The sequence below is a fragment of the Homo sapiens genome, chromosome 6 (assembly GCF_000001405.40).
Source record: "Homo sapiens chromosome 6, GRCh38.p14 Primary Assembly".
Classification (NCBI taxonomy): Eukaryota; Metazoa; Chordata; class Mammalia; order Primates; family Hominidae; genus Homo; species Homo sapiens.
This window is the reverse complement of record NC_000006.12, coordinates 164,420,066-164,564,244: the sequence shown is the minus strand read 5'-3', so window position 1 is coordinate 164,564,244 and position 144,179 is coordinate 164,420,066. Positions and strand designations below refer to the sequence as shown.

At 37.8% G+C, this 144,179-nt stretch overlaps 1 long non-coding RNA gene across 2 annotated transcripts, besides 1 other annotated feature; it reads right to left on the bottom strand.

Moving 5' to 3' along the window:
- Window positions 1-36,542: 36,542 nt before the first annotated feature.
- Window positions 36,543-126,671, bottom strand: LOC107986667 (uncharacterized). Of its 2 annotated transcripts, none has more exons than XR_001744460.3 (3): window positions 126,423-126,671; window positions 56,476-56,545; window positions 36,543-39,252 (listed from the first exon to the last, which is right to left on the bottom strand). It is a non-coding gene; the product is annotated as an uncharacterized LOC107986667 (long non-coding RNA). The 2 variants fall into 2 exon arrangements; XR_001744458.2 differs by lacking the exon at window positions 126,423-126,671 and adding an exon at window positions 67,827-67,975.
- Window positions 56,083-56,262: an enhancer, noted in NCBI's record as "active region_25426". NCBI's record gives its function as "activates an Ori minimal core promoter by ATAC-STARR-seq in GM12878 lymphoblastoid cells {active_cell/tissue: GM12878}" and the evidence as "EXISTENCE:reporter gene assay evidence [ECO:0000049][PMID:35858748]".
- Window positions 126,672-144,179: the final 17,508 nt, after the last annotated feature.

The window sequence follows — 144,179 nt, the reverse complement described above, 5'->3', positions numbered from 1 at the left end:
GTTCTTGCTGCTCCCATATGATTTCTTTCCCACCCAGGAGTAATATAACACTGCCTGCTAGCAGGCTTCTGAATTCATGGAAGAATGTGCTTCTGCTACTTGGTTAAATGTACTCAAAAGAACTTAGCAATTACAACTAATCCCTCTGTTGCCCGGCACTGCCTGTCTCTATTTCCAGAGTGTGAGTGTCAATGGGGTGTTTCAAGCGCAAGGAAATTTTCAGCCCCAACAATAGAGTGGTTGAATACCCTTTTGTAACAGGCTCCTTGTCTTCCCTTTCCTTCCCCCACTTTCCTGGAAAATGCTGATCAAAGAAGAATTTCTGTCAGTCCTACTAATTTAAATAGCAATAAAATCACTTTTAAGGAGAAACACCAATTTCCAAAATTAAGTCATACATGGAAAACAGTTTATCAGAGATAAAAGATGAATTCACATGGATAAAACTATTAAAGAAGGTTACAAAATTAACACAAGTGGGACATTATAAAACTGGAGTCACTGTACCTTGTTGCTGATGGATGATTTTCTAGACACTCTAAAGAGCCATTATTTAATGCAAACAGGTAGTACTGACTGCTTTGTTTTTCTAATAGTGAAACACTGGTGTAGGTCATTGACATTTTATACAATTGAAATTATCACAGTCCCAGAATTTGAAAATTTGAATTTTCCTACCATCTTTTATTCCCTGGCAGTTCTAAATGTATTCTTTATTAACCACCTATGTGCATGTTGCTAGGTAACATGATGAGAAAATATAGTCAGATGCTGATAATCTAAAAAAGGTAAAAAAATGGCTATATATATTAATATAAATATAATTAATATATAAATTAATGCAAATTTCTTTTTTGTTTGTTCCCTAGTTTCTGGAGAGGGTACTCTCAAAGAAAATGGTCTACTTCTAGTTAGGATTAATAAAGCTAGAAAGTGTCCACTTAAAAACAACAAAAATGGCTAGAAAAAAAAAAAAACTTTTCTTGAGCCTCAAAGAGAGCCACGGTTGCAGGGCTCCCAAGGAAATCCAAGGCAAGCCAGGCCTCCCCAAGGACATGTGAGGGAAGCATTTACTTACCTGCAGTAGCCATGAGAGTAATTGATGCCAGCTGCCATGCAGTGGTGTATTAGCCCTTTCTCACACTGTTATAAAGAACTGCTCGAGACTGAGTAATTTATAAAGGAAAGAGGTTTAATTGACTCACAGTTCCACATGGCTGGGGAAGCCTCAGGAAATTTACAATCATGGCAGAAGGAGAGGCAAACACATGGTTCTTCTTCACATGGTAGCAGGAGAGAGAAGTGCAGAGTGAATGGGGGAAAAGCTCCTTATAAAATCCCCATACCTCATGAGAACTCACTATCATAAGAACAACATGGGGGAACTGGCCCCATGATCCAATCACCTCCCACAAGGTCCCTCCCCCAACACGTGGGTATTACAATTTGGATTACAATTCAAGATGAGATTTAGGTGGGGACACAGAGCCAGACCACATCATTCCACCATGGCCCCTCCCAAATCTCATCTTTCTCACATTTCAAAACACAGCTATGCCTCACCAACAGTTCTACAATTTCAGCATTAACCCAAAAGTCCAAGTCCATAATTTCATCTGAGACAAGACAATATGAGCTTGTAAAATCAAAAGCAAGTTAGTTACTCCCAAGATACAATTGGGTAAGGGTATTGGATAAATGCACCCGTTCCAATGGGAGAAATTGGCCAAACCAAAGGGGTTACAGGCCACATGCATGCAAGTCCAAAATCTAGCAAGGGAGTCATTAAATATTAAAGTTCTGAAATAATCTCCTCTGACTCCATGTCTTACATCTGGGACATGCTGATGCAAGTGGTGGGCTCCCACAGTCTTGGGCACCTCTGCTCCTGTGGCTTTGCAGACTACAGCCCCACTCCCAGCTGCTTTCATGGGATGGCATTGACTGTCTGTGGCTTTTCCATATACCTGGTACAGGCTGTCGGTGAATCTATCATTTTGGGGTCTGGAGGACAGTGGTCCTCTTCTCACAGCTCCACTAGGCAGTGCTTCAGTGGGGACTCTGTGTGGGGGCTCCAACCCCACATTTCCCTTCTGCACTGCCCTAGCAGAGGCTCTCCATGAGGGCTCCACCTCTGCAGCAAACTTCTGCCTGAATATCCAGGCATTTCCATGCATCCTCTGAAACCTAGACAGTGGTTCCCAAATGTGAATTATTGACTTCTGTGCACCTACAGGCCCAGCACCACCTGGAAGCTGCCAAGGCTTGGGGCTTGCACCATCTGAAACAACAGCCTGAGATGTACATTATCCCCTTTTATCCATGGCTGGGATGCAGGGCACCAAGTCCTGAGGCAGCATAAAACAGCAAGGCCCTAGGCCTGGCACACAAAATCATTTTTTCCTCCTAGGCCTCCAGACCTGTGATGGGAGGTGCTGCCATGAAGACCTTTGACATGCTCTGGAGACATTTTTTCCCATTGTCTTGGTGATTAACATTCGGCTCCTTGTTACACAAATTTCTGCAGCTGGCTTGAATTTTTCCCCAGAAAATGGGTTTTTCTTTTCCATCACATTGTCAGGTTGCAAATTTCCAAACTTTATGCTCTGCTTCCCTTTTAAAAATAAGTTCCAATTTCAGATCATCTCTCTCAAGATGAAAGTTCCACAGGTCTCTAGGGCAGGGGAAAAATGCCACCAGTCTGTTTGTTAAAGCACAGCAAGATTGACCTTGGCTCCATTTGCCAATAAGTTCCTCATCTTCATCTGAGACCACCTCAACCTGGACTTCATTGTCCATATCACTATCAGCATTTTGGTCAAAACCACTCAATGAGTCTCTGGGAAGTTCCAAACTTTCCTATATCTTCTTGTCTTTTTCTGAGCCCTCCAAACTATTCCAATCTCTGCCTGTTACCCAGCTCCAAAGTCACTTCCACATTTTGGGGCATCTTTATAATAGTGCTCCATTCCCAGTACCAATATACTGTATTAGTCCATTCTTGCACTACTACTACGAACTGCCTGAGACTGGATAATTTATAAAGGAAAGAGGTTTAATTGACACAGTTCTGCATGGTTGGGAAGGCCTCAGGAAACTCACAATCATGGCAGAAGGAGAAGCAAATGCATGGTCCTTCTTCACATGGTGGCAGGAGAGAAAAAGTGCAGTGCAAATGGGAGGAAGCTCCCTATAAAACCATCATATCTCACGAGAAAAACCTACTCCCATTCTCTAGAACCCAGTTAATTGGGCTTACCTAGGACTGGGTAAGGAAAAAGAAAACAGAGACTTTCCCTTCCCTCACCCCTAGTAAGCACTAAGTAACAAGACAAAGAAGCCTAACACTGGGACAAGCCAAAGCCTAGAGCACCATCCTCTGTGTGGCATAAATGCATCACAAAAAACAAGGGTGAATGGTACAAGAACAAAAACTTCTTGACCAGGTAACTTCATTGATGGATTCTACCTAATATTTAAGAAAAAAAAATGTCAATTCTACAAAAACTGTTATGGGAAATAGAGCAAATACTTCCCAATGTATTTTATGAGGTCAGCATTATTCTTATCCCCAAAGCCTACAAAGAGTTTATAAGAAAAGAAAATTACACACCAGTATCCCTCATAAACATGGACACAAAAATCTTCCACCAAATAATAGCAAATAATGCGTAAAGCCCAACAGTATATGAAAAAGATAATACATGATGATAAAGTAGGTTTTGTCATGTGAATGCAAGTTTTGTTTCACATTTGCCAAAATTCAAAGTAATTCATCATGTCAACAATCTAAAAAACAAACAAATATATGATCATTGTAATAGCTGCAGAGAAAGCATTTGACAAAGTTCAACATCCATTCATGCTAAAAGCTCTAAGCAAACTAGAAATTAATGGCAATTCTCTCAACCTGAAAAAGGACATACATCAATTAAGGCCTACCACTAACATCATACTTTTAATTATAGAAGACTGTATTACTTCCCTTAGATCAGGAATAAGGCAAAACAATTCAGCTCATCACTCCTACTAAATATTGTACTGGAGATCCTAGCTAGTGCAATAAATCAAAGAAAGAGGTGGAAGGGAGAGAAAGGCAGATTAGATAGGAAGAGATAAAATTGTCTTTATTTGAAGGAAGTCTATGAAAAATATCACAAAGGGTGATCAAACATATTACAAAAGCTTATAATTTACCATAGCAAATTTATGGGTACAAGTTCAATATACAGAATCAAAAACCTTCAAATATATTAGCAATGAGCCATTAGGAATTAAAATTTAAAAGCTTCATTTATTATAGCATCAAAAACATGAAGTACTTTTGTATAAATCAAATATATGGAAGATCCATATGTTGAAAACTACAAAACATTATTGATATAATTCAAAGATGGCTTAACTATCGAGATATAACATGTTCATGGATTGCAAAATTTAATATTGTTAATGAAAATTCACCCCAATTGACCTATAGAATTTATATCAAAATTATAGTAATTGTATATAAATAAATTGACTAAATGTTATGAAAATGCATATAGAAATAAATAAGAACTAAAATGATGAAATGATTCTGAATAAAAACAGTGAAACTGGAGAGCTCACACTCTCTGATTTCAAGATGAACAATAAAGCTAAAATAATAAAGCTAGATACTAGAGAAAGAATATGCATATATGTAAATGAAATATAATAGATAGTATAGATACAGATCCACACATATTCAGTGAATGAATTTCAGCAAAATTACTATAGCAATTCAATTGAGAAATTATAGTCTTTTGACAAATGGTGCTGGAACATCCAGAAGCAAACATGCCTTCAATCCATATCTTGCATCATATGCAAAAATTAACTGAAAAGGATCATAGAGCTGAATGTAAAAATCCAAAACTATAAAACTTCTAGAAGTGAAAATATAGAAACAATTATTTTAACTTGACTAGAAAATAGTTTCTTAAATATAAAACAGAAAAAAGAATCGATAGGTAAGTAAGATAGGGCAAATTAAAACCTCAGTGAATGCCCAAGATAATTATTAAACCATTAATCAAAGAGAAAGATAGTAATGAAAGTCAGGATCTTCAGTAATGTTGAGATCATGAACCATGTGATATGATGTAATGTGAAGAACAAATCCTTCCTTTTGTATTATTGAAAAAGTATATAACCTAAGTCCAATCACTACAAAAATCTGACAAACTCCAGCTGAGAGTCATTAGAAAAAATTAGCTGATCAATACTCTTCAAAAGTGTCAATGTCATGAAAGAGAATGATGGAGGAATGATCACAGACTGCTGGAGACTAAGAAGAAATACCAAGTAAATGCAATGCGGTATTTTGAGTAGAATTCTGGAACAGGAAAAGGACATTAGTGGAAAAATTGGTCCCATTCAAATAACGCCTTACAATTAGTTACAGCATTGTACCAATGTTAATTTTCTGGTTTTGATCATTGTACTGTGCTTACATAAGATGTTAGCATTACAGAAAGCTGGATGAGAGTTATGCCATTTTGGGGATGTTTCTATAAAATATTCAAATTAAAAAGCTTAAAAATGACAATAAAAGAAGGCAAATACTAAGTAGAATAAAAATTGATGAGGCCGGGCGTGGTGGCTCACGCCTGTAATCCCAGCACTTTGGGAGGCCAAGGTGGGCAGATCATGAGGTCAGGAGATCAAGACCATCCTGGCTAACATGGTGAAACCTCGTCTCTACTAAAAATACCAAAAATTAGCCAGGCATGGTGGTGGGCGCCTGTAGTCCCAGCTACTCGAGAGGCTGAGGCAGGAGAATGGCGTGAACCCAGGAGGCAGAGCTTGCAGTGAGCCGAGACTGCGCCACTGCACTCCAGCCTGGGTGACAGAACGAGACTCTGTCTCAAAATAAATAAATAAATAAATAAATAATTGATGAAATATTGTCATGCATAGACAATGAAATTGAAAAGTTATACTTTGTTTCAAAAAAGCAAAATCCTCAATGAGATACCATTACACTAAATACCAATGAAACTAGAGAACAAAAAGAGAACTCCATATAGAGTACTCAATATATAGTTACATAGTAACTATATGTAATGTCAATAGTAACTATATATTTCCTGTTGTATTATTGACAAAAATGCATAACCTAAATCCAATCACTACAAAAATTAGAAAAATTCCAATTGAGGCTCATTAGAAAAAAAAAAAGCTGATCAATACTCGTCAAAAGTGTCAATGTCATGAAAGAGAAAGAATGATGTAGGAATGATCACAGACTGCTGGAGACTAAGAAGAAATACCAAGGAAATGCAATGTGGGATTAAGTTATACATTTTTGTCTATAATACAACAGTATAGTTACTATTGACATTAATATGCAGCAATTCTCATACATTGTTGGTGAATATACAAAATATCAAGGTACCTTGGAAAATAGTTTGGCAGTTTCTTACAAAGGTAAACATAAACTTCTCAGGCCACCTAACAATCCCAAACCTAAGTATTTACCCCAAAGAAATGAAAAAATATATTCATACAAAAACTTTTACATGGATGTTTACAGTGGCTCTATTCATAATCACCCCAAATTGGAAGCAACACAAATGTTCTTGTCCTGATGAATGGACAACCACTCAAACAATGGAACACCACCTAACAATCAAAAGAAGCACACTACTGATTCATACCACACAGCTGGGTATCAAATGTGTTACACTTTATGAAGCCAGATTCAAAATGTTCCATACTGTGTGATTCTATTTATACTGTAATCTAGAAAAGGCAAAACTATAGGGACAGATGTGTCAGAAAACAAATTAATGATGACTTTGGACTTAGGATGGGGCAGGTGTTGACTCCAAAAGGGCTCAATGAACTCTTCAGGAAGTGGAAATTTCTATATCTGATTGTGTAAGTGGTTACATGACTGTACGTTTTTGAAAACTCATAGAACTGTGCACTAAAAGGGATACATAAATTACAACATAAAATTTTTGTCTCAAAACCCCCAAGTTTTTAAAAAAGTAAATATCTTATGTTTTCCTAGAGATGTTGAAAGAGAAGCTCAGAGTCCAGAGAATGGTGCTTCAGACCTAAGGGGTAAGGACAAGCTACCCAAGGCCTTTGAAGGGGCCCTTGCAGGGTGTGTATGGTTTGGGCAGCTGGCAAGAAAAGAGGAAAGCTGAGCAGCTAAATCTTGTCAAAAAATTCTACCATGTGCTTACAAAATATTTGATATTTTAACATGCAGCAATTCTCATACATTTATGGTGTATTAAGTAAGATCAGGAAGACCTGTGTTAAAATTCATGACTCGACATAGAACTAGTTGTACAATCTTCAGAAATTCATTTAACTTTCTCAGTCTCTAATTTTCTTATATAAAATGGCTGTAATAATAGTATCTGTTACAGACTGAATTATGTCTTCCCCCAGATTTATATGGTGAAGCCCTCACCCACAAACGTGGCTGCAATTGGAGATAAGGCCTTAAAAAGGCCTCATTGATATACAATGAGATCTCATTGAAATCATATGATCTCAATGAGATCATATAAAAAGACCTCATCGATATAAAACGAGATCTAAAGATGAGGCCTTATTCCAATCTGAGTGGTGTCCTTATAAGAAGAGGTGGTGACACCAGGGATATGATTCCATGTATGAAAGACCGTGTGAGGACCAGAGGGAAGGCGGCCCTCAGAAGCCTAGGGGAAAGGTCTCAGGAGAAACCAAACTTGCCAACACCTTGATCTTGGACTTCCAACTTCTAATACTCTAAAAAAAGTATTTCTGCTGTTTAAACAGCCCAGTCTGTAGTATTTTGTTATGGCAGTCCCAGAAGACTAATATAGTGTCTTTACAATGTTATTCTGAGAATTCTTGAGTTAATATCTATAAGGCCTGAAACCCAGTAAGTGCTATAAAAGATTACCTAATCTTAGTAGTAGGAACAGTATTATTGAGTTAGTTGTTGATACTGTAGTTTAGGAATGTAGCTTTGGATTAGATCACTGAAGACCTTAAATAACATACTAGAATTTATAATACATTCAGGGGCAAGTGCAGAATTTATTGAAAACCTGTAAGCTGAGGGGTGACATCATCAGAGCTATACTTCAGAAAAAAATAGTTATTCAGGAAGTTATAATGTGAAAAGACTGGCACCTAGGGAAACCAGTTTGAGAATCTAAGTGATAAATGACAAGGAAGTAGACCTGGGATGAAAAGGAAGAGCGTGTTTCACTTAGCACCCACAAAACATGGCATCCGAATCCCAGCCACAGAGGAAATGGACACATTATAACCACCGCGGTGTTTTCAAGACTGGTTGATAGGATTTGGGATGGGAATAAAAGCCTCTAAGAAGAAATAAGGATCCCCTGGGGAAGAAGAGGCTGGAGTAATGGGGAAGAAAATGTTCTCAATTACAGATATAGTAAACTGCAACTTGTGCTTGGATTGATTGATTGATTGGTTAGTAAACTGAAAATAGTACCCTGCCTTCTTAGGCCAAAGAGTTACTTTGAGAATCAAATGGGATTATCCATGAAATTTCTTTTTGCAAAGGATGATACAAACACTATTAAGATGTCAAAGATTAGAATTGCTTAAAGCAGAATCCTTATTGTTTGGAAAGGCACAGAAATACTAAAGGGAGGAACCCTTTCATGATGCTTTATGTTTCTCTTAACAGCAATGAGATAAAGAGGACAAATATGATGCATTCTGTGTACTGATGCCCAAAATAGAAGCTGCATCTCTAGCTTTATGACCTGACAACGTCAAGAGCTTTGAGGAGGAGAAAGCTGCATTTCCATACTTTAAACACAGAGCGTGCTGCCTGTGAAGCACTAAGGGGATGGAACTGTAGGAGTCATCATGAAATGAGTGAGCATCCCAACTCTGCGGTGGGAAACAAAGCAATGGCCTGTGTGGAGGAGCCTGGCAACCCGGAGCCAACCTCTGTGTCCCTCCTCGCTTTGCAAATCAGTTTTCCTGTTGGATGCAGGGAGAAAGACGGCTCCTTGGCAGGGAGGGGAGCAATAACTTGGACCTGGGAACCAGGCTGCTTCTGCCAAGTAAGGAGTCCTCCACCCTCCTTCCTACTAAGCAGCAGCTGCTCCGTTCAGTCCCAGAAAGCCACTTCTGCAGTGAGCATTTGAGGATAGGCACAAAATGAAAATGGCAGATTTCGTTCGAATTCTGTTAGAAGAGACGTTTTTAAAGTGCCCCTAGTGCCTAGCTGTCTTCCATCTCATAGGGATAGGGCTCTGACTCATTTCTATTTCTGCAGCTCTTTGGTCAGGAGCTCTTCCCTGGTGTGACTAGAATAGCTAAAGGTTGCACACACTTGGGGGCCTGGAGCAAGTAGAGCAGGCTGGGAGAGGAAGCCACAGCCTGGCCACTCCTTCCTAGCCACTGCTCAGGATTCCAGCACTAACCCTGCATGGTCTGTCACCCTTGTCAGGGAGCATGGCTCTGAGGGACCAGTGGAACTCTGGGTGCTATTTCAGCCTAACACACCATTTTTACCACCAGATTACTTATAGGCACTTTCCACAAAATGCAAAATATACTAATTATAATTGTTTCCTTCTCCCTCTAGGGGAAGTGCTATCTGATTGATGCTCAAGCTCCATGCTCCCAGAAAAAATCATGGGCCCTCAATGATTTACAGACTCGATAATTAATTAGACCCTTAATGGTAGAGAATCAACTGCCATTTGCTGTTAAGTTTCTTTAATGTAACCTGAGGCATTTGAATTAGAGTGCACCTATTATCTAAAGCATTTGCGTTTTCCAGATTGGTTTGGAAGGATTTCAGCCTCTCTGGCATGCTATTGGCGTTGTTTCTTGCTTTGGCACAGAAGAGAGAAAAAATATGAAGAAACTGCTTCCTAACTACTCATTTTTATCAACCTGTTTTAATGTATTCTCTAGTACTGTGGAATTGATTTGACTGATCCATTTTGCCCTTGTTTGCATTGGAAGGGTTAAATGCTTCCAAAGAATGGTAAGGATTTAGTTATACAGCAAGCATTTAAACAATTCTACTGGACAATCAATGACAATAATTGCTGATTACTTCCCTTGGCATAAATTTCACAAGTCTCTGCTTTTTCTCCTACTCTCTGCTTTCATGACTACCCTCAACTTCCTTGGATAAGAATGAGCCAGCATGGTTTATACACATATTTATTTTACAGCCATCCTTCAGCAACTTTTATTCTTATGAAATTTTTTCTCGCTGCAATCACCCAATTTCCACCAACGCACTGGCTCATCTTCATCCACACTTTGTCTTTCTATCCACTATGCCTTCTCTCACATTTAAAGTTGCTGAAAACTTCACTCTCATCTTTGACTGCATGTGCTTGACAAGCTATTTAAACTCTGGATTCTTAGTTTTCTCATCCCTAAAATGGGAAATTATGATTGTACCTCTTACAACAATGCCAGATATTACTATCACATCCTGACAGTCATTATCATCAATATTAGTAGTAGTATCATTTATCATTTTCATCAACATCATCACTAGTCAATTTACATTTATAATTCTAATCCTTCAAATATTATGGTCTTAAACTTTACCTGTCTCCTAGCTTGAATCATGAATTTATTTTAGTCAACCATTTGTCTTAAAGTGGGGGTAATATATCTTCTCTGTATATATTAAAAGTTGTTTGAGAACTAAAAATAGATAAGTTACTTCAGTTTGCCTGATACATTCTTGGATATTAGATATTATTAAATATTATTACTATTATTATTACCAAACATTTTAAAGACCTCTGTCTCTCCAGGCCACTCCATTCTTAATAGAAACCATTACAATTTCATACTCCTAAACCTTCACTTCATGGAGATCCAAACACTCTTACTCATCAACATAAATTATTATTTAAAAAAGAAAAAGAAAAAATTGGTTTTTGTGGACAACTAGCAGTCTCTGCCTCATCACAGACTTAGGAAAGGGTAGAGCAGCAAGAAAGGGTCATGGGTCCCTGAGGTCACTTTCTTTGCATGTCACCGCTGTGCAAGCCAAAAGGAGACATAGACCCATCCCCACAGCAGTAAAAATTCAACCCTTGTTAGCTTGTCTTTCTTTATTATGCCAGATAAAAGATTAAAATACATGGAGTAATTTAGAGAGGCAGATGTGGGTAATATTTTTGGATAAGACCAACTCACATTTTTTGAAAAAATATGTTTCTTAATTTTTAACTGAAAATATTGATATAACAAAAAACCATTTAAAATAACAGATTTTTGGGAAAAAATATGCACAGCCTAACAATATAAATAAATGCAGCTTATGAATAATTAAAATGTGCTTTTCCTTTTGACTTTCAGAGATTAGAATTTTCTGTTCTCTAAAATAGTAATAACATTAACATCATTGACATTCAAATGACTAGAGAAAGCTTTCTATGGATTTCATTTACAATTGAAGTAGGTCTTTATCTTCACTATTTAGAGAAAAATTACTGACAGGTATTACCCAAAAGTTCCAGATATGATTGTTTTAAGTATTGAAAGATATCAAAGTGAATTGCCCTTATCCACTACTGAATGGGTATTTTTATGGCTAATATCTACCTATGTATTGTACGGTCACAGTGATCTTACTGTGAAGGTGTGTGTGGATGTTTCTTGCATTGTATAATTAAGATAGAATGAATTTTGTACTTTCATAAAGTTTCAGGGAAAGAATAGATCTCTATCTTCTATTTCACTCTTCATTTTATTGAAGTCTGTCCACTACACCTATTTCTTTATTTACTTATTTACTTATTTATTTATTGAGACAGAGTCTCACTCTGTCACCCAGGCTGGAGTGCAGTGGCACAATCTCAGTTTACTGCAACCTCCACTTCCCAGGTTCAAGCAATTCTCATACCTCCGCCTCCCAAGTAGCTGGGATTACAGGCATGCACCACCATGATCAGCTAATTTTTGTATTTTTAGTAGAGACATGGTTTCACCATGTTGGCCAGGCTGGTCTCAAACTCCTGGCCTCAAGTAATCCACCTGCCTCGACCTCCCAAAGTGCTGGGATTACAGGCCTGAGCGCCACTTCGCCTATTTACATGGTAGCCTAAATGTCAGCTCTGCCTCTAGAAATAAAGATGGAATTCATAGATGCCCAGTTTCTGTGCCTATGGGAAGTCAATTCTATCTCCACAGCTGAGGTGTATTCCCAGCCGCTTGTCCTTCCCTGGTCACCCCTGGCTCCATACTCCATTTTTCAGAGTGCAGTTATGGATTTTCTCAAGTCTTTTGGGCATTGACCGTGTGAAACCAGCTGGAAATTGTCACTTTTCTTCACACTCGTGATGATACACACAAACAAACAAAAACTCCTGTGCAAGTACTGAGAGTAGCAGATTTATCTGAATATTTATAGGGGCAGAGGATCAGAAGTCTCACATCATAGTAAAACTAAATTGAAATTGCATATAAGACATCTTTGGTCTTAAAGCTGTTCTTTGCCTTTTTTTTTTTTTTTTTTTTTTTTAATGCCTGCACACTTTCCGGCCTCCATCACCATTCTTGGCTTTGGTGTTTCCTTTTCCTTCCTCTCTCTCCTCTCTTTTGTACCCACAACTAAATCCTTGGTCACTATTAAGGCAGAATGCTTTTATTCCCCTTTTAAATTCTCAACCTTTCCTTCTCCTCAAATTTGCAAATTGCATCCCCTAAAAAGTGAATTCATTAATTAGACAAAAACAATGGTTGCACGTTTACCTAAATATCCAGGCAACTGGAAAATAACCATAAACCCTTGATTAAGCTCACATATAATGCAGTTGCCTCTCTCTTGTTTCAAGTTGGGTAAGAGGAGGTGAAGATGGTGTGAGTCATTGTCACAGCTACAAATCTATTGAAACAATTGTGGAATGAAGAGTTACTCATGCTCTTTCATTTGCGACCTAGTTGAACGAGAGGATGGAAAGTTAATTCCTTTAGAAAATATTGATGGATCACAGATGGTTTACCAGGCACTATTCCACAGAGTGGAGATTTCTGGAGAGAAGGTGTTCAGAAAAGGAGAACATCAAGTGAAAGGAAAAGGTGTCAATGGCTGTTGTGAGATCTTAGTTCTTGTCTTCTTAGTTTAGAAGAATTTAAACAAGAGACACACAACTTAGATCCCATTTGTCATTTTTGGCTTTTGTTTCAATTGCTTTTGGCATTTTTGTCATGAAGTCTTTGCCCATGCTTATGTCCTGAATGGTATTGCCGAGGTTTTATTCTAGGCTTTTATGGTTTGGGGTTTTACATTTAAGTCTTTAATCCATCTTGAGTTAATTTTTGTACAAGATGTGAGGAAGGGATCCAGTTTCAGTTTTCTGCATATGGCCAGCCAGTTTTCCCAGCACCATTTACTGAATAGGAGATCCTTTCCCCATTGCTTGTTTTTGTCAGGTTTGTCAAAGATCACATGGTTGTAGATGTGTGGTGATATTTCTGAGGTCTCTGTTCTGCTCCGTAGGTCTATATATCTGTTTTGGTACAAGTATCATGCTATTTTGGTTACTGTAGTCTTGTAGTATAGTTTGAAGTCAGGTAGCATGATGCCTACAGCTTTGTTATTTTTGCTTAGGAATGTCTTGGCTATATGGGGTCTTCTTTGATTCCATATGAAATTTAAAATAGTTTTTTCTAATTCTGTGAAGAATGCCAATGGCAGTTTGATGGAAATAGCATTGAATCTATGAATTACTTTGGGCAGTGTGGCCATTTTCATGATATTGATTCTTCCTATCCATGAGGATGGAATGTTTTTCTGTTTGTTCGTGTTCTCTCTTACTTCCTTGAGCAGTGGTTTGTAGTTCTCCTTGAAGAGGCCCTTCACATTCCTTGTTAGCTGTATTCCTAGGTATTTTATTCTCTTTGTAGTGATTATGAATGGGAGTTCATTCATGATTTGGCTCTCTGCTTGCCTATTGTTGATGTAAAGGAATGCTTGTGATTTTTGCGTATTGATTTTGTATCCTGAGACTTTGCCGAAGTTGCTTATCAATTCAAGGAGTATTGGGGCTGAGATGATGGGGTTTTCTAAATATAAAATCCTGTCATCTGCAAACAGAGATAATTTGACTTTCTCTCTTCCTATTTTAATATCCTTTATTTCTTTCTCTTGCCTAATTGCCTTGGCCAGAACTTCCAATACTATGTTGAATAGGAGTGGTGAGAGAGGGCATCTTTGTCTTGTTCTGTTTTCCAAAGGGAATACTTCCAGGTTTTGCCCATTCAATATGATATTGGCTGTGGGTTTGTCATAAATAGCTCTTCTTATTTTGAAATATGTTCCATCAATACCTATTTTATTGACAGTTTTTAACATGAAGGGCTGATGAATTTTATTGAAGGCCTTTTCTGCACCTATTGAGGTAATCATGTGGTTTTGGTCTTTGGTTCTGTTTATGTGATGGATTATGTTTATTGATTTGTGTATGTTGAGCAAGCCTTGCATCCCAGAGATGAAGCCGACTTGATCATGTTGGATAAATTTTTTGATGTGCTTCTGGATTTGGAAAAAAGGTCAACATCACTGATCATTAGGGAAATACAAATCAAAACCACAATGAGATAGCATCTCACGCCAGTTAGAATGCTGATTATTAAAAAGTCAGGAAACAATAAATGCCAATGAGGCCGTGGAGAAATAGGAATGCTTTTACACTCTTGGTGGGAATGTAAATTAGCTCATCCAGTATAAAAGACAGTATGGTGATTTCTCAGAGATCTAGAACAAGAAACGCCATTTGATCCTGCATCCCCAATACTGGGTATATACCCAAATGAATATAAATCATTATACTATTAAGACACATGCACACGTATGTTTATCACAGCACTATTTACAATAGCAAAGACTTGGAACCAACCCAAATGCCCATCAATGATAGACTGGATAAAAAAAAAATGTGGTACGTTTGCACCATGGAATACCATGCAGCCATAAAAAGGAATGAAATCACGTCCTTTGCTGGGACATGGAGGAAGTTGGAAGCCATCATCCCCACCAAACTAACACAGGAACATTAAACCAAACACAGTAAGTTCTCACTCATAAGTGGAAGTCGAACATTGAGAACACATGGACACAGAGAGGGGAACAGCACACACCAGAACCTATTGGGGGGTGGGGGGTGAGGGAAGGGAACTTAGAGGATGGGTCAGTAGGTGCAGCAAACCACTATGGCACATGTATACCTATGTAACAAATCTGCACGTTCTGCACATGTATCCCTTTTTTTTGTTTGTTTGTTTGTTTTTGTAGAAGAAATAAAAAAACAGAGACACACAGCAAAGGAGATGCAATTTATTGCAAAAGAAAAATAATATTTTGAAAGTTAAGTACAGAATAGACAGGACACCCTAAGAAAGATTGGATTCAGGGTGGGCTACTCATAAGAATAAGACAGCAGAGAATGGCACTAGGAAGACTCCCTTTATGGGAGTCCTACATGATTATTCATAAGGGGGTGGGAAGAGGCTTTACTAGTAAGCATGTTCTGGGTGGTGCTCTGGGTGCACATGAGCAGTAGCTGTCCATGCTTGTTCATACGTCGCATGTGTCATTAGCATCTTAAATCTTCCATCTGTTTTAGAAAAAAAGTGCTTTCTAATTGTGGGGTAAAAGAGTAAGTATATCAATTACCAGCCTTGTTTATTGTCTTATTTGATTCTTTTTAAATTACTGTTATATACTGTTATATATTTTTTTACCAGCTTGATTTATCATTTTGATATGAATATGATAAATTCTCTAAAATTATGATCTGGATTTGTCAATTTTACTTATAATTTTGATTTTAGAATTAGTCTTTCTTGCTAGGCTCAACAGGCCTGCAATTTTTATGTCTTCCCAGTAAATTGTTCCTTTCATTAAGTGATCATTTTACTTAATACTGGTTTGGGCCTGAATACTTTAATAATTTAAATATTACTCTACCGGTGTTCTTTTTGCTTTTATTTGTCTGTGTTTTCTATCATTTAGTTACTTTCAAACTTTTAAACCATTAGGTTTTGTGGTGTCTGTCTGTGTGTTTTAATAACCAACTTATGACTAAGTATATTTCTTGCTGAAAATATAATAGATTTTGTGAATTTTCAACTTCACTAGATAAAGCCAAATTGTTCTCCAAAGTATTTAAATAAATTTCTATCTTTTGCAGCAGTGTATTAATATGCCTCTTGGTTTACAATCTGAACAATATTTGTAATCTGTAGTTTTTTTAATTTTTATGTTATCATGTGGGTGAAACATGCTGTGTCTTTATAATTCAATTTGAATTGTTTTATTACAAATAGACTTTGCCATATTTTCACATATATATTCACCAATGATACACTCTCCGATGTGACATGCCTGTTAACCTTTTTTGCCTATTTCTCAAATTGGTTACTTTGTTTTTATTTGCTTATTAAATTACTAATATGTAGGAGTTTTTTATATATACAAGGTCCAAATCCTTGTTGAATTATCGATGGCAAATATATCTTCCCTGTTTTTGGACTTTATCCACCTTTTAAAAGTATCTTTTAATAAAGGGAAGTTCTTAATTTTATGGCAGTCATGCTATTACTCTTACGGTTTCTTCATTGTGCATTACACAACAAATCCCTCCCTGCCCGTAAATAAATAAGATATTCATTATTCTTTTTAACAGAATGTTTACTTTTCATATTTAAATTTTAATTTAATCAGAAGTATTTGTGCTTGGTATTGTAGGAATTCAATGTAACTTTTTTCCCCAATACAGATAACCCATGTTTTCAGCATTATTTGCTGCTTCTTGTTCCAGTGATGCATGATACATAGTGCCAGCTCTGTTCATATGTCATATATATGTGCATGCACAGTTGTATATATATGCTATCCGATATGGTATTTTATATATATAATATTTTTATACTATCTTCTGCATTTTTATGAGTTTGTGCTGGCAGAGTTTAGGGACAGAACGTTAGCTAAGTGAGCTAAGTACATCATGTTGCTGGAAGTCTCAATAAAGTGCTGGAGATAGGAGCACATTTTCAAAACTTGATAATGAATATTTGTTTGAAATCAACAGCCCTCCTCATACGTGATGGTGGCCTTACCACTAAAATAAGATGCAAGACATATTTGCCTACAGCCAGTACTATTTTTGATTTTGCTACATTTCTTTATCTCTTTGAATGCAATTATAATTCACTTAGTGTGTTTTAATTAAAGAAGTCCTCAACCTTGACGGGCATAGGTTCTAGATTGATATGTGCCCTACTACTTTTACTACATTTTTTTCACACTCTTCATTGTTTTGTAGTAGCTTTTTCAAAGAATTGAAGAAAAACTATGGTAAAAAACATATGGGGTCAGGAAAGAGACACCGTTTTACTCTTATTCTGAGTGAATAGAGAGTGACGTAAATGTGTGCATCAGGAGACCAGATTTGGGATCCCATGTCCCCAGAGCTCACAGCCTGCAGAGGCATTTCCTCATTCATGCATATGAGCTCTGGATCCATTTCAAAGGAACAAACATTACTCTGGATCAAGTCACTTAGATGGGTTTGCAAACAATCCAGATTTTCTACTCACATGACCCTCTACAAAATGAGCAAACTAGGAGTTGAGAGTCCTGGGCTTTGTGTGTGCCTCTGCCATTCATAAAGTGGCAGAGCCCTACAGCAAGTCACTCAGCAATTTAGATCCCATTCTTCATCCCTCCTATAGATCAGTTTCCAGCTGGAATCATTCCACTTCAGCCAGAAGGACAGCCTTGAGCATTTCTTGTAGTGCACATCTGCTATCAAGGAAACTGCTTAGCTTTCATTTATCTAAAAATGTATTTTTTCCACCCGCATTTTTGAAGGATATTGTCACCGGACATAGAATTCTGGGATGGTTGTTGCTATTGTTCCTTGTACTCTACAGCTCTCATTGATAGCACCATTTCCCTAGATGGAGTGTCTCCTTTTTATGTTTCTAGTTTCAAATTTTCTGTCTTTGGTTTCCAGCAGTTTGAGTATAAAGTACCAGGTGGTTTTGTCTCTTCCCTGCTTTGGGTTAAGTTTTTGGAAATCTAGGTAGATTTTTTTAAATCAATTTTTGGAACTGTTTGTTATATCTTTAATAAATTATGTTCCATTCTCACCATCTTCTGGAACTTGAATTGCACATACATTGGAATTGTTTCATATTGTCTCACAAATCTCTGATGCTTTATTCATTTTTCATTATTATTTTTTGTCTTTTAATTAAAACTATTTTATGGATCTGTCCAAAATCAATGATTCTTTTTTTCAGTCATATCCAGTCTGGTGTTAAGCCTATGCAGTGATTTTATTACAGTTACTAAACTTTTTGGTTCTAGGTTTGCCATTTGATTCTTTATAAAATTTTCATTTCTCTGAAGAGATTCCCCATTCACTTCTTAAGACCACATGATACTTTAATTTTCTGAATATATGTATAATAGTTGTTTTACATCTTTGCCTAATAAATCTAACATCTAGGTCAATCCATGCATGCTTTTTATTTTTTTCTCTGATTTTATTTTATTCTCTTATTCTACATTTAAAATTTCTATATATATATATTTTTTTGCTGTACATTGTGAATGACATTTTAAAGACCTTGGAATTTGTTATCTTGTTATCTTCCTCTGAAGAGTGTAGAATTTTTGTTTTTGTAGGCAGTTAAATTACTAACACAACATCTTGAACTTGTGAAGACTTCCTTTTATACTTTGTTAAGAAGAATCATCTGAGGAAACCCCAAGATATTCCCAAACGTGTTTAGATTAATTTCTCCACCTCCTCCCTTTCTCCTCCCTCTGAGTCTTTAAGCTTTGTCACGATGAGTTGAGAGCAGGCATTGCTGTAGAATGTGGTTCTTACTCGGGAATCATGGCCTCTGTGGAATCTTGGCTGAATCCCTCTGGTGTTGATGAGGGGTTAGTGACATCTATCCATTCCGGAGAGGCCCTGTTTAAACAGTAGAATCTTTATCGTGTTCTTAGACTATAGCAGCCATGCTATGGTAGGCCTCTGGCATTTTGCCTTGCACATGTGCAACCCAGACCTCAAGGAAGAATTTGTGGGTCCCCACTGTATTCACCTCCATCTATCCAAAACCTCAACTTCTTCCTTAATCCTGTGAGAGATTGAGTTTTGCCCTGACTCCCTCTCATGGTACTATGTTTGGGAAAGGGTCCTCAGGCAAGACTGGGGTAATTTTGAAGCTCCCCATGAGAACTTTCCTTTTTTTCCAGGGATTTCTCTTTTGCACTGTTTCCATTCAATGATGGAAACAGGTGCAACATATACTGTATACAACTACATTGTTATTTATGGTGAGAGAGCTAGTATCTCACTAGCCATCTTATCCATTATTTAAAATATTCCCATCTGGCCAGGCATGGTGGCTCACGCCTGTAATCCCAGCAGTTTGGGAGGCTGAGGTGTGCGGATCACCTGAGGTCGGGAGTTCAAGACCAGCCTGATCAAAATGGAGAAACCCCATCTCTACTAAAAGTATAAAAAATTAGTCAGGCGTGGTGGTGTATGCCTGTAATCCCAGCTACTCAGGAGGCTAAGGCAGGAGAATCGCTTGAACCCGGGAGGCAGAGGTTGTGGTGAGCTGAGATTGCACCATTGCACTCCAGCCTGGGCAACAAGAGTGAAACTCCATCTCAAAAAAAAAAATTTCCCATCTTAACTATTATTTAAAATATTCTATAAGCTTGATTTATTTCAACAAGATGGCAAGCAGTAGTAAGAAGAATGACTGTTATAAAGGAGTTCATTAAAATATCATCAATTTTGAATAGTAAGATTGTTTTATTGTTTTGCACATAAATCAAAGACAAGTCTACTAAAATAATAATAGACTATTTAGTGGACTGATTACAAAATCAATACTTTTCCCATATTTGAGGAAAGAACATATGGAAATAAAATAATAATAAACACAAGCCCTCCACAGTCATAATGGGAAGTCTAAAATAAACAACCATAAAATCCAAGCCAGTCTGGAAAATTTATTTGCAAAAATGACGTATTGAGAGAAAATAAGAAAAATATTTGAGAAAAGTTGAATACAGCAATCAATATTCTCACCTAAGTATATTCTCCTTGGCCATACCCACCATATCTGAGTTTCTTTCTATAGCTATTTCCATACTCTTGTATATATCCACCTATGAATTTACATAAATGTACCAAATATTATATACAAATTAACAGTGCTTTATTCTCCCAACAGTATTTACCAGAAATCTTTTATGTCAGTAAGTTTTGACTCAAATCACCTCATAAATGGTGGCATAGGACTTCAATGCCTTAGATATACAATAACTTATTTAACTGAGCCTCATTCATAACTGTTTTGATAGTTTGCAATTTTTTAACATAAAGAGAAAACTCAGGGATGCAAGGATGGTAGTCCATAGAATTGTTTACCAGAAATATTCGGATTCTCCCTCATTCTAAGCACAGGGTAGAATTCCACTGCCTGGACCTACTGGTCAGGTAGATACGTGAGTCGTTAATAGAAGTGTCATTGGTCACCTCAGGGCTACAACACTAATTGCCACCTTGCATCCCTCTAGAGTGATCTTTTTTCTTCCACGATGACCACCACATTTGAGATTAGGGTCTTGGAGCAAGGCGGTATGAAGCAGAGACCCCAGCCTACCTGCAGTGCTCACGCAGCAGCAACTACAAATAAATTTTGTCATTTTGAAGATGCTAAGTGTTCATTGTCTGTTCCTGCAGCATTGTGTATTCAACTGGATCTATTCCAAATGATTAAAACATCGATTTCTATATTTGTTCATTAGGCCAAATGTCTCTTGAGAATAAATGCCTGAAATGGTATCCTGAATCAGAAGATATATTCATTTTATATTTTATACATGTTGCAAAATTCTCTATTTACAAGTAGGCACAATAAAAGATATTTTATGTTTAAGTATTAGTATTAGAAGACACCCAAAGAGAGAATTCTTAGAAAATGAATCATTCTTATAAGGGCTGATTTAAACATGGAGGAATTGGTGTTTTAAGTCATTAATTTTTGGAGACGATGTGATGTGATATTCAAGGAATGCTCTGGTTGGTAGTTCCATGAAACAAATAGAGGGCCATAGGTCCTAATGAATGGGTGGAAAATGACTCACTTAAAGGTTGTTTCATGTTGGGAAAATGTCATAAATTACATTAAACAAAGGTTACTCACTATTGATGGAGAGGTGCTTCAGAGGTATTACCTGAAACACAAATGCAAACCAATGGCATCTCAACAGCAAGCAGATGACACCAAGGGCTCTTTTCAAAAGTCCTATCACATCATCACTTCGTTTTTTGTCTGCAACTGCTATTAAAGGGAATCTTCATGGGAAGTGATTTTTGTCATACCATTACCTGAAGATCAATAAGGATTTTCTTACAGTTAAGAACTATGTATTTATTAATGTGTGATATCTATTTTTTTCTATTTTAAATAAATGCATACATTTTATATTCTAAAATTGGGAAGAAAAATAAAAGCAGTATTCATTCTATTTTTATTGTTAAATGTGCAATATTTATTATTTTTCTCATGAATAGGTAATATATTACTATTGCAAAGTTTATTTTTCAATTAAGTAAACTGATGAACTATCAGGAACAACACTTTGGATACCCCCTTGAAGAGTCTGATTCCTCTGCAAAGCCTGAATGTGCCAGTGCCAGAAACAGACTCCCCAGACTCTCCTGAAGCCAGGACCTTCACCTATTACCAAATTCTGACCATTGGGACCTGCAAGGGAATACTCTGGAGGCCTCTGGAAGGTTTCCCTGATAAAAAATACATGCCTCTGGATGTATATTTGGCTGTCATTGATGCCTGGAACTCAAAGAACAAGCAACAGGATCAGTCTATTAAATTAAGGTCATCACAGCAGAAACGTGCAAAGAGCCTGAGTTCTCAATATCACAACTGAGCCTTTGGAACAACTCTGAAATTGCGGACTTGGGGTCTTCTTATGGTTTGAAATAATAAGTGCCTTTATTGTTTAAACTACTCTTAGTTGGGTTCTCTGTCATTGAATACCTAAAGAATCTTAACTGATAAATTCACCACTCTGCGTTTTGTCTGTTTTATCTTTAACAATCTGGCAATCGATCTAATTTACCTCATTGTTGTTTCAATTTGTAATACCCAAATTTATTTAAATAATATTTAAATGTAGCATTTACTTCAGTATATACATAAATTCATTCCTTGTTCTTGTGTGTTTCTTTTTTATAATAATATATTTTTATACTTAAATCTGTAATCCAAAAAGAATCAAGAGAAAGAGGAAAGAAAGAAAGAGGAAAGAAAGAAGAAAGAAAAAGAAAGAAAGGAATGAAGGAAGGAAGGAAGGAAGGAAGAAAGGAAAAGAAACAGTACAATTTCCCTGTTGTCTCCAAATAGCTTGCCAATTAAGAAAGAAAGAAAAGAAAAGAAAAAGTACAATTTCCCTGTTGTCTCCAAATAGCTTGCCAATTGCCACAACACATGTCATAAATATAATTCATCATTTCCATACTTATTTGAATTTTTTTCATATCATATTACAAGATTCCTACATATGCTTGAGTGTATTTCTGTGTTTTTCAGAGTTTTCACTACTCTGATTTATGGATATATATTTTCATTAAAGTTTCTACAGTATACAGATTTAATTATTGTGTTTTATATTACAGGATTAGGTAAGATGGCAGATGAAATATATGCATAAAGAAATAATACATATATATGATTTATGATTATCTTTAATAAAATATGTATTTAATATAAAATACATATTTTCTTATTAATCCTAGTAAGTAATGTAAAAATCAAAGGGAGAAAGGAAAAAGAAATTCACAAGAAAATTGAAAAACCCAAAAAGAGAATCATTAGCTATGGTGTGCTGAATGGTGCCTCCCAAAGGCATCAGATTCTCATCCTTGCAACCTGTAGATAATACCTTACATGGTTTTTGTAAATGTGCATAAATTATGGGTCTTGAGATGAGATTATTCTGGAATATATGGGTATGCCCTAAATGTAATCTCAACGTACTTACATGAGGCTGGTGGAGGTAGATTGGACAGACACACAAAGAGAAGTTCATGTGAAGACACAGGTGGAGATTGGAGTGATGCATCCAATAGTTCAAGGAATGCCTACAGCCACCGGAAGATGGAAGAGGCAAGGAAGGGCCTTCCCCTAGAGCCTCTAGAGCAGTGGTCCCCAAACTTTTTGGCACCAAGGACCTGTTTTGGTTTCATGGAAGACAATTCTTCCACGGACTGGGGGAGGGGGATGGTTTTGGGGATGATTCAAGTGCATTACATTGATTGTGCACTTTATTTTTCTATTATTATTACACTGTAATATATAATGAAATAATTATACAGCTCACCATTATGTAGAATCAGTGGGAGCCCTGAGTTTGTTTTCCTGCACTAGACGGTCCCATTTGGGGGTGATGGGAGACAGTGACAGATCATCAGGCATTAGATTCTCATAAGGAGCGTGCAACCTAGATCCCTCGCATGCATTGTTCACAATGGAGTTTGCATTCCTATTAGAATCTAATGCTGTGGCTGATCCAAGAGGAGGCAGAGCTTAGGCGATAATGCAAGTGATGGGGAGTGGCTGTCAGTACAGATGAAGCTTCACTTTCTTGCCTGCAGCTCACCTCCTGCTGTGCCGCCCAGTTCCTAACAGCCTATGGACCAGTAACAGTTGGGGACCCCTGCTCTAGAGGGAGCATGGCCCCAATGACACCTTGTTTTGGCTCCATGAACCTGATTTTAGACTTCTGGCCTCCAGAATTGTGAGGAAATAAATTTCTGTTGTTTTAAGCCACAGAGTTCTTAATGATTTCTTACTGCAACCTTGGGAAACTGCTACATCAATGAATCAGAAACTCTGAGAAATTCTTGTAATACAGGAGCTCAAGTGTATGGATTGACAGAAAAAAGAACAGAGCTCAAAATGTCAACAGTGAACAGTTCTGGGTTGTTCTGAGTTCAGAGAACCACATCAAAATCAAGCTAAGAAAATGAGATACTCAACCTTTACCCTTTTCCCTGAATCCTTTCCCCTGGCCTGGGTCAAGCAACAGAAACAAATTGCATGAGGCCCTAGGCCCTGGATCTGAGCAGTGAGTGTGGGCATTTGGGCAGGAAGCCCAGAGACAGTGGTGCATATCCTTGGTGGCTGCCCATGCAAGGGGTCCCCATATTCAGAAACTGCCCACTGAGGCAGCATCTACACACCCACTCCCAAATCCCAATCACTGGAGCCAGGGTGGATATGATCATCAGAAACATTGCTTACCACGAAGTGAGGAAAGCCCTGATCACATAGATGTGTGCACAACCAGAAATCAATAAATATTTGAGGAAAAATGTATGAAAAAAAGAGAATCCAAGAATTCGAATAATAGAAAAAGAATAAACCATTAGAAAGCCATTATAGTATTAAAATACACTTTAATACCATAAGGCAAATTTTTCTTCATTTCTCTGTTTTTCATAATTTCCCTATTTTACTATTTAACCTTTTTCCCATTGGCCCTGAGAATACTCCCTGGCAGTGCTTGTGGCTTCAGCATTTACCCCAAGATAACTTTGCTGCAAAATAGCTCACTTTTATTATTGTTTTTGCATCGCTGTGGTATATTGACTTTGAGGGAAAAAAAAGACATTATTCTATTTATAGCATTCTGTTTTCAGTAGTAGTATTTCCATTTACAAAATATAGTAATTCTTGATTGCTGAAAATGTCAAATTCTAGAAAACATAGCATTCCTATGCGTATGTTGACAGTGTTCTTGAACAGTTGTTGGCTGAAGATTCGTTTGAATTCGATTTTTGTGAAATAGATGATTCTGCTGATTCAGATGATTCTGATGTTAGTTCTGTTTAGAAATAACTCCAAGAGCAATTTTTATATTTTATTTTCACATTGAAAATCAATCAGACGTGCTTCAACCTCAAAGAGCGTGTTTATGTAAAAACTATTAGGTTGGAGCAAAAGTAATTGTGGTATTTGCCACTAAAAGTAATGTAAAAACCACAAATACTTTTGCACCCACCTAATGCATGAGTGCTGGCAGCGAGCTGCACTCTTTTTTTCTAAACAGGATTAAAATACATTTCCAAATTATTTTGTTAAGTTACCAAAACACAATATTGAATTTTATGATCTACTGTCCTGCCCTTTTGTTTTTCTTAAATTTTCTTAATTTTTCTTTCTCAAATTACATTCAAGTTGCCATTTTCCTCTGCAGTGTGTATGTGGTGTTCAGCTGTCCATTTTCTATTTTCTCTAGAGTTATTTAGCTCTTTGCTATTCTTCCTTCTAACATGTCCCAAAGGAAATGTATGCATTTACAGTGGCATCACTCAAACTCTATGGTACCACCATACACACATCGATATAGAAACAGATGACAAAAACGGTACAAATTCACTGGCACTTATTCAGAATTATTACCTGGAAAACGTGTAACTAAAAGGCTGCTACTAATATTATTCACATTTGATGACAAATTGCATTTACTTTACAAATGAAAACATTTCAAGATTAATTACATAATACATTGAATTTAGAGTGATTCGGCTTTGATTAAATGTGGAAGATATACTTTAAAGTTAAAACATTTTTCATCTTAAAATAAACCATTCTTGGCCGGGCATGGGGGCTCACACCTGTAATCCCAGTACTTTGGCAGGCCGAGGTGGGTGGATCATGAGATTAGTAGATCGAGACCATCCTGTCCAACATGGTGAAACCCCGTCTCTACTAAAAATACAAAAATTAGCTGGGCGTGATGGTGCACACTGTAATCCCAGCTACTCAAGAGGCTGAGGCAGGAGAATTGCTTGAACCCAGCAGGCAGACATTGCAGTGAGCCGAGATCCCATCACTGCACTCCAGCCTGGGCAACAGAGCAAGAGTCCATCTCAAAAATAAATAATAAACCATTCTTTTGTAATGTAATCTATTTAACAATATTTATGGCCTTACATTTAAAAAATGTAAGAATTATTGAACTCTAGACATTTTAACTATGGAATTTATTTGGCTTAACATAGTCTAAACCTTATTTAAGTTTTTACAAAAATATTCATCTATCTGCTTATATTACTAAAAGTTTTATAAATCAATCCCATTTCTTCTATATCTTCTGTAGTGACTGCTCCCTGAGACAATAATATCATCTGGCTGAGAATTAGAAACAGGAAGAGAAAGGCAGGGGAAGGAGGAAGAAAGCATCAAGGAAGGTCAAATGGCAGATGGGAGGGTCTTCACCAGTCATCACCATCTGAAAAGAGAGAAGTAGGGATGTCTTTGCCCTCCAGAAAGACTCAGGATGAACTGGCCCTATTCTTTGCTGCTGGAAGTGGCGACGTTGAAAATAGCAAACACTCTATTTGTCTAGGACAAATAGAACTTGGTAGAAATATTTTTTCTATTTCGACATTTATTTTAGATTCAGGGGGGTGCATGTACAGGTTTGTTACGTGGATAAATTATGTGTCACTGGGAGTTGGTATACAAATGATTTTGTCACCCAGGTAGTGAGCATAGTACCTGATAATTAGTTTCTGGACCTCACCCTCTTCCCACTCTCCACTCTCAAGTAGATTCTGGTGTCTATTGTTCCCCTCTTTATGTCCATGTGTACTCAATGTTTAGCTCCCACTTATAAGTGAGAACATACAGTATTGGATTTTCTGTTGCTATTTAATTTACATAAGATAATGTATTCATGCTGCTGCCAAGGACATGATTTCATTTTTTATGGTTGCATAGTATTCCATCATATATATGTACCACATTTTCTTTATCAAATCCACCACTGATGGGCACCTAGGCTGATTACATGTCTTTGCTATTGCAAATAGTGCTGCAATAAACATATGAATGTATGTGTCTTTATGGTAGAACAACTTATATTCATTTGAGTATATAACCAGTAATGGGATTGCTGGATTGAATTGTAGTTTTAAGTTCTTTGAGAAATCTCCTAACTACTTTTCATAGTGGCTGAACTAATTTACATTTCTACTAGCAGTCTGTAAGTCTTTTTCCACAACGTTGCCAACATGTGTTGTTTTCTGACTTTTTAATAATAGCATTTTTAAAAAATATAATATTCAGGTATTCTTGGAAAAATTTATATCTGCAAACCATGATGTTGGAAATGCATTACAAAAACACAGCACAGAAGCTACACTTAGTAAAAATGTAATATAGTCAAAATTGACAAGACAGGAAGCTAGTGACAGCAGTTGAAGTTGGTCGGGGAGAAATCATGGTGAATGAGAGTGTTAGAAATAGACGAACAGTAGACAGATTTCAGAGCCTTTTTAAAGGTAGAAAGTCACGGATTTGATTTGATGATGGAACAGCATGGAGGATAAGGAAGGGAGAAACCACAGATGATCCAGTAGGCAATAATGCCAATCAACAAACATCAGCATTAATGGTATACAGTTCATAATTTTACTTTTATTTTTATTTCTGTTCCATTTATTTTGGTGTAACAAAAAAAGGTTGTAAAAATCTGTACCTACATGTCATCTTTCAGATGTCTAGAGAAAAGCTGCATGATCTAATAAGTATTTCTGAAACAACTGTTTATTTCATGATGGATAAAATAAGAACTCTATCATTTATTTGATGTAAAAATAAAGTATAACTAAATTAAAGAGTTAAATATAAAAGGTGAAAATGTAAAAGAATGAAAAGTCATTTTGTAGCATAAAGACATTGAAAAGCTGATCAAGGAGAACTTGAAAAACTAAATGTCATAAAAACTAAAGTTCTGTACAGTTAAAATGAATAAAAATGTAAAAGAAAATGCAAATTGTCAAAAATTATTTTAACGTAATTTACATATGGAGTAATATACATAAATATAAATTCAATACTAAATATATAATCTTTTTAATGGGAAAAGACAGAGGCACAAACCTATAATACAAAATAAATGTTATAATGATCAAAAATACATGAAAATATTTAACCATGTTGATAACTTTGAAAACAGGGATTAAAATTTTAATTTACCATTTACCAAAATATTTTTAATGATAATATCAAGTATATAAAAAAGTCATAGTTTTAGAGTGCCAGGGGCAGGTGGTGAATGGTACGTATTACATTTTTTGTGGAACAATTGATAATATTTATCAAAATCTTTTAATTTATTAAAGTAATAAGTCAAAATTGAAAGAATACCAAATGTATTTTAAAAGAATAACAAATCTTGAAATTTATCATGAGGAAATATTAAAATCTGTGCTAGTATTTTGCTACACTTCAGTTCATGATGATTTTCTTTAAAACTTTTACAAAATAGAAACAATAAAACATTGTAATATTGTGATATTGCTGAAATGATTTTGTTCTTATGATGAACTGAAAATAGCCATTTAAAATGCATTTGAGGGATCTATAACAAAACCAAAAGAGGTCTCATAGTTTATAGATACAGAGAAAGAATAATCTAATTTTCTGAAAAATAATTAATAGAGTATATATGTTACACAAAAATACAACATACCTCCAGTTTTAAGATGAGATGAATATAAAACAAATCGTACAATATAAAAAAGTCAAGGATGTTGGTTTTTTCTACATGCAACTAAATCTTAATTTGTAACTTTCTTGTTAATATTATATTATCTACATTTTCCAAAATAATATCAAAAATGGTGGTAGGGTTTACTTTAAACTTGATTGGTGATTGCTACAGGAAGCCTTGGTCTTTCTATTAGATATCTATTCTGAGAATTAAGATAACTTCTACCAAAGTAATATTCCCTAAAATGCCAAGAGGAAGATTGTTTTCCCATTCCTTAAAATACTTGCAAATCCCCAACATAATTTCTACGAGAAATGATCAGTAAAATATTCATCTTTCCCCTGACGTCTTAACTAACCACTGTTGGCAAGATTATAAGTATGGTATTTTGCTGTTTTTTTCTTTAAATCTAAGATTTATTATGTAATAACTCTACCTATTTGAATAAAATATAGGGTCCCAGTGCTAACAGATCTCACTAATCAACATAATTTTTTTGTTTGTTTTTTTTGAGACGGGGTCTCGCTCTGTTGCCCAGGCTGGAGTGCAGTGGCGTGATCTCGGCTCACTGCAAGCTCCACCTCCCGGGTTCACGCCATTCTCCTGCCTCAGCCTCCCCAGAAGCTGGGACTACAGGCGCCCGCCACCATGCCCAGCTAATTTTTTGTATTTTTAGTAGAGATGGAGTTTCATTGTGTTAGCCAGGATGTTCTGTATCTCCTGACCTCGTGATCCGCCCACCTCGGCCTCCCAAAGTGCTGGGATTACAGGCATGAGCCACCCCGCCAGACCCATAAAAATATATTTTAATACTTATGGTGAAATTAGAAGTTTTAAAGCAATTTTCCTTCAAAAAGATACACTAATTCTGTCAACCCCATCGCTACAGGAATACCATGGACATTCATATATGAATCTATGTCCCGAGGAACCTTCGCGTTGCCTTTGACAGCATGTTCCCTTTTAACTTCCCATTCTGCATTGTGAGCTCGGATAAGTTACTAAACCAATCCTGTAATCATAACTGCTCAGTGAGAGTTAGCTGGAGCTACTCTATTTTATTTTTAAAATGCTAAATTAAGACTTATCATGTTCCAAGCACTGTTTGAGGTCCTGAATGAATGTTATCTCAATTCATGCTCATAAAAACTCTATGATGCAATTATTAAGAGTCTCTGTACAAATGGGGAAAATGAGAAGAGAAAGATAGGAGATGTCACAGGGAAAAATCTTTGTTCCCGAGACACAAAGTAGATAGAGATCCGCTCCACAGAGAAGGGGCACTTAGGAGAGGCTCCACTAGCAAATGACCCTTTCCTTGCGAATCAAGAGTGGAGGATGTGCTTCCCCAGGGAGGAAGGGGTGTGAGGCAGAGTTTCCCACGCTGGACAGTTGTGATCCTTAGGGAAAAGCATTGTGCTTCTCTTGTCTATACCACTCTCTGTTCTGTTTCAGCTTGTCATGGTCGAATGTACCATAGAACTCAACTTCTTACCAATCACATCCATCTTCATATCCCAGAGGTGCTTTACACTCAGGATGTCCAAAATTAAAATGATCATCATGACCAGTAATCTCCCCTCCCAATTGGCTTCTCCTCCTGTGTTCCTTACCTTGGTGAATGGCACCACTTCCTACTGCATTGCCCAAGCCAGAAAGCAAGTGGGCATCATTTTAACTGTTCTCTATCCTTCAGCCTCTGCATTCAATCTGTAGCCAAGTCCTACTGATTCTACCTCCTAAGTCCCTATTGAGCCCATCCACTGCGGTCAACTTTGAGAAAAGCAGCCTGGCCTAATTGTTATGGGTGGTGATGGACAGTGGTCTAGACCCGGGCAGATCTCCCCAGCACCCTGAAGTGAGCTGGCAGCTGGAGCTGCCTTGGATGGAATCACCCTTTGTATTCCTATGAATGCTATAATCTCAGGCCCTGCTGAAAGGCCTGTCCCGCTAGGAGTACAATCATTTTAATCCTTTTAAACATTCTGTTTCTACCTACAGGATGTGAAAGAGCCATTCTGGTGTCTAGCCAGTTGTGATTATTTTTTATGCATTGTGGTCTCATAAGATTTACTTTAACTTTGGTCACTGTTGATAATACCGAATATTTCTTTGAATAATATATTATTTATAACCAATTATTTCAACAGCAACACAGGCCTAGCTTCTATCTGACTTGTTTGACTTTGTTTCTTAGTGGAGGTTGGAAAGAAATGTGCTTTCTTTGTTGTTAGTGGCATCTTTGCTCAGAATATGCTGACATTATCTTTCAGATTTCTAAATAGTCTGCTATATTGTTGGTTCACTCCACTGAGTCTCAGAGGGCAGCAAATCAATTTTTCAAACCTCCTCCTGGCTTGCCTTGTTGGAGATAAGCATCGTGCTTCTTGTGTTTCCGAATCTTATCTGACAGCTCCCACTGCCCAGTGATCCAAAGGGGAACATCCTAGGAGGAGGCTTTGAGCCAAGTCATCCTGGAGTCTCTGCAGAGGGCGCAGCTGCCGGGACAGGGCAGCAGCAGCTTGGCTGTGCTTTCAGCCTCCCCTCCCCTTGCCACGGAGCACCCCACAGATACATAATTAGACTGATTAGCTCTGAATCCAAGTATCTTCCCTTGTCCTGAATTGACATCTGCGGTTTTTGTGATAACAGTAAAACTGGCCTTTCTGAAAAGAAAACACTAGGCCAGCCTTCTTTGACAATCAAAGTATATCTACATCACTCCCAGGTACTGTTGTGGAGAGTTCTTCCAGATCAGAGAATAACCTGAAATGACCTGCTATAAATCCTTCTGCAGACACATTTATCTTAATGCTTTCCCTCCCCCCATGACTGCAGCTGGCCTTCATTTGCATCCAAAATTTACCTTCCTTCTCTTTCTTGAGTCTGGCCCTGCTTCTCTTTAAGGACTTGGATGTTAAAAATTGAAATTGCCAGACATGCCGTATTTTAAATTTATAGCAGAGCTCCTTAAGAAAATGCTTTCTGCATGCCTAAGCACCAGGAGTGCATCGTTCTCCCATGGCGCCTTTGTTCAGACAATCTCCTTTGCTCCTGAGTTTTATGACACGATCTCTGTTTCTGTGGGAGCTGTGAAAATTCTAGTATAAATGCCATCACCCAGGAGAGTGCTTTGCTTAGTTATAAATCAGTCATATCAAGAAAGAATCCCTGCTTGCTCCACGATGTGGATGTGTGATGGATGGCCCATCATCACCCCCGTGACTGGCCACGGCAGAGCTCTCTGCAGTCATGAGGGGAAGTGAGGGGTGAGGCCCAGCCTCACCTGCATGTGCCCATGGAAACACATCCTCCCCAGGGCTGTGGGATGGTTTATAAGGTACAGAAAGGGGTGGGGTGGATGCGGACTGTGGCCAGGAAAGAAGGTCACTCTGGGTAGTCAATGAAGAGTCTTGTGTCTCCTCACCAGGGCCTTCTCCACCACGCTACTTTATACTAAGTATTCATTAACTACAACACAACAAAGCGAAAGCTTAAATCACAGTTAAAAGATATTCGCCCTCCCGTATAGGTAGCCAGAAACTGAAATTTTGGGCATTTCCACTTCTCAGTGAGTATTTTCCATTTGAAACTGCCTTATTTATTTACTACTTACATTGACCTCTCTTTCCCCTCAATGGACATTAATCTGAGCCAGTTCCAGGTATGAATCATTGGCATGTTTAGCATACCACACAGATGCACATGGTCTGAAGAATATTTGCAAAGAAGCTTGTACATGTCACATAGTTCTAAATAGAGGCTGCTTTTCCCAATGAGCATAGTGTACTTAAAGTAGGCTATAAAATTGTCACAGTTTATAAATCAGTGAAATTAGTACTGAAGCTCATTTAATCTATATGAAAACAGCAGCATCGGTAATTGACATGCACATATTCTATAAGGAGCAATATAAAGTTATTTGTGTGACCAACTGGTACACAGTTGTGGACCATCTTGATTCTGGCAACAATTCACTATGTAAAGACCACCCAATTTTATGGGAGTGTTTTAACCAGAGAACCAATGCCTTTATTGGAATTTAAATTAGAATTAACCAGATGTGGAGCTGCAGGTACTCAAATTTATCAACGCTAATACAACAATATATAACCGAATTGCAGGTGTTAAAAAAATAGGTAGAGATTCCTTTTATCTTGTTATATTCAAAAGTTGATTTTTTTGTGACTTTACTCTTAATCTGCTTCCCACTTATATTTGGTTTGATCAGAATTTACAGCAAATGAAGAGGGCTCTATACCCTTAAATATTACCTATGTTTAAAATCTAAGTCAAATGCTTAGACTATTGAAAGAGATGGTTATCTGAAGCAATGATACAAGGAATCTTAGAGTCAAGCTGTCAATAGGGAGGAGTCACAGATGCTGAATTGGTTGTATTTAATTGAGTAAGCCACTAAAGCATCTAACACATGCGTGCTTCTCTACATGGGACTGATTTGAGCCTAGAAAAAAAGCTGTTTCTAAGTTGTACATTGAGTATCTCAATTTCTAGACTCATATTATAAAATTAGAGATAATGTTTACAAATTATTTTGTTTGTAGAAGTGGAAAATGCCTAGAAATAACAATGCCTTATAAAGCATCTATTTAAAGAAAGTAGATTTTTTATGAAAAATATACCACCAATAATGAAAACACATTATACAATTTAAATGTTGAGATCACCATTGTGTAAGATGACATAACAGCAAGATGTAAATCAATGTCTAATTCTTTTAGGTGTAAATGTCAATGAAAATACAGGTATGGGTGATAGGAAATAAATTTTGACCCTCCTACTGTTTTCAGGGATATCAATAATCTCCCACTTCTATGATGCACCTTTTACTAACTGCTCATCTTCTTTTGAAAGACCTTAGATGGTGTTTTAGTATGTGATTGTTTATGTACCTTTTTATAGGTAAGTCAAGTAAGTATATGATACTTAAATTAATAAATTATAAAAAGTCAGAAAATAAATTTACTTCTTAACTGTGCTTGCTCTTGAAAATCCTTTCTCCTACCATTGATCAAGCACCTTCAGCAAGGGGACCATCACATCTGTGCAGATTTTATGATATAGAGTTCTAAAAATTAACAAGGATTTTGTGAAAATGTGTCAAGGTACTTTAGGACCAGAATTTTTGTATTTGAGTCATGATATATTTTTCTGCCCTAACCTATCCCTAGATTATGACAAATAGAGGAAGTTGGGGAATTCATACTTCAGTTCATGCTTTACTAAAGATTAGGTGGCAGAAAACATGCAATCACCTAGAGTTGCAACCTACATCATCCCTGCTTGACAAAACCCTAACCCTACTTAAATGCAATTTCCCTCCTATGCCTGTACGAGTGAAGATGATTAACCTGGGGGTAGAGTGCACAATCTTGTTAACTGACTCCGCTGTAAATTAATAAACAATGACCTAACTGGATCCTTCATCAAGGCTAGTATTTCTATTATATTTTTTAGTTCATTTCCTCTCCAGTTCTCCCAGATAAATCTTGTATCTTCTCCTGGAAACTCCAACATCATCATCCTATTCTTATTCTCAGCTATTTTCTAGTTCATTGAAAGAATCTGAAAAAATAAGACCACTTTAATTATTTCCTAATACCACATATACCCATCTTTGCCCATTGTCCTGCCTTCTCTCTTCTTGCTATGGTTACATGGCCCAGAATCCCAGACACAGTCAGTTCTTCTCCTGGTGCATGCAATACCAGGCCACAGCTGAGTCAAGGTCATCACTTTAGCTACTATTCTCACTCTCTCCTGCATGATCCATTTACCCAGGTTCACTGGATGTTTCCTATCAGCAAACATTTTTCACTCAATTTACAAGAAAAAAACATAACCTTACTTGACTTCTATTATCTGTTACTTTTTAGAGATACTTTCTTTCTCTTTAGAGTTGCTTTCTTACTCTTTAAATTTAAACTTATCAAAAGCATTGCATATAGGTGCTACCAGTGATGCTACTCCTCCCATAATCCCTGAACCTATGCCACTTTGGCTTCTGCCAACCTATTCCATCAATTTGATGCACTGCACATTTGTAAATCTAATGTTCAATCTTCATTTCCCTTAACTCCTTCTGCACCTGGCTTACCTGACACTAAATTCTTCTTTGTTCTTACCACTCTGCCATTCCTTTACAGTTACCTTGCCAGATTTTTCCTCCTATCCCTCCCCTAACTACTTAATTGGAGGGCCCCAGAGCTTGGTTGGTGCAATAATCTCTTCCTTACCAAAGCTTGGTAATTTTATTTAACCTCAGGGCTCTAAAGACCACCCAACTTTCTGTTTCCAATCTGGATCTTGCTGCTGAACTACAGGCTTGAAGATCCACCCATCTTTTTAGCATTTTCATTTGAAATCTGAATAGGCTTTCCCAATTCACCAGACTAAGAACTGCACCCTTGGCCCACGCTGCATTAAGAAACACATTCCTCTTGCAAGCTTCTCCACATCCTGCTAGTTTGTCAGGCTAAAAACCTTTGTAATTGTGACTGATCTCTTTTCCTTCCCATCACCAGTGTTAGCACACTGGCCTCAGTGGCCATATCATTTCTCAGCTGCATTGGGGGAGTCATCTCCTCTCTGGTTGCCTGACTTCCACATGTGCCCCTCCACAGTTCATTCTCAGGATGTCATCCAGATTATTATTTTAAAGCATAAATTTGAACATGCCAATCAATTGTGCAAAACCTTTCATAGTTATCCCTTATTTTACTTCATTTGAATTTAAGCCCAAATCTTTGCAATGACCTAAACTATCCTACATCATCTGGTGCCCCACATTACCTGTCTGGCCTTGTCTCACATGCCTCTCCCCTGTTGTCCCGCCGTACAAGCCACAGTGGATTCCTTACCATGCCTTAGAAGTTAGACACAGCCCTGACTCAGAATCCTTGTACTTTTGATTCAATCTGCCTGGAATGTGCACCCTGGATGAGCTGTATGTATCTCCCTTACACTCCTTCATGTATGTGGCGGGTAGAATAATGCCACCCCTGCACCAAAGATGTCTATGTCCTAATCCTTGGGACTTGTGAATATGTTTTCTCCTGGCAAAAGGGACTTTGCAGATGTGAGTCGTGAAATGGGAGGTTATCTTGGATTATTCAAATAGCCCTAATCTAAGCACAAGGGTAGTCATAAAGAAAAGGATGAAGCTGTTAAGAGTCAGAGAAGGATCTGTGACAATTAAAACAGAGGTCAGAGAAACATTCAAAGATTTGGGGTTGTCAGTCTTGAAGATGTAAGAGGGTGCCACAAGGCAAGGAATGCAGACAGAAACTCCAGAAGCTGACAGGTAAGGAAATGGAAGAACACAGCCCTGCTGAGACCTTGAGTTTTTTAGTGAAACTGATTTGGGGCTTCTGATTTCTAGAACTGCAAGGTAATTAATTTGTGTTTTAGGCCAAAACATTTGTGATAATTTGTTAAAGCAACAATAACAAACTGATACAACATATTTGATGAAAGTCATATTTTCCGTGAGACCTTTTGTGACCAATTCTGTTAAAATTATAAGTGATCCTTCTTAACTTTATTCACTTACTTCCATGTGTTAATTTTGTTCTATAATAAGTATTAACATTGATATTTTGTTTATTTTCTTTCTCTCCCTTCCAAGTAGAGTCTAAACTCCATGAGAGAAGAAATGCTGACTTTTTGGTTCACTGCCATTTTGCCAACACCTAGAATAGCACCACCCTGATGTCCATGCTCAGGACATGGTTCTATCAATGGTGAACATGGATGGCAATGGACACTGTGGATGGCTAGCCCATCAGGTGAAGAAGCATTTCATAACCTTCATCTGTGCCACTCCTCTATTTGTCACCACTGGTTCCTTTGTGGCTCTGAAATCTCCTGTCCATATCTTTACTATGACAATTGCACATTGTTTTTTTTTTTTTTTGTTTTTTTTTTTGAGACGGAGTCTCGCTCTGTCGCCCAGGCTGGAGTGCAGTGGCGTGATCTCGGCTCACTGCAAGCTCCGCCTCCCGGGTTCACGCCATTCTCCTGCCTCAGCCTCCCGAGTAGCTGGGACTACAGGCGCCCGCTACCACGCCCGGCTAATTTTTTGTATTTTTAGTAGAGACGGGGTTTCACCGTGTTAGCCAGGATGGTCTCGATCTCCTGACCTCGTGATCCGCCCGCCTCGGCCTCCCAAAGTGCTGGGATTACAGGCGTGAGCCACCGCGCCCGGCTGCACATTGTTTTATATTTAGTTATTTATGTTCACATTGAGCCAGAGGAGCAGGGCCATCCTTATCTTTGTATTACACCTCCAAGCACAATGCCAGACATGCAGTAGTGTCTCCAAATCTGACCAACTGGTGCAAAATCAACACCTGTAGCATATGTACTGTATTAGTCTGCTTTCATGCTGCTAGTAAAAACATACCTGACCCTGGGTAATTTATAAAGGAAGGAAGTTTAATTCACTCACAGTTCTGCATGGCTGGGGAGGCCTCAGCAAACATAATTATGGAGGAAAGGGAAGCAAACACGTCCTTCTTCACGCGGGAGCAGGAAAAAGAAGTGCCAAGCAAAGAGGGAGAAGCCCCTTATAAAACCATCATATTTTGTGAGAACTCACTCACTATCACAAGAACAGCAGCATGGGTGTATGTGTCCCCATGATTTCAATTACCTCTGACCAGGTCCCTCCCATGACATGTGGGGATTATGGGCGCTACAATTTAAGATGTGATTTGGGTGGGGACACAAAGCCTAATCATATAATTTCATCCCTGACCTTTCCCAAATCTCATGCCTTCATATTGCTAAACATAATCATGCCTTCCCAACAGTCTCCCAAAGTCTTAACTGATTCTAGCATTAAACCAAAAGTACAAGTCCAAAGTCCAATCAGAGACAAGGCAAATCCCTTTTGACTGTCAGCCTGTAAAATCAAAAGCAAGTTACTTACCTCCTAGATACAATGGAAGTACAGGCATTGGGTAAATACTCCCACTCCAAATGGGAGACAGTGGCCAAAGTAAAGGGGTTACAGGCACCATGGAAGTCCAAAATCCAGTGGGGCAGTCAAATATTGAAGCTCCAAAATGATCTCCTTTGACACCATGTCTCACATCCAAGTCATGCTGATGCAAGATGTGGGCTCCCATGGCCTTGGGCAGCTCCATCTCTGTGGCTTTGCAGGGTACAACCCCACTCCTGGGTGTCTTCATGGGCTGGCATTGAGTCCCTGAGGTTTTGCCAGGTGCATGGTGTAAACTGTCAGTGGATCTACCATTCTGGAGCCTGGAGGAAGGTGGCCCTCTTCTCACAGCTCCACTAGGCTGTGCACCAGTGGGGACTCTGTGTGGGGGCTCCAACCCACATTTCCCTTCCACACTGCCCTAGCAAAGGTTTTCCATGAGGGCTCCAGCCCTGTAGCAAACTTCTGCCTGGACATCCAGGCATTTCCATACATCCTCTGAAATCTAGGTGGAGGTTCCTTAACCTAAATTCTAGACTTCTTTGCACCCACAGGCTCAACACTACATGGAAGCTGTGAAGGCTCAAGGCTTGCACTCTCTGAAGACATGGCCCGAGCTGTACCTTGGCCCTTTTTAGCCATGGCTGGAATGCAGGGGACCAAGTCCTGAGACTGCACAAAGCAGCAAGGCCCTGGGCCCACTCAACAAAACCATATTTTGCTTCTCAGGCCTCTAGGCTTGTGATGGGAGGGGCTTCTATGAAAACCACTGACAGGCCCTGGATACATTTTCCCCATTGTCTTGGTGATTAACATTTGGCTCCCCATTACTTAGACAAGTTTATGCTGTTGAGTTGAATTTCTCCTCAGAAAATTTTTTTTCTATTGCATCAGGCTGCAAATGTTCTGAACTTTTATGCTCTGCTTCTCTTTCAAACATAAGTTCCAATTCCAAACCATCTCTTTGTGAATACGTAAAACTGCATGCTTTTAACAAGACCCAAGTCATCTCTTGAATGCTTTGCTGCTTAGAAATTTCTTCTGCCAGATACCCTAAATCATGTCTCTCAATTTCAAAGTTCCACAGATCTCTAGGGCAGAGGCAAAATGCCATCAGTCTCTTTGCTAGAACATAGCAAGTGTCACCTTTATTACAGTTCCCAACAAATTCCTCACCTCCATCTGAGACCATCTCAGCCCGGACTTCATTTTCCATATCACTATCAGCATTTTGGTCAAAGCCATTCAACAAGTCTCTAGGAAGTTGCAAACTTTCCCACACCTTCGTGTCTTCTGAGCCCTCCAAGTCTCTAGGAAGTTCCCAACTTTGCCACATTTTCCTATCTTCTTCTGAGCTCTCCAAAGTGTTCCAACCTCTGCCTGTCACCCAGTTCCAAAGTTGCTTACACCTTACACATTTTTGAGTATATTTAGAGCAGCACCCCACTACCCAGTACCAATTTAACTGTATTAGTCCATTCTCATACTGCTAATAAACACATGCCCAAGACTGTGTAATTTATAAAGGAAACATGTTTAATTGACTCACAGTTCCACATGCCTGGAGAGGCCTCAGGAAACTTACCATCATGGCAGAATGGGAAGCAAACACATCTTTCTTCACATGGCGGCAGGAAGAAGTGCCGAGCCAACAGAGAAAAGCCTCCTATAAAACCATGAAATCTCATGAGAACTCACTATCACAAGAACAGCAGCATAGAGGTAACCACCCCCATGATTCAATTACCTGCTACCAGGTCCCTCCCACAACATGTGGGGATTGTGGAAACTACATTTCAAGATGAGATTTGGGTGGGGACACAACAAAAACTTATCACATACATAAAAGGTAGTGAAGTCGACTGCATTCTAAGATTTCCCCACCTTGGAAATTGAGTCCACATTCTACCAATTTCTAGCCATAATATATTAGACAACTCACTAAACCTTTCTGGGCCTAACTTGCATTAACTATAAAATTTAAACTATCACAGAGTTATTGTAAGTTTCAGGTAAATTAATATGTGTGCTCTTTCTCTGTTAGCTAGAAAGCACTGTAAACTTATAAGCTTATAATATAATATGCAAGAATCAAATAGGAAATAATTTGGTGGCTAATGGTGTATATCTCCTTTTTATAGAAACATTTATAACTTCTTAGTCAATCACACTTTCTACCACGGCCTTCATTTTCACCTACAAATTGACAGTGATCAAATCCAGATCTTCATCCCTGAGTTTTCTCTTAGGTTTGGGAATAGACATTCATTTGTCACTAAATGGAGTTGTGGAAGTTGGCCTCCTAAACTGATTCATTCTCTTGCACTGAATGGAGTTGTGGAAGTTGGCATGGCTAAAATTTTCCCATTCACATCTGTCAGTTCAACATGCTATTGGACATATATTTATTGTGTGATTCCAATGTACTACAGACTCTGCTGTGGGCATTAAAGTATTCTATCAGCAGAATGTAATGGTCCTTTTTACTTTGAAGGATCACTCCAATTGCATTGTGCAGGGCAGATGTAAAGACCAAGCCCAAGGCCTGAAGATAAATTAAGTTGCCCTTAGAGCAATCTAAACAAGGTATATTATCCCTCTCACTAAGGACATTGATACTATGGTTTTAGTGGCATTAACAGGACTTGAGAAACTCTGAGAAAATAAAATATATCTATTTAATGTTTGGTACTATAGGTGAGGCAAGAAGTGGAATTAAAAACCATTCACAGGAATCTAGCCTGAGTTTTTAGATGGTTAGTGATAGTAACTATGACAGAAAATGCAAGAGAATGAATCAGTTTAGGAGGAGGATTATTACTTTAATATATGACAAGGTATTTTGGCAGAATGACTCTAGGTATCTCAGGAACATGTAGAACAATCCAGTGATGTTTGGGCTGTGGATAAATAACAGGGCTTTTTAATTTTTTCTGAGGCACTACTGAGCTAACTTGTATTAGCAAGTTCTTAGTTTTGATGAGCAGAGTAGACATTTCCCTCTATATCAACACATTTAAACACCTAAGTTTTGGAGAATAAAACTGAAGAAGTGACCTTATCCTCTTGAATGATTTATTAATATACGTTTAGTGCCCAGTGGCAGATTTTCATCTTTCTAGTTAATGAAGAAACTTAAGCATTCACAGTCCCAAAGGGCCTTTCTAACAACTCTGATAAGCACTAAAATAACTCTTCTCCATTAAACATTGCAAATAGAACCATCACAACACATCATAATGAAAAAGTATGTCATATATTGATTTTCTTGCTACCACTGGATCTTCATTAACACACATGGTGGATACTTTTTCTGAAATCTCATGCCATTTTCCTAGGCTAAGTGCATTTTGGAGAAGAGCTATGACAGATCTGATGTGACAAGTGCTATTTTGCAATTATTGTGTGTCTCAGACACTGACATCCTCTAATTCACACTCATGACATTCTTGTGCATGTAGGATTATTAGCAATTATTTTTTTCAGATGAGAAAATTGGATCAGTGAGTGAACTGACAATCAAAGTAGCCCACAGTCTTAAGTTCAAATCTAGGCTTCAGCAAGTTATTTAATCTCTTTGTGCCTCAATTTACTCATTAATAAACAAGACTACCTACATAGGAATATTTTTAAAATTAAATAGCTAATGTTTTTCATTAGTACTTAGGGCTGGATTTTTAATGAGTGCTGGTCACCTCCTCTACCACCACTTACACTATGCTGTCTTTGTCAACTCAAACCTGAGTGTAATGCATGTAAAGAATTCTTTGCATGCTTCTCACAGCACCACATATCCTAAAGTCTATAATGTTTTGGGGGGTGTAAGGCAATGCTCAAGATAAAAATAATTGCAACAAAAGCAAAAATTGACAATGGGATCTAATTAAACTTAAGAGCTTCTGCATAGCAAAAGAAACTGTCATCAAAGTGAACCAACGACCTACAGAATGAGAGAAAATGTTTGCAATCTATCCATCTGACAAAGGTCTAATATCCAGAATCTGCAAGGAACTTAAACAAATTTACAAGAAAAAAAAAAAAACCTCATTAAAAAGTAGGCAAAGGACATGAACAGACACTTCTCAAAAGAAGACATTTATGTGGCCAAGAAAAATATAATAAAAAGTTCAACATTACCGATCATTAGAGAAATGCAAACCAAAACCACAATGAGATAACATCTCACACCAGTCACATGGTGATTATCAAAGTCAAGAAACAACAGATGTTAGTGAGGGTGTGGAGAAATAGGAATGCTTTTACACTATTGGTGGAAATGTATATTAGTTCAACCATGGTGGAAGATAGTGTAACATTTCTTCAAATACTTGGAACCAGAAATATCATTTGACCCAGCAATCCCATCACTGGGTATATAGCCAACGGAATATAAATCATTCTATTTTAAAGATACATGCATGCATATGTTCATTGCAGAACTATTCACAATAGCAAAGACATGAAATCAACCCAAATGCCCATCAGTGATAGACTGGATAAAGAAAATGTGGTAAATACATACCATGGAATATATTTACCATGGAATATAGTATGCAGCCATAAAAAGGAATGATATCATGTCCTTGCAGGGACATGAATGTAGCTGGAAGCCATTATCCTCAGCAAATTAACACAGGAACAGAAAACCAGACAACGCATGTTCTCACTTATGAGTGGCAGCTGAATGATGAGAACCCATGGACACAGGGAGGGCAACAAACCACACTGGGGCCTGTGGGGGGTGTGTGGGGAGGGAGCACATCAGGATAAATAGCTAATGCCTGCCGGGCTTAATACCTAGGTGTGGATTGATAGGTGCAGCAAACCACCATGGCACACGTCTACCTATGTAACAAAACTGCATGTCCTGCACATGTATCCCGGAATTTAAAATAAAATAAAATAAAATTTTAGAAAGAAAGGGAACCTTAAAGCAATCTTAGTTTAGATGACTTGGTAGGCTCACATATCTGCTACTTCTAGCCCATATATTTGCTTAATGTGCCAAAGAAAGCTCTTTGATGCACTAAAACAAAAGTCTATTTGTGGATGACAACTACCTAGATGACACTATGATGAGGAACTCAATTTGGGGGGATCCAAAACATATACTCCTACTGTCTTCAAACAATAATCACTTGATTGCCACAACATGCTTGTTGGGTAAACCAGCATTGGCAGAAATGCCTAAATGAGCGTCTTAGTCCATTCTTGCAAAGCTAGAAGGAAATACCCGCAAATGGGTGTTATTAGTCTGTTTTCATGCTGCTGATAAAGACATACTGAGACTGGATAATTTATACAGAAAAAACGGTTTCATGGACTTACAGTTCTGTGTAGCTGGGGAGGCCTCACAAACATGGCAGAAGGTAAGGAGGAGCAAGTCATGTCTTATATGAACGGCAGCAGGCAAAAAGAGAGTTCATGCAGGGAAACTCCCCGTTCTAGAACCATCAGATCTCTAGAGACTTAATCACTGTTATGAGAACAGGATGGGAAAAACCCGCCCCCGTGATTCAATTACCTCCCAATGGTTTCCTCCCATGGCCCATGGGAATTGTGGGGGTTACAATTCAAGATGAGATTTGGCTGGGGACACAGCCAAAAAATATCAATGGGTAATTTATAAAGAAAACTGGTATAATTGGCTAACAGTTCTGCAGGCTTTACAGGAAGCATGGTGCTGGCATCTGCTTGGTTTCTGGGAGGCCTCAGAAAACTTACAATCATGGCAGAAGGAGAAGGAGGAACAGGCACATCATATGGCAAAAGCAGAAGTAAGCAAGAGAGAGTGGGGAGGAGGTGCCACATACTTTTAAATGAACAGATTTCATGAGAACTCACTCACTACTCTGAAGACAGCACCAGGTCATAAGGGTTCTGTCTCCATGATCCAAATATCTCCCACTGGTCTTCTCCTCTAGCCTTGGGGATTATAATTCAACACGAGATTTTGGCAGAGACAAATATTTAAACTGTATCATTCTACCCCAGGCTTCTCTGGAATCACATTTCCTTCTCACATTGCAAAATATGATCATGCCTTCCCAACAGTCCCCCAAGGTCTTAATTCATTTTAACATTAACTTAATGTTCAAAGTCTAATCTGAGAGAGGGCAAATCCATTCCATCTATGAGCCTGTAAAATAAAAAACAAGTTATTTACTCCAAAGATACAATGGAGTTATAGGCATTGAGTAAACATTCCCATTTCAAAAGACAGAAATTGGCCAAAAGAAAGGGACTACATGCCCCATGCAAGTTTAAAACCCAGTAGGGGAGTCATTAAATATTCAAGCTCTAGGATAATTTCCTTTGACTCCATGTCCCATATCCAGGGCACAATGCTGCAAGGGGCAGGCTCCCAAACCCCTTTGGCTTTGCAGGGTGCAGCTCTGTGCTTGTTCCTGTGGTTTGAGTTGAGTGCCTGTGGCTTTTCCAAGCACAGGGTGCAAGTTCCTGATGGATCTACCATTCTGGGGTTTGGAAGACAGTGGCCCCCTTCCCACAGCTCCACTAGGAAGTGCCCCACTGGGGAATATGTGTGGGGACTGCAATCCCACATTTTCCCTTGGCACTGCCTAGTAGAGGTTCTCTGCCTGGGCTGGGCACCCAGGCTTTCCCATACATCCTCTGACATCTAATCAGAGGCTGCCAACTGTTCTTCATTCTTGCATTCTGTGCATATACAAGCTTAACACCAAGTGAAAGCCTCCAAAGCTTATGGCTTGCAATCTCCAAAGTGGCAGTCCAAGCTGCATCAGTGCCCCTTTGATCTGAGACCACAGCTGGAATGGCATGGACATAGAGAGCAGTGTCCTGAAGCTGCACAAGGCAACAAAGCCCTGGCCCTGGCCCATGAAACCATTCATTCTTCCTAGGCTTCTGTGTCTGTGATGGCAGGGACTTCCACGAAGTTTTCTGAAACGTCTTCAGTGCCTTTTCCCCATTGTCTTGGATATTAGCACTGGGCTGCATTTTAGTTATGCAAATATCTCTAGCAACAATTTGCTCCATAGCCTGCTTGAATTACTCCACCAAAAAAGCTTTTTCTTTCTTTGTCACATGGTCAGGCTTCAAATTTTCCAAATTTATATGCTCTGTTTATGGTTTAAATATAAATTCCAACTTTAGAAAATTCCTTTGTTCTGCATCTGAGCATCAGCTGTTAGAAACAGCCAGGCCACATCTTGAATACTTTGTTGTTTAGATATTTTTGCCACCAGATACCCTAGGTCACACTCTCAAGCTCAAACTTCCACAGTTCCCTGGGGCATGAACAGAATGAAGCCAAGCTCTTTGCTAAGGCATAACAGGCATGACCTTTGCTCCAGTTCCCAATAAGTTTCTTATTTCTATCTGAGACATTGGCAGCCTGGACTTCACTATCCATGTCACTATCAGCATTTTTGTCACAATCATTTAACCAGTATCTAAGAAGGCCCAAGCTTTCTCTCATATTCAGGTCTTCTTCTGAGTCCTCTAAACTCTTCCAACCTCTGCCCATTAGCCAGTTCCAAAATCACTTTCTCATTTTCAGGTATCTTTATAGCAACACCCCACTTCTTGCTACCAATTTTCTGTATTTGGTGCTCTTGCACTGCTATAAAGAAATACATGAGACTGGATAATTTATAAAGAAAAGAGGTATAATTAGCTCACAGTTCTGAAGGCTTTACAGGAAGCATGGTGTTAGCATCTGCTTGAATTCTAGGGAGACCTCAGGAAGCTGACAATTATGTTGGATGGCAAAGGAGGAACAGGCATATCACATGGCAAAAGCAGGTGCAAGCAAGAGAGAGAGAGTGGGCAGGAGGTGCCACACATTTTTAAATGATCAGATCTTGCAGAAATTCACTATCACAAAGACAGCAGCAAGCCATGAGGGATCTGCCCTCATGACCCATATACCTCCCACCATACCCCACATCCAGCACTGGGGATTACAATTCAATATGAAAGTAAGGCAGGGACAAATATTCAAACTATATCAATTCATCTTAGAAACAATTGGAATAGATGCAGGAATCCTAGGACAGGCAGAATTTCTCTTTAATGAAAAAAAAAGGCTGAGAAAAAAGAGTTATTGGCCTATATTCGTTGTTTAGAAGAGATATTACTCCAGAAGAAAGGGAAAGTAAGACAGAATAAAAAGACTCAGAAAAATAGATAAAACATACCCAAGAGCTATTTGGACAATATGACAAGGACAAAGATGATAAAGAGCATGGGCACCAACTCAAGCATGACCTCCAGATGGAAGTAGAAGCTTCTAAAGATGCTGTTGACACCTCCTCCCTCCCTCCTCACTATTCCTGTCCCCTGATTATTCAATCAAACAGTAATCTAGCTACTTCTGTGAAGGGATATTGCAGATGTGATTTAAGTCCCAAGTCAGGTCACCTTAGAATATAAATACTATCGAGGTGGGTCTGATCTGATCACAGAAGCCTTTTAAAAGGCAGATAAGAACTCAGAGAAACAGACTCTTGCCAGCTTCCAGGAAGAACAAACAGCTATGCTGTGGCTGCTGTTGGAGCAGAGTGGGCTGCTGATGGTATGTAGTGGACAACTCAAGGCTGAGAACAATCTCTGGCTGATAGCTAACAAGCAAATGGGACCTCAGTCCTACAACTGAGTACCTATAGCTGAGGAAATGAAATCTGCCAACAACTCAAATACTTCAAGAGGAGTCAGGGCCTCAGATGAGGGCACCTTGCTGTCAGCCTGTGAGGCCTGAGCAGAAGATCCAGCTAACTCATATAAGACACTGTTCAGTGGCCTTGTGCTTGTCTCCCTTGAGACCAGATATCTGTTGCCCAGTTTGGATTCAAACGCTTAAGATAAAGCACATGCTATGAATCCCAGAAAGGGCCTTAAGAGCTGTCCCTGGAAGACTGGGGCCTCTCTGATTCTTCAAGTGCCTTCTCTCTCTTGCTGTCCTGCACCATTTATCTTCATTAAACCCTCACATCAATGTATTGTGTGTGGTCTTGTAATATTTTCAATTATTACCTGGATATATGTAATCAATAGAGTTTTACGAATCATGAAGGTGTGGTATAGGCTGAGGACAGACATACTGGAAAATGGGACACAAGGGTCCAGAAGTAAACCCACATGTATTAGGTACTTGACTTATGACAACAGTACCACTGTAATGCCATAAGGAAAAGGATGCCATTTTCAATAAATAATGCATCATCGATTGACTATTCATATGAAAAAAGTAATACTGACCCATTTCTTACACTGTATATAAAGTCCAGATGCATTATTAATTGAAGAATGATATTAAAATGGTATGTTTTATCACTGGAGAAAATCTTAACAAAAAAAGCAAAATTAATAAAGAAATAGAATGCTGTTAAAGAAAATAAAACTAGATATGGTTTGGCTTTGTGTCCCACCCAGTTCCCATGTTGAATTGTAGTTCTGATAATCCCCACTAGTCATGGGAAGGACCTGGAAGGAGGTAATTGAATCCTGGGAGCAGTTACTGCCATGTGTTCTTGTGATAGTCAGTGAGTTCTCGTGAGATCTGATGGTTTTATAAGGGGCTTTCACCCCCTTGGCTTCCACTTCTCTCCCCAGCCACCATGTGAAGAACAATGTGTTTGCTTTCCCTTCTGCCATGATTTTAAGTTTTCTGAGGCCTCCCCAGTCATATGGAACTCTGAGTCAATTAAATCTCTTTCCTTTATAAATTATGCAGTCTTGGATATGTCCTTATAGAAGTGTGAGAATGGACTAATACAGAAAATTGATACCACAGAGAGTGGGCTGCGGCAATAAGGACAGCAGAAAATGTGGAATCAACTTTGGTACTGGGTAACAGGTAAAGGTTGGAACAGTTTGGAGGGCTCAGAAGAAGACAGAAAAATGGGAGAAAGTTGGAACTTCCTAGAGACTTGGAGGGCTCAGAAGACAAGAAGATGTGGGAAAGTTTGGAACTTCCTAGAAATTTGTTGAATGCCTTTAACCAAAATGTTGATAATGATATAAACAATGAAGTCCAGGCTGAGGTGGTCTCAGATGGAGATGAGGAACTTGTTGGGAACTGGGATAAAGGATAAACAATGAGGTCCAGGCTGAGTTGGTCTCAGATGGAGATGAGGAACTTGTTGGGAACTGGAATAAAGGTGATTCTTGCTATGCTTTAGCAAAGAGACTGGCAACGTTGTGCCCCTACCTGAGAGATTATTTTGAAACCTTAAGCTTTAATGATCGCCCTATTGGATTTTGTACTTGCATGGGGCCTATATCCCTTTCTTTTGTCCAATTTCTTCCATTTGGAATGGGTATATTTATTCAGTGCCTGTGCCCCCATTGTATCTTGGAAGTAACTAACTTGCTTTTGATTTTACAGGCTTATAGGTGGAAGTGACTTGCCTTGTCTCAGATGAGACTTTGGACTTGGACTTTTGGGTTAACGCCGGAATGAGTTAAAACTTTGGGGACTATTGCAAAGGCATGATTGTGTTTTCAAATGTGGGGACATGACATTTGGCAGGGGTCAGAGGTGGAATGATATTATTTGGCTTTGTGTCCCCAACCAAATCTCATCTTGAATTGTAGTTCCCATAATCCCCATGTGTTGTGGGAGGGATCAAGTAGGAGGTAATTTAATCATGGGGGCAGTTACCTCTATGCCGTTCTCATGATAGCGAGTGAGTTCTCATGAGATTTGATGGTTTTGTAAGGGGCTTTACCCCCTTTGCTTGGTGATTCTCTCTCCTGTTGCCATGTGAAGGACAGATTTGCTTCCCATTCTGCCATGATTGTAAATTTCCTGAGGCCTCCCCAGCCCGCAGAACTGTGAGTCAATTAAACCTCTTTCCTTTATAAATTACCCAGTTGTGGGTATGTCCTTTTAACAGCATGATAACAGGATAATACAAGCTATATGTAATTCTCACATTCAGTGAAAAGTATCATTCACAGATTACTAAGTTATATCTCATTCCCTTGAATTATAGATGTCTATTTCTATAATCATATAATGTGATGTTTAAACCTAAGTTTAGGACTTCAACATAGCCTGATTAATATTCTCTTTATGGTATTTAGCTATTGTTATGACCTGTAAGACTCACTGTAAATCTCAATTCCATCCCTTACCTTCTCCAACATCTACTCCTATGAGTCTGTCCTGCAGGTCTTCACCTGATCCTGTTGCTAAGAGTAGACCATCAGTTAAGGCCACATAGACTGACCCATTCCCCTTTTCCAAAGACCATCTTCTGCTGTGACCTGACGCTACTTCCTTTAGGAATAATTACAGTACTTGGAATAGAATGAAACTTTGTACTGCTGCAGGTCCTGGTGTGTTGATTCCCAAATGAAAGCAGAATATGAGAACACAGGAGACAGAAGAAACTTCGGGCAGGGAGTTTTGTGCTAGGGAAAGGTTGCAGCCAGGTCAGGCTGCTGTAACAAAAATATCATTGACTAAGTGGCTTAAACAACAAACAAACTCACAGTCCTGGAGTCCGGGAAGTCCAATATCAAGACATCAATAGATTTGGTATCTGTTGAGGGATGGCTTCCTGGTTCATAAATGGCACCTTCTCCCTGTGTCCTCACATGGTAGAAGAGGCAAGAGAACTCTCTGAGGCCTCTTCTATAAAAGCACTAATTTCATTTATGAGTTTCTACCCTCATGATCTCATCACTTCCCTAAGGCCCAACCTCCTAATACCAATGTCACAATTGACCTTTTAATTGTCGTAAGGAATAGATAAACTAATACATGCAAAGCACTTAGAACAGTGCCCAGCATACACAGTAAAAACTTTAGAAGTGATAGTAAATATTTTAAAAGAACTTTAATTTAGAAATTTAGTTAATTTAGGGCTCTGTTCTGTTCCATTGATCTATATCTCTGTTTTGGTACCAGTACCATGCTGTTTTGGTTGCTGTAGCCTTGTTGTATAGTTGGAAGTCAGGTAGCGTGATGCCTCCAGCTTTGTTCTTTTGGCTTAGGATTGACTTGGCGATGCGGGCTCTTTTTTGGTTCCATATGAACTTTAAAGTAGTTTTTTCCAATTCTGTGAAGAAAGTCATTGGTAGCTTGATGGGGATGGCATTGAATCTATAAATTACCTTGGGCAGTATGGCCATTTTCACGATATTGAGTCTTCCTACCCATGAGCATGGAATGTTCTTCCATTTGTTTGTATCCTCTTTTATTTCATTGAGCAGTAGTTTGTAGTTCTCCTTGAAGAGGTCCTTCACATCCCTTGTAAGTTGGATTCCCAGGTATTTTATTCTCTTTGAAACAATTGTGAATGGGATTTCACTCATGATTTGGCTCTCTGTTTGTCTGTTATTGGTGTATAAGAATGCTTGTGATTTTTGTACAATGATTTTGTATCTTGCAACTTTGCTGAAGTTGCTTATCAGCTTAAGGAGATGCCACATATCTACAACCATCTGATCTTTGACAAACCTGACAAAAACAAGCAATGGGGAAAGGATTCCCTATTTAATAAATGGTGCTGGGAAAACTGGCTAGCCATATGGAGAAAGCTGAAACTGGATCCCTTCCTTACACCTTATACAAAAATTAATTCAAGATGGATTAAAGACTTACATGTTAGACCTAAAACCATAAAAACCCTAGAAGAAAACCTAGGCAATACCATTCAGGACATAGGCACCGGCAAGGACTTCATGTCTAAAACACCAAAAGCAATGGCAACAAAAGCCAAAATTGACAAATGGGATCTAATTAAACTAAAGAGCTTCTGCACAGCAAAAGAAACTACCATCAGGGTGAACAGGTGGAGAAAATTTTGCAACCTACTCATCTGACAAAGGGCTAATATCCAGAATCTCCAATGAACTCAAACAAATTTACAAGAAAAAAACAAACAACCCCTTCAAAAAGTGGGCAAAGGAAATGAACAGACACTTCTCAAAAGAAGACATTTATGCAGCCAAAAAACACATGAAAAAATGCTCATCATCACTGGCCATCAGAGAAATGCAAATCAAAATCACAATGAGATCATCTCACACCAGTTAGAATGGCGATCATTAAAAAGTCAGGATACAACGTGCTGGAGAGGATGTGGAGAAATAGGAACACTTTTACACTGTTGGTGGGACTGTAAACTAGTTCAACCATTGTGGAAGTCAGTGTGGCGATTCCTCAGGGATCTAGAACTAGAAATACCATTTGACCCAGCCATCCCATTACTGGGTATATACCCAAAGGATTATAAATCATGCTGCTATAAAGACACATGCACACGTATGTTTATTGTGGCACTATTCACAATAGCAAAGACTTGGAACCAACCCAAATGTCCAACAACGATAGACTGGATTAAGAAAACGTGGCACATATACACCATGGAATACTATGCAGCCATAAAAAATGATGAGTTCATGTCCTTTGTAGGGACATGGATGAAACTGGAAACCATCATTCTCAGCAAACTATGGCAAGGACAAAAAACCAAACACCGCATGTTCTCACTCATCGGTGGGAATTGAACAATGAGAACACATGGACACAGGAAGGGGAACATCACACACCGGGGCCTGTTGTGGGGTGGGGGGAGAGGGGAGGGATAGCATTAGGAGATATACCTAATGTTAAATGACGAGTTAATGGGTACAGCACACCAGCATGGCACATGTATACATATGTAACAAACCTGCACATTGTGCACATGTACCCTAAAACTTAAAGTGTAATAATAATTAAAAAAATTTTTTTAAAGAAATTTAGTTAATTTAGGGAGTAACTGAAGCAACACAAAGAAATTATAAAATCTGTTAATCACAGTTCATTTTTCACCCATTTCATTAAAGCACAGATGGTTAAGCCTTCATCAAAAGCAAGCTTTTTCAGAAAAATAAAAGACAATTTTTTATACTGAAAGCACATAGACCACCTTAAGATATCTTCTTGGGCGTTTAACATCCACACTTACCAACACTGCAGTTGTGCCCTGTGGTAAGAGTCAAGGCTTAGCAGCCTGGCCTTAACCCATCAGATGGACACAACCCAGGTGCCATTTATTCAGCCTTTAGCATGGACTCTGCTTGGCACAGATGCTGTGTCAATGTATTAGTTCCTTTTCATGATGCTGATAAAGACATACCCAAGACTGGGAAGAAAAAGAGGTTTAATTGGACTTATAGTTCCACATGGCTGGGGAGGCCTCAGAATCATAGCAGGAGGCAAAAGGTACTTCTTACATGGTGGCAGCAAGAGAAAAATGAGAAATAAGCAAAAGGGGAAATCCCTGATATAGCCATCAGATCTTGTGAGACTTATTCACTATCATGAGAATAGCACGGGAAAGACTGGCCCCCATGATTCAATTACCTCCCCCTGGGTCCCTCCCACAACACTTGGGAATTCTGGGAGCTACAATTCAAGTTGAGATTTGGATGGGGACACAGTGAAACCATAACAGCCAATTTCCACAGAAACAAGTGCTGGAATATGGGACCACACATAGAGTATGCTTGACTATAAAAAGTTTAAATTCCTTTCAAGAAATTGTAGAAATTATTCTGGAATCTTGAAATGTAAAACAAATTCTCACTAAAAGTATTTCTACAGATAATCCTATGGCTATTTGTAACATTATTTTTGAACATTAATATTGAGTTAAAATAGATAGTTGAAGTAGCCTGGAAGATCATCTTCTAATAGATCGGCCTGTGGCTCGCAGGAAGTCTGTTCCCACCTCATTACAGTGATCTTGCATTAGTGTGTGAATAGGAACCACCCAAGCTTGACTTGCTGTGAACACCAACATTTTAGTTCCCTCAGATTCCAGTTTCACAGCATTTTCTTTGGAATAATGAATATGCTTTAAGATGTTCCTGTTAAAGTGTCTTTGTATTGTATTTGCAATATTCACTATTTTATAGAACCATTAAAACTTTAAATTTGAAAAGAAAATTAAAGGCATTAATTTTTAAAACTTGAAATCGTGTAAGAAGGAAAAAAAGTCAATACTGTTCAAGTCACACATTCCCGCAGTTGCTCTGCCATCTGCCTCCTCCACTCTTTGTTTATGTAGGGTCCCTCCTGCCCTGGCCTGTGGCTCTCTGCTTTTCTGGAGGCATAATTCCTATGCAGAATTTAGGACCTGCTTACTGATTCCTGATAAGTATAGAAGTGAATAATATTTAGAATTGTAAGAGAACTTATGTTTTACCTATGTAAAGAATCAGGATAGTTCTAGGTTTTGGCATTTATACATGAAATGCAGGAGAGGGCAGGACAGTTAAATATATTTTCAGCACACTTAGAAATGGTTAATGAGAGAACATGTTCTGAAAGTACCTTATTGGGGCAGTGTCATATTAATACCTATTACTGTGAATTTTCTCTATATTTTTCTGTTCCCTTTTAAACCATCTAACTTGTAAACGCTAAAGGAAAAATTGTTTTTTTAGTTCAAGAGTCAGAACCTTATGATGTTTTAAAATCGAAAACATCTTCTCTTGGGGGACAAAAAAATAAGTTGTTCGTGTCTATGAGCACTGACTGTGGGCCTGGGGGAAAATAGTAGCTAGGCTTACACCTGCAAATAAATCAGCCCTTATTCTGTTTGTCTGTGGGCTTAAGGTCTTTCTATATATCCAAGCCATCTAGAGCCTTTTTACTTTTGGATTATTCAAAGGGGATACTCTACATAATGCCATAAATATTATGTATTCAGATTGCTTTAGATTCGCCGCCTAAGATATAAACCGTCATGCCCCAAATTCCTACTTATTTTGAATCATTTAGGTTAAAACACAGTTCCAGGTTAAAATGGCAATATGTAGGCCTCATCTCTATTTTGTAAAAATGTCTTTCTGAAATGATGCGTGAGAGGCATGAGTTCACAAGTCAGCATCAGAGGATGTCACTCTCAGACGGAAAAACAAGCTACTACTGGGATTACCACCACCTCCTCAAACTGAGGCATCAAGATGGGCAGGAAAAAGACTTTGTGGCCACTGGGGACCCCAGACTGGTGGGCTCGCCATCCGAATTCCCTGTGTCCCTGAAAATTGGGGAAGTCCAAGTAGGCAATTCCCTTTTCCATTGTTCTGCCTGCTCAAAACTCTTTCAGAGTTTCCAGCGGAAAGCCAGGCAAATTAAATTTTTCAACCCTCATGCAAAAAAAATTAGTTGTTACTGGAAACAAGTGGAAGAAATGGGTCTGTGTTTCCTTCACAAATTCAAGTAAATAGGTTGTCACTCAGTGACAACCCATGAGTGTCTCTTGATCTCCTGGGGTCAGCCCCTGATATGGGCAAAGACCACATACAAAGGCCTATGGCACTGCTGGCTACTCTGCCGTCCCCTACCCCAACTACTCCATGGAGAGCCTGAATGTAAGTAAGGTCAGTGGTGAAGCCAGAGAGAATGTGGAAATGAACTGTGAACAGCTACACAGAGAGGTGGTACTCAGCAAGTGCATCCCAGCATGTTGGGGTCTCATGGTAGCCTCTCTGCATGGGTGGGAGTTGGCAAGAGGGGAAGGTGTCAACCTCACCAATGTCCACCACACCCAGTTCTCCCTTGCTTACTGGGCACAGAGATGACCAGTTCCCTTGCAGTTGGATTGGGGCATGTTACCAATTCTTGCTAAGAATTATAAGTAGAAGTGATGGTTGTCACTTTTGGCCAAGGCAAGGACAGGCCCTGCATAGTTTCCTGGCCTCGCTTTCCTCTGCCCTTGTGAATGTTGAGGCTCTGATGAGGTTGTCTCTACCACACTGAGCCTGAATGACCATGCAGAACCAAACTCTTGCTGACTGCCTCCCACCTTCCTTCCCCCACCACAATCTGGACTGTGGGAGTGAAAAATAAAATGTTATGGTAGAAGACCCTGAGATGAGATTTGAGCTGTTTTTTTTTTCTTACTGTTGCATAAACATAAGAGGTAAGAAGGAAGTTCTCCTGGTACTCAGATCAGGATTCAGGGTTAGGATCATCCACAGACAAAGATGCCTAAACTCTGGGGAGCCTCAGCTATTTCCCTTCATGCACTGGTTATTTGAAATCATCTTTAGTTAATTAATGTGAAAGAATTACATTATTTCATGAGAGAATATTGTAATAGTTTTTAAAGGGTAAAAATATGGCTATAGAAAGGTTGAGTGTTGCCTACATATTTCTATAGATGCAGTAACAATCATTGAGTTAAACTTTTAATAATAGATGGTGAGTTTGTTTTCTCAGTTTTATTACTGAGCTGCTGGTAGCCTGGGATTAAAGCAGATGAGACTGACAGGCAGAGAGGGGGTTTCAATGCATGACAGTTTCAAGGATCTGCTCAGATGCACCGTGGGTAGCTTGGAAAAGCAGGATGGCAAAAAGCTATAAAAACCACCAAAAATCAAACCAAACTGGCAAAGATATACTGTGTTCAGAGCTTCTTGCTGGCTGCTGAAAGAGAACAGGGGATCTTGGAAAGGGAGGAATGTAGACCGAAAAGAATCTCTGCAGACTTGTACCTTTACCAATTATATTTTAAAGGCATTTAATTGTTCATCTGTTATGCAGAGGAGTGCACTATGAGTTTCCTATGGATGTGCTGAAAGTATGTGTAGGAAAACATTAATGAACATGCATTTTTTGAAATACTGGAATAAATCACAGTTGCACCTTGCAGGTAGTTGGTGCTTTAAAAATGCACAAAACACTCATAAGGTCACTATAGTATTAGATGCTTACAGTAGTCCCACAATGGAGGCAGGGTGGACATTAGTGCTATTCCCCTTTTACCAAGTCATTGAGACTCTAAGATATGAAGTGACTTTTGACAGTGACATGCTGAGCTGGAACGTAAGCTTATATTTTACAATTTCTAAGTCCAACTCTTTGTTTTAATATTGCACACCAACTTTTCCTAATTAAAGATATGATCTGATTTATGAAAGAAATTACTTGCCTAGAAATGATCAAAATAATTTGAAAGAAACTAAATCCTATTAACTTTTATTTACTGCCATTTGTATGTAATATTTAAGATTAAAATATTCATTATTTTTCCTTGAAGTAAGTATTATGTGGTCTGGATTGCCTAGGACCAATTGAAAAGCATTTTATAGATGATAATATGACTTGGTACAAAATGCTGATTAAAGTGAAGCATAAAAAATTATTTATGCATCACATATCTCCATAACATATGACTGAGCACATTTTATATTAATTTATTATGGGAAGTGTAGCCACTTACAATTAATCATATATTAGAAAGCGAGTTTCCTTAATCTATGGTGTGGTACTATTTTACTTTATGTAGCATGATTCATGCAAGTGGTATAAATAGCCTTAGAGAGTTAAACAACAGCCATAGACCATAATGATAAATAATGGAAGAGAAAAAAATTAATGAATAGAAGAAAGTGAGAAAAGATACATTATCAAATAAGCGAGAAGAAAGGATTGCAAGTATAATTTAAAGTCTTGCCAAAATGGATTGGTAGTTTCCAGGAAGAACATTTACATCATGCTCCTAGAACACTTACCAGCCAGTGCAGTGTGAATATTTCACTTCAGTAAGAATAACAGAGATGCAGCTCATACTGCAGTTGTTTTAAAGGCAGACTTGAGAAAATTCAAACTCTAGCCATGAGAAAAGATCCTCAAGTTACTTTTACGTGGAAAAATCTGAGGCTCTGAAGTTCTTTGGCTCATAGTAACAAACAAGCAGTCCCTTTTCGTTATCGTTGTGATTTTCATTGTAATGGTTTCTAATTTAGTCTTGAGATCTTTCTCTTGAGAATGGCCATGAGCCGTGATACCACTTTCTAGGAGAGTCCTGACAGGGGAGTTTATTCTGGTGTGTGTATCTGGTGAGACAATGAGGAAGTGAAACCAAAATGCACGAAACAGAAGAAATTTATTACTTACAGGTCTGGAGAGGTCGGGGTGCTGATGGGCAGCCAACAGGAAGTCCAGAGGCAATAGAGTGCTTAACTAGCTGGTGGGGGAGGAGAGAGAGAGAGTCAGAGAGAGAGAACCTGTGAGACTGCAGCTATACTAAAACCCATAGGTGTTATCACTTAAGCTTTCTCAAAGGAGTTGTGGCTTGAGTCCTTTTAAGACAACACGCTCAAAGTGGGGAACTTGATCACAGGACTCTGATGTTAACCATTAGGTTTCACCATGGCCAGCAGCTGTGGGGTGTGTTGGGTTTGGGGTCAGCAGGATGAAAAACGAGCAGACAATATCTCAAAGCACCGTAAGGGCCAGGAAACTTAACTAGACTGAAGGGGACAGGGTGCAGCTGGGCTTCCAGCAACTTACGTCAGGCTTAAAAATAGATGCTGAGGCGGAAACTTTATTAAGCAAATGTATGACAATCATATTAGCCAAAATCTGAGTACTGGTTTTTCCAAAACCCAAAGGGTGATTATTAGTGGTCTTAAAAAGCCTTGTTGATGACATGTTGAGCCTAAGGATGAAATGCTGTGTGAAGAGAGGCTCCAACTATATGCACAGCCTGTTTGTATTCCCGGATCCGCGTCGGGCAGGCTGTTACCTGGATGGAGAAGCACGTCATCAGAACAAACGGGACAAGTGAGGAAAGAAATGCTTCCACCTAAAATTCATTCAGTCTCCAAGAAGGAGGACTTCTGTTTTACCAGAGAGAGGAATCAGAGCATTCTCTGTTCCAGAATGGCAGATAAAAGTGGCACACTGGAGACACTTTAGAAAGGCTGACTATAAAAAAATGAGATATTTTTTCACAGGTGAAATTGGCAAAAGTGTCTTATCAATCTGTAGCCAGACTCACCACACATGTGAGCAATTAGAAATCCACAAGTATTTCTAGAAGTTTAAGGAAAATTTCTACCAAATCAATTTCTGTTTTCCTTACACTCCACCTGGAAATTGGCTGAACAATCAAAGATGAACTGATAGATAACATGATCCTGATGAAGATTAGCAAGTTTAATAACTTTTTTCTTATCTGAAATAGAATTATAGGTTGGTGCAAATGCAATCGTGGTTTTTGTCAAACCACGATTGCTTTTGCGCCAATCTAATATTATGAAAATGATATGGGTTTGTTTTAGTAAAAAGAAGATATTGATAAAGTATTATAATTTGCTTAGGTAGAAAAGATGTCACAGATTTTCTTCACTTACTTAAATAACAATGCGTCTGAAAAAAATATATATATAAACATATACACTCTCCACACACACCCACACCCATACCCACACCCACAAGGATGTGGGTTGCTACATGGTAGAGTGAGCTGGGATGGCTAGGGACTACAGGTTATTGGACCATTGGATAAGATATGTAAGAAGGGAGGGGAAGGGAAGGAGAGGGGAGGGGAAAGGGAGGGGAGTGGAGGGGAGGGGAGGGCAGGGCAGGGCAGGGCAAGGCAGGGCAGGGAAGGGAAAGGAAGGGAAGGGAAGGAGTGATCACCACCTCACGAGACTAACAAATGGAAAGAAAACAAAAGGAAGCACAAGTCTGGGGAGGGGAGGAAGTGGAGAAAATGTTTGTTGGAGGTGCTCCATTAGGCCCACTGGCCAATTATCTTAAAAGAAGTTCAACAAAAAATGAGTCAGGTAATATGGATTTTTCCCCTTTATTCAATGGATTTGGGTTTAGAATTAACTGAGGTTATAGATGTTCTGTTTATGTGAGCTTTCCAGCCAAACCAAAGGCTTTTCCAGACACGTTTCTGTCTCCTGATCTTGTTCCTGGCCATATTCTCCTTTCCCAGAGGACATAAAGATAATTATGTCACTGAGGACAAGGAGTGTGGCTTCTGGAGAGCAGAGTGCTGACCTAAAATCAGAAACTTGGACGACACCAGAGGAAACAATATGGTAGAGGATCAGTCTGCAGAGCCCATGAAGAGACAAGTCTCAGACAACCAGAATTGGAAAGTTATGTAGGAAAGAATGACATCAGTTAAAAGCACCGAAGTGGGTTATCACTGTGCTATTCACAAGATTACTAATTCTCACCTACCAATGTACAAATTACTCAAATATTGTGCCCTCTTTATTTTCAGGGGGAGATTTTGCACAATGTTAAGTCTTCTGTGAGTGACATAACGTGCCGGCAGATCCATTTTATTCAAACAAAGATGCGGACAGGTAGTGGCAGTTCCATGACAGGGGAACTGTTCTGCAGACATGCCTCACAGTGTGAAAAGGGCTTTTTCTCTTCTCCCCAGTGATTCATTCTCATAGGAAAGAGAAATGGTTTCAACCCCAAATTTATTGAACTTTCATTTGTATTTCCACTTGAAACAAAATTACCATGAAAAGGAAGAATAGAAATTTATTGTATTTTACCTTAGGTATATTTGGCATTTTTGAAAGTTAAAAATATGTAGGCAAATATAAATTTATATAAATTACAGAAATATGTATTTATCATGCCCGTATTGTGTAGTACAAGGCACCTTGCTTGGTTAGAGTTACAGAGGGTAAAAATGGAAAAGATCTCTTCCTATGCATGTGGAATGGAAAAGATGGCCCATGTTTTTCAAGTCTGTTCCCTTGAAGATGTTGCCTTTTCCCTCATCCTAGCAAAACTAACTATTCTAACCTTTGTTCGCTTGTTAACAGTCAGTATCAACCATGCCACTGGAGAGTCTGAGCACATTGAATCGTGTCTTTTCTTTAGCTTTGCATATTCAGCCTTAGTAAGTTTTTGCCATAAACTCCGTACTGTAAGATATCTGTGGCATAAGTGAACAAATAATTGCCACCTCCATTGGTTAGAGTTACCTCAAAACCTGGGTCTGGCTTCCCAGTCCAGGTTTCCATGTAGCAGATCACAAATAGACACACAGAATTGTGTGGACATCCAAGAGCTAGATATAACTACAAGTCTTATAAACAAAGCATTAACATGCAGAAAACCAAACTTCATGTTTTTGAAAGCTTCCTCTCACTAATGACCTGCTGCCTAATGTCTCCAAGAAAACCATCATTCAAGCATGCCAGCATGCCTCTCTATAATTTAGCATTTGTAAATTATTTACTTGATTCTTTTTTTCAACCAGTATACTAACATATGTAATTAAAACCAAATTTACAATCACAGTCTCTAAGGACACACAAAGATTACTATTGGGCTTTCAAAATGCCAGCCAACAAAAATCTGAATTAATTAGCCACCTTCCTCTACACATGAATCTGTGGCTTGTATTTTACTTTCCTTGTGATTTTCAACTCTTCTAAGCTGATTGATCAAGAAACCCGGCCCAGCGTGGTGGCTCACACCTGTAATCCCAGCACTTTGGGAGGCCAAGGTGGGTGGATCATGAGGTCAGGAGTTTGAGACCAGCCTGGCCAGCATGGTGAAACCCCGTCTCTACTAAAAATACAAAAAAATTAGCCAGGCATGGTGGCGCATGCCTGTAGTCCCAGCTACTCAGGAGGCTGAGGCAGGAGAATTGCTTGAACCCAGCAGGCAGAGATTGCAGTGAGCCAAGATCGTGCCACTGGACTCCAGTCTGGGCAACAGAGTGAGACTCTGTCTCAAAAAAATAAATAAAAAATAAAAGAAACTCATCATTCTGAAGTTGGACATTTGTAAGATGTATTCCATTTCCAAGCTGGTCAGCTGGGATTTCTACTAGCAGTGTTTCTTTTATTTGATAAGCTCTGTAATTGGTCAATGACAAGAAAACATTTTATACCATGACAAGTCACCAGCTTCTATATGGAGACAGGCATGGGACATCGTTATAACTAGACCAATGACAAGGGAATACAAAACACTAGCACATGTTTGGAGAACACAGTTTTCTCCTTTCCATCTTCCCCACAAAGTTTGGCTTAATGTAGAAGTTAATAAGCCATGCTGTCATTCAAAACAGACATGCAACGAACTCCGGTGTTGGGTACTGCTTTTCCCTTTCACCAAGAGGCCTTCAAAAAGTCACTGTGCTTCTCTAAGCTTCGGTTGTATCACTGGTAAGGTAGGGATAATGGTAAAATTCCCTCACTGGGAAGAGTAGACGGAACAAGGGAAGCACAAGAGAAGTCTTGCCTGTTAGGAAGAGCAGAAGTTTTGGAGCAACAGAACTGGACTGAGGCTGGAATTAACATTCACCAACCGCTAACATTACTGCCGATGCAAATTGGAGCAAGTGATTTAAACTGTTTAAGTTTCAGTTTTCTTGTCATTGAGATGGGGATAATTAGACATGTTTGATGGGACGCTTTTGAGGCCAATTAAATATCCACAAAATAATCTGCACATAGCTTCTCTTCAGTAAATGAAAGCTGTTACATTGCTCTATAGCTCTTTGTGCCTTTATATGTACCATGTATCAGTTCCTCTTGCCTATTCATCATTATATTATCTCCCCTTTCCCTACACTGAGTGCTGCAAAACACTGAGAGTCAATCAAATTGAAACTCATGGATCTATAGTTACCTGTAAGCAATCTGTGGACTAGATTTTTGTATAAAGAAAGAAAAATCCAAAGGAACAACAGTATTATTTTTTACAAATCTGGCCAGTCTCCAAGGACTTTGCCTCTTAGAAACGAACTTTCTCCTGACCAGAGATCACTGATTAGCTGAAAGCCACTGTTAGGCTGACTCCCCTAGTCAGCAAATCACTTCTCTGACCTTTCATTTCCCCTCCTGGAAACGGTGGATAAGCGTTGGGGAAGGTTCTCATTTCCTCTAACCACTGCATAGACTAATGCACCTACGAGAGTGTTTGAAATGTTGCCAGCTGCTTAGAGAGAAAAAAAAACACACACACACACGTAGATGCATTCTATTGACTACTTTATGTGTCGTTACTTAAATTTTAACTGGACTGATTTTCTTAAGCTATGTAAGTTGAGACTTTTGTCTCTAAAAAAAATTATACCTCAGGTGCACAGAATTAGATTAATCATAACCTTTAATTCATAGTCCATCTTCATGATCCACCTGTGTATTAGTTAAATTTTAAATTTAAATATATATTCAACACCAAAAACACTACCGCTCAAAACAGCTATTAAAATAGTTTTCAAAACGAATGTTCTAACTTAGAGTTTGAAGAAATTTACAACTTTTAAAATAGCATACAGTTAAGTAAGTTCTTGACTTGGTCTATACACTATAAAATATTTTTAATATTTTAACTGCAATTTAACAATTTATCATAAAAGGACATTTTCTTGCACTTTCTAAAGTGTAAGGAAATGACTTCTGGCATCTTCAGAAACTTCATTGTAAAAGTAAACTCAATTAAAACATCAACAACATACTTTTAATTTTTGCTTGGAGGACTGGTTACAGTTAAAAAACAATTAAAAATTGTTTTTAAAAACAACCAATATAACCATATAGAAATGAAGCAGAAGAGTTGTTTCATATTGTGATTATTTGCAGGGCAGGCTTGTGAGGTTGTCAGAAATTCTAGGAAGACATTGTGTTTTCCTGTTTTTCTAAAAGTTATATTTCTATCAATTATAAGGTACAAGAGGCCATTTTTAAATTGTGCTTATAAACGTATTTATTTAGATAACACATTTTTTTAACATATTTGACTATTTTTATTGTATGTAAACTTGGAAGTTTGCTTGAATTCAGAAAAAAAGTGTGAAGAGCCTCAAATTCTTGATGGAACAAGCCACATTATATAGAAGGATATCTGCCTTTAAGTTGATATAATTTAAAAAGCTTAATAGATATATATGTGTATGTGTGTATGTGTATATATATATATAAATTTTTTTTGAGATGGAGTCTCACTCTGTCACCCAGGCTAGGGTGTACTGGTGTGAACTTCACTCACTGCAGCCTCCGCCCCTAGGTTCAAGTGATTCTCCTGCCTCAGCCTCCTGAGAACTGGGACTAGAGGTGCACACCACCATGCCTGGCTAGTTTTCGTATTTTTAATAGAGATGGGGTTTCATCATGTTGGCTATGCTGGTGTCAAACTCCTGACCTCAAGTGATCCGCCTGCCTCTGCCTCCCAAAGTGCTGCGATTACAGGTGTGAGCCACCACACCTGGCCAATAGAGAAATATTTTGATATTAAGTCTTTATAGCTATCTTCAGAAGAATTAACCAAATAATCAATGTAATCTCAGGTTATTTGTTTCAACTACAATTATATATTGCATTTATTAATAATCTGGTTTTTAAATTGTGATGGTGCTGTAACATGTAAACAGTTTTGTTTATAATTGTCTCACTAATTATTCATGGAGACACCCGTCTATTACCATCAGAGTTGCAAGCAAACTTTTGAGCAGCTGACATAGTAAAAGTTCTAATTTGTAGCAATAGGCATGTACAAAGTTATTCAGTTATATTCTATGCATTTATCAAATTCCCTGTATATGAAGAATACTATCACAAGAATCAGGTAGATGTATTACCATTCATTCATGAGTAAATACTGACTTGAAATATAATTGAGCATGTATGTTTTGCGAAAACTTGAGCTGGATTTTGAAGAAGCAATGGTGGTAATATCTAGTAAAATCAATGAAAATGGAAAGTATAGATAGAGGGATCAATAAACAGATGATACATATAGATATCTTGATATCCATGTAGGGATATGTTCTAATTACTTTCTACAGTTGTCCCTTGTAATCTGTGGGTGATTGGTTCTAGAACATCTGTGTATATCAAAATTCAAAATCCACAAATAGCCAAGTCTCTTTTATAAAATGGTGTAGTATTTGCCTATAACCTATGCACATTCTCTTGCATCCTTTAAATCATCTCTAGATTACTTATAATACCTAACACGTTGTAAATGCTGTGTAAATAATTGTTATACTGTATGGTTTAATAATAAAAAAAAGTCTGTACATGTTCAGTACAGCTGTGACCATTCCTTTTTTAAATGATATATTAGATTTGTGGTTGATTGAATCCACGGATGCAGAATCCATACATATGAAGGGCCAACTTTCTATATAACTCATATATTCCTTAAATAACAATATAAGGTGGAAATGTCCTCTACCTTCGTATAAAAGATGAGAAAGAAAAGTAAATTTCTTGGTCAATGTTTTTATTATCAATTTGTATTATGATCATGTAAAGGCAGCATTTTCCCTGGGGCCTAATATTGCCAAATAATCTTTAATAATTACATTTAAAAATAAAGAATGAGTAGGTGCTTTCAGAAAGAATTACTGAAGTGGACAGCAAGGGAAACTGAAAATGATAACTATTACAAGAGTCGAGTGAAAGTTGAAGAGAGGTTTGAAGGAGAGAAAAGGATAGAGAGAGTTACTTGAAAGTAGGAATTGAAGCCTAATATATATGAGTGAGTTTGTTTAGCAGAAACAGAGAATAATAGTTGGAGCAGGGTAGGAACAGCAACCAGTTGACTAAAGCAGAGTACACAATTTGCTGAGTCCTAATACAAGAGGTTTCAATTTAATTTAAGTGGCTATTGTAAGCCCTCAAGGGCTCTTCTAAAGGCAGTGATGATTAATCCTGAGCAGGAGAAGATAACTCTTAATGTTCCTGTAGAATGGATCAAGCAGGGGTGAACTGGAGCCAGTGAGGCCAATTCAGGAATACGTGAGCCATGTGGGGAGGGCATCACCTATTTCACAGCCAAAGGACCGAGGGAAATGGAATTACTACAGGAGTGTGACCAACACTGGAAGTGAATAGTAGGGAAGGGATGATTAATTAAGTAGTAACAGGTTTGAAATATCCCTCCCCAAGGTGAAGAACAAGAACATTTAGAACATTAGTGACACCCACAATCCTATCAGAAAACTTGAACAAGTATAACGGTGAGGATATAGTTAACCCTCTCCTACTTATATGATGCAAAGTGTTAGAGACTACAAAAGAAATTGTATTTGTGAATGAGGACATAGAGGGACATTTTTTTCAGCTGTGGATAGTCTTTTCTTATTTAGAGATGTTTACGCAACATCCTGCAGCTTTAATGATGCATCATAGACCAGTCTATCAAATTAGCTGAATTGTATGAGCAGAGGAATCAAAGGAGTAAATAACTGTGAAGTAGAAATTATTATGAAAAACAACTACAAAAATATGAACCCACAAACCTTGATCCAAACTCTTGTCCTAGTGTTCATGGCCATGCCCATCTCACATGGAGGATAAACCTACGTGCTCTGAATAGATTAAAGTCTCTGGAACTTTTGTAAGCCAGGATATTTCTATTTCAGTGACAATAGCTTTCAGCCAAGTCATGCATTAACCCACGATCATAAGCAGTGCAGCAATGATTAAATACAGTATTCAATCCCCTTAAAATGCTAAAGAGGGAGTCTGCAGAACAACATTAAACCTCAACTGGAAATTTGTTAAAGTACAGAGTAACATTGATAGGCCAAGACTTCCAGAAATTAAACCTATGATAAAGCTACAAAAATTAACCTCATTTCTACGGAGAAAAAATAGTTTATTGCATAACACAGAACACATAGACATAACAAAATGTAGAAATTCACATTATGAGAAAGTATTATTTTGTATGATTGAAGAAATTCTGTTATGTAAACTAATTGGTTTGAGAGAATTATTTGAAAATAATAAAGCTTAATCTCCAGTTTATTACTTAATAAAATAGAATTCCAGTTTGGTCAAAAGTTTAAATATAAAAAAACCACAACAGTTTAAGAAAAATGAATGTGTAATATTTTTTGCAATTTAAAAGTACAAAAGTATAAGAAAAAGTAAAAAGTTATAACTGAAAAATTGATATATTTCATTTTATAAATATTTATATTTAACAAATTAAAAAATATGATAATTTAAATGTTCAACAGTAAACTGAGAATACAGTTCACAGCCTCTGTAGCTAAATTTCTTAATTCATAAAAGTAGATATACATCATGATGAAGCAATCAATTACTCACTAAAAGAGCTAACTATATAAATAGACAATTTATAGAAACAACATGTCAAAACTAAATAAATGCTTAATCTCACTCAAAATAAAACAAATGCTACTCAAAACAATAATAATATTTAAGACTGGAAATACGTTGGTGTAAGTATGAAAGTTTCTGGGGCAATTTTGGTTGTATTCATAAAATTTTAAAAATGTATATAATTTTATCTTAGTGATTTTATTGCCAAGGAACTCTTCCTCAAGAGTCACACACATATATTTCAAGATATATGTAAACAAAAATTTCACTTATATTGAAAGAACAAAAAGTAGGCTAACTGAACAATTTGCCAATTTGAAAACTGACTAAACAATTTACTGTACATTCTTACAATTTCTAAAGAGTTTATTTCTGAAAATTATATAAATTAAATTTTGAAGCAGGTAAAGACAGTATAAAAACAAAAATTTATAAATCCATTTAACTGATGCATGCAGATATAATTGTCTGTTCAAATCTAACAGTGTATGAAACAAATAAATCATGAGGAAGTCATATTGATCCAGAAATGGAAGAATAATTCAGTAATAAATAATCTATCAATGCAATTTGCTGATTTAAATGGAAAAATCTTATAATTATATCAGTAGATTCAGAAAAAGCATTTGAAAATGTGCATTATTTATGATTTTAAAAATCTCACAGCAAATTAGGAATAAAAAAGAACTCTCTTAACAAAGTAAAAACTGTATATCAAAAATCTATCACAAATATTTACTTAATGGGGACAAACCAGGCATGTGTATTTTCACTGCAACTGTTCAACAGAGAATAGAATTCCTAGCCAATGTTGTAAGAAATAAAAAAAATACAGCAGTGCAATTATTTTAAGAGAAAAGGCAAACATCATTATTTGCAAATGACAGCCTCATCTACAAACCACAACAAATATAACCAACAGAAAAACTACAATAAGTAATGAGAGAGTTGAACAAATTTACTGCATAAATGAATAACTTACCAAAATAGTGCAATTTGTCTGTAGTAAAATAATAGGAAATGAAATATTTACAGTACAACCTACAATAAAATTTTTGATAATTATCAAATATACATAAAGGCATAAAAGATCTGAATACAGGACCCTAAAAGATCCAAATAAATTGAGATAACATATTATAAAAACATCAATTTCCTGAAAATTAACTTATGAATTCAGTGCTACCTTAATTAAAATTTTAGCTGGATCTTGAGAAGCTCAAGAATCTTCTTTTGAAATTCAGATAGGAAAATAAAGATCCAAAGACAGCTAAGAAAGTTGGAAAAGGTTTAAAATAGCAATAACAACTTTCATGAAAATCCCAATTTCATGAAGGCAGGGATTTTTTTCTGTTTTGCTTACTGCTAAATCTTCATTCTCTAGAATCATGCTTGACACATAAGACACAATAAATGCTTGTTGAATGCATGAAAACTGCAAACAGCATGCCACTGGCACAAACTTATCCTATGGAAATTACAGACCAGAAAGATACATGAGCTTAACGCAAGCAAATGATCATATGTATAATCCATCATATCAAAAGGGAGATACAGGGTGCAATGGATTCTCGTAGAAGGAATTAACCTGCCTATTACCCTAGGACTGGATTTGCGAACAGAGAATAGGAAATTGTGAATGACTCTTTCCACAATTTAGCATAGACAATGTTCTGGATGGGCATCATTGCATTGCACTTAGAGAGCAGTTAAGGGTAACAAAATGATACGCTTGGCTAAAGCACAAAACAGACCATTTCCATGATATATAGTCTTTAAAAAGTAAATGTTTGAGCAATATTCAGAGACATCTTAGATTTCTAGGATCCAAGATGCAGTGTGTAAGTAAATAATGATCTGGAGTAATGAATAAGCAGCTATTTCTTACTATCAAAATAGTAGTTGGAATACTATATGTGTAACTTTCATCAAATTTTGCTACTTTTCACATGTAAAATAATTACTAAAATAGTTTCAAATATTTCAAATATTGCTATAGAACATTTAGGTGACAAAATTCAGATTAATATCTCAAAACTGTTGGTCCAAACATAAAAATGCTATGTAGTTCAGCATCTTGGACTCGGTACAATTACATTGTGGGCGGGGGGGGGGTCTCCTTGCATCCACATATTTAGCCCAAGTTTTAAGTTGATTTTAGAGTGGATTTATGTTCTCCTTGCCCCAAGAATCAAGGCATTGTGAACAACACTTGGCATAATTCCACCCACCCGTCCTCAACAAGTGGAGACCTTAGGGCATTTCATTCATGATATTTCGAATGCTCCTCCACTGACGAGGACATTATATGCTTTCTCCTATCAAGCTTATAATAGAATTTCCCCCATTTTCTCATCTGCAAAATTAATTACACAATACTAGTTTTACCTGGAAAAGGAAAAGACTTCACATTTGGAGTGGAAGCCAAGCGCCTCAACGAAAAGATACAATGAATAGTCAGGCCAGCTTGCATTCACTATGCAATACGTAGAGGATATGGTTATGCTCATGCCGTTTCCTCACCTCCGTAGCTGGGATTTATGGCAGTTAAAGCATTATCTAAATGAGCAGATGAAAAAATAAAGTGAAAATCTCTTACATGACTAACTGTAAAATATCATAAAACAAATAAATTAATTCAATTGCATGCTCCAAATGACATTTTCAGAGCATTGCTTTTGGTTAATGTCTTTGTGAAAGAAGAATTGCTAGGCTCCATAGAAAGGAGTGCATTTTGAAAACTGTTTCTTGATAATTGTCACTGATACGTTTCCAATTTACAAAATGCTCTGCCTAGAAATGAAGAGTGCCCTTTGCTGTTCTGTGGGTGGCAAAAAATGTTTTATTGGGGCTATATTTTCTGAAATGGTGAAAGTTTATCTGCGCCATTTCTAACTGCAGGGGATTCAGAATGAGTGAAATAGGTAGGAAATGGGCAAATATTCATGGGTAATGTCAAGAATGTTCAAGTTTTCTGATCTCATGGAATAATCTAATGTTTCCTATCAGGAGAAGATGAATTAGCAGCGTTTTATGCCAGCTATAGGATAAGAGGAGCACGCTATCAGATGAGAGGTGCTTTCTAGGGTTATGAACCTCACAATTGACAGATTTTATCAAAAAAACCTTCCCTCATGCTTTCAAGATGGTGTATTTAAAGAACAGTAATGGGAGGAGAAATGTTTAGGTCAACGGACTGCAGCATAACGAGGGCTTTTGCCCACTCTCTGGGATATAAACATCTGTCATCTGAGACTATAAAAAATGGAATCCAGGTTTAAGAAAGCTTAACTCACATGCACTGTGTTCTGAGAGGCTCCTCATCCTCCTCCCCCAGCCCCGCAGGGATACACTGCATGGGAGTTAATCTTTCTTAAACCTGGATTCCCTTTTATATAGTCTCAGATGACGGAATATCCTGTGTTTTCGGAGATCCTGACTAGAGAAGCTTGGAGAAACCTGAGGCCCAGCTCTCTCCGACTTGACTTAGATAGCCTGGGCACAGGACCTGCCATGTCTGCGACGTTAAGGTCATGAATGGGCAGGGCTACTGTTGCTGCTTTCTTCTCTCTAAGATCTTCTAGGAAAGCCTGTCTACTTAGAGCATTAGCAGACTGCAAAAAGAAAGGAAAGTGTGCCAAAATACTCACTCATTATTTCAACATATATTTATCGAGCAGCTAGTCTGTATATTTAGAGAAAAATAGTCAGACCAGATTGTCATTTACCACTGCTCAGGATTTTGTGAATATAATGGTGAGCGAAGCAGGGGAAAGGCCTGCTCTCTGAACCTGTCTTTGAGTGACAAATGTCAGAAAATCAGTAATGGATACTAATGAACAAAAGATAAATCCAGGCGGTGATAACTACTATTGTGACATTTTGAGTAATCTTGATATAAGTAGGATCCTGGAGGAAGTGGATGGATCAAGACAATCTGGGTTATTCAGGGAAGGATTCTCTGAGGAGGTGATGGTGCCCTAAGACCCCAGTGGTGAGAGTGAGCAGACAGGTGTAGATGAGGGGTGCACTCCAGGGAAAGAGACGGGGAGCAAAGGCATTGAGGCAGAGTGAGGTGGACTTGCCTGAGAGACAGGAAGGCCAGGTGACTGTGGGCAGTGAATTAGGGAAAAGAGTGGGATGAGCTGCCATGGTCTGCAGGTACATAATCCAAGGCTAGCAGGACGAGGCAAGGGGTGTGCTTTATTTTCAAAGGACAACAGGGATGCTGGAGGGTTCCCAATAGAGGAGCAAAATGATCTGATAAAGATATTGAAAATCACTCTGGCTATGGTGGAAAACGGATTCTAACATGGGGAAGAAAAGAACCAGAGAGAAAGAACAGCTAATGGCTGCATTCAATTTTCATCGCAGCTACCACAAGCTACTACAAATTTAACACAACACACGTGCATTATCTTACAGTCCTGGAAGTCCAAAGTCCAAAATCAGTCCTACTGGGCTACAGTCAAGTTGTCGGCAGGAACATGTTCCTTCTGGAGGCTGCAGGGGAGAATCTGTGCCTAGGCTTTTCAGGATGGCTGTGGTCCTCACCTGGAGCGACCCTACATCACACATCCCCCACCTTTCCCTCTGCTTCCCTCGTTCCTTCTTCTCACTCCGATGTCCTACCGACCTCTCATAAGGACCTTTGTGAGGATGCTGGGCCCATGTGGATTACCCAGGACACTCTCCCCATCTCAAGAGGCTGATTTAGTCACAGCTGCAAAGTCCCTCTTTCCATATAAAGTAACATTCACAGGTTTTGGGGATTAGAAAGTGGAGACCCTTGAGGGTCCTTATTCTGCCGACTACAGAATGCTGAAAGCATGGCTTCTTGTAAGGATCTTCGTGAGCAGAACCAGGGTGGTCTAGGGTGGTCACAGCCAAAATCAAATGAATACAAAGATTTGGGACACATTTTTTCCAACCTGACAGGAGTTCCTGATTGGCTATGAAGGGGTGAAGAAAAACAAGAAATAAAAGATAATTCACACCAGAGGTTTTCAAACTGTATCCCAGGCTCTATGGCCAACAAGGTCAAAATAACTTCCATTATAATTCCTGTGGGGTGGTTCATCTTTTCACTCTCATTTCCTCACGAGCTTGCAGCAGGCTCTCCATGAACTTGGTGCCTTGAAACGGCACCTGCACCATGATGGCTAGTGTGTGTTGGTGCTTTCAAAGCTCTCTGTTTAAAATTCCAACATGGTAAGTAGCTGGAGATAGAATTTATCCACAGACACTCTTTGAAATCCTCAACTTTTTAAAAGTATGAAGAGATCATCATAACAAAAAGTTTGAAAACTGCTGGCTTATATTTTGATTGAACACAGGAGTAACATTTATGAGATAGAAAAGATAAGGTGGGAAATGAAATTGTGGGAAAGTCAAGAGTTCCAAGAGTTCTGCCAAATATCATGAAGCAAAAACATTATGTAATATATTCTGAATGGACCTTAGACAAGTTGTGTGTTGGATATTAGGTTTTACTGTCCTTATTAATGTAGCCAATACAAACCCATCTACCTGGATCAAAGATATAGTGGGTCCCAGCCAAAATATAGTCAGCACTGCTAAATATGTCAGACATATGCTGGTTTCTAGGGACAAAAAATGGGAATTAAGACAAGTCCATCATAATCCCTTTCCACATAAAACATATATCCCTCCAAGGTTGTATGTTTTAAGTGACCAGGGATTATCATGGTCTTATTGTCTTATTCATTTTCTGTCCCTAGAAAACAGCTATGAGCTGTGAGCTGAGGGAAGCAGTTAAGATCAAAGTCCCTTACAGGAACCCCAAATTCTACAGTATATCTGGAGAGATGAATGATGCCATGGAAGAGATATGATAGCAATACCCATATGAAAAAGACTTGGTGAACAAAGGTCAGGAGATTGGACTTCATTTCCAGATGGCGGGAAGCTAGAGTGTGCTCGGTAGACTAAGATGGATAATTGTCAAGTGGCTGAGTAAGTAAAGGAATTTGCTATCTGTGGATGAGACAACTTTAGGGACCTCTTAAGTGTTAGGAGTGGATCTTATTCATGTTTGAAGAAACAATAACACTGCACTGGTACACAGAATCCATTCACGATGTTCGTATATGTTTGTCTAAACTGAAGAAAGATGTAATTGGATTTCTAAAACATCTTAAATGTCGTTTTATTTTCTAGCTCACAAATGATTATTTTTCACCAGAGAAAAATAAATAAAATTCGTTCTAACCCAGCCCCAACTTCAACCCACTCATGCATCCAGATACAGGTTTCCTATTTACCCATAGCTATTCTCTTTTCATGATCACAATAAATAATCTGATCTCTATCTCTAACAGATATATAAATGAATGTAGGTACTTATAATAAATAAATGCCTTTATCAAGTTTCAGGGTTTCATTTTATTTTTAGAAACCAATTTTACAACGGAGTCATATCCCTGTGCAAGTGTGACTATGGTAGAAGCGATCCTCATTAATACAACAATACAGCAATGATTCTTGATTGGGGGCTGGGGGAAACCATTGTGTCTTAACCCCTCATGTATAATTACTGCATTTATAAAAGACAAAGCCTTTCTTGGAGCAGCCCTGGTAAGATGTCGTAGAAACTCACCCTTTCTTGTCAGGTCAGCCACAGCTTGCCCATTGCTCTGGCTAAAAATCCTGACTTCAGTGATTGCTGTGGTTCATGTGCACCTGGAGTTCTGAGTTAGGTCCAGAAGTCACCTGAAAAATCACACCCCAGGCATGCTGATTTCTAATCTAAGCAATGTAAATCGGTGGAATTTGTAGTAAAGGTGATCTTTGGTTGAAATATCAAGTTACTGTAGGGCAATGGGAAAGTAAAGTTTCAGATTTAAATTTCTTTGGATAGTTTCAAAGGACATTGTTACTGATTGAAATTAGAGGTGGATAAATTAATTCACACAGTCATGCACTCATTCAACAAATACTTATCAAGATTCTACTATGTGTAAAAAATTATACTAGCAACAGGGAATCAGATAATCAACAAGACAGGCAAGGGAGTTATTGTTAAAGAATAAGGGAAATATAAATCAGTAATTGTGCAATTATTTAATTGCATATGTGACTGGCGCTGCTATGGAGAAATAAGGACACCATCAGAAAGGGAAACAGTGGAACCTGGTCCTACAGACCTCCCATTTTGAGGGGTCTAGCAGGAACTTTATCTCTATAAAATCTCTAAGCCTCTGAAAAAGCAACCTGCAGATGTAGCTGGCTCAGCAGATGTCCTCCTGGCAAAGAGTTTCAGTGTCACCTAGCTCCATGGGCCCAAATCTTCATTTGCATTTTGGTATTATGACTTCTTATTTTTTGCCAGATTTTGTTCTATTTGAAAGGTATTTAAAAACATTTATCAGTAAGTTTAGGGAGATCTGGCAAGATGGCCAAATAGAAACAGCTCCAGTCTGCAGCTCCCAGCAAGACCAATGTAGAAGGCAGGTGATTTCTGCATTTCCTACTGAGGTACTTGGTTCATCTCACTGGGACTGGTTAGACAGTGGGTGCAGCCCACAGAGGCCAGGCAGCAGCAGGGTGGGGCATTGCCTCACCCAGGAAGCACAAGGGGCTGGGACCTCCCTCCTCTAGCCAAGGGAAGCCATGAGGGACTGTGCTATCTGGCCCAGATGCTATGCTTTGCCCATGGATTTTGCAACCTGCAAACAGGAGATTTCCTCATGTGCCTAAACCACCAGAGCCCTAGGTTTCAAGCACAAAACTGAGCAGCTGTTTGTGCAGACACCGAGCTAGCTGCAGGAGTTTTTTTTTTCATGCCCTAATGGCGCCTGGAACACCAGGGAGACAGAATCATTTACTCCCTTGGAAAGGGGGCTGAAGCCAGGGAACCAAATGGTCTTCCTCACTGAGTCCAACCCCCCTAGAGCCCAGCAAGCTAAGCTCCCCTGTCTTGAAGTTCTCACTGCCAGCACAGCAGTCTGAAGTTGAGCTGGGATGCTCGAGCTTGGTGGGGTAAGGGGCATCCACCATTACTGAGTCTTAGGTGGTATTCCCCTCACAGTGTAAATGAAGCCGCCGGGAAGTTTGGACATTGTGGAATCCACCACAGCACACAAAAGCTGCTATGGCCAGACTGCCTCTCTAGATTCCTCCTAATTGGGCAGGGCATCTCTGAAAGAAAGGCAGCAGCCCCAGTCAGGGGCTTATAGATAAAACTCCCATCTCCCTGGGACAGAGCACCTCAGGGAAGTGTGGCTGTGGGCACAGCTTCATCTGACTTAAATGTTCCTGCCTGCTGGCTCTGAAGAGAGCAGCAGATCTCCCAGCACAGTGCTTGAGCTCTGCTAAGGGGCAGACTGCCTCCTCAAGTGGGTGCCTGACCCCCATGCCTCCTGACTAGGAGACATGTCTGATCAGGAGGTGACAGACACCTCATACAGGAGAGCTCTGGCTGGAATCTGGGGTGGGTGCTTCTCTGGGAAGAAGCTTCTGGAGGAAGAAGCAAGCAGCAATCTTTGCTGTTCTGCAGCCTTCCCTCATGATACCCAAGCAAACACGGTTTGGAGTGGACCTCTGCAAACTCCAGCAGACCTGCAGAAGAGGGGCCTGACTGTTAGAAGGAAAACTAACAAACAGAAAGCAATAACATCAACATCAACAAAAGGATGCACACGCAAAAACTCCTTCCAAAGGTCATCAGCATCAAAGATCAAAGGTAGATAAATTCAGGAAAATGAGAAAAAAACAGCATAAAAATGCTGAAAATTCCAAAAGCCAGAATGCCTCTTCTCCGCCAAAGGATCACAACTCCTCACCAGCAAGGGCACAAAACTGGATGGAGAATGAGTTTGACAAATTGACAGAAGTAGGCTTCAGAAGGTGGGTAATAACAAACTCCTCTGAGCTAAAGGAGCATGTTCTAACCCAATGCAAGGAAGCTAAGAACCTTGATAAAAAGTTACAGGAACTGCTAATGAGAATAACCAGTTTAGAGAAGAAGATAAATCACCTGATGGAGCTGAAAAACACAGCATGAGAACTTCATGAGGCATACACAAGTATCAATAGCCAAATCGATCAAGCAGAAGAAAGGATATCAGAGAGTGAAGATCAACTTAATAAAATAAAGCATGAAGACAAGATTAGAGAAAAAAGAATGAAAACGAATGAATAAATCCTCCAAGAAATATGGGACTATATGAAAAGAGCAAACCTACAATAAATTGATGTACCTGAAAGTGATGGGGAGAAAGGAACCAAGTTGGAAAACATACTTCAGGATATGATCCAGGAGAACTTCTCCAACCTAGCAAGACAAGCCAACATTCATTTTCAGGAAATACAGAGAACACCACTGAGATACTCCTCAAGAAGAGCAACCACAAGACACATAATTGTCAGATTCCCAAGGTTTAAATGAAGGAAAAAATGTTAAAGGCAGCCAGAGAGAAAGGTCAGGTTACCTACAAAGCGAAGCCCATCAGACTAACAGCAGGTGTCTCTGCAAAAACCCTACAAGCCAGAAAAGGGAGTGGGGGCCAATATTCAACATTCTTAAAGAAAAGAATTTTTGACTCAGAATTTCATATCTAGCCAAACTAAGCTTCATAAGCAAAGAAGAAAAAAAATCTTTTTCAGACGAGCAAATGCTAAGGGATTTTGTCACCACCAGGCCTCCCTTACAAGAGCTCCTGAAGGAAGCCCTAAACACGAAAAGGAAAAACCGGTATCAGAAACTGCAAAAACATAGCAAAATATAAAGACCAATGACACTATGAAGAAACTGCATCAACTAATGTGCAAAATAACCAGCTAGAATCATAATGACAGGATGAAATTCACACATAACAATATTAACTTTAAATGTAAATGGGCTAAACGCCCTAATTGAAAGACACAGGTTGGCAAATTGGATAAAGTGTCAAGACCCATTGGTGTGCTGTATTCAGGAGACCCATCTCATGTGCAGACACACATAGGCTCAAAATAAAAGCAAGAAGGAATATTTACCAAGCAAATGAAAAGCAAAAAAACAAAAAAACAGCAGGGGTTGCAATCCTAGTCTCTGATAAAACAGACTGTAAACCAACAAAGATCAAAAGAGACAAAGAATGGCATTACATAATGATAAAGGGATTAATGCAACAAGAAGAGCTAAATATCCTAAATATACGTGCACCCAATACAGAAGCACCCAAGTCATAAAGCAAGTTCTTAGAGATCTAAAAAACACTTAGACTCCCACACAATAATAGTGGGAGACTTTAACAACCCACTGTCAATATTAGACAGATCAATGAGGTAGAAAATTAATGAGGATATTCAGGATTTGAACTCACCTCTGAACCAAGTGGACCTAATAGACATCTACAGAACCCTCCACCCCAAATCAACAGAATATACATTCTACTCAGCACCATATCACACTTATTCTAAAATTGAACACATAATTGGAAGTAAAACACTCCTTAGGAAATGCAAAAGAATGGAAATCATAACAGTCTCTCAGACCACAGTGCAATCAAATTAGAACTCAGGGTTAAGAAACGCACTTAAATTAGCACAACTACATGGAAATTGAACAACTTGCTCCTGAGTGACTACTGGGTAAATAACAAAATTAAGGCAGAAATAAATAAGTTCTTTGAAACCAATGAGAACAAAGACACAACATACCAGAATCTCTGGGATACAGATAAAGCTGCGTTTAGAGGGAAATTTATAGCACTAAGTGCCCACATCAGAAAGTGGGAAAGATCTAAAATTGACACCCTAATATCACTATGAAAATAACTAGAGAAGCAAGGACAAACAAATTCAAAAGCTAGCAGAAGACAACAAATAACTAAGATCAGAACAGAACTGAAGGAGATAAAGACATGAAAAATCTTTCAAAAAATCAATGAATCCAGGATCAGGTTTTTGAAAAGATTTACAAAATACATAGACTGCCAGCCAGACTAACAAAGAAGAAAAGAAAGAAGAATCAAATAGACACAATAAAACATGATAAAGGGGATATCCACTGATTCCAGAGAAATACAAACTACCATTAGAGAATACTATAAATAACTCTATGCAAATAATAAACTAGAAAATCTAGAAGAAATGGATAAAGTCCTGGACACATATACCCTCCCAAGACTAGACAAGGAAGAAGCCGAATCCCTGAAAAGACCAAAGACAAGTTCTGAAATTGAGACAGTAATTAGGAGCCTACCAACCAGAAAAAGCCCAGGACCAGATGGATTCATAGTCGAATTCTACCAGAGGTACAAAGAGGAGCAGGTACCGTTCCTTTTGAAACTATTCCAAACAACAGAAGAAGAGGGATTCCTCTCTAACTCGGTTTATGAGGCCAGCATCATCCTGATATCAAAACCTGGCAGAGACACAACAGAAAAAGAAAATTTCAGGCCAATTTCCCTGATGAACATTGATATGAAAATCTTCAATAAAATACTGGCAAACCAAATCCAGCAGCATATCAAATAATTTATCCACCATGATCAAGTTGGCTTCATCCCTGGGATGCAAGGCTGGTTCAACATACACAAATCAATAAATGTAATCCATCCCATATACAGAACCAATGACAAAAACCACATAATTATTTCAATAGATGCAGAAAAGGCCTTCAATAAAACTCAACACCCCTTCATGCTAAAAAAACACTCAATAAACTAGGTATTAATGGAACATATCTCAAAATAATGAGAGCTGTTTATGACAAACCTGTAGCCAATATCATACTGAATGGGAAAAAGCTGGAAGCATTCCCTTTGGAAACCAGTATAAGACAAGGATGACCTCTCTCACCACTCCTATTCAACATAGTACTGGAAGTTCTCACCAGGGCAATCAAGCAAGAGAAAGAAAGGGTATTCAAACAGGAAGAGAGAAGAAGTCAAATTGTCTCTCTTTGCAGATGACATGATTGTATATTTAGAAAATCCCATCATCTCAGCCCAAAACCTCCTTAAGGTGATAAGCAACTTCAGCAAAGTCTCAGGATACAAAATCAATGTGCAAAAATTGCAAGCATTCCTTTACACCAATAATAGACAAACACAAAGCCAAAACATGAGTGAACTCCCATTCACAATTGCTACAAAGAGAATAAAATACCTAGGAATACAACTTACAAGAGACATGAAGGAGCTCTTCAAGTAGAACTACAAACCACTGCTCAAGGAAATAAGAGAGGACACAAGCAAATGGAAAAACATTCCATCCTCATGGATAGAAAGAGTCAATATTGTGAAAACGGCCATACTGTCCTAAGTAATTTAAAGATTCAATGCTATTCCCATCAAGCTGCCACTGACTTTCTTCATAGAATTAGAACAAACTACTTTAAATTTCATATGAAACCAAAAAAGAGCCCCTATAGCCAAGACAATCCTAAGCAAAAATAACAAAACTGAAGGCATCATGCTACCTGACTTCAAACTATATTACAAGGCTACAGTAACCAAAAAAGCAGGGTAATGGTACCAAAACAGACATATACATCAATGGGACAGAACAGAGGCCTCGGCAATAACACCTACACACTATCACCTACATACCACACATATATAACGATCTGATTTTTGACAAACATGATGAAAACAACCAATGGGGAAAGGATTCCCTATTTAATAAATGCTGTTGGGAAAACTGGCTAGCCATATGCAGAAAACTGAAACTGGACCCCTTCCTTACACCTTATACAAAAATTAACTCAAGATGGATTAAAGACTTAAATGTTAGACCTAAAACCATAAAAACCCTAGAAGAAAATCTAGGCAATACCATTCAGGACATAGGCATGGGCAAATGACTAAAACACCAAAAGCAATGGCAAAAAAGCCAAAATTGACAAATGGGATCTAATTAAAAGAAAGAGTTTCTTCATAGCAAAAGAAACTATCATCAGAGTGAACAGGCAACCTACAGAATGGAAGAAAATGTTTGATATCTATCCATCTGACAAAGGGTTAATATCCAGAGTCTACAAGGAACTTAAACAAATTTACAAGAAAAAAACAAACCCCATCAAAAGGTGGGAGAAGGGTATGAACAGACACTTCTCAAAAGAAGACATTTATGCAGCCAACAAACATATGAAAAAAAGCTCATCATCACTGCTCATTAGAGAAATGCAAATCAAAACCACAATGAGATATCTCACGTTAGTAAGAATGGCAATCATTAAAGAGTCAGGAAACAACAGATGCTGGAGAGGATCTGTTGGATCCCTCATGCCTTCTTTCTGTCCTCATAGTAGTGAGTGAGTTCTCATGAGAACTGGTTGCTTAAATATGTGGAACCTCCCCCACTGATATGATTTGACTCTGTGTCCCCACCCAGTCCTCATGTCAAATTGTAATTCCCAGTGTTGGAGTAGAGGCCTGGTGAGAAGTGATTAAACAATGGGGGCAGACATCCCCCTTGCTGTTCTTGTGATAGAGTTTTCATGAGATCTGGTTGTTTGAAAGCATATAACGGGTCCCCATTCAAGCTCTCTCTCTTTCCTCTCTCTCTCTCCTGCCATCATGTGAAGATGTGTTTGCTTCTCCTTCACCCTTCTGCCATGATTGTAAGTTTCCTGAGACCTCCCATCCATACTTCCTGTACAGCCTGTGGAACTTTGAGTCCATTAAACATCTTTTCTTCATAAGTTACCCAGTCTCAGGTTGTTCTTTATAGCAGTGTAGAAATGGACTAATACACCCACTCTCTGTTGCTCCTATTCTGCCATGTGAGACACTTGCTCCCCCTTCACCTTCTCCCATGATTGAGAGCTCCCTGAGGTTTCACCAGAAGCCAAGCAGATACCAGCTCCATATTTTCTGTACAGCCTGCAGAACTGTGAGTCAATTAAGCCTCTTTTCTTTATAAATGATCTAGTCTCAGGCAGTTCTCTACAGCAACACAATAACAGGCTAGTAAAGACCACATCATGAGCCACTTTGTCAACCACATCCTAAGCATATTTGGACGACAGCAAAAGACAATCATGAATAATCCCTTTACATTCAGCCCCTTAAAATGGTCTTAAATGGTAAGAGACATGAATTAGATCGCTTCTGAAGTATTCACTTCAGGGATTTGTAATTATGGCATAGTTTAATACGGTGCAAACTTGCCCAGCTCACACTTTTAGAAAACATCCCTAAAAAGAATGATTATATGATTTTTGATGTCATCTTGAATTGTAGCACTTATAATTCCCATGTGTTGTGGAACGGACATGGTAGAAAATAATCGAATCATGGGGGCAGTTTCCCCCATACCGTTCTCATTGTAGTGAACAAATCTCATGAGATCTGATGGTTTTATAAGGGGTTTCCCCTTCCACTTGTCTGTTTTTTCTCTCTTGCCTGCCACCATGTAAGACATGACTTTGCTCCCCCTTTGCCTTCTGCCGTAATTGTGAGGCCTCCCCAGCCATGTGGAACTGTGAGTCCACTAAACATCTTTTCTTTATAAATTACCCAGTCTCAGTCTTTATTAGTAGTGACAGAACAGACTAATACAGTAAATTGGTACTGGTTAAGTAGGGTGCTGCTGTAAAGATACCCAAAAATGTGGAAGCAACTTCAGAACTGGATAAAAGGCAGAGATTGGAACAATTTGGAAGGCTCAGAAGAAGATAGATAAATGTGGGGAAGTTTTAAACTTCCTAGAGACTTGGAGGGCTCAGGAGATAGGAAAATGTGGGAAAGTTTGGAACTTCCTAGAGACTTGTTGAATGGCTTTGACCAAAATGCTCATAGTGAGATAGACAATAAGGTCTAGGCTGAGGTGGTCTCAGATGGAGATGAGGAACTTGTTGAGGACTGGAGTAAAGGTCACTCTTGCTATACAAGGAGACTGGCAGCATTTTTCCCCTGCCTTAGCGATCTGTGGAACTCTGAACTTGACAAAGTTGATTTAGGGTATCGGGTGAAAGAAATTTCTAAGCAGCAAAGTGTTCAAGAGAAAACAGAGCATAAAAATGTGAAAAATTTGCAGCCTGACCATGCAATAGAAAAGAAAAACTCATTTTTCTGGGGAGAAATTCAAGCCTGCTGCAAAAAATTGCACAATGTTAATCACCAAGACAATGGGGAAATATCTCCAGGGCATGTCAGAAACTTTTTTGGCAGATCCAGAGGACTAGGAGGAAATAATAGTTTTGTGGGCTGGACCCAAGGCTCCCTTGTGGTGTGCAATCTAGGGACTTGGTACCCTGCATCCCAGCTGATCCAGCTGTGGCTAAAAAGGGCCAAGGTGCAGCTCAGGCCATGGCTGCAAAGGATACAAGCCCCAAGCCTTGGCAGCTTCCACATGGTGTTCAGCCTCTGTGTACACAGAAGTCAATAATTGACTTGTAGATGTCAATTCTTGAAGGTGTCAAATCCCCACCTAGATTTCAGAGGATGTATGGAAACACCTGCATGTCCAGGCAGAAGTTTGATGCAGGGGTGGAGCCCTCATGGAGAGCATCTACTAGGATAGTGTAAGAGGGAAATGTGGAGTTGGAGCTCCCACACAGGGTCCCCACTGGGGCACTGCCTAGTGGAGCTGTGAGAAGAGGGCCAGCATCCTCCAGAGCCCAGAATGGTAGATCCACTGACAGCTTGCATTGTGCACCTGGAAAAGCTGCAGACACTGAATGCCAGCCCATGAAGGGAGCCAAGAGGGGTGCTGTACTCTGCAAAGCCATGGGATGGAGCTCCACAAGACCATGGGAACCCCCCTATTGCAACGGTGTGACCTAGATGTGAGACACAGAGTCAAAGGAGATCATCTTGGAGCTTTAAGATTTGACTGCCCCATTGGGTTCTGGACTTGCATGGGGCCTGTATTCCCTTTGTTTTGTCCAATTTCTCCCATTCGGAATGGCTGTATTCACCCAATGCCTGTACCCCCATTGTATCTAGGAAGTAACTAACTTGCTTTTGATTTTAAAGGCTCAAATGCAGAAGGGACTTGCCGTGTCTCAGGTGAGATTTTGGAATATGAACTTTTGAGTTAATGCTGAAATTAGTTAAGACTTTGGGGAACTGTTGGGAAGACATGATTGGTTTTGAAACGGGAGGACATGAGATTTGGGAGGGGCCGGGGCAGAATGATATTGTTTGGCTTTGTGTCCCCACCCAAATCTCATCTTGAATTGTAGTTCCCATAATTCCCATGTGTCATGAGAGGGAACAGATGGAGAGATAATTGAATCACGGGAGTGATTTTTTCCATACTGTTCTCATGGTAGGGAATAAGTCTCATGAGATTCAATGTTTTTTTAAGGGGTTTCCCTTTTCACTTGGTTCTTATTCTTTCTTATCTGCTGCAATGTAAGACATGTCTTTTGCCTTCCACTATGATTGTAAAGCCTCCCTAGCCATGTGGAACTGTGAGTCCACTAAACCTCTTTTTCTTTATAAATTACCCAGTCTTGGGTATGTCTTTATCAGCAGTGTGAAAATGGACTAATGTGATGATGCATATCTTAAATTGATAGTATATTAAATTTCTGGTTATATTCATGAAGAAGCATATTCAGTACCAAAATCTGCACCACACAGAGGGCAGAACCAAGGGAATGCTTGATTCAGTACCACACAGTAGCCAGAGATAAGCTGAGGGCCCAGAATCCCATTATTCAACTTCAGTAGAACTTTCAGGCTCCCCTTCCTATGTATGTCACATTTAATCTTCTCCTCAGTCAGGCCATTTTCTAATGTAGAAAACAGAAGGTCAGAATGTTTCTATTTGACATGAGACATTATATTACCCGAAGTTAGGTCTCTAGAATTGAAAAGTTAGAATGATAGTGTGTCAGAAGGCACATTATGTTTTTCTTTTTCAATTGAAAATTTACATTTTTTAAAATAAAATCTCAGAGTTGAGAAAAAAAAAAAAAGAACACCTCAGATGTTATCTAATGGTGAAACTTGTGGCTTACATCTTCTTTAGGAAAAGCCACTCAGCCCATGTGTAAGCCTCCAGACTGGAACATCAGTGTCTCTGGAGCAGTGTGCTGAATGCAATCATACTGTAGTGAGGACCTGCAGACTCATTTGGAAATGGGGGTGGGGGTGTCTGATAAGTCTTTTATTATGTTCTCAGTGTTACATGAAAAAATATCTTGATGAAGGTTAATCAAATATGGAGAAAATTTGCCTGTTTATTTTACATGAAGTAGGGAAAAACAGATGAAATGTGTTGTGTGGCCCCTGCCTGCCATGAATTTGAAATCCCCCCAGTAGATAACTTAGACGAACTGATTTGATTGATGAGACAGAATTATATAAATAAACATCACATACCATAGTCTGTACTGTTCATTAGCTAATGGAATAGCTCTCCCTAATCCCAACACCCTTCCTGCCACCAGCATTGAGGCTTAAAGTTATTCTTGCTTACCAACAACCTTTGTAAAGGGAAATCTGTTCTAGGAATTCATGAAACACTTAATTTTCTAATAAAAGGGACAGACCTTAATGAATCGTTTCTCCTCTTCCTAATTGAAATGCAGAAGCAGCGTTCAGCACTGCACAGCCATTTTGTAACTGTGATTTAGTTGGGGCACAGAGAGAAAATAATAATGGGAACCCAGACTCCTGGCCTTGTTGGTGACACTACACAGAAGGTGAGGTGAACGAAATCATTTGTTAATCCAGTGTTTAACAAATTTTCTGTCATTTGCAGCTGAAACTGCCCTCACCGATACATATTATAGACTCTAGAAATGATCATTTCTGTTAATAATACTAAATATTTCTTGGATATCCCACATACCAGCAACCAAATCAATGCCTAATGAATACAAGGTATTTTTTCCTGTTATTTTTCATTGCTTTATTCATTAAGGTATGATTTACGTGAAGCATAATGTTTAACTCTCATGTTCTGCCCAATGGTATTTTATATATCTCCACATCCATATACTCTCCACTGAATTAATGTACAGAACCTTTCCAATGCTCTGGAAAGTTTCCTCAGGCTGCTTTTCAGTCAGCAACCCCCTTGTCCGCAGAAGCAATCAAGAATCTGACTTCCATTATCATAGTTTTGCCTGTCTATGACATTGATATAATTGAAATAATGCAATATACATTATTTTGTTAATGACTTCTTTCTCTCACCATAAGGCTTTTGAAACATATCGTGTTGTTTGTATCCAAAGTTGATTATGCTTTATTGCTGAGTAGTTTTGCATTATATGAATACACTACAATTTGTTTATTCTCCTATCGAGAAGCATTTGAGTTGTTTCTGTTTTGGGATATGATGAATAAAGCTGGTAAGAACATTCTTGTACATGTATATTTATTTCTCTTGGACATATGTCTCTAAAAAAATAGATCAGGAAGCTAAATGTAATTTTAATTTTATTGTAAAGTGCAATAGTTTCCAAAAGCAGTTGAAACACTTTACACTCCCACCAGCAAGATATGAAAATTCCAGTAACTCTGCATCCTAGACTTAGTGTTATCAGCATTAGCATTTTGTTTTAACTTTAAGCATTCTGTTGGAGGCATATTTGTATTTAATTGTGAGCCTCCCTGCTATGTTAACCCAAGAGTTTTGGCTATGCCATTTTGACCATAATACTGACATAGCACTATGATTTTTACTCTAAATATATATTTTTAAATTTATTTTAGAATTTCTCTCATAGAGTGTTACACACACACAAGCAAATCATACATAGGATAGAAAGAAGCTATTTTTTCCCATTTTTGTTAACTCCACTCGTAATCTCCCAAGGTTTTCTTTTTCTGTTCCTCTTTGAGTTCTTTTGGTGGTTTATTTCATGATTACAATAAAGAGCTTGGAGCAAATACTAGATCAATTTACTATTGATTATTTCACACAATAAAAGATAAATTAGCTAAAGACTCTATTTTTTCAACCTTTGACTTACAAATGCTATTTACATTATTGTAGTTTTACTTTTCTTTCAAAATTTAAAAAATTTTCTTTTTCTAGTATTGATATTAAGGATATATTGATAAGCCTAATCTTTCTTTGAACTTTCTTCCTCCCTTTATTATCCTATTATTTATTAGCTATAAATTTGTCTTTATATTGTGAAAGTTAGCATTTAGCATTAGTCTTGCAACCATAACTAAGTCTGCTTACCTATAGCTTAACCCTTAAAGGAAAAAAAAAAAAAAAGCTTAAAATCCAAAAAAAAATAAAATTTACATAATATTAATTATGGAAAAGTATCTTAATTTCAGGACAGAGAGTATGCTAGAATTATATTTACTTCTCTAAAGGTCTAATAGCATGGTCTCCTGTACTAATCACCAGAAAATAATCATCCCTGGAAAGTCAATGGCTTGAGTTCATTTCACATTTTAGGGTGCATCCTGTTTCAATAAACATCTTTGTTTCTATATTTCTCCCTTTAGTTACTAATTAATATCTAAAGTTTAGCTTTTCTTGAGATAACTACCTTTTTAATAATCATTTTTAAAATAATTTTGATCATTTGAAAATTATTGGAATTTGTTGCAATTAGCTTTATGGTTCAACATACAGTCAGATTTGGAAAACATTCCATATTTACTTGAAAAAATTGTATTCTGCAGTTGTGGGATGCAGTGTATCATATATGTAAATTAGGACAAGCTTGTTAATCATGTTGTTCAAATCATCAATATGCTTACTAATTTCTGTCCACTAATTCTACCAATTACCAATAGAAATAAATTAAAATCTTCCCCTAGGAATTGTGGACCGTTCCTTTAAAGGTAGTCATTTTCTGGCTTTATGTACTTTAAAGTGATATTAGAGGTAATGCAAGCAAAATTGTTAACAAGTGAGTTTTAAATAGGTAGAGGTCAGAGAAAATTTGCATGGGAAAGATATCCTTCCTATACTAGAAGCTTCTAACATTCTTATTATCAAGAATGGAAAGTTGAGGCTGAGAGAATTCTGTACAAACAACAGTTTAATTTTCAAACCTAGCCAGAAAACCTAAAAAGATACAGATAAAAATTTGCTGCTTCTACAGATTCTTATTACAGAAAGACTAAAGTTATTTGGGACTATCAGGGAGGATATGCTTGCCATAATGATAAATTGTACTAACAGAAAGCACATACTTCTAGAAATTGTCGTTCATAGATTTGCCAGTCTGCAGAATGCTGATGGAACATGCAGTTCACAATTGCTTGCTTCCTGGTGTTCCCTGGCAATTAAGGTCAGTAAGGGTTAAGAATTCTAATTAACATATGTAACTAACGTTACTCAGAATAATAAAGGAAACAACTTTATATGCAAGTATGCAAGAACCATAAGATGTGCTTTTGGTAAGAAAAAGCTATAAGGTATTAGGATGTTTTGTATGAGGAAAAAAGAGTAATTTTTGTTCTAAAGTAGAATGACTTGTTCCAAAGTAAGAAGAGGAAAAGTATAGGACAAAAACTGAATGGATAAGAAAGTTGAAGAACATTTGTGGAAAATAACTCTTTTGAAAGGAATTTTAGTGTGATCAAGCTGGTTAAGATTAAAAAGGAATTATTTATAAGTTTTTCTAAAAATTGAGCATTAATATTTTGACACACTGACACAAAACTAGAAAATGATCCTCTGTGTCAAAACCAGAATTTTTTTTGAAGTATGGATTGTCTTTTAATAGAAAATTGTGAAAGGTTTTTATTTACCTGTTATGTAATTGGCCTAGAAAATAAAGTTTCTGTGTTTTACCAAGATAACTTTCTGTGCTCTATGTTGCCGTTATTAGGTTCTTGATTCCTTAAGAAGATTGAGTCCTCTCTATTTAAAAAGCTTAAGGTTTTTCTATAACTCTGTAACTCTCTCAATTTGCTTCTCATGCCTTTAAATAATCACTGTGGTTACAGGAATGACTGTTGTTCACAGTGGCCTGTGATCCTCTTTTGATCAAGTGCTTAAACCCTTGGTATGTTTTACAAACTCCCCGAAATCAGATTCAGTATTAAAACCTTTTTTATATCTTTAATTAACTTAGAGTTTTTCTTGATGGGTGCTCAAAACTTCTCAAAAGGATATTTTTCCTTATGAAAAGACAGATATTAAACTAATTAAACTTATCTGATAAATTAAATTATATGAGAAGCATTGTGAAATAATACATAATGCTAAACTCTCTTTGAGTTGTATTTGTGTAGATGTTCTATTAATATGTGCTCCAGAAATTACATGAAATTCCTAGAAATATGATTATACCATTACACCGGGTAAGAATTTGCAGAACTCTGATTGGTTTCAGAAAACTGTTAACCAATGTCAAGCAAGAAAAGAATACCAAGGAAATGCTTTAGCAGATTCTCAGGCTAAGTCAACCAATACTGAAATTGTTTAAATATGCCATTTGAATCAACTCCATAGTATTGATCCCATTCAAATTCCCTATAATAACCTATTGTTTTGTAATGGTATGCAGCTAAATTGGAGAAACAAAACTGGTATTTAAGAAGATGCAAATCAATTTTAAGCACAGACTCATGGAAAGCCTGGATTGCTGCCTGCCCCTTGCTGAGTCCTTAAAGATTTCATTACTAAGAGCTCTGCACTCCATGACTCATTGTGGGGTGGATAAAATGATATAAATTATTTTAAAAAACTGATGCAGTGAGACTGTTCTAAAATTGCTGAGATGATTTATAACTGATGTTTCAAGTATCAAACCCATATTCTGATAAGACAATAAAAAATCTCGGGTTTTACATTTCCAGTATCTGCTGGATCATTTGAACACGTATAGTTGGATTTTATTCAATTGCCCCTGCCCTGCCCTGCATGTTTTCTGATTGCATAGAAGCTTTTCCATGCAAATAGACTAATGCTATATCAGTAGCTAAAAAGGTTATTAGAAAATGTGTTTTCTTTTTGGAGTACCCCTGGATAAATCTCCAGAAATAAAATAACCTGTTTTCTTGGACAATTTTATACAACAATTAAATAAGGTATTACAACAAACTCAGTGGCATCAGGCAATACTAACTGAATCAACTGAATTGCCTTGGCCAAAGGTATTACCATTGACTTTGATGGCAATAAGATCTACTCCTAGTAGGGACCATAGATTGACCTCTAATGAAATAGTTACTGGAAGGCCTGGCCCTCTCATAATGGAAACATACGTATCTCGTGCTCTTATAAAATCTGACAAGACTCAATATTCCAGGTATTTAATGCATTATGCCAAAGTAGACTTTTCCCATGTAAAATAAGCCCTTTGTGATCCCCCAACTAATGAAAACCAGACCTTTCATCATCTAGAACCTGTAGATTAGGTCTTGCAGATACAGCATTATAAAAGGACTTCCCTTGAATCCCTTTGGAAAAGAGCATACCAAGTTCATCTCTGTAGCAAAACTTCAGGGCCTCAAGTATTGGCTCAAATTGAGTTGACTGATCTTGTGCCATCAATGTCAATCAACTTAACTCAAGAGGACTCCTCCAGACTCTGAAGACTATACACGCATTGGAGACCTCAAGGTAAAGCTGGTCAGCAAAGATTTTCCCCTAGAAACAAATGGCATCCTGTTAGCAGATAAATGGCTTTCCTAAAATCATGATTTAAGACTTCTGTCTGTCACTATGAAACCTTTGTCCTCTTTCCTATTTTCTGTATGCTTATTCTCTGTTTATTCATGGCAAGATAATATGATTACTAATATTACAACTGATAGCTTCCACAGGGAGCTTAAATGAATGTTGGTTATGTCATGTTAAACCTAAATTCTTACATGATCTTAGAGATTCAGTGGTTCACACTGTAGCAAATTTTACAGATATTCCAAGTATATCTGATCTTTCCATAGGATTAGGCTATAAGATTTTTCTATTCAGACTTCTTGTTTAAATCTGACACTAGAAAAAACCTTTAGTGAAGGTTTTGCAGTTAGATTTTACCAGAAATTAAATAAGGAAACCAAAAGAAGGATAATTGGACAGTTTGTAGACAGGTTTATAACCTTAATCCCTTAATTGTCGGTATCCTCCAACCATGCAATGATTCAATAATGGAGCCTTAGATAAACATGACTAATGCTTTTCTACTGGTAACTCCTAATGCACAAGGTAATCCATGAGGAACTGTCTGTTGTGCCCCTCCAGGACATGTTTTTGTCTGTGGAGGACTTAAGAACATAATGATCATTTAACCATACATGTGGGCAACCCCAAGTCTCGTAAGTGGAAAGGAAGGGGGCAATGTGTATTAGGAATTCTAACAATGCCACTGTTACTCCATAACCAATTGGAAACTGACATTAGTCTGAACTTACGAATTTGCACTATGGAATAAGATCAATTTGCCAACAGGTATAAATCTTTCTAAATGGGCATTTTTTATTTTATTTTTTTTTTAGGTAGTCTCTTATTATTTTTATTATTATTATTATTATACTTTAAGTTTTAGGGTACATGTGCACAATGTGCAGGTTTGTTACATATGTATACATGTGCCATGCTGGTGTGCTGCACCCATTAACTCGTCATTTAGCATTAGGTATATCTCCTAATGCTATCCCTCCCCACTCCCCCCACCCCACAACAGTCCCCAGAGTATGATGTTCCCCTTCCTGTGTCCATGTGTTCTCATTGTTCAATTCCCATCTATGAGTGAGAACATGCGGTGTTTGGTTTTTGTCCTTGCGATAGTTTACTGAGAATGATGATTTCCAATTTCATCCATGTCCCTACAAAGGACATGAACTCATCTTTTTTTATGGTTGCATAGTATTCCATGGTGTATATGTGCCACATTTTCTTAATCCAGTCTATCATCGTTGGACATTTGGGTTGGTTCCAAGTCTTTGCTATTGTGAATAGTGCTGCAATAAACATACTTGTGCATGTGTCTTTATAGCAGCATGATTTATAATCCTTTGGTTATATACCCATTAATGGAATGGCTGGGTCAAATGGTATTTCTACTTCTAGATCCCTGAGGAATCGCCACACTGACTTCCACAATGGTTGAACTAGTTTACAGTACCACCAACAGTGTAAAAGTGTTCCTATTTCTCCACATCCTCTCCAGCACCTGTTGTTTCCTGACTTTTTAATGATCGCCATTCTAACTGGTGTGAGATGGTATCTCATTGTGGTTTTGATTTGCATTTCTCTGATGGCCAGTGATGATGAGCATTTTTTCATGTGTCTGTTGGCTGCATAAATGTCTTCTTTTGAGAAGTGTCTGCTCATATCCTTTGCCCACTTTTTGATGGGGTTGTTTGTTTTTTTCTTGTAAATTTGTTTGAGTTCATTGTAGATTCTGGATATTAGCCCTTTGTCAGATGAGTAGGTTGCGAAAATTTTCTCCCATTTTGTAGGTTGCCTGTTCACTCTGATGGTAGTTTCTTTTGCTGTGCAGAAGCTCTTTAGTTTAATTAGATCCCATTTGTCAATTTTGGCTTTTGTTGCCATTGCTTTTGGTGTTTTAGACATGAAGTCCTTGCCCGTGCCTATGTCCTGAATGGTAATGCCTAGGTTTTCTTCTAGGGTTTTTATGGTTTTAGGTCTAACGTTTAAGTCTTTAATCCATCTTGAATTGATTTTTGTATAAGGTGTAAGGAAGGGATCCAGTTTCAGCTTTCTCCATATGGCTAGCCAGTTTTCCCAGTACCATTTATTAAATAGGGAATCCTTTCCCCATTTCTTGTTTTTGTCAGGTTTGTCAAAGATCAGATAGTTGTAGATATGCGTTGTTATTTCTGAGGGCTCTGTTCTGTTCCATTGATCTATATCTCTGTTTTGGTACCAGTACCACGCTGTTTTGGTTACTGTAGCCTTGTAGTATAGTTTGAAGTCAGGTAGCATGATGCCTCCAGCTTTGTTCTTTTGGCTTAGGATTGACTTGACTATGTGGGCTCTTTTTTGGTTCCATATGAACTTTAAAGTAGTTTTTTCCAATTCTGTGAAGAAAGTCATTGGCAGCTTGATAGGGATGGCATTGAATCTATAAATTACCTTGGGCATTATGGCCATTTTCATGATATTGATTTTTCCTACCCATGAGCATGGAATGTTCTTCGATTTGTTTGTATCCTCTTTTATTTCATTGAGCAGTGGTTTGTAGTTCTCCTTGAAGAGGTCCTTCACGTCCCTTGTAAGTTGCATTCCTAAGTATTTTATTTGCTTTGAAGCAATTGTGAATAGGAGTTCACTCATGATTTGGCTCTCTGTTTGTCTGTTATTGGTATATAAGAATGCTTGTGATTTTTGTGCATTGATTTTATATCCTGAGACTTTGCTGAAGTTGCTTATCAGCTTAAGGAGATTTTGGGTTGAGACAATGGGGTTTTCTAGATATACAATCATGTCATCTGCAAACAGGGACAATTTGACTTCCTCTTTTCCTAATTGAATACCCTTTATTTCCTTCTCCTGCCTAATTGCCTGGCCAGAACTTCCAACACTATGTTGAATAGGAGTGGTAAGAGAGGGCATCCCTGTCTTGTGCCAATTTTCAAACGGAATACTTCCAGTTTTTACCCATTCAGTGTGATATTGGCTGTGGGTTTGTCATAGATAGCTCTTATTATTTTGAGATATTAAAAGAACTAGAAAAGCAAGAGAAAACATATTCAAAAGCTAGCAGAAGGCAAGAAATAACTAAAATCAGAGCAGAACTGAAGGAAATAGAGACACAAAAAACCCTTCAAAAAATTAATGAATCCAGGACCTGGTTTTTTGAAAGGATCAACAAAATTGATAGACCGCTAGCAAGACTAATAAAGAAAAAAAGAGAGAAGAATCAAATAGACACAATAAAAAGTGATAAAGGGGATATCACCACCGATCCCACAGAAATACAAACTACCATCAGAGAATACTACAAACACCTCTACGAAAATAAACTAGAAAATCTAGAAGAAATGGATAAATTCCTTGACACATACACTCTCCCAAGACTAAACCAGGAAGAAGTTGAATCTCTGAATAGACCAATAACAGGATCTGAAATTGTGGCAATAATCAATAGCTTACCAACCAAAAAGAGTCCAGGACCAGATGGATTCATAGCCGAATTCTACCAGAAGTACAAGGAGGAACTGGTACCATTCCTTCTGAAACTATTCCAATCAATAGAAAAAGAGGGATTCCTCCCTAACTCATTTTATGAGGCCAGCATCATCCTGATACCAAAGCCTGGCAGAGACACAACCAAAAAAGAGAATTTTAGACCAATATCCTTGAGGAACATTGATGCAAAAATCCTCAATAAAATACTGGCAAACCGAATCCAGCAGCACATCAAAAAGCTTATCCACCATGATCAAGTGGGCTTCATCCCTGGGACGCAACGCTGGTTCAATATACACAAATCAATAAATGTAATCCAGCATATAAACAGAGCCAAAGACAAAAACCACATGATTATCTCAATAGATGCAGAAAAGGCCTTTGACAAAATTCAACAACCCTTCATGCTAGAAACTCTCAATAAATTAGGTATTGATGGGACGTATTTAAATGGGCATTTTTTAAATAAAATGTTTTATGTTAGTCCATTCTCATATTGCTATGAAGGAATATCTGAGACTGGGTAATTTTTTAAGAAAGGAGTTTTAATTGACTCACAGTTCTGCAGGTCTGAGGAGGCCTCAGGAGACTTACAAACATGGCAGAAGGCATCTCTTCACAGGGTGGCAGAATACAGCATGAGTGCTGAGTGAAAGGGGAAGCCACTTACAAAACATCAGATCTCATGAGAACTCACTCACTGTCACAAGAACGGCATGGGGAAAACTGCCCCCATGATCCAGTCACTTTCCACCAGGTCTCTCCCATGACATTTGGGGATTATGGGCACTACAATTCAAGATGAGATTTGAGTGAGGACACAGCCAAACCATATCATGTTACTACCTTGACTTGACATAAATGTAAATGGGTTTATAATTAGAAATCTCTCAAATATTAGCTACTATAGCTGACTCCACTGCAAATGTTATAGTTGCCCAGCAGACTTCTTTAAATTCCCTTGCTAAAGTTGCTTTAGATAATTGTATTGCTTTGAACTGTCTGTTGTCTGAACACAGGGAGTACATGTGATAGGAAATACCTCCTACTGCATTTGATACATATGTTGGACAGTTAGATAGTAGTAACTAAGCTGTATTAAATCAACAAAAAAGCTATTTGGCTAAAGCAGGTAGATTTCTCTTCCCGCTCATTTATATATATATTTGATTTTAACTAGTTCAGTTTGTGGAGACTCCTGTTAAGGAGTATAGGTCAGTCTTTTAGTATCATCCTCCCAATAGCCATCATAATAGCTTTTCTGATGAGCTTTATCCTCTCAAGAGTCTGAAATGCTTGCTTGCAGCCTTTCCTTATAAGTCAAGTGTTCTCACTATAGTTAGAATAACAAAAACATGAAGAGAACATAACGAAACATTCACCAATGGCTCACACCTATAACCTCAGCACTTTGGGAGGTGGAAGGATTGCTTGTGGCCAGGAGTTCAAGATCAGCCTGGGCAACATAGCAAAACCTTATTCTCTGCAAAAATTTTTTAAAAAGAATAGTTGGGAAAGATGATGTGTGCCTTTAGTACCAGCTATTTAGGAGGCTGAGTCAGGAGGATCACTTGAGCCCAGGAATTAGAGGTTGCAGTGGCCATAATCACACCACTGTACTTCAGCAGTTAGACTGATAAAGCCAACCCTGTCTCAAAAAGAAAGAAGAAAGAGAAAGGAAGAAAGAAAGGAAGGAAGGAAGGAAGGAAGGAAGGAAGGAAGGAAGGAAGGAAGGAAGGAAGGAAGGAAGGAAAGAAGGAAGGAAGGAAGGAAGGAAGGAAGGAAGGGAGAGAGAGAAGAAAAAAAGAAAGAAAGAAAGAGAGAGAAAGAAAGAAGAAAGAAAAAAGAAATAAAGAAAAAAAAGAAAGAAAGAAAGAAAGACTCAGCTGAGCTGACTTCAAGAATTTCGAACTCCATACTGAGACTAAACAAGTCCATTATGATGGTGACAAACAATGGCATCAACAACCAAAGTTTTGGTGAATCTCTCAAAATTAAAAGGCTGACCAAAAGGGGAGAATTGTTAAATCAAATTAAATTTGTCCTAATGCTGCCTCTGTATCTTGCATTCATATGTAGCAAACTTTAACATAATTTAGTATGTAAGCAAACTGCAACCTAACATGATGTAACAAACAGCTCTATCTCAGCTGATTATTGCAGGTAAGCTTCAGCCAATTGGTTGACAGGTTGTCAACTAATCAGAATATGTCCATATAAAACAAACATCTTGTCACACCATGCCCAAATATGACAAATGTCCAGCTGTAACCAAATCAGGATAGTTCCGTATGTCAGTTTCTTTTTATCTCTATACACTGCCTATCCACATTACTTGGTGGAGCTCTCTATACCACTCTGGGTTCTGAGTGCTGTTCAATTCATGAATTGTTATTTGCTCAAATACACTGCTAAATTTAATTTGGCTGAAGTTTTCTTTTAACACTACTGTTGTAGACCTATGGCACTGACATACGTATCCTACAAAGTTAACATAAGAATCAGATGCAATATAATATGTGAGAGTACTTGGAAGATTATAAAACAGTCAAAGTTCATTGCATTGTTATTAAATAATACAATTTCATTGCCTAATTTAAATAACAGAATTGCTTTAGAAATAATTTTTGTTTGAATTGTTAATATATTTCAACACAAAGGAACAAGGACACACAAGAAATATTTTTATTAATCAATTTATAATTAAGTTTAAATTGTAATCAATATGATAAACTCAGTACAATAGCTTAATGAAATAGTAAATAGCTGAAATTGCCAATAAACAATCAGTTGAAAGACTTTTTTTCTAAATGAAAATTTTTTTCTACATGTATAACATGAATAATTAGAATGGTAGCTTGACTTTCTTTCAAATTGTAGAACTGAGTGTTTTTACATAATTTCTTAGAAATTATTTAACACTCCAAGTTGCCTGTTTAAATCTCATGAGAATGGAAGTCTTTAGTTGAACAGATGAGAAAGGAAGCAAACCAGTCTCAGTACACTTAGACACTGCCTTGGTGCGGTTATAACTCTACTTTCCACAGCCCATTCGTTTTTCCCTAGGGATCACTAGGATGTGAGCTCTTTTCAGATGATAATGGCGAATCATCACTCACTCCAAAAATAGCTTGAAATTTCCACCCTCAGTATTAATGTACGTAAACATCTTCAGACCATACATTCTCTAAAAGCCTAATTGAGAAAAGTGGTCTGAAGCTTCTGAAATGTCATATTTTCAAGGTAAAATTAAAAAAAAAAAAGATTTGGAAGCTCAACTTTTGTCCCTGCGGGATTCTCATTAGTGCTTGCTGTCCTTGCGTGGCCACACCAACTTTCTCAGAGATGCAGAAGTATTGAGCTCTGCTATTTGTGCCAGTACAGCCTTAAATTTCTCCTGAGAGCGAGATCTGGGGAAGCTGCTGTCCCATTTAGATTTCAAAACCATCGTATCCATATGACCAGCATAGTTTAAAATAAAAAAAAAAGATACGCACAGAAATATTCTTTTAAAAATTATTATTGAATATTGTCATAGCATATTATGAAAAAATTACATCAAAATAAAAACTCTTTGTAATGTTTATATTTTTGTGTCTGTCTTATACTGTAGAATTCCCATATCAAATTCACCTTAATATCTGGTGAAAAGCTTATATTATTCTTTATGAATTTTGTATATTCTATGTAATAGAAAGTTCATGTTTTCAATCGTATGATCTTAATGTCAATTGTCCACTCTAAGAGCCTCCTATTACTCAACTAACCTATATATATTTTACTTCAGATGCATAAAGTCACCATGAACATTTTTTTAAAAAGCAAAATTATGTTTCTCTGCATGATACAGAAAGCAACTATAGTATACTGTGGAGATATTTTGAAGTTTTTTCTGCCTTAATAGTCAGTGTTTTGTTTTGTTTTGTTTTTCTTTTGAGAAGGAGTCTCGTTCTGTCCCCCAGGCTGGAGTGCAGTGGCACGATCTCTGCTCACTTCAAGCTCCGACTCCTGGGTTCACACCATTCTCCTGCCTCAGCCTCCCAAGTAGCTGGGACTACAGGCGCCCACCACCATGCCCGGCTAATTTTTTGTATTTTTAGTAGAGATAGGGTTTCACTGTGTTAGCCACGATGCTCTCGATCTCCTGACCTCGTGATCCTCCAGCCTCAGCCTCCCGAAGTGCTGGGATTACAGGCATGAGCCACCGTGCCTGGCCAATAGTCAGTGTTTTAAATAAAACACTTTCTCAGTGAGCAGAGAGGATGAACCACACCAGAATCTTAGCGTCAGACACATTGGATAATTTTGAAATGTGTGCATTGATGTGGAATGCAAATCAAACAAAATAATAGGCAAATCTTATAGTAGAATATAGCAACTCTAGTAACTATCTGGTGCTTTCGATGAGGCAGTATTTGCGCAAAACATTTAATACAATACATACTTCATTTGACCTTGTGAGTAGGCATGAAGCCCATTTTACATGTGGTAATCCTGAAATAAAGTGACATTAGTTTACTTGCTCAAAGTCATGCCAGTAGTAAGTCAAGGGGTTGGGATTCAAATATTTGCTTGTAATCATTGTTGTATACTGCTTCTCAAATAGGAACAAATATCTTGAGTTATATAAACAGATAATAAAGATGCTATAATTCGCACCCTGAATTTCAACTACTTATCAACCCTGAATCTAGGAAGTAGGTCAACAGGGCATGAAACAGTGTGAGATCTATTTCAGTATGGTGCGGATAATTAAATTGAGTGATCAAAGAGGATGATACGAATGAGGACAACGAAAACTTCATTTATCTTGGTTACTTTTAATTAAGAAAGTACCTATCTTGCAGAATTATGCGAGTTAAGTGTCTATATGAATGATGCTTTCTATTAGTATTTTTTAAATAGGGTGCCAACTCTATAAAGTTATTCTTTATCTAGATTCCTAGAATCAAGAATATGTAATTCAAATAATATATGTGTATACATATGTATGTGTCTCTAGGATACCTGTTTATTATGCTGTAGGTAATTTTTAAGATGCAGGATAAACTCTGTTCTAATAACTTTTGTGGTTTCTAGCCAAGTACTATTAAAAAGAGATAACGTGAAGTGAGCGAAGTGAGCTTGTAGTTAGCGTATTCCCAACAAGGCTTGCATGCAACTGAAAGGTCGAGTGGAGAAATTTTATCCATAAAGACTATGTTGGGCATGGAACCAGAACTTATCATACAGATGCTGCTCAACTTATGATGGGGTGATGCCCCAACAGACCCATCATACATAGAAAATATTGTAAATCAAAAATGCAGTTAATACACCTGATCTGTGAAGCATCATAATTTCGCCTAGCCTAACTTAAACATGATCAGAACACTTCTATGAGCCTACAGTTGGGCAAAAATCACCTGGCAACACAGCTCATTATCGAATATTCGTTGTTGACCCATATGATTCTGTGGCTAACTGGAGGGTGAGCATCTACGGCCTCTCATTAGACCAGGAAAAGAACAAAAATCTTTTTTTTTTTTTTTGAGACAGGGTCTAACTCTGTTGCCCAGGCTGGAGTATAGTGGCGTGATCTTGGCACACTGCGACCTCCACCTCCTGGGTTTAAGCGATTCTCCTGCCTCAGCCTCCTGAGTAGCTGGGATTACAAGCATGAGCCACCATGACTAGCTAATTTTTTGTATTTTTAGTAGAGATGGGGTTTTGCCAAGTTGCCCAAGCTGGTCTTGAATTCCTGAGCTCAAGCGATCCGCCAGCCTTAGCCTCCTAAATTGCTGGGATTACAGGCATGAGCCACCACTCCCAGCCAAAAATTGGAAGTACTACCTCCACTGAAAGTGTATTACTTGTGTACATTCACCATCGTAAAGTTGAAGAATCATACGTCAAACCATGTTGGTTAGGGGCCGTGTGGATAAGATTTCTCCACTCGACCTTTCAGTTGTATGCAAGCCTTGTTGGGAATATGAGATACAGGAATCACAGTTGAATCTCTACTTCCGTTTTGAAAAAAATACAGCTTATTCTCCTGATATTCAAACATGTTGTGTGTGCATCATTTGTAATGTCTTCTTCCCATTATGAAATAAAAATAACTTTTAGAATAGTGAAATACTTTGTTACAAAACCAAGCAACTTAAGAGACCTAGCAAAGTCTATACATCAAAAGACAGTTTGAAATTGTGAGTGTATTGAAAGAGATGAAGCCTGAGAAATTAAGAGCCTTGCCATGCATATAGCACCACACTTCATCCAGATAATTTTAAGCATAAAATTGAAATAAACTATATAAGTTTTGTGGTTTCTAGAAAGCTTTAAGACAGCATGTAACATTATAATAACTGAAAAATACCTTTCATTATGAAACGGTGGATACAATAAATGCAGATATCATTGAGACCATGTTGATACAATAGGAAGCAATGATCATTGTCAAAAAACTGATGAGAAGTGAATGAAAAAAAGGAGATGATTTGCTAAATGAATTGTGTTTTAAGTATGTCTACAGTGTGTGGAAAAATTTAAAACTGCAAAAATGCATCATTTGAAGATCTCATGATGAATTTGCAGCAGTCTTTCTCAATGATTTGCAGTAAACTATTGACAAAATGTTTTTTCTGCAAAGCAAATTTTAATCTGAATAAAATGTTTTTCATTTTTATAAACAAGCACTGTCTAGTACATTTATTTCAGAAGACAAAGAGGAGGAGTAGGAGGAAGAGCCAGGACATAAAACATTCAAAAAAATAGGCTAACTTTGTGTTTAGGTGGAAACTATGGGGATGATGATTAAATTAAAATCTTTCTTGGCATACCAGACCCAAAAACTAAAGTCAAGCCACAGGATGCCCAAATTAACTTTTTTTTTTCTGGGTGTATCTGTGAAGGTGTTTCTGGTGAGATGGACTTTTTTTTTTTTTTTAAGTAAATTGCCTTTCCCAATATAGATGGGTAACATTCAATTTGTTGAGGGTCTGGATAGAGCCAAAGCAGAGGAAGAATAAATTTGTTTTTGTTTGGTTTTGTTTTGTTTTTTCCTGCCTCACTGGTTGAGCTGGGGCATCTCATCATCTTGAGCCCTCAGAGTAGAATTTGCACCATCAGCTCCTCTGGGTTTCAGAACTTCAGAGTCAGAGTGAATTATACCACTGGCTTTCCTTGGTGGTCTCCAGCTTATAGAAGCCAGATCCTGGCTGGGTACAGTGGCTCTTGCCTGTTATCCTAGCATTTTGGGAGGCAAAGGTGGGCGGATCACTTGAGGTCAGGAGTTTGAGACCAGCCTGACCAACATGGTGAAAACCTGTCTCTCCTAAATACACAAAAATTAGCCAGGCGTGGTGGCAGGCGCCTGTAATCACAGCTACTTGGGAGGCTGAGGCAGGAGAATCACTTGAACCTGGGAGGCGGAGGTTGCAGTGAGCCAAGATCACGCCACTGTACTCCAGCCTGGGCAACAGAGGGAGATCCTGTCAAAAAAAAAAAAAAAGAAAAAAAAAAAAAAGAAAGAATGAAAAGAAGGCAGATCCTGAGATTTCTGTCTCCATAATTACCTGAGCCAATTTCTCATACTAAAATCTAAACATGCAAATGACTCTATCTCCAGTGATAAAGAGTGCACTGATAGTCCCAGAGTATAAACTACTTATAAAGACACTAAGAAGAAGCAAGGAGCTAGGTGACTCTATACAGTTGGCCCTCTGTAACCTCATATTTTACATCTGCAGATTTAACCAACATGAATGAAAAGTATTTTTAAGAAACTAATAAAATAACAATATAACAATATCAAATAATACAAATTTTATAAACAACAGAATGTAACAACTATTTACATGACATTTGCATTGTATTAGGTATTTAAGTCACCTGGAGATAAAGTATACAGAAAGATGTGCATAGCTTAATGCAAATACTATGCCATTTTATATAAGGGATTGAGCAGTTACAGATTTTGATAGCCACAGAAATCCTGGAACTGATTCACTGTAGATAACAAGGAATGACTGTATATTATAATTTCAAATATTTTTGGAAAACTAAGGGATATAATGATGCTCAATGATTGCTCTTAATGTTGCTGGACAACATGGTGAAAGAAAAAGATGAGATCAGAGATTTCCATTCCCATCTCAAATGCCACATAAATAACCTAAGAGCTCTTATGTGTACCCTGAAGGAAACTTTCTTCTTTTCTGGTAGCAGGGCAGAAATCCCTAAAAACAAAATGCAGAACTTCATCTTGTGAGTGGCTGAATTACAACAGAAATTGAACTTCCAAATTCATAGCATGTCTATTATTAAAGTAAAGGCATTGATTGGGAAAAAAAAGTCCATCAATGATAAAGATTGTATAAGTCAAAATGGGGACATGTGGGACGATCCTGCTAGAGTTGTGATCATTGATCTCTAAATTCTGATGATTTTTCTTTGCCAATGCAGGTGGCCTCTCACCTTCAGTGGAATTGGCCTCCCCATGCCCAGAAGTGGTGGCCTTCCAAATTCCAGGTTAATCTTTCTCCTAGCCTTCACCAAAAGGACCTATGGCCTTTTAGTGGGATAATTGTACACTGAGGAACCGAAAATAATCAGACCTCTCCGAGACTACTTGACCCTGGCTCTGAACTGATACTGATTCTCGGACATGAAAAATGTTACTATGACCCACCAGTCAGAGTAGACACTTATGGAAGTCAGGTGATCAATGAAGTTTTATCTGTGGTCTGTCTCACAGTGGGTCCAGTGTATCCCTGAGCCCATTCTGTGGTTATTTCTCCAGTTTTGAAATGCATAATTGGAATAAAAATATTTAGTAACTTGCAGAATCTTCCTTTTAATCCAATGACCTCTGAAATGAGGCTAATATGGTAGGAAAGGCCAAGTAGAAGTCATAAGAACTGCCTCTGCCCAGGAAAATAATAAATAATGAGAATACTGCATCCCTAGAAGGATTGCAGAGATTAGTGTCACCATCAAGGACTCAAAAGATGCAGAGTTGATGATTTCCACCACATCTCCATTGACCTTTTCTATTTGGCCTGCACAGAAGATAGCTGAATCTTGGAGAATAACAGTGGAGTATTATAAGCTTAACTAGGGGACGGGTCCAGTTGCAGCTGCTATACTAGATGTGATTTCAATGCTTGAGCAAATTATTACAACTCCTGGTATCTGGTATGCTACTATTAGCCTTTCCCTACATGCAATAGTGCTTCAGCCAAAACTATCACCTATGAATTTGCATAATCGCTATCCATTGACATAGTATTCCACACAGTGTTGCTTCTGATCAAGGAACTCACTACACAGACTATACAGCAAAAGAAGGGTGTCAATAGGCCACACTATGAAATTCACTGGTATTACCATGTTGTCAACCATCCTGAAGCAGCTTGCTTTATGGAATGGTGGAATGACCATTTGAAGACTCAGCTAGGTGGCAATATTTTGTAGGACCGGGGCCATGTTCTCCAGAAGGCTATGTGTTCTTAATCATTGTCCAACATATCGTGGTATTTCTCTCATAGCCAAGACTCATGCGTTCAGGAATCAAGGGATAGAAATTTCAGTGACACCACTTACTATTATTCTTAATGACCCACCAGCAAATTTTTTGCTGCCTGTTCCCATGACTTCATGATCTGTTGGCCTAGAGGTAATAATTCCAGAGGAAAGAATGCTTTCTTCAAAAAACACAATGATTTTAATTCCATTGAACTGGAAATAAAGACTGCCACACAGCCACTTTGGGCTCCACATGACGCTGACTCAACAGACCAAAGGGGAGTTACAGTTTTGGCTGGGATGATTGCTTCTAACTTCCATTAGGAAACTGGACTAATAATCACAGAGGGACTAAAGAACAGAATGTCTCGAATATAGGAGATCCCTTAAGGTGTCTGTTAGTACTACCATGCCCTGTGATTAAGATCAGTGGAAAACTACAACAACACAATCCAGAAATTATGAATAATGACCCAGATCCTTCAAAATTGAAGGTTTGGATCACCTAGTCAGGTAAAAAAATCAAGACCAACTGAGGTGCTTGCTGAAAACAAAGGTAGTACAGAATGGGTAGGTGAAAAAGCAATGAGGATACAGACTGGGTAGTTACAAATACCAGCTATGGCCTTGAACAGTCACAGAAATAAGGACTGTAATTGTCATAAATATGTCTACATTATTTTGTTTTAAATGTCTATTTGCATATGTATATAATATATATAATGCTTTCTTTCCTCTTTTATTTCCTAACCATGTAATACGGATATATTAATTGTTTCATAGTATTTAGGTATTACAAATTTTACATTATAATATTTAATTTATGGGTTATCAAGAAAAACAGTAAACATCACTCAAGTGTTTTGCCTCTTCTCCTGGGAAAGGAGTTAATATTTTCGGTTGTGGGAAAGATAGTTGCACGACTTTGTTTTGTCCTTATGTAAGATTAAATGTGTCTTAAAAAGATGCCTGTGGGTGCCTAGTTGACAGGGGATTGGCTTATGATGATTAATTTGTATGTGTCAACTTAACTGGTCACAGGGGCTCAGATTAACATTATTTCTGGGTGTGTCTGTGAGGGTGTTTCTGCATGAGATGAACATTTGAATTGGTGTAATCAGTAAAGTAGATTGTCATCCCCAATATGGTGGGCATCATCCAATCTGTTGAGAGTTTGAAAGGAACCAAGAGGTAGTAGTAGCAGAAGGAAGAATTTGCCCCATTTATTGCTGACTTACTGCTTGAGCTGGACCTTTGATTTCATCTTCTCTGTTCCTTGAACAGGAATTTACAGTATTGACTCTTCTGGTCCTGAGGCCTTCAGACTTGGACTGAATTGCACTACTAGCTTTTCAGGTCTCCAGCTTCTGGTTGCAGATGATGGCAGCTTGTTGGTCTTCTAAGCCTTCATAACTGCACAAGCCAATTTCTTATATGTGTGAGCGTATATATATATACACGTATATATACCCAACTTGTTCTTTTTCTCTGCAGATCCCTGATCAATACACTGTAAAACCAAGGATTTACCAAGTACTTCTGGCTGTTGTATCTGCAGTTGTCTGCTGTGATGTGCCAATGCAGATTATACTCTTTTGATGAAGGATTTGTAGTAAATAAATAAATTGTTGGCATCAAAAAATTATTACTTTATCAATTTTGAAAAAAAAACTATTATAAAAATAGAAAAAGTGGAATACACTGGACCTCAATTTTTTCCTGACTTCTAAACTTTCAAGAGAATGAAGGACAGAAACATAATCTTTAAATGCTGACTTTATTGAAATGAACAGTATAAACAATGAACAATTTTAAGCATTTTATAGCAAATAATTTACTACCTAGTAGCTATTTCAACTTGATGTTTTTTTGTTGTTCAGGAAATAAGAAAAAGAAAGGTCACAAATACTGGGAAATTATCATTTGAATTTTTTATATTTTATTTTTTAAAAAAGAAATCTTATGGGTAACATATAGGTGTCAGAGTAGGTAATATTAAAAGCAATCGTGCTTTCGTATGGGCTAGAAATTCATTATTGTTTTTCTCATTTAAATTATCCTGTCATAGACTTCTACAATCTAAAAGTAGATTCACTATACAGTAGATATTTCTGAAAAAGTTAGATCCAGATAATTGGTTTCATTAGATTCTAGCCGTAGAATCTAATATTTTAATCATATTTAATCATTTCTATAACCATGCAGCCCAATTGCTCAAAATCAATCTTTGAATATATGAAATTCAGGAAAGGTTATGTGGGACATATAAATAGAAGTTGAAAGCTAGGCCACGCGCGGTGGCTCACGGCTGCAATCCCAGCACTTTGGGAGGCCGAGGCGGGTGGATTAAGACGTCAGGAGATCGAGACCAACCTGGCTCACACGGTGAAACCCCGTCTCTACTAAAAATACAAAAATAAATTAGCCATGTGTGGTGGCGGGCGCCTGTAGTCCCAGCTACTCGGGAGGCTGAGGCAGGAGAATGGTGTGAACCTGGGAGTCGGAGGTTGCAGTGAGCGGAGATCGCGCCACTGCACTCCAGCCTGGGAGAGAGAGCGAGACTCCACCTCAATTGAAAAAAAAAAAAAAAGTTGAAAGCTAAATTTATTTAAGTCTGGGTTTCCTATTATGTCTTCTTCTGAAGCAGATACTGAGGCAAATAAATAATGACTAATCCACACTCAGTTATTTTTTTCTTTTTTTGTTTTGTTTTGTTTCGTTTTTGAGACAAGGTCTCACTCTGTCACCAGGCTGGAGTGCAGTGGTGCGATCTCAGCTCACTGCAACCTCCACCTCCAGGGTTCAAGTGATTCTCATGCCTCAGCCACCCAAGTAGCTGGGATTAAAACAGGCGCCTGCTACCATGCCCGGCTAATTTTTGTACTTTTACTCCAGACGGGCTTTCACCATATTGGCCAGGCTGGTCTCGAACTCCTGACTTCAACTGATCCACCCACCTCGGCTTCCCAAAGTGCTGGGATTATAGGCATGAGCCATGGTGCCCAGCCCATGCTCTCGTTTTATAAGGACTGGCGATAAAAATGGATTGGTTGATTCTCAAGTGCTCTTAATGCAGTCATCAGTTCCTGGGGACTTCTTATCTAATTGAAGAGAAAGAATATTGAAGTAATAACAATTATTGTTACTTCAGGAAATATATGGTGCTTCTTTTACCCAGGGGATAATTGAGGTTCATATTATAGCTTCATTTTGAGAACAGTTAGATAAGAAGACATTAACATTTCCAGCTGTGCAACCTATGAGAACAAGGTTAACTCAATCTCAAAATTTAGTGCCCACTTAAGACTGAGGAAGACAATGAATTTGTCAGAAAGAAGATCAGAGAATTGTGTTTATGTATGAATGTTTTCACAAGGTACATATATCAAGACAGTGTCTTCCCAGAGATTTAGACACATGCATTTGGGGGAATTTATAGTTGTCTAGGGCAAACTGCTTGGTGAGATTCTTATAGATCAACGATAGCATATAACCATTAGTTTAACATTAGCGATTTTAAAGATATTTGCCAATAACCCAGGATAACAATGTTCTTTCATTCTAAAATAATTACTTTGAACCTGTGCTTCCTTTGGAATAACTGTTACTGTACTGCTTCTGAATAGGAGCCTATCACATTTCCTAATCTCTCTGATATATTTTCTATCATTCAGGTAATGCTTGCAATTGTTGTATGCAAAAGTATATCCTTATTTGGTAATTCACTGAATTAACTTCTTCAGATTACACATTTCAAAAACAGTAGCACTTTAAAATAAGATAGTATGACAAAGTAATGTGTAGACTTTCATAAGTATAAGAAATAAAATAGAAATGTAAAGATTTTTTTAAGACAGGAAAGAAAAATGTCCCCTCCTTCCATTAATTCCACTCCACGGTGGCAATCACAGGAAAATTCTTTGTGTATCTCTTTCTGGACTTCATGCTATTCTATTCATCCAACATTTTTTGCATAAATAGGATAGAGGCTGTACTGCAATCCATTTTGTCTTTTTGGTGTTTTGGGGGTGGCTGGTATGTTGTAGCTTTTGTGTTTTCTTTCACTTCAAAACAACTTTTGGACATATATTAGTGAATACTCACATAGGAATATTACATTTCATTTAGAGATCACTACAATACATTTTGAGTTATATTTTCTTCAGACTTATTTCCTTTACTATTGATATTTGGTCACTGATTACCTTTATGTTTTGTTCTGTTTATAGTTTCAGTATAGAAAATCTTTTAGTTCACATAGAATGGCTCTAATTCTGCAATTATGTCAATGCATAAAATTAAAGAGCCACATGTATCCTTATTCCCAGTTTGAAATGCAGTCCTCCTAGGAGGGTTCCATGAATGTCAGTTTACAGTGGATCTTCCAAGGTCATTTGAAAGAAAAGATATGATCAGAAATATAGAGGACTAACGCTCATAGCCCTGTCATTAAATTCTGTTTATGAGCTTAGGCTTTGACCATTTCATATGTAAATTAAAGGTATTGGACTAAAGGATTCCTAAAATTACATTATTCTATGAATGTGTTTCACAGAGCTAATCATTAATTTTCTGTCTCTTTTTAAGATAATTCTTTTGCAGATGGCTTTCTGTAGTGCTAGATTACATATAATTTTCTTTACAGAGGCACTGTTATGATTGAGCTGGGACATAATATTACTTATTCAAATACATAAATGTATTCAAAAATACATATGTGATAGAGATTTAGATTCATTTTCTTTACATTCAAAATGCTCTTATATTTCTAAAGTACTATAGGCTGTTGGCTTACTAGAGTATACTCTATATAAACCTAACTCTTCCTGGAAATAAGGTTAGTACGTCTTATGAAAAATAGTACTTAATCTTGTCAAAGTCACAGCTTGCCCTGCCACCTCCACTGTCTGTACTCAAACAGGTGATGGCTGAAATTCATTAATCCTGTCAGCAGCACTCAGGGTGCTCCCTTTTGCATCAGAATCCACCTGGCTCACAAGTCTGACACATTACTGAATTTGGAAAGATATTATATAAGTTGATTTGAAAGCAGTCAATATTATCCAATCTCTCATTATTTATCTATAGTCCACAGATTTTTGAGAGGCGTAATTAGTAAGATACCAAAAGATGAATTAGCAGTTCTTCTATTAGTTGTAGAGAGATATTCCAGGTATTCTTTCATTCAGTCATATTTTAGGATCTGGATAAATTTAAAAAATAAAATCATGAGTTTTGGCTTCCTTGAGGGTCTCCATTGGAATCAGGCAGAGACATCTTCATCTGCTATTGTTATTGCTTATCCAGTTATGTGCGGTGCCAGCTTGTAATTCCCACTGGCCAAGAATCAATGCACTGCATCTATTCTAGGTATCATGCCAGCTGTTCAAAGGATGGAATACATGATATATTAGCCAAGCAATGGTATGTTAAAAAAAGAACGGTTACTACAACAGCTTGGAAAAAGTGTTAAAACTGGTTTATCATGATAGTTCTAGTTTTTGAACAAAATATAATCTACCAAATGCAAATCAGGCTAGTCCTATGTTCAAAGCTCTTTAGCAAGTAGAGTTGCTGAGAGAATTTTGAATGAGTTATTATCCAGCTACAGAAGAGATTACAGTCAAGTAGCTTCAATGAAACTCATATTCAAAGAAATATGAGACAGTATTTTGTGATTCTATATAGAAAGTACTTAAAGAAATAATTTGTAACAGCAAAGTGAAGCCTCTGGATATCACACTGTGTCAGATGCCTGTAATTTAACACATTATGTAGGAAAGCATGTGTTTCAAATAATCTCTGATAAGAGAGAAACTTAAGCATCTCCTGTGTTTTAGTTATTGTATATTTGATTTTATTTATTTTGCATCATAGCATCAGTATAATAATGTCTTTGTACATCAGTAAACTGAAGGAAAACAGTGGAGAATCACTTTTTCTTGGAAAACTATCAAGAACCATCAACCCTAATTGCACCTTACTCCTCAAACCGTGAAAATAGGATGCTAACTGGAGACAGCTATGCATATCTAGTTGTTTTCTCATAATAGTAAATGAAGTATGCCTTTACATATCCATTATCTTTTTCTTCCAGAAGGACTTTTAATTCATTTTGTTCTGTAAAGAATATTTGTTAGAATATTAAATAATATTTACATATATTTATCATTCATATTCAAAAATTTTATTCTATAAAGTATCAAAGTTCAGCCCTTTGAAATGAACACTTTCATCAGTTTAGCACATGCCCTTGCTGGTCCAAATATAAATTCTTTTTAAAATCAAAGTAGAGTCTATATCTATAGATACATCTATATCTAGAAATAGATCTATATACTATCTAGACATAGATATGTATATCATGTATGCATATGTGTATATACATAGAGAGATAACATATGTAGCTCTATCTATATATGGATACCAATATATAGAGCTATCATATATAGCTATAGCTATAAATAGAGATATCAGTGATTGAAGGAATTTGAAAGTTTTCAAGGGAGTGAGAGTTTGTAGATACATGACTCAAAACAGGAGATTCCAATAGGAGTGAGCATGCTCTTTAAGGCAGATTTCCCCCTCAAACCACCATTTCTGAAATCAGATGCTATTAGGATGAGAAGCTGTCCAGAGACTGGAGCAGTTTCCAGTGGCTCGGAAGGCAAATATACTGTAATTCAGGGTTCACTAAGAATAATGTAATTTGTTACATAGCAGCAATAGAAAACTAACAAACCCAGTTATTATTAGGGTCTCTTAAGCACATTGCATACTCAGTAAATAGCAGCTGAATGAATGAGGAGCCTGGAATGAAGAATGAGACTCAACTAAGGATCTGAGGAATGGAAGTGTGCCGTGGCTCCGGGTCCAACATCTCCATGTATCAGTAGATATGAAACAAAAAAAAAAAGAACTCGTCTTCCTAAATAATGTTCTAGCTCAGGACTCATGCAGTCTGGCTGTGGTTCCCTTCTAAGGGAGCAGAACATAGTGGAGGGAGATCAGTTTCTCTATCTTCTTTCAAATAAAAAGACAAGGTCCGGGAAGGAGAGCAGGTGCATTGATCCAAGGGGCGCTGCTGGTCTCTCAGGCCAGCAGCGCACTGAGAGACAGGCTACAGCAAGTGCTGCATCCACCAAGCGGAGCCATGGGTGATGGTGTCAGAGGCAGCGTGGCAAAGGCTGTATGAGCAGCATCCCTGACTGGTCCAGACAATGCTAGAACTCAAAGACACCGACAGGCAAAGCAATCCTCTGACGGTTCTAAGCCCTGCAGTCTTCCGGTTTACTGGTGGGGCAGTACTGAGCAGGCAAAATGTGTGTCCAATGACTTTGTGATTTTATTGGTAGGAACGACATCTGTGGCCCCTTTTTACTTCTATAAAAAGGAAGAGGTGCGTTATGGATTGTATTATGTTCCCCCATATTAAAATCACTATGATTAATATAATTAAAAAACTCATAGGAAAGGTGAACAACGTGCCTAAAGAGATGGAAAAATATTATCAGAGGAAAAAAATTTTTTAAGGAAAAGAGTAAAATGGAAAAGCTAGATATAAAATTCTAAATAAAACACAATATCAAATACGACAAATATTTCTGTCAACTTAGTAGCAGACGAGATACAGCTAAATATGAATTAGTCAATTTAAAGATAGGTCAACAAATATTATCCAAATGTAAACAAAAAAAGTTAAGGCGAGACTTTTTTTAATGAAAAAATAGAAGAAAACAGTATCAAACAGCTCAGAGAAAATGACAAAGAATGTGACAGATGTATAATTAGAACATACTCCCCCCACCCCCCACCAAGGGAAATAAATGGAATGAACCATGAGTAATGAATAAAGAAGTAATAGCAGAACATTTCCAAAATAAATAAAAGACAACAAAGATAAAGTAAAAACAATCAGAAATGCAGCCAAAGAAAAAGAAAACACAACGTACAGATTAAAAATAAAATAATCACAGCTTAATGCTAATTTCAGATTACGCCAAGAAGTCAATGGAGCTGATATCTTGAAAGTATTGAAAATAAAACTAGCAACCAGTAATTCTTTACTCAGTGAAAACCTCCTTTACATAATTTGCAGAGACACTTCTAAGAAGAATTGAAATGAACACATAAAAACATGCTCAACATGGTTATTTTTACTTTACTTTTGATTTCTAAATTTTTTTTTTTTTTTTTTTTTAAGACGGAGTCGCTCTGTCACCCAAGCTGGTATACAGTGGCGCGATCTCGGCTCACTGCAAGCTCTGCCTCCCGGGTTCACGCCATTCTCCTGCCTCACCCTCCCGAGTAGCTGGGACTACAGGCACCTGCCACCATGCCCAGCTAATTTTTTCTATTTTTAGTAGAGACGGGGTTTCACTGTATTAGCCAGGATGATCTCAATCTCCTGACCTCGTGATCCATCCGCCTCAGCCTCCCAAAGTCCTGGGATTACAGGCGTGAGCCACCACGCCTGGCCTGATTTCTAAATTTTTAAATGATGTCTAGTTTTTTTCTTTTTGTAAATTTTTTCCTACTGTTCCTTTGGCTTGAGGATTTCTGAGCTTCTTGGATTTGCGGTTCGTTGCCTTTTATTTATTTTGAAAAATTTTTGGCTGTTTTGTCATATCTGATATTTTGTTTTATTTAGTAATCACAAAGAAAAAAAGGTCTTTATTTACAGGTAGTAAGTTCTTGTATATAGATAATTTTAACGAATCTGCCAAAAAAAGCTATTAGAACTCATAAGTAAATTTAGCAAGGCTGCAAGATGCAAGGTAAACATTCAATAATCATGTTCCCATAAATTAAAAAAAATTATTTTATAAAAACTATATTTAAAATACCTGCAAAAACATAAAACATTCAAGGATTTTTTAAAAATCAGAATATGTAAAGGCTATACACTGAAAACTAAATCAAACTGCTAAGAAAAATTTAAAAAGCCTAAATAAAGGCAGATAAATACCATGTTCATGGTTTGAAACCCTCAATAATTTTAACATTTTAAGTTTTTTATTCATTGCACTCGCAATCAAAACTCTGTTAGACTTATTTGTAGAAATTATCAAATGTATTATTTTCAAAGTATGTGGAATGAAAAAATAACCCAAGAAAAGGAGTTTGGGAGAAAAATAAAGCAAAGTTGGAGAATTTAAAATACTTGAATTCCAAAATAATTATAAAGTTTTAGTAATTAAAGCCTTGTGGTAAATTCGTATAAAGCAATAAAAAAAATCGAGTCTTAAAATAGATCCACATATGCATGATCAGCAGATTTTTTTAAGTGCCAAGCTCATTTAACGGAGTAAGGATAGTCTTCTCAACAAACAGTGTTGTACCAACTGGAAATCTATATAGGGAAAATACAAACTCTATTTGGCAAATGTAGGTAGCCAACAGAGACTTAAATATAAAAAGATAGTAGAATATGTATTGTGAATTGTTAGGAGAATACAAGAAAAAAAAAAAAGGAATGAAACTGAAATAAAACAAGAGCCACCTGACATTAAAATCTAGATTCTATCCTTGATACACCAAAGGAAGTTGGATAGAGCACTAAAATGTACCTCTTCAGTCGAAATTAAATATTCAACCTCAAAGTCAAGCTCTCAAATTTAAATGCTATCTAGCAAACCAATGTGGGTTAGAAGACTACATTTTGATGAACTCCCTTCGTTACATTTCTTCTCATCCATACAACTTTACTTGACTATTTTAGTCCTTTGCGTTGTTCCTCTATAACGGTTCAACACTTGAAATCTGTTGAGAAAAATGCAAGATACTACTCGAAAGCCTTTATTTCCAGAATATCCATGATCTTGTTCCCTTTCTCCTGGACATGAGCTGAACACCATAATTCCAGTAGGGACAAATAGGAAAGGGACAGTCTACACAACTTGGATTGATTCTGTTTGGTAAGTATGTATTAGCAGTTTTAGCCAATCTTTTTTTTTTTATTCCATTTTAATTTTAAAGTAAGTTTTAGGTCTTCTTTTTCAGCCAGGACATCTTCAATGGAAAGAGATTTTATTACAATTTTTTGAAACTCAGAGCCTGTTAAATTTTGTCTGTACTGTACGGGATTATTGATCCACTCGGTCAGTGTATTTTGCATTATATTCTAGCATCCATAATAGCACTTCCTACCAACTTCGTGTAGTTTATGTATCATATTACAAGTTTTGACAAAAATGGAAAGCAGTTCAAGGATTAAAACAGAACCCCCTGCTTACATAAGTGATTTTCCTCTAAATAAAAAATGACCCTTGAATCTACACTTTTTGCATATATTTGTTCAATCTGCTCTTTTAGCAACTCATATATATGTATTTTTCATTTGGTACACAAGGACATCATGAGGCATGGTGCTGAATGACTCAGTAAAATTAAGATAAATCATATCAGCAGCAGTATGGAAGTGTAAGTCACATAAATAATTCATACTGAAAATACTGCATTTTCTAATAGTTATTGTGGGATTTCCATAGTGAAATTCATATTATAAATATTAAAAGTGTTTCCATTTGCCTGGCTTTTGAAAACTTTGGGTAGTTTCCCTGACTTGTTACAGAACTATCCAAAGATACTAGAATTTTCTAATTATGTAACTTGGAATGAGCTGAAATTAATATGTGTTCAATTGTATGCACATTAGACAAATACTGAAAGGTTTTAGGTTTTAATTTTGTTATGAAATGTAAATAGCTGCCTTTAATACCTCCCAGGGATATGTTAATTGCTCTGTGGTAAACCTTGTAACCAGTTCTTCTTTTGTTTTGCCTCTTTTTCCAAACCCTTGTTCTGTTATTTTTAATAGAGTCTGGGTCTGAAGTCACTTCTAGGTTTTATTGGAAAGTGTCAACAATTTTACACTTTGGGCCTGAGTTTGTTTTTAAATAGTAATTTAATGTCTTTTGCTTCAAATAAATTGCTTCATATATTGTTGAGTCCTAAGATTGATTCTTGTTTTTCGTATTCATCAGCTACATTTTCATAACTGTAAGAATCTAGAACCACACTGTCAAATATGGTGGTCATTTAAACTAGTTAAATTTAAACTAGTTAAGATTAAATATTTAAATTTAAACTAGTTAAGATTAACTAAATTTAAAAATTCAGTCTCTAAGTTGTACTAGTCATATGTGAATAGTAGTCACTATATTGAAGATAATATTTACATTGACATAGAAAGTAATATTATAGGCCGGGTGTGCAGGCTCATGTCTGTAATCCCAGCACTTTGGGAGGGTGAGGCAGGTGAATCACATGAGGTCAGGAGTTCAAGACCAGCATGGCCAACATGGTGAAACTCCGTCTCTACTAAAAATACAAAAATTAGCTGGGCGGGGTGGCACATGCTTGTAATCCCAGCTACTTGGGAGGCTGAGGTAGGCGAATCACTTGAACCCAGGAAGTAGAGGTTGCAGTCAGCAAAGATCATGCCATTGCACTCCAGCCTTGGCAACAAGAGCAAAACTCTATCTCAAAAAATAAATAAATAAATAAAGTAATATTATACAGCACTGATAGTACATTCTGATATGTAGGAATGAATGGACTCAACTCCCATCTTATTTAATCATAAATTAATTGTATCAAATTTTTACCATTGGAGATACAATAGTCCCCTGCCCACTTATTTGAGGGTAATATATTCTAAGACCCCAGTGTATGCCTGAAACTGCAGATAGTACCAAATCCTAGATACACTATGATTTTCCTACACAATAATACACACAGTAAAATTTTCATCATGCTCCTCAGAACGGTGTGCCGTTTAAAACCTATGAATGTTTTTATTTCTTACATTTTTCATGTAATGTTTTTGGGCTATGGTTAAGTATGGTTAACTGAAACTGTGCAAAGCAAAACTGTAGATAAGGGGGTGGAGGACTGCTGCATATTTTTTATCTTCAGTCCTATCCTCTACATAATGCAATGAATGGTATGAAAGCAGAACTGGTTTCAAGTCAATATCTCCCACCTCTATAGTCCCTTAACCTGTCTGAGCATGACTTTTCTTTAAAGAATTAATATTATCTGCCCTGCCTATCTCAAAGGGCTCCCAACATGCCCCTAGTGTGCTGAATCACAAATAATAAGGAACAGTGATGCAGAACTGAAAGCTGGAAACAGGTAGACCTGGCACTAGACATACTGCAGGACCCACCAGGGTACTGACTCACAAAGCAGTTAGTTAACAGTACCACTTGACTTTCCACCTGGACCTGGCAAGTTCTTGATTTGTTATAGAATTTCTTCCTCAAAATGCCTGATCCTTTTCACTAAATAGGCCTCTCCAAGAAGAATAAATATGGCATTGTGATCTTGAGTGATCCATCTCTTTGGAGTAGACTCCACTTCATGCCTACGTGAAAGAAAAAGGGAAATCACAGAGTGTTGGAGCCATGCTCAAGTGCATCACTGCAAAGCAGCCCTCCTATTTTGTGGTGAGTCCTAACAGTGCAAGTCAGAAATTCACTCAAACCAGGAGCGATGGCTCATGCCCGTAATCCCAGCACTTTGGGAGGCTGAGGCGGGTGCATCACCTGAGGTCAGCAGTTCAAGACCAGCCTGACCAACGTGGTGAAACCTTGTCTCTACCCAAAATACAAAATTAGCCAGGAGTGGTGGCGCATGCCTGTAATCCCAGCTACTTGGGAGGCTGAGGCAGGAGAATCGCTTGAATCCTGGAGGCAGAGGTTGCAGTGAGCCAAGATCAGCCATTGCACTCTGGCCTGGGCAACAAGAGTAAAATTCCATTTCAAAAAAAAAAAAATAGAAAGAAAGAAAAGATAGAAATTCAGCCATGCAAATATCCAGAGAAAGTCAAAAATAGCTAGAAGAGGGGATGGCATTTCTGGAGACATGCAGTTCCCAGAATTACTCAGGCACATCAAGTTTGTTTCTCAAATGAAAGACGAGTTCACACTACTCCACCAAAGGTGGGTTTATCCTCATGATATAACACCAAATTGGTCAGAAGTGACTCAAAAACAAGGATGGGTTTAGGATATAGCAGAATAAGAAGTGTACTTCTACTTATACATTGGGGAAGCCATGGACTCACAAAGAAAATGTGAGCAATACTCTCAAGAAGTAAACTGTTATGTGAGGTTGTGTCCTAACTTCAGCCCAAGTATAATTTGAGGATCTCCCATCATTTTTGCTAGCATCAGGAGGCAACAGAGACCTAGAACACAGACTAGCATCAATGACCAGGTAGAACTCCGACCTCTTGATACTTCTCAACTGTGACTTCAGACAAATTTCCTTTTCTTTCAGTGACTCAATTTACTCAGCTGTACAATGGAGAAGATAGCTATAGCTCTTATTATAGGATTGCTGTGAGAAATAATGAGTTAAATGCTTAAAATGATATATGGTTGGGTTGTGCATGCTCCACTTTTCCTCTAAAATACAGGATTTTAATTTGCTGAGCATTTACTATGTGTAAGGCATTGTGCCAGAAACTGGTCATATCTGGTTGACTAAACCAGACAGAACACAAAGACTTAGGCAGCTTAGATTCTAGTGACATAAATAGATGACCTATTGCAAATCTGTGTGGCATGGGGGCTCTTCAGGTGAAGAGCAATTATGTTTCTTTCTTATCAATTGTATGAGAAAAGCAAGTTAACAAAGACTAAAGAATAAAAACATTTTCCAAACAAATAGTTATATGGAGTCATGTTGAATTAGGTTTTTTTCTTTGATTGTGTCCTTTTTTACAACTTTTTCCACTTTAGAGACAAGATTTTATGAAAAATATTTTATGGAAAACAATTGGAGAGGCAGAAAGTCTAACCAACATTATATACAAATAACATAAATGCTGATCCGTAACTGTCATTTTTCTTCACCACACTAAAGCACAGATGCGGAAACACCTCATTGTGTTTGTTTTTTTTTAAATCAGGAACAAAATATATTTATAGTTCTTGCTAACAGTAATTTAGTAAATAGCCATTGCATTTCTATTTCCTACTGGAAAGTTTAGTTTGGCACTGTGGATCCCAACTAAGTGATTCAAATGTAATACTTACACTTCAATAAAGGAAACAAATAAATTTACTAAGAGAGAAAAAGTGTTGTAAGGAGAAAAATGGTAGAGTAAGTTATTAACTGTATCACACTGGAAGAAATAGTGGAAGTGTCAGTATAAGTTCAGTAGAACAATAGGGAGGGGATACGAGTAGATGTACGAGTTCTGAACAAGGCATGAGGATATGAGAGCTTATGGTAGGATATGAGGATAAGAGAGCTCATGGCATATTCCGGGATCTGTGGAAATGCAATAAGCTTTGGAGACACAGATCCGTTTTGGAGAAACAGTGCTCAGCCTTGATGGCTCCAGGTATCAGGGGAGGCAATCTGGAAATCTACATTTTTATGAAACAACTCATCTGATTCTTATGGATAATAAATACATCTTGCTCTAAAAAGCATGAGGCATGTGAGAACCAAGATGGATAAAGAAATAGGAAGATAAATCAAAATTAATTTTGAATGACTCTTGATACCATCCTGGGAAGATTGGAGTTCAATCCCAAAGCAGGAGGGTGTCATAACAAATCTTTCAGAACTAAAATCACACACAAAATATAGTTTTTAAAAAGTACTCATTTGAATGTGGAGAGTGCACTGAAATTTGTGAGTTCCATCAGGAGTAGATTGGGGCAGATCGGGTGGAAGTTATTTAGAGCTTAGATTAGCTTGGTAACAATAGAAATGGAGAGAAGAGTTTATCTATTAGAATAAGACAGAAGGTGACTTTTGTTGGCTTAAATTGTAGGGGAATAGATTGAAAGTGTTTGGTTGTCCATAGTGGAGGTGACCCTACATTTTGTTCATTTATATGGATACAGATGCTCCTCAACTTACAATGGGGCTATGTCCCAATAAACCCATCATATTGGCCGGGTGTGGTGGCTCATGCCTGTAATCCCAGCAGTTTGGGAGGCCAAGATGGGTGGATTGCTTGACCTCAGGAGTTCAAGATTAGCCTGGACGACATGGTGAAATCCTGTCTCTACAAAAAATATAAAAATTAGCCAGGTGTGTTGGTGTGTGCCTGTGGTCCCAGCTACTCAGGAGGCTGAGATGGAAGGATCACTTGAGGCCAGGAGGTGGAGGCTGCAGTGAGCTGAGATGGGGTCACTGTACTGTAGCCTGGGTGACAGAGCAAGACCTTGTTTCAAAAAAAAAAAAAAAAAGTCCTAAGTTGAAAATATTGTAAGTTAAAAGTGCCCTTAGTACACTTAACCCACTGAACATTACAGCTTAGCCGAGCCTATCTTATTAACATGCTCATGACACTTACGTTAGCCTGCAGGTGGGCAAAATCATCTAACACAAAGCCTGCTTTATAATAAAGTGTTGAATAAATTACATAAATAATTTACATAATTCTGCACTGAAAGTGAAAAACAGGATGGTTGTATGGGTACTCAAAATACAATTTCTACTAAATGCATGTCTCTTCTACATCACCATGAAGCCCAAAAATCTTAAGTTGAACTATCGTAATTCAGAAGCTGTCCATATTTAGTGATTGACACAGGAAATATATCCATGTGTGTTTGCATTAATTAACAAGAAATTCATTACTTGATGTTTAATCAAAAAATACCTAGGACATATTTTCTAAAATGATTTTCAAAAAATTATGTTTGTGGGTTTTTATACATACACATGTGTGCACACGTGTGTCTAAATATGCAAATATATATATACACACATATGTATGGCAAAAAATCATTTAGAATTTTAATTAAAAAGATAATTTTACTACGTGACATTTTAGGATCTATAATATGCTGATATCCTTTATAGCGCTCCAAAAAATTGAACATTTATGATATTTTCCAAATATTTTGAATCTAAAATCTCCTTGCATCATGTGATCCACTGCAACCCACCTTGGGCAGCACTTAATCAGAATGACAAACTAATTTTTTTATGAACTTCTTTTATTATTGAGAACTTTCAAAGAAATGCACAATAATTCATTCATTAAACAATGAGTTTAACACATATATATTTTATACCTATTTTCTTCCAGGTGTTATTACATTATCTGGAGGTATAGTAGTAAAGAAAACAAAATAGCATATGACAAAGCAACTGGGAAATTTAACTGGAAGCAGATCGACCACTGTTTGTGTTTCTCTAATTCAAATTTAGGGGACTTGGATTATGATTATTCAGGTAATCCTCAAAGAGTAAATCCAATGAAAGAATTTCTTAATAATAAATGCGTGATAAAAACATTTTAATCTCTTGTGACTGAGCAATTCACTCACTTCTTCCCACATGCGAAGATGATATTAGCATAGTGTAAGGAAATGTTGTGATTTTCCAAATAGTAAACAACCTGCAATGATTTACGCATCTGTAAATTAAACAATTTAAAAAATCAAACTTACCATGTAATATAGTGCTATGAAGTTAAAAAAGATCATTTTTTAAACTCTGACTACTATAACTTGTCCTGTGCTGGTGTATAAATAGAAAAGAGAGACAGCTAGGTCAATTATTAAAATAAAGAAAAAGACTAAGTGTCATAGGAGAAAGAAAATAAAGTGCAATGGGATGGCTGGTTCAAGACAAGGCAGTAAGCCAAAAGAAACAGAAACCTCGTAGATATTAGAGATATTCAAAGAAATGTATATAAAAACATATATTTATTGTTGAGCAAGTGATATGAGCTAAAGAAGAAATAAAATCAACTAATAAATGTGAAAATAGGCTTAATCTTACTTCTTAATAAAAATAAATCTGAAACAAAACAGTCAGAGTCCAGAGAAATGCAAATATTGCAGAGTTGTATTAGTTGGGGGTCTCTAGAGAAACAGAGATGGTGAGAGCTATATTACACAAATTGACTCCCATGATCATATATTTATATGATTTTGGAGGCCAAGAGGTACTATAACATGTTGTCTGCAAGCTGGAGACCCAGGAAAGCTGGTGATGTAATTCAGTCTGAGGCCAAAGGCCTAAGAACTGAGGGGCACCTGTGGTTTAAGTCTGTGATTCTGATATCACTAGTAGGAGCTTCAGTGTCTGAGCGCAGAAGAGGAGCAGAGCTCAAGGAGAAAGAATTCGCCCATCCTCCCTCTGCTTTTTGATTCTATTTGGGCCCTCAATGGATTGGATGCTTTCCACCCACACTGGTGAGGGCGAATCTTCTTTACTCAGCCTCCTCATTCAAATGCTCATCTCTTCCAGAAAAACCCCCACAGAATCATACAGAAATAATGTTTTACAAGACATCTGTGCATTCCTTAGCCCAGTCAAGTTGACACATAAAATTAACAATCTCAGAGTTTAATTTGGAAAGATGTTTCAAGAATTAGAAAAATTATCCAGTACTTTGATCCAACAACCCTGTGACATTAGGGTATGCTACTTGCTCCCCAGCTTCTATTCTCCCCTTCACTTGCCCAAACACTACCAGCACCCCAGTTTAAACTGTGGCCACCCATCCAGAGACTGCATTCCTGTGGCTGCATGAGACCATAAAACTAAATTCTGGCCAGTTGGCTGGGAATGGAAATGGCATATGAAATTTAAGGAACAAACTCTTTGAAAAGAAAGATTTGTGTCCTTCATTCCTTCTTTCCCTGTAGCTTGATGACAAATAAAGCAGCCAACATGGACATAGAGAAGGAAAACTTGGATTATCTCACCTACCTTAGTCTCCCTGAGACTGCTCTATTATCTGAGAGAGAAATGAATGTTTAATTCATATAAGCCACTTGTATTTTGTGCATTTTTTACATAAATTTAATCAATACCCTAACTAATGCAACTTCCTTGAAGGTTGAAGAATATATTGAAAGAAAAAAAATAATTAAAAGTATTGACAACAGCATTAGTATAATAGTAAAATTTGGGGAACTGGGAAAGTTGAGTCAAATAATAAAAGAACAGTGAAAAATTACATTATTTCCGTATAATAAAACATTAAAAAGTTGAGATTTTTAACATTGAAAACATAATTACATAATTAAATGCTCAGCATAATATAAAGGGTAATTCAAATAAAACTATACAAAATACGTTCTCATTTAACCTTGTTCAAAGGTTCTTGGAAACTGGGACTTTACACAAACTGATGTATAACAAAACCAATTTTTTTCTCATAGTTGTTAGAACAAAGCAATGTTGAAGGAAACAATGTTATTTGCGGACCTGCTGTACATCTTTCACTTAAAGTCACACTTTCTAAGAACCTATGGTCAACATTAAATGAGGACTTACTGTACTCATTATAATCCATACTTTATAAAAGAATCATGCATGCACTTTACAAATGATTTATAAGATTGGAAGATAATCTACTATCTGAGTCTATGTCTACTGCTATAAAAAATACCTTAAACTGTATTATTTATAAACAACAGAAATGTATTGCTTAGAGTTCTGGAGGCTGGAAATTCCAAAATCAAGCTGCCAGCAGATGTGGTATCTGTGAAGGCTGGCTCCTCATAGGTGCTGCCTTCTTGCTGTGTCCCTTGCATGGCAGAAATGAAGATGGGCCAAGTAGGCTCCCTTAAGCCTTTTATGAGCCACTAAGGTATTTGTAAGGTGCTTATAAAGGTGTGCAGAGCCCTCATGACCTAATCACCTCCTAAATGTCCCATCTTTTAATACTATGGCATTGAGTATTAGGTTACAACATATGAATTTCCAGGGAACACCAACTTTTAGACCATAGCATTCTGTCCCTGGACCCCCAAAATTTATGTCCTTCTCACATGCAAAATACATTCATTTTATCCGATTAGCCCAAAAAGTCTTAACCTGTTCCAGCACCAACCACAGGTTTAAAGTTCAAAATCTCATTTAAATCAGATATGGGTGAAATTCATGATGTAATTCATTCTGAGGCAAATCCTCCTCCAGCTGTGCGTCTGTGAAAGCAAGTACATTATGTGCTTCCAAAATGGTGGGACAGGCATAGAATAAATATTTTCATTCCAAAGGGAAAAAATAGGAAGAAAGAAAGGGATAACTAGCCCTAAGCAATTCCAAAATCTAATATAGTGAACAACATTAAATCTTAAAGCTTGAGAATAACCTTCTTTGCTGATGTGTGCCACCTTTAGGACTCATTGCGGAAGGGTAGGCCCCCAAGGCTGTAGGAAGTCACACCCCATGGCTCCACTGGACACTGTCCTAGAGTGGACTCTCTGCAGTGGTCTTGCCCCCAGGGCTCCAGTGGGAAATACCCTAGCAGGGAATCTCTGTAGTAGCCCAGGTGCTGTGGCCTTTCTCTGCCTGGGCCCTGAGGCTCTGTGGGATATCCTTTGAAATGTACGTGGAGGCAGCTGTGCCCCTACAGCTGTGCACTCTACACACCGGTGGAGAAGGCATCTTGCAGCCACTGCCAAGGTTTATCACCTATGCTCTCTTGAAGGGCTGCCACTGCACACTGTGCTGCACCTGGGCCCACAGCAGCTACATGTGGGGCAAGAGAGAAGTGCTGCCCTGGAATTCCATAAGCAGAGGCTTGGGTGAGGTCCCCAGGGCCGAAGTTCCTCTTTTGACATTGCCCTGTTCCCTAGACCTTGACCCTCTGGGCCTATGATGGAAATGGCAGTGCTGATAATCTCCAAAATGCCTTTGGGGTCATTCTTTCCCATTTTATTGATGAATAACACCTGGCTTCCAATGATCCATGCTAATCTCCTTGTCAAATGATTGCTTGGCCACACCTTTGGTGTTCTCCACCAAACACACTTTTTCACCCTTTACAACATGGCCAGGCTAAGAATTTTCTTAATCTTTAAATTAAGATTTAAAGATTAATCTTATGGTTATAAGTTTCATCCGTATTTCTGTCTTCTCACATTTTACCATAAGCAGTAAGAGAAGCCATGCTGCACCGTCAACATTTTGCTTAAATATTTCATCCACCAAATAACTGATTTCATGGCTCATCAGTTTCTCCTTCCACAAAACACTAGAACACAGACACAATTAAGCCAAGTATTTTGCCACTTTATAAAGGGGACCTTTCCTCCAGTTTCCTATAACATGTTCTTTATTTATCTCATCAGAATGGCCTTTACCATCCATATCTTTACCAACATCCTGATCAGGACCACTTAGGTAATCTCTAAGAAGACTTAACCTGTCTTTACACGAGGGGGTCCAATATGTTGGCTTCCCTGGGCCACATTGGAAGAAAAAGAATTGTCTTGAGCCACACATGAAATACGCTAGACACTAACGATAGCTGATTAGCTAAAAATAAATTGCAAAAAAAATTTCATAATATTTCTGAAAGTTTACAAATTTGTCTTGGGCCACATTCAAAGCCATCCTGGGCCACATGTGGCCAGCAGGCCATGCATTGGACAAGCTTGTTCTACACCCTCATCTTCTTCTGAGCTCCCACGAGAATCATCCTTTATAGTTTCTTCACAACAATATGGGCTTGTCCCAGCATGCACTTCAAAACTCTTCCAGTATCTACCTATTACCCAACTCTGAAGCCACTTCCACATTTTTAGGTACATATTACAGCAGCACCCCACTCTTGGTACCAATTTCTATCATAGTCTGTTCCTGCTGCTGTAACAAAATACCTTAGACTGTATAATTTATAAACAACAGAAATGTATTGCTCACAGTTCTGGAGGCTAGTAAGTTCAAGATTAAGGCACTAGCTGATTTGGTGTCTGGTGAGGGCCTGTTCCTCACCAGCACCTTGCTTCTGCGTCCTCATATGAATGGGAGAGAAGAGGGGTGTGAAGGCTGTGTCATGTAATGAAAGGAAGGGGAAGGAGCAAGCAGGTTCCCTCAAGCTTTTTATAAGGAACACTAATTCCATTTGTGAGGGCAGAGCCCTCATGACCAAATTACCAAACGACCCATCTCTTAATACTACTGCATGGAGTAGCAGGTTCCAACATATGAGCCTTAGGGGGACAAAAACATTCAGCTATAGAACCTGCCAAAATATTAAAATGGATTAGGTGGAGGTGATGGGACATTGGGATCTTTATCTTTCCATTCATTCTTCTCTTTATTTTCTATATTTCTTTGAATAAACTTGCATTTTTTTACAATAAGTAATGTAATTCTTACAGTCTTTCTCTATGTCCTGTAGTTAATAAAATACAAAGGATACAAATAATATGCCGAAGAGCTAGCCCAGTGGAGCCAGTTAAGGGAGTGAACTATTTTTGTTTAGTTAAATATCAGAATTGGCCATGAGCTGGATGCACTGGGATTGAGAGGAAGAGAAATTGAAACTGCTGTGCATAATAACTGGCCAGGACATGGTGGATTTGGGAGTTGACAGGTCTTGGGAAGTAACAGGGGGAGATCCAAAAAGGAAGAAATGGGAATTAGCCACATGGTGGGAGGCTGGGTCTGTAATGAGGAGCAATGAGCAACTTACTTCAAGCATGAAGCAAAAAAGACATCTGGGATGCAGGGCCCATTATTACTTGCCATGGTTGTGCTGAGCTGCAGTGCATACCAGCCCATCCCAAGCCAGCTCACCTCTCACCATGGCACTGGTGACACTTCAGCCACTGCAATGGTGTTCTGCTGCCGATGACTCATGAAAAATGGTCAGCATATACAGGAGATGAAATGCAAATTCCATATACGCAGAAAATCAGAAACACAGATGGCTAGGAGAAATTCAAATTCTTCCACTCCCCCATCCACTGTCAGCCCCTGCCTGTAATCATGCAAAAATGAGAAGGATTTTCCTCTCTCCATCAGAGGATAATGGCGGGCTACTTGTAAAGAATAGGCATGGGGCTTACCTACCTTTTAAAGTATGCACCGACCCTGCAAAATGGATTTGGAGACCATCAAGAGATTGGTATGTCAAAAACAGTTCTTATAAATATATCCTCAGCACCAACTATGAATTAGGTCTTGTGCCAAGGACCACAGTCACAAAACGGAAGTGTAAAACATTTTCTCTGAACAAGTTACTTACAGACTAGCAAAGCCAATAAACACTACATTCTGAAAATGATTAGAACACATTTAAGTGCTCTGCTTCCACATATAAAGAATGGCTTTTCAGTTGCAGAGGCAAATCTGTAGTACTACCCACCTGGAAACAGGGACAAAAGTATTTTAAATGCAGCAGAGTACCAGTTACATGAGCTGACTTCAGAATATATTTCTTGAAAGTCTTAAAATGTAATTTCTTTTCTTAAGGTTACCTACACCTTTCTCTTAATTTAGCTTTCTTTTTGCCACGTCTGGTAATTTGCTCACATGCTGAATTTCTGCTAGAAATATCAGTCTATTCTGTAATTTTCTATTACACAAGCTGGAGTTGGGGGCTCTTTTACACATTCCCTGCAAGCTACAGATGCAAATTACATCCTCCTCTCCACCAAGGTTCTGTGGAGCTCATTGTCACTTGGGAGGCTGGAGCTGAGGAGCCACCTCAGGCTCTCCTGGGCACCTAGCTCAGAGGATGCACCATCCAGGGCCTCTGGAAAGAAGGGGAGGACACTGAGCATTCAGGGCAGCAGTAACACTTAGTCTATTTGATTGCAGCCGTCAACCCTGTGGCAGGTTTCAAATGGAAGGAGACTGATGGTAAGGATAAGGAGGACTACTTCAAATGGAAAGTCTCTTTTCATTAAAAGGTAGTACAGTGTGCAGAAGGGCCGAGCAGCAAAGGGTACTCTCGACTGGTTTAATGTGCACATCATCTATTACTCTGCTTCCTTCATTCCTAGATGGTAATAAGAAGAGAAAATGGCATCGATGAAGCAATCCTTCCCATGATAATAGAAATGGTATCTGAGAATGGTTATAAGATTCACTTTCTCGATAGGGAATAGGGAGACACATTTTGTTATTCTTATTTTACTAAAATGATGTAACATTTTAACCTGTAGTAACTTTTTTAAGTTTGGATAAAATACTTGTTCTATATTAAATTTGCAGAGTAAGAGTGAGTTAATTAATATAATCAGAGACAGAGAGAGAGAGAGAGCACCGCCAGCTCTTATTACTCAGGGGCCAGCTAAGTCAGGAAAAAAGTTTCTAATAAAATTCAATCAAATGTTGCATTCACTAGTTAATTACCTAAAAATAGAGTTTCTGAGATGAAAAATCGGGCTGTTTCAATGAAATTTAGCTTCACAGAGAGACAAAAAAAGACTAAAAATAGAAGAATAAAAAAGAAAAAGTTATTTTTTCTAAACATTGTGACAGTATCAGCTCAGGGGTTAGATCCAGACAGGGAGTCTTTACAGCTCTAATCAGCTTGCTACCAATTGCTGCATTTAAGTATTTCTATATTTTTTAGGAATTATTATTGAGAAGTAAAGATATTGATAATTTTTCTGGGTATTTACAAAAAGTTCTCCTCTGACGCAGAATATCAGTGTGTCTGGATCCACCGTGATGTGCCTCCAGCTCATTACAAGTCATTAACTTATAAAAACAAATATTTGGGAATAATTGCTGTATTTTCCTATACATTAGAGCATATTCAAATTTTAAAATTATCTCACACACATGCTGAGAAACTTCCTGAAATGGGAGAAAACAGGTAAAGTCAGTCCCAAGGTAGCCAGGAATTGCCCAGAGCCACCCCCGTCGCACCCCTGACCCTCCCTAGCTGACATTGTTTATCATTCCACATGTGATACGGACCAAAGGCTTCCTCACAAGTGCTGCTGAAGGAAGAATAGAAGCTGTTATTGCATGTAATTTATTTGTTTTGATACTGATTCTTTCCGAATTCTTTTCCCTGCATTCATCTGTAGTGACCACATGGGAAAGCTCTCTGCAACGGGAAAGAGTCATATCCTAAACTTCACACTTTCTAGCAATCTAGGACACATAAAGAGGTTGCTAAATGGAAAGCCTCTCATTGCTGAAATCCATAGGACATACAAATATTTATTGAGTGTGTGATATGCAATGTGTGTTATACAATCTGCTAAGCCCTGGGTGTACATCAATTTTAGCCAAAAAGGTGATCCCTGGCACTTGCAACACTTTTTGTGTTGTAGTGGAGACAGACTAAAACAAGCAGGCAGACAAAAATAAAAGTATAGCCCAATTAATACATTAGCACACATTCTGATAAGTGTTAACAGAGGAACACAATGGATATGAAGAAGGGAAGGAATTTAGTGGCTTGGGCAGGCTTCTCCAGAAAGTGACTCTTTATAAAGCGTGAGTTGTCTGTGAGACAATCAAAGGGAGATTGTCAAGTAGAGAACTGAATTGAACACACAACTATGGAATCCTCGACATATAAATATTGACACAAAGTCATATGAATATGACCACCAAGAGATTAAAAAATAAAAACGGCAGAGAATAAGACCATGATTAAGCTCTATGAAATTTTATCGGTATACGACAGGTAGAGAAATTAGAATTGGCAGGCAAGAATGAGATAAGAACACCGAGAACAGTAAAAGTAAAAATAGGGGACTGTGATTTCATGAAAGCCAAGATAAGATTGGGTTTCTGAGCGGGAGGACTGCTCAGATCAATTCGGCCAAGAGAACAAATTAAAGTTGGTCAGACCACACCATTTCATTGGGTCACATGACATTGCAGTGATCCTAACAAGAATGGTATCAGTGGATGTGTGTGTGTGTGTGTGTGTGTGTGTTTGGGAGTTGATGGGATGAGGGTTGAGTAGAGAAAGTAAGCATAGAAAATCATTTCTGGATGTTTAATTGTGAAAAGGTACAAAACAATGGATCGTGGCTGCATATGGACTTGGTCAGAGGGAAGAAACATTATTTAAGTTGGAACATGCCACAACTTATCTATATGATAGTAATGATTCCACAGAGATGTAGAAACTGATGATGTCAGAAATACAGGGGTACACTGAAGCTGGGAAGCCCTTTGGGAGTTTGTGGAGATGAGGGTGCGGCACAGCTGCAGGGTTGGATCTCATGTAAGAGGAGTGATGCCTCGCTTAAGGAGTGGCTGAAAGGAAAAGCTCAGTGCAGAGGCTGAGGCCATGCCATTTTATAGGTGGAAATATGAGAGTTTTCATCTGGAGGCTGCTATTTGTCTACTGAACTTGTTGGGTTCTGTTGGATGTAAGTTTTGAGGCTTGAAGATGTAGTGAGAGACGGTCATTGCAGCATATGGGGGCACAAAAATTTGAAGCTTATTGGATGTTTGGTGAGTGGAGTTGAGTTCCCACTTCAGATTAGGGGTCATAAATTACAGCCATATTCATGTGCATAAATGCTGAGTTTTCTTCACAATGATATATATGCCAAAAAAGCGAATGTTTGGTTTTATCAGTAGGAGAAAATCTTTACAAGACAAAAAGTAAACAATAAAAAAAGGTCTGACAGGAATCTTGCAATTAACCAAAAAGTCAACATCTACATTTTACAGTCAAGAATAAAATAGAGATATTTTATTTTAAAAGACAAAATAGTAAAAAATAAAAAATGACTGACAGGAATCTTGCAATTAAGTGAAAAATCAAAATACCTTTTGCAGACAAAGAATAAAATCAGTATTTTGCAGAAGTTTGCACATCCAATGAATGGCAGAAGTGCAGCTAGAGCCTAGCTTCAATCTTGCTTTGGGTGCACTGTTCATTTCAGGGACAGGGAGAGGGTCTTATCTATAAAGGAATGGGAGAGAAACAGGGAAACAATATCAGTCATACCTAGTTGTTTGTGGAAAAAATAAACATTGGATGGAGACACAAAGAGGAAAATCAGTGGAAAACTTGAGGCATTTTCTCATAAAACTGAATGAATGGGTCAAAAAGAAGCTGATTTTTAAGATGATTGAAGTAAGTTAAGAAACGAGCCCTTTCTATAGACCGGACTAGCATGTAGCTGAAAGTTTTTTTCCCCGTGACAGGTCTCATGTAAATTCATCTTTCCCCTTATAAGTTGAGCTGAAATAGCAATAGCTGGAATAGCAGTGGGGTGCAAAGTTTGATAGTTTTTTTCCACTGGATGAACAGAAGAGATTCAGAGAGATTTTACGCACCACGTTTATTCTAAGTATCTCTGGAGCTGAAGTCCACCCAGATATTTATGCTTCTAAATTCTACTTCAGGAGAAGGCAGAGTAAGTCTGTGGCTTTTAGATATGAGGCCTAAAGTTAACTGATTAGGAATGGCTACAGTGACTGATTTGACCCACTGACTAATCAGCAGGAACAGGGAGTTGAATAATTACTTGTACTGTGCTGTGAACTGAGAAGAAAATCTTCAGGCTGTGCAGAGTTGAATCTATTCAACTCAAGCCTTTCACCTGCCTAATGGACCTTTCCTCTTAAATGCCGTGTTCCCACTTAGGAACGACTCTACAGACACGTGTGATACCTTCCTCTCCACACCCCACTCCCCACTTCCAGGTGCTCCTTCCTAATTTCACACTTACTGTCATCAGTACCATCTTTCTCCAAGTCTCCCAAATGTGCAACTTTCAAATGTTAGCCATTGTATCCAACACCACTTCCCCAGGGGATTAGCCTAATATCACGTTACTTCTTTCTATGTCTTTTTTCCTTAACATTCTCCATTTCTTTTTTCTTCCTACATAAAAACTTTTAATTCATGTCTGCTTAATCATCCAATTCTCTCCATCATATCCTACATAGGTGGCAATACTGGCATTATTTTTCATTTCGTCATGCTACTTGTGTATCTCAAAAACCCTCAGGATATCCCCAACTACACAGGGTAGAATTGAATTTTCTTAAACTAGAATGTAAGGTCTCCTCTACTTCCATTTCCAAACTGGCATTCTACTATCTCCAAAAAGAACATTCTGATCAGGCCAGACCTGTTTTCCTATCCATAGAACATGCTGTATGCTTTTTCACTTTCATTGTGATGCCTTTCTCCTGGCAGAATTTCCTCTCCTAGTCTTCCCTGTTGACTCAAATCTTACCCAACACTTGAGGCTGGACTCAAGTTCCAACTCCTATGTGAGACCTTTTCTGAACACTACAGTCAGTAGGGTCTCTTCTGCCTCTGATTTTTTGTAGCAGATGTAGTATGTTTCTTTTATATAACATTTTCTCATCTTATGCCTTTATTAATTTTCATTATATGTACAGCTTTTTAAACTAGATTTTGAACTAACTAGTAATTGCAATTTTATAACTTTCACAGAATTTAATGCACAAGATAAATGTTAAAAGCATGCTCATATTTTGAGAAGCCACAGGAGTCGCCCTTTGTAATATATAATTGAGATTGGAGCTTGAGTCTCAACAGGAAAAGTAACAGCGAAAACTACAGTCGCTTGCCAAAAAAAGAAAAAAAAAAGAGAGAGAGATTTCAGAGGAAACTATCTCAAGTGAGATATCAACATGTTAAGTCATTTCTTGATATTGATATTTCTACAAGCTTTTGCTTTTCAGACTTACATTTTCAGTGCATCATAAGAAAGGGTAAGGTCGTTTTGTTTTTTCCTGGTAGATCTGGGGGAAAACACTTTACATAAAATATGACTGGGACTTCATAAATTCTCAAAAAGTTGCAAGGGTAAGTTCACCTAAACTCTCCAAACCAGTACTGTGAGCTAAAGATGGCATATGCTATAAAGGAAAACTTTGCAAACTTTTGCAAAAAGTTCAACAGTTGCCACACACACAAAAAAAATACAGGAAAGAGTAAAACTTAGAAAATTGAGAGGATGAATCCAATCATTTTGGACCTTAGGTTTCATGTTAACAATCAGAATGTTTAGCAGAACTCAGCTTTCATAAGTTAATGGAATGTCTCATGGTCATTGTGATGAAAATTACTATATCTATGAGTCTTAATTGTAGTGCACTAGAACTGAATAAATATCCTGCATAATATTATGCTTGAAATGTTATGCACACAGGCTTAATTCATGGGATGTTAAAATCTTACTGAACTAAATCTTGTGTATGAGAGTTTAAAACAAACTCAAAAACCTCAGGCAGTATATTAATAAATGTTAGCAATATTCTTTCCACAGCTAAGTACAGTTTGCTATAATTAATATTTATGATCCTAAATAACTAAAAATTTTGTTTTCTTTTATTTTCCATATGCACTCTGATTTTAAAATATAATTCTAATAATTCTTTCTCTGCTAGGAGACATTCTATGAGCATGTGTTAATTCTTTTCAATTCTGCATCTCATATGAGTTTCTTGACTGTGTTAGTTTGGTTGACTGATGACATACACACATCATGTGTAATAACCAAACTTTTTCTTATATAGAAGATATGGCCAGAAGAGTTAAAATAGAATTTCTTAAATAACTATAAACATGAAATATCCAAAATTATTTTTATGGAGTATAGTATTTTAAATAACTAGGAGAAGAGGATATGAAAATATTTGAGTCATTCATAATTAGTTCAAAGTGAATTAAATATTTGAAATATAGAATTCAAATGACCATAGCCTCACAGCTTAGACACTTCCAAAAGAGGCCTCACAAATACAAGGCAGCTTGTATAACATATTTAGGAAACATCAAGCTCTTTATAGAAGGTTCTAAAGGGAGGTGGTATGATGCAGATGGAAGTGAATCATCTAATTGATAGTAAATTATAGGAAAAGGACGTCAGAAAGGATGACTGAAAAATCTAAATTTATCGTGTTCTTCAAATCATTGCTTCAAGTCAGTGCTTCTGCTCCACATTTAACAAACGTGGGAATGAAACCAACATGGCTTCGTAATATTGAGATCTTTTACTTCAACTGCAGAGTATATGGTACGAGACCTTAAAACAATCAAGTTATTGTTTTATTGCTTCCTCTGAAAGTAAACATTATATTTAGAGCTAGAAATTGAAGTATATCGCAAAAGGACCAAGACATTCTTCATCAACATTCAGCCTTGGCCAAGTTTTGACTACGTTTCACCTAACAGTTGCAGTGTCTAACTTCAGCAGTCCGTGGAAATTGTTTTAAAAATCTTGAAATATTTGCTATCTAATATTACCCCAGTAGATTTCAGAGATTAACTCCCTACCATCAGTAGAAGATACAGGTCAGTATATGGTAGAAAAGAGAAATGCTGGTGTCATTACATAAACATATGCTTGAAGACTTTCTGAGTGCTGAGTCCTCAAAAAATCAAACAAGCAAGCAATACAACAACAAAAAAACCACTTGAAGAAATACGGTTATTCATCATTTGTAAAGCTTTTGAGATGAACAAAATGTGGTTTGTTTCAGCTGCTTCCAAGTTAATTGGGGGCCCAGTACTACCACTGCTTTCCAAAGAATCTGTGGATGGCCCTCTGGCCAGGTTCTCCCTGACACTGCGGCCAAGAGATTCCGCTGCCCTCAGAAGGCTTTCTATTCCTATAAACAATGATAATTCTCTCCTATATTTCAAAAGCATTTTTCAGACTTATCAGCCTTCATTGATCTCATAATATTGATTGTAGACCATATATATGTTCTCCATGGTCCCTGGTTTGCCTTTATACTTTCAGAGTGACTTTTTTTCATACTTCTTGGCTTTTCAAATTTCTCCCACCCCAACTCCCTGTTACTACATTTTGACTTACACTTACTTGAAAAAATAGAAAATACAATATTCGGCATTAGTCTGAATGTTTATGTCCCCTCAAAATTCGGATGGTAAAATCCTAACACTGGCTGGACGCAGTGGCTCACACCTGTAATCCCAGCATTTTGGGAGGCCGAGGCAGGTGGATCACTTGAGCCCAGGAGTTTGAGACCAGCCTGACCAACATGGCAAAACCCTGTCTCTACTAAAAACACAAAAATTAGCTGGATGTGGTGGCACATGCCTGTAGTCCCAGCTACTTGGGAGGCTGAGGCACGAGAATAGCTTGAACACAGAAAGTGGATGTTGCAGTGAGCCAAGACGGCGCCACTGCACTCCAGCCTGGGTGACAGAGCAAAACCCTGTCTCAAAAAAATAATAATAATAAAAATAAAAATCCTAACCCTCAAAGTAGTGGTATTAGGAGGTATGGCCTTCAGGAAATAATTAGGTCATGAAAACAGAGCCTTCATAAATGGAACTGGTGCCCTTACAAAAGAGGCCTGAAAGAGACCCCTTGTCTCTTTGACCATGCAAAGACTGAGTAAAAAGCCATCCATCGACTACTAAGCATGTCCTCACTAGACATCAAATTCACCAATGCCTTGATCTTGAACTTTACAGCCTCCAGAACTATGAGATGTATATTTCTGTGGTTCATGAGCTACACAGTTTATGATATTTTCCTATAGTGGCTTGAATAGACTGCAACACATCCCTTCATCTTTAAATCAACAAATCATGAATTCATCTGCATCTGAAACTATTTTTTCTTCCCTTCCTCTTGGAGCTATGAAGGAATTCTTTCCATTAAAGCTTATCTTTGCAAATGCCCAGTAGATCCCATCCCCTTCACCTGATTACTGCCTTTCTTTCTTTGGTTTTGCACTCTGTTTTATGCATCATCAATTTCTATCTCTCCTCTAGATATATTTTCCTCAGTGTACATCATATAGGCTTTAATTTTCCATCTTAAAAACATTTAATAAATAATCTCTCCCTTGAGTCTAACATCTGTCAAGCTACCTACCTCCTTCTTATAACTGAACTATCCACATTTGTTGTATATACAAACTGATTCTGGTGTTTTACTTCCTGTTATTCTGCAACCCATTCCATAAAATTCCTGTTTATCATTTTTTTTTGCCAGCATGTTACCAAAACAACCTGTTGATCAAACGAAGCTGCATTTATTTTTAACCATGGTAAGAAATCTGACTCACAGTCTTAATAGCTTCTCTCACACACACACACGCAAAATCAAAGTTGGGATATTTATTGACACTTCGCAGTGTGGTATATTTTAGTCTTTCAATGTGAAAGCTTTGTTAGGATTGGGTAAGTGTCATGACATAATAGGATTGGTGAACACAAGGCAAGACTTGGGAGTAAGGTGTTCAAGGGTCTTGGTGTGTAATTCATTCTATGTTTCAAGAAATTTATGAAATAAACAATACAGTTACTTGCAACTTTTATCTTTCTGGGAAAAGTTTCCTGGAATAGGAAAGTTATGTTGTTGAAGTGAGTGGATTATTAAGATCATGTAAATGCAGCCAATTAACTATGTAGAAGGTTTAAATTCTCATCATAATTGTCTTTGTTGAGATCATCATTTGACCAAGCATAGTGGCTACTTGCTCTCTTCATCCAACTCAACATCTTTACACTCAGTTAAACATTTCCTCTTCAAAATCTTTTCATCTTTGGCCTTTTATGGTGACATATTCTTATTGTCCTTTTATATCACTTGCTATTCCTTCTCATCTTTTCTTCTGGATTCTTCTCTATCTGATTTCTAAATACTGGAAATCTTCTGAGTTCAATCAGGGGACCCCTTCTCTCTCCTGTATGCATCCTTTCCTGAGTGATCTTATCTACCTCAATCATTTTAAATAAAGTCTATATGATAGTAATGCCCGAATTGGTGTCCATAAATCAGGAAAAGCAACTTAATTCTTTACATTCCTTTATTTCCAACCCAGAGGTACTAGGGACTTAATATATTCAATTGCACCCATTCAAATCTTTTTCTTCCCCAATTTTTATTATCTCAGTACATTTGATTACAATATACTGAGTTGCACAAGCCACCGTGTTCCGCCTCTCCAGGGCTGCCATTCACTTTTCATTCTTCTCTTGTGAATGGTACACAGTGCCTTTTGGGCTTAGGCCACTCACCTGGTCCCACATGCTGGGCACCCTTGAGTGTATGCATCTGTCTCTAAATTTATTGCTAATATTTTTGAAAAATGTTCTATCTGTCCAGTATCAAATTCCTTGCTTTTCATTTTCTTCTAATCTATTACAATCAAGTTTATATCTTTACCATTCTATAAAAATTGTATGAAAAAATCTGGTAAATATCACCAGTAAATTTCTTCTTGATAAATTCATTAGATACATTTCATTCACTCTCATAGTTAATGAATTTGAATTATTCAGTCCTATTGAAAATTCATTATTTTTTCTATTCTGTCTTCCATGTTTGTCTTAAGCATGATGGTCTCAGGGGTTTTATCGTCTTCTAGGACTTCGACTGCATGTATCCTAAGTGTTGGTCTTTGCCCTTTCCTTTTTCTAATTCTTCACAATTTGTCTGAAATATTATTACCTCCCTCAGTTTCAACCATCATCATGCAATTCCTTGAAAATTCTTCATCTCTAGTTGTGAGAGTCTATTGAGCATTAAACCCAATAATTTCAATGTTTTGCTAGATAAACTATCCAATAGTTACAAAGACATTGCAAACCCCAAATGTCCCAAACAATATGTCTTACTCTGTGCTGCTATAACAAAATCCCTGAGACAGAGTAATATATAAAGAACAGAGATCGATTTCTTATGGTTCTGGAGGATGGCAAGTCCAAGATCAGAGGGGCACATTTGGCGAGGGCCTTCTTGCTGCATCATCCCATAAGGGAAAGTCAAGAGAGTGAACATGCATAAGAGGAGGGGAATGAACTTACTTTTTATAACAAAGCATCTCCACAATAAAGGCATTAATCTGTTCATGGTGGCAGAGCCCTCATGATTTTCATCACCTCTCAAGGGTCCCACCAATCAACACTGTTGCTTTGGGGATTAAAGTTCCAACACATTAATTTTGGAGGAAACATTGAAAACAGCACCAAATTATTTTATTTCCTTCTTGAATTCAAAACTGACTTTATCTCCTGCTGTTCTTATCTTCTACAATGGCATTATCTTTCACCTTGTCTCTTAGTTGGGAAAAGTGATTGAGAGTCATTATTAATCAACCCATCTTCTTCCTCAGCTTTCATATTTCAGCAATCATCGAGTCCCATAAAATACTTCTGAATTATTTCAAAGTATTTTCTTCTCCTCTAATGAATTATCAATTCCAATTATTAACTGTTTCATCTCTTACCTGAGTAATTTTAATCACCTTTAATTAATCTTTTGGATTTTCAGTTAATGCTTTTTCTGGTCAGTTTCTATTTTACTCAATATTTTATTTTATAAAACATGAATGTCTTCTGACCATGACATTTCTCAACTAAAACATTTTTGACAGCTCTCAGTATAAGATTTTTCTCTGTCTAGTTTTAATGTTCTCCTACAGTTGTATTTCTGACCACATCTCTCCTTGACACACTTGAAAAAATAGCCATACTTGGGACCATTTTCGGAACTTGGTATATAAATTAATGGTTTCATATTGTGTTCACTTTTCTCTTTTCTTCTTACATACCCTTTTGCCCATTGTTGACTTGATAAACTCCTACCCATTGCTAGCAGTTCAACTAATAGGTGTTCCCTGGAAAGTTATCTTCCACTCACATAGGCGTTCTCTTTCTTAATGCACTCATGTAACTTTTTCCTTCATGACAGTACCCATTTCATTGTATTGAAATATTTATTTGCATGCCACTATTCCTTATTGATTGTGAGCTCTTATGTTCACTAATGGGTTTTGTAATTTTTCACATGAATATATTGGTGTTAATAAATGCAACATCAATGAATTACTGTATAAAAATAGATAATAGTTAGGAAACAAAAGTTCAGAGAGTCACATGGCAGAATGCCTGAAAATCATGCTGGGTGTTATTATAATATTACTGTAAGCAATAGTGAGACATTGAATGTCTTTGAGCAGAAAAATAATCATGGTTGTAGCAATTACAGTAGATGATTGATGGGCTGGAAGGGAGAGATTTGGAAAACAGAAAGCCACCTTGATGGATATGTAAGCAAAAAATTTTAATCCTTGAAAATACAAAAGAAAAACAAATTGCTTCATGGAAAATATTTTTCTAAACATATTCATATCAGCAACTGAACTACCCAGGTAACTTTTATCGTCTGGAATGTACTCTTCCTGTGATAAGCAGAGTGGAATAAATGAATGACTACATGTGTGGGTCACATCCAGGTATATTTCATTGTCTAAAATTTGCCTGTTACCATGTTAAGCACAGTAGAATAAATAGACAACGGATTAGTAAAATGTTTGTAGTTTTTTGAGAGTATCAAAAGAGGCATCTAAATATAATTATGGGTGCATAGTAGGTAGATGGACACCAAACTACTCATTTTATTCATTGGCTATTTGCTTACATTTTAAAAGCAAAACTTTAAATGCAAACCAAACAAAAACAAGAAGTCTCAAATATGCACCTCATGATAATCCAAATGGAAGTTTAAAGAGGCACTTTCTGTATGCAACTTTCTGTTAGGAAAGGCGTTAGAGAAATGTACTCAAGTAATAACAGATGATCAGTTTTAGTGTATCTGGAACTGCCATTTATGAAATTCAGATTCTTTATAAAAATACGCTGATTTTGTACTCTCTGTTTAAAATGTGCATCTCTTCTTTTATTGGGAGCCCATTACATTTTTCTGAATTCCCTTTGGCTTTGAAACTTAAGACGTGACCACAATGTTTATTAATGCAGGTATGTGTATACTAGTTATATAGACTCAAAATCACACTCCTTGTTTACATAGGGTATGCAAATGAAAACACTAGATTCATAGGTATATATTGTTTTAATAGCCTTTACAAATGATCAAGTCCTCACGTTAGCTGTTCTTCAGAAAAATAAAGCTATAGGTATAAAATAACTAAAAACCACAGGAGAAGATGTTGATGTTATTACACTTAAATGGGGAAGAGTATATCTACAGTGGATTGTAAGTGGGTCTCCTGAAAACCTATATCAGGGGGTTTTTGGGCTAGAGATAGGTAAGGAGTTAGAAGAGTGAAATAGGAACAAAAAGAATTTTAAAAGCATTTTTTGGAAGAAAATATAATTATAACATCTAGATATTACATTTTTTCCTTTACCCTGTATTTATTTTCAACCTGACATTTTTGTGTTTAAATGTTTTTTCTGCCATATTCTGCATCACAATCAGTGGCATGCATATGACTGGGTAAGGCCAGGGCTAGGTACATCCCTGAAATTCATCTGCCATCTTCTGATCTGCTCTCAATCAGAGTGAAAGGCATGCAGAGAGGAAAACTTGGGATGAATCAACCAGCCTCTCTGCTGACAGAAGTTCATAACTCACAGGAACCACCTTGAATTATGACTGAAACCAAATGGGAAGTGGGTGCATAAAAAGCCTTGAACGCAACAGCCCTCCTTCAGCCTTATTGGATTATTGATTTTGTTTGTCATCTTAGTTTATTTTGGGAATGTGTCTTAAGCCAATGATCTCATGGGAGAGAGTAGGCAGTGCTATTTATTTTAAATAATGAAAAAGAAATATGAAAATGCTTTAATCTGTTATATTAGAGTAGGGCTTATTCCAGTATAACAAGTACCAAGAAGACTTGTCACACTGAACTTTATTTGAACCTCAAAGAGTGTGGAATTAATTTACATTTCATTATAGTCTGGTAATTCCCTCAGCACTGCATAAGGGGGTTCTAGAATGAACAAACTGTGTACTTCCTTGCTGCTGTAAGATCTTGTGAGTACCAATCCTACAATCCCAGCCAGAAAGGTCAAACGTGCATTGTTTAATCAATAACAATCTTACTCTGTACCTTTGGAGAGTGATCATTCTGCAAATAGGAATATTTTAAAATCAAATTATTGAATACTTATTGCAATCACCAAGTTCACCCAAGATCCAATAACAAATACAACAATAGGTTAGAATATGCACTAATTCACCATATAGCAATTCTTTCATTAGCAAAGTAAAACAAAAATATTGAGGTGGCAGTGAAATACTAATAATATTTATACTATTTAAAAAATTTTGTAACAATAATTATTTATTATTATTATGTTTTTTATAAACAACTCACATGCCACTTATGCTCCTTACCACCCTGATGTTAGATGTTACAAGAGAACTGCTATATCCCTAGTCTTACTTGGTAAGCTTCCTTTAAGAATTTGCTGTGTGTTTAAAGGTTTTCAGTAGCTTCTTATATTTCCTCAGTATTTCTAGGGTTAGTGTTTTCTTTTTCTCCATAGATTCTTCAAAATAGGTTATGATATTTTAAATCATAGGTAGCAATAACTAATAAGATATCATTTTTCTGAGATAGGAGCAGAGGTTAAATTATAGTTTAAGGAAATGACCTGACAAGATGTTTGCATATGCCTCCATATCTCAAGTGCCCTGGAGTTCATGAGCCTTGACCTTGCTTTAAGCATTCTAACACATCTTTTTGAGCCATTTGCCTAGGATATTTGTAAACATCTTTGTATTTTTACGAATGTCTCAATTCAGAGGGTTTGCACTCTCCAATATGAAACTGGAATTGTATTATACACTGAAAGATATTCTACTAAAAGCAACAGTTGCACCTCTGCTAAATTCAATTTATTTGTGACAATCAGTTCTAAGCCCCAAAGGAGCAACACTTTAGCCACCAGCAATGGTGCTTGTGAGGCCAACGTAACAAGTTAATCAATATTATATTACTTCATGGGGAAGGCTGTTTTTTTCTAAAGGCAGCCAACAATAAATCCCATCCCATAAACTATTCAACAATGCAAACATAATCTCCTCCCATTCAGAGGTGGTGTCTATGTCCTTTCTCCTTGAATCTTGGCTTCTGACTTATTTGAACTAATAAGAAGTATCCAAAATGTTGCTGTGTGAATCTGAGGCTATGTCAGAAAAGGGGCTGCAACATCTACCTAGATGTTTGGAGTGCTCATTATGGTGCCCTGAACCAAATGGTAAGTAGTCCTATTGCTGTGAGGTTACTATGCTACAAGTTAACCCAAACATGCTTATGCAGAGAAACCAGAAGAAAAAGTCCTAAGTCTCCTGAAAAGAAAGATATCTGGCCAGATCCCAGCTATTCTAGCTCCCCTTTGTCAGACGGTAACCACAGGAAAGAGCCCAGATCACTATACATTAGAAGCAAGGTGAGGAAAACCACTCAGTTACTTTCATGGAAAAGAAGGAAGACCCAGAAGGAGAAACCAAAGGCCCAGAGAACCAAACCCAGAGCACAGTAATGGACCCTAATCAACTCTCCAAACCATGTAAGATAACTTTGTGCCAAAACTCAATCCTTTGACCAATGCTTCAGTCACAGAATTTGGTTTTTACTCTGTTGCCTCTCCCTGCAAGAAAACAGAGGGCTAGGATAGTCTCTAAAGTTAGTGCCCACTCAGCTGGGCACGGTGGCTCATGCCTGTAATCCCAGCACTTTGGGAGGCTGAGGTGGGTGGATCACGAGGTCAGGAGTTCAAGACCAGCCTGACCAAAATGGTGAAACTCCGTCTCTACTAAAAATACAAAAGTTAGCCAGGCACGGCGGCATGCGCCTGCAATCCCAGCTACTCGGGGCTGAGGCAGGAGAGCCACTTGAACTCGGGAGGCGGAGCTTGCAGTGAGCTGAGATCGCACCACTGCACTCCAGCCTGGGTGACAGAGCAAGACTCCGTCTCAAAAAAAAAAAAAAAGTTAGTCCCCACTCAACAATGAGAGGTATGAGAGGTGAGATCCAGGGTAAAGGGAATTATTTGAGAGTCCAGGCAATCAAAGCATATGTAGCAAAACCTCTTAAAATCTTACTATCTTGCCCAGATAATGAACATACATTTATTATACAATAAAATAGAACATAAAACATATAAAACAATCTTATTTTGATTCTACAATGGAGATAGACATTTATAAATAGGGGTCTCAGTTGCTGACAGCATAATCAACTATAGGTAGTTTAAGCAAAGTTTTTCAAAAATAAGACACAGTTTGGCGAGTAAAGAAATATTGCTTTTGGTTTATTATCTTGATGGGTTGAAGAGCTATAGAGATGCTCACTTGACATTTCTTTTTAAATCATCTTTACTACCTAGGTCAAGGATCCAATATGGGCTTTCTACTAGTTGCTTAGTGTATTTACTGCAATTAAACTCAGAAACTGGAGAAGTAATCAGATTCTCTGTAGTACATTTTGAAATTGGGAAGTATTAGTCTTCCAATTTTGTCTTTTTCAAGGTTGTTTTGGCTATTCTGGGTCACTGCATTTCCATAAAGGACTAGTTTGTCAAATTCTGCAAAATAAAAAACAAAAAAACAAAAAGACTAGGATTTCAATAGGAAGAGCACTGAATTATGGGTCAATTTGGGGAGAACTGCTATTTAATAATACTAACTCTTCTGATCCATGAACAGATGATGTCTTTTTATTCATTTTATTTAAGTCTTTTTATTTCTTTTAACCATGTTTTGTAGTTGTTAGTGCACAAGAATGACTTTTTTTTGGTTAAATTTGTCATTCCACAGGTCTCCCTTTTTAAAGTTTTGGCCAGGTTTTTTAGCTCTTGTTTGCCCTGACTGGCATTGCAGCCCCGGGAAGCAGGATGATGAATGATCACTACTGATTGTTTCCCCCAAAGCTTTGAGGATAAAGGTTTCCCTGAAAAAACAGCACTGAGTCAAGTTGTGTAAAACAACAGAATTTTTCCAGGGAACTGTGAGACAGGTCAAATAGTAACATTGCACTTCGTATGAGATTTTCTGGGGAACTTCAAACTCAACTTGTCCTCTTTGGTTGCTGTGAGATTGCTGGGCTTCAACACTAATGAGCACAGTTGGGGGAAACAGGGCTGGGAGTCGATGGAGATGAATTGTCACAGACTGTGCTGTTCTTACCAAGGTTCAGCAGATTTTCTTGAATAAACACTCCTTACACTGTTTTAAGTCTTTAGTTAATTTACAGAGTTGTAAAAATGCTCCTTTAGAGTAGCATTGCCAATGTGTTTGTTGCCTTTGCTGGGGAGTATTATTTGCCAAGGTCCTCACCCCACTATTCTGGAAGTGTTGCTTTCCTTCCTGGTTTTAAAGCAAATTTATTTATTAATCATTGGAACATAGTGCACATGCTATATTGAACCTTATTTTTTTCACTTAACAGAATATTATAGAAAATTATTAAAAATATTTTCCATATCAATAAATGTAAATACAAATGATAATTTTACATGGTTTTTCCTTTGAGTGAATGCCATATTCAGCTATAATCATAGCTCTGTCTGTTAATAACTACTAAGATTGCATTCTTTTATAAGCATTATAGTTTAATAGGCAATTAAGCAAAAATTGATGATAAAACATTAGGAAATTTAAAGTAATCATAGCAATACATAGCAGGGAACATTATATTAGGGTGAGGATAAAGAGCTGTTAAGCTTCGCTTATAAAAAAAAGTCATTTAAACAAATTTTGAAGAATAATTACTGTATTAGTCTATTTTCACACTGCTATAAAGAACTACCTGAGTCTGGGTAATTTATAAAGAAAAGAGGTTTAATTGACTCACAGTTTCACAAGCTGTATAGGAGGCATGGCTGAGGAGGCTTCAGGAAACTTACAATCATGGTCGAAGCACAAGGGGAAGCAAGCATGTCTTCTTATGGTGGTGAGAGAGAGAACATGAAGGAGTAAGTCCCACATACTTTCAAAATCCAGATCTTTGAAATTTATAATCATGGTGGAAGGAGAAGGGGAAGCAAGCATGTCCTCTTATGGTGATAAGAGAGAGAGAGAGAGAGAGAGAGAGAGAGAGAGAGCATGAATGGGGAAGTGCTACACACTTTCAAAATCCAGACCTTGTGAGAACTCACTACCATGAGAACAGTAAGGGAGAAGTCCATCGCAGTGATCCAATCACTTCCCACCAGGTCCTTCCAACATTCAGGAACACAATTCAACATGAGATATGGGTAGGGACACAGAGCCAAACCATATCATTTCTCCCCTAGCTCCTCTAAAATGTCATGTTCTTCCCACATTTCAAAACACAATCATGCCTTCCCAACAGTCTCCTAGAGCCTTTACTCATTCCAGCACTAACACAAAAGTCCAAGTCCAAAGTTACATCTGAGACACAAGTCCCTTCTGCCTATGAGTCTGTAAAGTAAAAAACAAGTTAGTTGGGCCAGACATGGTGGCTCATGCCTGTAATCCCAGCACTTTGGGAGGCCAAGGCAGGCGGATCACGAGGTCAGGAGATCGAGACCATCCTGGCTAACACGGTGAAACCCCGTCTCTACTAAAAATACAAAAAATTAGCCAGGTGTGGTGGCATGCACCTGTAGTCCCAGCTACTTGGGAGGCTGAGGCAGGAGAATGGCATGAACCCGGGAGGTGGAGCTTGCAGTGAGCTGAGATCATGCCACTGCACTCCAGCCTGGGTGACAGAGCCAGAATCTGTCTCAAAAAAAAAAAAAAAGTTAGTTATCTCCAAGATACAATGGGGATACATGCTTTGGGTAAATGCCCCCATTCCATAAGTGAGAAATCAGCTAACAGAAAGGGGCTACAGGCCCTGTGCGAGTCTGTAAAACACAGCAGGTCAGTCATTAAATCTTAAAGATCTAAAATAATCTCCTTTGACTACATGTCTCACATTCAGGTCACACTGACACAATGGGTGGGCTGCCAAGGCCTTGAGCAGCTCTGTCCCTGCGGTACTTCAGGGTACAATTCCGGCAGCTACTTTCACAGGCTGGCATTGAGTGCCTGCAGCTTTTCCAGGTACACGGTGCAAGTTGTTGGTGGATCTACCATTCTGGGGTCTGGAATACAGTGGCCCTCTTCTCACAGCCCCACTAGGCAGTGCTCCAGTGGTGACTCTGTTTGGGGGTTCCAACCCCACATTTTCCTTCTGCATTGCCCTAGTAGAGGTTCTCTATAAGGGCCCCGCCCCTGCAACAGACTTCTGCCTGGACACCCAGGCATTTACATACATCTCTGAAAACTAGGCAAATGTTCCTAAACCTCAACTCTTGCATGCTACACACTCACAGGCCCAACACCACATGGAAGCCACAAAGGCCTGGTGCTTACACACTCTGAAGCAGTGGCCCAAGCTATAGCTTAGCCTCTTTCAACCATGGCTAGAGCTAAAGCAGCTGGGATGCAGGGCAAGGGCACCATATCCCAAGGATACACAGAACATCTGGGCCCAGGGCCTGGCCCACAAAATCATTTTTCCCTCCTAGGCCTCCAGGCCTGTGATGGGAGGCGCTGCTGTGAAGGTCTCTGAAATGCCCTGGAGGCATTTTCTCATTGTCTTGGCTACTAACATTCAGCTCCTCTTTACTTATGCAAATTTCTGCAGCCTTGAACTTCTCCCCAGAAAATGGGTTTTTCTTTTCTACCACATGGTTAGGCTGCAAATTTTCTAAATGTTTATGACCTGCTTCCTCTTTAAATATAAGTTTCAATTTTAGACCATCTCTTTGTGAATTCTTATGAGCGTACACTGTTAGAAGCAGCCAGGCCAATTCCTGAATGCTTTGCTGCTTAGAAATTTCTTCCAACAGATATCCTAAATCATCTCTCTCAACTTCAAAATTCCACACATCTCCAGAGCACAGACACACAGTCTCTTTGCTAAAGCACAGCAAGAGTGACCTTTACTCAAGTTCTCAATAAGTTTCTCATCTCCATCTGAGACCTCTTCAGCCACTTCACTGTCCATATTACTATCAGCATTTTGGCCACAACCATTCAAAAAGTCTCTAGAAAATTCCAAACTTTCTCTCATCTTCCTGTCTTCTTCTGAGTCCTCTAAACTGTTCCAACCTCTGCCCATTACCCAGTTCCAAAGTCACTTCCACATTTTCAGGTATCTTTATAGCAATGTCCCACTACTCTGATACCAATGTTCTGTATTTTCCATTCTCACACTGCTATAAAGAACTACCTGAGACTGAGTAATTTATAAAGAGGTGTAATTGACTCATAGTTTCATAGGCTGTACAGGAGTCATGGCTGGGGAGGCCTAAGGAAACTTACAATCATGGTAGAAGATGAAGGGAAAGCAGGCACATCTTCACATGTTGGCAAGAGAAATAGAAAGAGTGAAGGGGGTGAAGTGCTACACACTTTTAAACAACCAGATCTCATGGGAACTCACTGTCATGAGAATAGCAAAGGAGAAATCTGCTCCAATGATCCAATCACCTCCCACCAGGTCCCTCCAGCACCGAAGTTCACAAAGCAACCTGAGATTTAGGTGGGGACACAGAGCCAAACCACATTAAGTAGAAATAATATTGGCAAAGTCGAGGAAAAATATCTTTAAGGCAGAATGTAAAGGCCCAATTTTTAAAGAGTATCCATTATGAGTCGAAAGTTGAAATCATAGGGAAGTGGCCAGAGATTGGGCTAGAATGGCAGGAGAGAGCAGAGGAACCATGCAGGGACACAGGCAGGTGACCATTTTAGAGAAGTAATGGATGCAGAGGGTAAAATGTGGGCAAGCCTGCTTATGGAAAAGTGAAAGAGGAGATCATCACTGAAATGCTGATGGAGAATAATGTTGGCTTTGTCCAAAGAAATAAAGCTGCAATGGAGACAAAAAAAAATACACTCAGTTCAGAGACATACAATGGTAAAAAGTGTTGATGAGTGGAGAGTTGAGGAGACAGTGAAGTAAACACTGAGACCCAGAATTTTGATTTGTATAACTGATTTGAAGTTCAGTTCAGTCATTGGGAGGGGGAATTATTTTGTAGAAGAAGATTGTGTTCACTCTCTGACATGTTTACATTTACCTTTACCTGTACCATAGTACAGGTGAGATATGCTTTTCAGTTACCCAGTGACGCTTTTAACATATGAGCTGGGATCTTAGAAAAGAGATCTTGGCTGGCAATATGAAGATTTAAAAATCATCAGCATAATACTGATAATTGAAACCATGGATGTGAATATGATGAAGCAGAGAGGAAGAAGAGAACTCTCAGAGCTTAATGCTGATGTTCAGCAAAAGATCCAGGGTGAGAATCCTGCAAAGGAAACTGAAGGTGTGGTCAGAGATGAGTGAAGCCAGCCAGGAGAGCGAGGCGTGTGGAAGCCAAAGTTTAGCAGGAAAAACTGAGTGTTGGCTGCTGCTAAGGATAAGGAGGAAACAGATTAAACACTGCCCTTTGCATTTAACAACAGGGTCATTGGCAGTTTTGTTGAACACTTTTGATGGAACCGTAGGCGCAGAAAACAAATTTCAGGGTGAGTGTCTTGTAAAGCTGTAGAGGGAACAACTAGACATGTCTTTTAAGAAGCTTGGCTGTGAAGAGGAGAAGGAGAAGGCTACAGGCAGCTAAAGAGGAAAGATCGGCATTTAGACCAACTCATGGGGTGTTTTCTTTCTTCCTCTCTCTCTTTTACTTTTGGACATATATTGTTTATGTTTTTGGTTTTTATTAAGCTGCAGAGTTACAAACATATTTAAATGTTGACAAGAAACAGCTAATAGAGA